A 111,302-nucleotide genomic window follows, 5' to 3' on the forward strand; every position below is an offset into this window, starting at 1 on the left:
GCACACAAGAAAAGAAAAAGAAAAACAAGAGATAACAGCCACAGTCCAGGATCAGAGTTGGGCTAAAATTACCAAATTTTTCTTCACCAACATGGGCACATGCAAATTTATATTTGGCCCAAAATTCCTACTAAAGGTAATGTGTGTGTTAATATTTTGCAAATCAACAAAGACATTATTATACAACCGTCAGATATATGTGCACAGCTCTACGACTAGTGGTTACAGATCAAGCTAGCAGGTTAGTGTCCAGGTCCAGTTCCAACAGTTGCCCCCAGAACACCAATCAGTATACATGTCCACTGTTACATTATCACTGTTTCACTTACAATCACCAGCTAAGTGGAAACTTTTAAAGACAGTAAATCAGCAACCTCCTCTTTCACATAATCACACAAAATCTGGAGTTGTTGCATCATTTGGTTTGGAGTGACTGAAATGGAAAACAAATTCAGAGTGAACAAAGGATGTCACTCACGACACAGTAGTTTGTAAAATACCACAGGAATAAAATAGGAGATTTGCCAGAATGAGACAAGAACATGCTGAAAACAGACTCTCCCCCACCACCTGGGGACTGGGGGCAAGCATTAATTTATTGATCCACAGATATTGAACAGGCAGATGCCCATTAACTTTCTGGCACTGACAATTTCATTTGCCAGTTAAGTGAATACTATACACAGACATGAATGCTATGTATTTTTTCAGTCTGCTATTTCACAGCCATTGAGGTTACTATTTTTCTAAGTAAGGATGGCTGGTCTTGACTTCCATAGCAGCTCATCAACTCCAGTCCTTAACTGACCTAAGAAACTGCTGATCAACAATACCGGGACTCTTCTCCTCAATGGCTTCTCATGTTGCCTTCACTATTTTCCATCAGCTCTGTCCTCAATGAGAGGATAAGACTCAAACATAAACTTCTTGCATAGCAGCAGAGAGATCACCACTAACATTACAAACCCACATCACCAGCCTGGAACAGTTCCTCTTGCCTTGGACTCCTTTTGTAAACACCATTACAAACAGGCTCCCTGTTTAACATGATAGTTGGTCTCTGAGGGTATGTCTACACTGCAATAAAACACCTGTGGCTCACTTGGTCAGCTGACTTGGACCCATAAGGATTTGGCTGCAAGGCTATAAAATGACAATGTAGATGTTGGGGCTAGGGCTGGAGACCAGGCTTTGAAACCCAAGTGGGGAGAGTCCCAGAGTCCAGGCTCCAGCCTGAGCCTGAACAACTACGCTGCCGTTTTATAGCCCCATGAACCTGAATCAGCTGACCTGGGCCAGCCATGGGTGTTTTACTGCAATGCAGACATATCCTCAGACACACCGGGCCTTTTTGTCACAACAAAAAAAGTGACAACACATTTTTGTGAATGAGGGCTTCTTTAACAAGCCAGCACCTGTTTGTGACCAGTTGCAGGCTTGCTGGGTAAAGCATTTTGAAAACTGTGCTCCTCTGCAGGTCATAATGGGGAAGTGAACCCTCCGCTCAAAAAACCCCCAAACAAACCCAAAGGCATTTTTACTCTTTGAATCAGACAGCAGCTGAGCTGACACTTGCCAGCTTTCTGAGACTGCAGTACTAGGGAACTCTACAATTTAAATATTCAAACTGTGTTTGTACCGCCAACATTTAACCTCACATTCCAGGGCAGGGTTGGGCTTGGAGCCTGGGACATTCCAAAAAGCATTCCATCAACAAGGCCTCAGGAGGTAGTCTCCAACTTGGGAGCATCCAAGATAAAAGACTCAGAAGAACGCCTTCACATTCCCATTCATGTTACAAATAAACAGAGGATATACATGGGTGGAATGGGGATAGGTTGCTCCCTACACACAGAGATCCTGTACAGTTAATCCTCACACTTTGCAGGGTATTGTTACCTATATTTTCTGGTGCCAGTGCCATCAATATCAAGCACAGCTTCCCATATTTTTTACCTTGTGACAGAAAAGAACAATTGCTTCATTAAATTCCAAGGACAATTTAGTAGTGAAATTCCTTTATCAAATAAATGCTTAAAACAGAGAATAACTTCTGTCAGTCTTATCTGACTACCGTATTCATGTAGCATGGCCACATTAAGTTAAGCAGATACAATTTCTTACAATTGGTGTTAAATTTCTTCTTGAAATCCAAGCTGTGGTCTGGATTGCCATCTTATGCAAGAATGCAGTAGTGCAGTAGCTGTACTGCTAAGACACATTAGTACAGGAACTGGCGTTTGCACAAAAGACATCTGCCATCTTCAGTTTACACAAGGAATACGCAGAAGATAGATCCATTTTTTAGCCAAGAGAGAATGCAGAAAATATAAACGACAAATGTTATAGATGAGCCACAGTCTAGATTTTTTAAAATTTATTATTTTATTTATTTTTTTTACAAAAGATATGGTTCTAATCCAATACCTTGAATAGAACAGTCTCTAGAAAAAAAGCATTTTGTTCCCCAGAATAAGAACCTGTTTTAAGATCAAAAGCAAACCTCAGAACTGGTACATATGCAGGTGCCACTATCACAGATGTATCTAGCATGAATTCAGCGATGTGAATGGTGCAAAAAGTTACACAGCAGGGGAAAGTGGGTTAGGAGGAATGCAGCAGGAAGAGCAACTAAGGCTTATCTATGCTGCCCTGCAGTTTGGACTACAAGGACGCGAACAGCAGTGCACACCAAAGTGCTGCACTCTCTAACTCTCCTGTGTGGCCATTTCAGGTGTGAACTTTCAGGTGTGAACTTCCCTGTTCACATTAACGTAGTCCTCTTCAAACAGATTAATGCAAAAAAAGAACCTTTTAGTTTGTGTCCACAGTGCCCACATAGGGGAGTTACTGCACAGCACTTTGGTGTACACTGTTGTTCACGCCCTCAAAGTCTGAACCATGGGGCAGTGTAATCATAGCCTCAGTTAAAGGATTCTCCCTAAAACACACTTACAGAGTCCCATTAGTTGCTTTTCCTGACCCACATCAAGGACATCAAATGGGACTGTAAATCACACTTTGTATGCACCCATTTTCTGACCATTCATTTACATCACTGCCAAATTTAGTCTGAAATATTCATTCTAGCAAAGCAGCATCTCACTTTCTTGTTTGCAGATGCTACACCATTTATCTTACCACAATTATATATTATTCAACTAACTGTAGTTACTTATACAGACTTTACACTAGATAAATAAAATAATGATTTGTTATCACGTAGTTATTTAAGCACTTACCTTGCAAGCGTTAGGTCTTCTAGACAATTTAACTTATTTCAACGACACTTCAGTTTGATTCAGTCAAATCATTATATACATGTTTTGTCGTTGCACACTAAAAACATTGATCGTATTTTCTTTGGACATTGACATTAAATTGAGGCAGCACCTTCTCTGATCTTCTATTACTTCCCTATGTTTAATTTTTGTATTCTCTCTTCCCCATAAGAGGCCATATACCAAATAGCCCCTTTTACACCACCCCCCGAACTGGTGCACATAGATATTATAAAAGCAGGGTTAGCCTGCATCTGCGTGCTGATTAGCTGTGGTTCCCTTCACAAGTCTATTTCCCGAGGTACACTGTTTCTGCCAGGAGCAGAGAAATTTACACTGTAGGAGAGGTGTAGCTTGTGGGGGTGTCACGTAAGGCCAATTGCCAGGACAAGAAAATGGTGTAAAAGCATTGCAACACAGGCCAGGGCTCTTAGGCTTCCATCTTGGAATGCGCCATGCTTTCAGTTGCACACCTTCTGCTGAGTGACTTCTCTGGGTGCTTCAAAGGGAGTCAGAACATTCCATTATGCTCTTCCTTTGGTTCTCGTGTTTGAAGACACAGTTTGGCCCAAATAGTCCATAAACCTTTAGTGGTGAAGGCAGCACTGATACTAAGGCTCATGTGAGTATTATGCAGGCACTCAGGGCCATAAGTTCCCTGGCTTTCCAGGAAAAAAGTGTTTTTAAAACACTATTATTTTTGACATGCAAACAAAATCTTTACATTTTACTTATGGAGGAGGACAAGCCTGTTTATGCAAAATCTTTGAATAAACTAAGATTCACAGGGAGAGAGAAACTAGGAAGCTGAATCAAAGACTTTTCAAAGGCTGCTCCCTTTGATAGGATGCCCTCTGGCTTTCCAACCCCACAGCCTCCTGAAGGGAATGCCACAGCAAATAGGACGGAAAAGGCCACACTAAAGTGTGGCTGTTAAAAGTCACCTGGTCTCTACTGTCAGCCAGCATCCTCATCCAGGGATACATCACCACTCTCCAGGACACACAGCTTTATTTAAACTAAGAGAATCAAGAAATTAGAGTTTTGGTCAGACTTGGGGTTAATGAACTTCCTCCCAGAGGTGCAGGATTTGCAGTTTGCAACTTCCATTGAGGCAGTTTCCTCCGCAGTAGCATAGATGGTGATTCCGCAATATGCCTGGCCAGTTTCTGCCAAGAAACTCTGGATGGTGATCCAGAAGAGCTCCAGTAGATCTCCCAGGTTCCCTAGTTAGGACTTCTCTCAGAACTGGGGATGCACTGCTCAATTCTGACCTGTCCAGCAGAGCTGGATTGCAGACAACTTGCACTACTTATCATCACTGGGCCTTGCAACCTGCATTCTGCCAGGAAAACTCAGGGAATGAATCAGATTCTGGTATAATATTTGCATGACCATTCCTCATGATGGTATAAAAACAGCCTTGACAAAAGCTCCTGCCCAGACATGAATCTCAGTGGGGAAAGGATTATTCCTGAAGTTTATGGCTTGTTAACTAGACTACAATTTCTGTCACTGCTCTGAAGTAAGTGTTCTATGACTAAAACCATTGTGTGAAACTGGAACATTTAGTTCTGAAAGCAGCTTTTAAAACTTTTTTTTTTTTATTGCAGTCTACAAAGTAGGAAACGAATTGCAATTATTTTTCAGTTAAATGCAAACTATGCAGATTTATTAAAAATTCAGAGATTTGAGTAGCAGTCACTTCAATATGCACATACATCTTTTAAAAACTCTACACATAATCCCAGTTAGATATTGCTGTTCCGTTTGAAAACAATGGTTTAGCGAAGACACTTCCATTTAAAATAAAGGTGTATATTATTTTTAAATAGGGAAGCCACTTTGATATAGTTCATCAACAATGAATTATGTTCTGAATATTTTCTTCATACAAACTACTTTAGGGATCATGACACAACCTGCTATAACTTTGTTTCAGACAAGAGCTGACAACTTCTAACATACTTATCCCTGTTAATGGAAACTACACCAAAACTCCAACAGTTGGAAACAATCTGTTAAGAACCTCTCTCATGTGTGTTTAAAACTCTTCTTTCTACTTATAAAATATATTAAACAAAAAACTCAAAACCTCAAAAGCTAAACTGAAAATAGTTTGCTACTGAAACAGAATTTAATGTTGGGATCATCTTCTCATTCTTATTTAAAACCCAGGCTGCTAATGTATCCTGTTTGAAAGGCACCAAAGCAAAACACAAAAAACATTTACCCAGTCCAGTAGGTTTTCATAATCGGGCAGAGTTTACCTGTCTCCGACTGACAGACTTTAGATGAAATACAACAGCAGGATATAAAAAAGTGAGTGAATTGGTAGCTACACAGTTGTGGAATCAGATTTCAGAGTAGCAGCCGTGTTAGTCTCTAAGGTGCCACAGGTACTCCTTTTCTTTTTGCAAATACAGACTACCAAATTTATTTGAGCATAAGCTTTTCATGCTATCGTGGCACCTCAGAAGAGCTGGAGTCAGAAGCTCCCTCAGTAAAATGAGCTCTTTTATGCGAAGCCTCAACAAGTAGGTCATCTTCATGTTCTTTGTTGTTCAAGAACTCCTGGTTCTCTCTCTTGCGTTTGTTAATCAGGTGGTTTTCTCCCTCATTAAGCTTCCCCTCTGGGAGACCCAGCGTCCTAAGACAGACTATAGCTGCAGCCTGTTCTGCTAGCTTCTTTGACTTGTCCCTGAAGAGTAAGACAGAGCACAGGTAAAGGTAGAAGCAAAGCCTGCATGTTGCCAAGTACAATATTACATGCCTGAAAGAATTCATTTCTGGTCTCTGCTGCAACACAGTAAATAAACAGTATGCAATACTCATGACAGCCTAACAGGTGGAAAGAGCTCAGGCACATTCACATCTCTTTAGATGCCTGTGTTTCTCTAAGGTGTCACTTCAAGTAGGAAAACGCTGTCTAAGAATACTGAGCCAAATCCTGCAGTCCCAACTGTCTTTGCTCAGAAGGTAGGACATCAGTGGGAGTTTGGCCAATTGCTGCAATCCTTACTCCCACTAACATCAAAAGCCCTGAATAAAGCACACAGAGTTTAAAAGAATTTATGGAAAGATCCTCAAGTCCAAATGTATCCCTAAATGTGAGTGCAACTCCACTGAAGTCAGCTCAAATGGGCACAGTTCCACCAGGACTGAAACCCAACAAACTAGCTTTGAGGACAGGGTTATATGTTCTTGAAACTTAACACACGAAAGGATTCTCCGTTTCTCTTCATTCAGCTAAGCTTGGAATGAGAATTATGGTCTAGCTGGAAGTTTGCTGAAGTCTGAGTAGTTCATAGGAATACTGATTGACAATTATAGCATTGGAAGCACAATGCTAAAATAAACTGCTGTCTGTTGCATATACGTATTAAAAGGGAATTTGTCTAACACTGATCTTCAATTTGCAATTTACTAGATGCAACCCTATGTATATCTTCCTGAGACAAACTCAAGGAATTGCATTATTAATAGATGTTTCTATAAAATATTATTGTGGAACCTTAGTGCATCAATTGAGGCAACTACTGATTCACTTTGTGACTTCCGGCAAGTTATCTAACCCCTCTCTGCCTCATTTTTTATATGTAAAATGGGAATACTACTTATCTTTGATGGGATATATGGCTGAAGAATGCTTTTCAAGTGTGGAGTATTTTTTATCATGGGCATTTCAGATTCAGTGTTTCAATACATTAATTAGTTCAAACTATAGACAGATTTCTTCCCAGCTTTAGGTTGGTTGTTTTTTTAACATGGTCTTGGGACAGGGAACATTTTAAAAAGTTGCTATCTGGATGCCTTTATGTACCATTTCACTTTATTTTATTTATTGAGTTACTGAAGGTATTCACAGTACAATAAGTCAGAACATTTATAAAAATATGGATTTGTAAATATTCCTAAATTGGACTAGGAGTCCAATCTAGCTCCAACTCTAATCAATGGAAAAACTCCTCCTGTCTTCAAAGTGAGAAGGAATGAGCAGGAAAGGGGATCTTCAGTAAGCACATGGAAAAGTTTGTGTAGATGAGAGGACAAAATGCCGAGGGGCAGTGTGGTGAAATAAAGCTGACTTGTTACACAAAATACAAAGATATTTTACAGTCAATATATTTGATTACAATATGTCTGTTTCACTGTTTTTCCTATATTGCAATATACACCCATTTTTGTTAAATCTATTCCATAAAAGTGGTTCCCAAACTTGTTCCACCGCTTGTGCAGGGAAAGCTCCTGGCGGGCCGGGCCGGTTTGTTTACCTGCCGCGTCCGCAGGTTCGGCCGATCGTGGCTCCCAGTGGCCGCGGTTCAGTGCTCCAGACCAATGGAAGCTGCGGGAAGCGGCACGGGCCAAGGGACGTACTGGCCGCCGCTTCCAGCAGCTCCCCTTGGCCTGGAGCAGCGAACCACGGCCACTGGGAGCTGCGATCAGCTGAACCTGCAGACACGGCAGGTAAACAAATCGGCCCGGCCTGCCAGGGGCTTTCCCTGCACAAGCGGTGGAACAAGTTTGGGAACCACTGCCATAAAACAATTAATGTAATCTGATTTTCACTATAAGCTCGAGTAGCCCAGGCCTGAACCATTATAAGACTTCGCTCAAAGAAACAGATACATAATATTCCTAAACACTGGGATGAGTATCATCAGAATGCTGCTGATATGCAACTATCTCTTTTGCTTTATAAATCCAGAAAGTTCTGTCACTGCTCTGGAGCAAAAGTTGATAATATTGCCATCTACTTTCAAAGATGTCAAATGTTAACTGACCCAAAGGAAATATTTTTTTTTTTCATTTCAGCAAGAAAAACAGCAAAAAAACCACACAGTTTTGGTTAGAAACAAACCAAATTCTTCTGATCAATTGTTCACTCAGCTCTAGTTGCCAACTGGATTGTATCTTGTTCTCCATCCTGAAAAAAAGAGACGTCTTGCTGCTGGGTAAAGGTTATCGTCATGAAGATGGCCAAGTCTTCCCTCAAAAATCCCTTGCTTACTGAGGGAATGTTATGAAAATAGTGGGTAAGAGTAAGAAGTATGGCATCACTTTGACAAAGGTTTCCATGCAAAGCTTGTAGCTCAAATATTGGTGGGGAAGTGTTTTTTCCAGTAGCATAGTTTAAAACTCTTAATGTTAGAGGCCTTTGCCTTATTTGAGGCCACCTTGAGGACTGTCCTAGTGGAAACATGGGCTCACACACTATTTACCTTTTAAGGATCCTACTACTGGAGACAGTCTTTCGGCTATGAAGGGCCCTCAGCTATGGAACTCACTCCTCCTTGGCATGTCTCATTTAATCATGTCCCACTTTACAGAGACATTTTAAAGTTTTTTCCTTTCCAATTATATCTTTATAAAGTAAAGTTTACTTAGTATTTTTTCCTCTCCATGTTTACATGTTGCCTTTCCAACAGTACATCACAAACAAATATTTTACTGAGGCCCAGTTACAAAACACATCAGAGAAGACTTACCATAAGGTTGATCTATATTTTTGTTCAGCTACTGTGACAACTGAACAGAATAATTTATCTAATGGTCTTTGAACCTACAGAAAGGAGAGAATTACAGGTGTAACTTATTGCATTTCATGAAACGAGCAACAACAGAGTCCTTCCTAGTCTTCTTTTTACTCTGGGAGCATGTAACACCATTAACATTCCAAGCCTTCACACTGCAAAATTCCCCTCACTTGTTCAAAATACTCAAGGAATCTATTGTCCAAACTAGAGTTGCTTCAAGAACTGCTTGATAGACACGTTGCACTTACCCATATCTCTAACAACAGCTATCACCAGATGCAACATAGGCAAGTACAAGAAACCCTGTAACAATTACATCATAACCTGTGCATACTGGAAATTTCTTCCCAACCCTAGACAGTAAAAGATGGAGGGTTTGTCTCTTTTATATGTTTATGCCATCTAATAAAACTGTTGATATTATCCTTGTTCACATCTAACCCTTTTGAATCCTGCTAAGCTCTTGGATTTAAATCACATCCTGTGGCAATGAATTCCACAGTAAGTTGTGTTGTATTAAAAAACTGTATTTCCTTTTATCAGTTTTAAATCAGATGCCTTTCAATTTCATTACCTGTCTAGTTTTTCTTGTATTAAAGAGACTCTAAATCCAAACTTTAAAAACTTACACCGATAAAAGTTACAGGACCAAATCGCACCACGACAGGGTTCCTTACCTTTGCTTAATCATTTAGAAACCTGATCATGCAAACGTGAACTACCTGGCATAGCACTTATGACATGGAGTAGACTGTTAGAATTTTGAAATTAAGATGTCCTTTTGTAACAGTTGTTCACTCTCTCATTTTATAAACATGTTTTTCTTGTTTATCTACCACAGCAGTTGCAAAAATTGCTGCTGCCTAGATAGAAAAGAAAAAGCAGACTTGTGACATATCAGATGACATTAGCAAGAATGAACACAATTCTAGGAATTCAGTGGTGCTACATTCTAATATTCCATGTCTCATTTAGCTTTTTAATATTAGATATAGTATCATTTATCATGTGTTTCCAGAGACACAAGGAAAATTCAGACAGGCAGTGCACACATTTTTTTTCAGGAACACAGCAAAATGGCATTTTAAAAAATGCTATTAGTGAATTTAAAAATGTTTATAATCTGGACATAACGACTGGGTGGCCCAATGAAATAAGACACTACTTCTTTCATCTACACAGGAATGAGTTCAAATGTAGGCTCAGTGAAATATAATAAATAAATCTGATGCTTTCATCCATATCCCCTACTCTGTGTATTACAAAATTACCTCACAATTGATCATTTCCATTTGAGGCGCCCATGGGCCAGGGGGTTGCCAGTGGGAAGAACTGCAGGTCAGAATTGAGATACATAGACAGAATTGTAAGGGGGAAGCTTGCCCAATACTTGAGTTCCTCACTATCATTAGTGCTAAAACAGATCACTAGCTGTATACAGAAAAAATAAGGACATTTTCATTGGATTTTAAGGGAGGTTAAATTTTACACCTAAAGAGAAATGTTTCTATGCTGTAGAAATGTGCTAATTTCGTGTTATAACACACCATAATTTACATGTGTGTCCATACCAAAGCATCTAGCAACTGTGTCAACAAAACTCCAGTTTAAAAATAAAAAAGCATTTTTAAACTTCGAGAGCGTCTTGTTTCAAACCAATCAATTCACAGTTTCCTGATTGTCCTCAGTAAACTATGGCATAAATGTATTAGCTAAGGATCTGCCTTGTACTTTTGTTGAGAAATGCAGAGACTCACAGTTTCATAAACAGGTTGAGGGTGCTTTGCCTTCCTACACCATTCCAAGAGATACATTTTGGGAGTAATCTGTGGTGGATATTCTCGCCTAGACAGAAAAATGAAATACAAAATAATCCCACAATTGTAGTGAAAAGGTTTGTACAGAAAATATTTCTATAGAACAGACCTATATTAAGTTAGACAGGTAATCTCTTTATCAATGCAGGATTGGTTACTATAGTATTTTTCACTAGTTTTTGTTTCAGGTCTAATTTTAAAACTCCCAAACGACAGGTCTCCCACCCCTTTCCTCAGGGAACTGTCCAATAAATACATCTTTAAATTGGTATCTAAAAACTATTATTAAATATTGTTTCTTTATTGACCACCTCCCACCTTCACTCGGTGCAGTCATACAAGCAGTGACAAGGTACTGATAGGAAAGCTGGGCCAAATTGCCTGCATTCTATTGCGTTTTGGACTGAATCTGACAAGCCGCACCACAGGGGTTTTTTGATAATTACCATAAATATTTTCCAAAAGCAGTTTAAAAACGTTTACAGGAATTAATTTATTAATGGGGAAAAAAAAGGGTAGGGAGAGAAGAGTGAGACTGGTTCTATAAGACATTGCTTCTACTATCGAAGTGGGAGTATGGTTCCTAGAGTGTGGCAGAGAACAGAAATACTGTAGAGACATCATGCTCAGTCTTTAGGGAGTCACTCCTGCTGAGTTTGAAAGTATAGTGACTGCCTTTGAAAGGCATCTTGGGCAATACTCAACCAGTACTCTATGGACCGAATGGCTAGGCAGCAATTCTGCAGAAAAGGATCCAGTGGACGAGAAGCTGGATATAAGTCAACAGTGTGCCCTTGTTGCCAAGGAGGCTAACGGCATTTTGGGCTGTATAAGTAGGGGCATTTCCAGCAGATCGAGGGACATGATCATTCCCCTCTATTCAACATTGGTGAGGCCTCATCTGGAGTACTGTGTCCAGTTTTGGGCCCCACACTACAAGAAGGATGTGGAAAAATTGGAAAGAGTCCAGTGGAGGGCAACAAAAATGATTAGGGGGCTGAAGCACATGACTTATGAGGAGAGGCTGAAGGAACTGGGATTGCTTAGTCTGCAGAAGAGAAGAATGAGGGGGGATTTGATAGCTGCTTTCAACTACCTGAAAGGGGGTTCCAAAGAGGAAGGATCTAGACTGTTCTCAGTGGTACCAGATGACAGAACAAGGAGTAATGGTCTCAAGTTGCAGTGGGTGAGGTTTAGGTTGGATGTTAGGAAAAACTTTTTCACCAGGAGGGTGGTGAAGCACTGGACTGGGTTACCTAGGGAGGTGGTGGAATCTCCTTCCTTGGAGGTTTTCAAGGTCAGGCTTGACAAAGCCCTGGCTGGGATGATTTAGTTGGGGATTGGTCCTGCTTTGAGCAAGGGGTTGGACTAGCTGACCTCCTGAGATCCCTTCCAACCCTGACTCTATGATTCATTGGGACAGGATTGACAGGTTTCTCAAGAGAATGGATAAACATGAAGTATAAAAAAATTATTCTGCAGGATCACTTCAAAATTAAATCTTAGATCAACAACAGAATGTTTACAAACTGTGATTCCCACAGTTCCTCAATTTAATGTCTCATGGAATGCCTAGAGATATCTTCTGAAGAGTCCTGGTACATATTAAAGAAAAATTATTTATGTGCTTTCAAGCTCCTGCACAGTACATAGGTTTAGGAGAGGTAGTTTCAGTAGAGTGATATACCTAACTAATCACTGACCATTATTTCTTAAAAAATATATTTTCTTAATAGAAAAAGCATTTTGAGGCTGCTTATTACTATGGACTTCGTAATTTCCTGCTAGAACTTCCTTGTTTCAGCAGGAAAAAAACACAGTATTTAGAAAAATATACGGTGGCTTAATTAAATTTCATTAAAAAGAATTAAACTCTATGAAGTTTTAACACACAAAATAGCTTTGTTTAGATCAACGTTCACATTCTTTTATGTGTGCCTGAAATTTATCATCATCAATTAACATACTGCACTATTTAATTAAATGTCATATGGACTGTCTCCTCTTAAAAAGTTTATCCAAGAAGGTGCTGTAATATTTGAACTGCCGATTTTCACCTATAAAAGTTTTGTCAGGTACCAAAGATCAGACAAAAAAGTGTAACTGTAAGTTCAAAAAGATGGTGAAGAATTAACTTTGCATGCTTACTTGTCAAATCTAACAGCCATTTTTATCACATCTGTGTCTTCCATCTGCTCATCTTCATCTTGTGTCTTGGCCTTTAATGATGCCTTCTTCGCTTCCAGAATAGCTGTTGTTTCTTCATAGAAACCGCCCATTTCAAATACTTCACTATTAAAAAAATTACTTCTATTATTAGCATTAGGAGTCAATTTATGTGTGTTCACACACCATTTTAATAACTAAAATAAATATTAAAAATGTATTTCAAAGAAGTTGCATGTGTTTAGAAAACTAAGTTGAGGTACAGTTATATGCTGCAAAGTAACGCTGTCTAGAGTCATGGGATTCTATATTCATCACCTGTCCTTGACTTCTTGCAAAGTTTGCTCAGTTTACAAGAAAGAAGTTCATTCCTCTGCTGACCTAAAGACTGCTGACCTAAAGACTCAACCTGGGATCTGAAAGCCAAGCCAGAAGCCATCACAGACTCCCCAATTTCAATTAAATTACAACTTTACAGATGCATAAGCCAATAAAGATCCCAACTCTCTCTCCCAGTCTTGTATCAGCTCTGAAAGGCTAGTAGGAACAAAAAGTAGTTAACATTGTCAAAAGAATCTGAATACACATAGAGGGCAGATCTGTTGAGCAACATGATATTTTTACAGTCCCTTTTCTGATTTTTACAGTCCCTTTTCTGATAATCTGATTATCTTATGCATTAGATATATCAGAGGTGCAACTGCACTGGCAAAATTGGAATCCATAATTCCCCACAGGTGGTAGTAACTATGAAAGCTGCAGTGTACACAATATTCAGTATTTTTTTAACCACTGTATCATAACACGTCTCATAGTGGGGTAAGGCAACTCAATAGTAAAAATGCATGTGTGCTGTGTACACGATGGTCTCCATTGTTGGTGTTATCAGTAGAACAATAGAGGATGAATAATTATGTAAGCGAGGAGGTTCCTTAGAGTGGACAAGGCCGTCCATATATGCTGAGCCATGTAAACTCTTTTCTGACTTTAATAGTGCACACTCTAGCACTCAATTAGAATGAAAACTCTGTAGTATGCTAAAACTTTTACTGGTGGCAATTTAGTGTTAACACCACTAGGCAGCAGTGTTAAATCACATTACTATCTACGGAGATGTTTTCTCATTTGAAAAAGAACTAAATGTTCTTCAGTTATGTAGTGATTAAATAGACTGTTCAAAACATTGTTTCAAAGGCTTATGGACCTGCTAAGACAGGTCTGTGAAACTGCTTCCTGGTCAATCTCTTTCGAGGTGTACAAAAATGCAAAAAAGCTATGGACCGTATTTTCAAAATGGCACAACATTGCTCTTATACAGTGAAGGTCTCGGTTTAATTATTTCATTTTATAAACTGTGCCTTTCATTTCTCGAGATGCATCCAAAATTTAACACAATCAGTTTTTGTAAGAGCCGCCCACCCCTTCGACTGGGTAAACTTTCCCCTTTCGCTACTAGTTACACAGGGAGCCCTTAAAGAGGCAACAGCCCCTTTTTCTTCTGGCCAGACAGACAAGGACACATTGCATACAGTTGCATTGAGCACACTCTGGCTAACACTGCCACTCCTTGCTGTGGAAGTAGCATACCAGATAACCAAAGAAAGGGAGGTAAACGGTTATCCTAAAGATGTAAAACAGCATATTGCAAACACAGAATTATGCTATGACAGTGGCAGAAAAAATCCCCTATGAATTAGCTGAGTCAAGGGAAAGCTCATCCCTCTGGTACCAGCAGATGAAATGCTGGCACCTGCTGGAGACATGATACTGGACTAGATGAACCACAGGTCTGATCCACAAAAAGAAAAGGAGTACTTGTGGCACCTTAGAGACTAACAAATTTTATTTCTTTTCTTTTTGCGGATACAGACTAACACGGCTGCTACTCTGAGGTCTGATCCAGTATGGCAATTCCTATTACCTATATAAAATGCTTACCAGATTTCTTGAGTCGACTGTGCAGCATGCAGTTTCTTTCCCTCTGTGGTTTCTAACTGTTCTCTTAACATCTGACAAAGACAGTACTTTGTGTTGGTATAGTGATTATCATATCTCACTGCCTGAAGGAAAGAGATATGTAATATGTAAAAATACACTAAAGAAAGAACTTTTTCTATTACCTAACCTTTCACATGTTTCTGGCTACATTTCAAAATAGTTTAAGGAATGTACAGCACAGCATATACAGTTCTCAATAAAGTAAAGTCTACTCAGTACTCTCATTTATTAACATAGTCCAGAACTGGGTTGGTGTTTTTTTCTGGAAAAAAACTCTGAATTATTTTATTATTGGCTCTTATACACTTGAGAAAAACAAGAAAGTAGCTGACAAGAATTTCACACATATACTACTTTACTACTCAAATTGATGGATGTACACCTTTGGGTGCAGTGGAAGTTTGACCAATTTGATTTTTGTCCTTTTCCATTCCTTGATTTTACCCTCATGATTTGAACAGATCAAAGCTGTATGTGGTTGTGGGAGGGGGAAAAGTTTTGTATAAAAATAAATACAGCTTGCACTTACTGCAAATGTGGCCTTGTTAGCCAAGTCTCCAATTCAGCAAGGTACCTAAGCAGTTCAACTGAAGTCAATGGGACTATTCACATTCACAAATGTCTTGCTGATCTGGACATAAGTCACCTCTGATAGTTCAGAAGTATGAGCTGTATTGTAAATTCTGCTTTAGGAATAATCTTTGGTATTTAACTGCGTAACACAGGCAACTCAACAGACTGGGCCAAATTAATCTCTGATTTAACACCAATGACAATGGAACTAATAGCACAAATGGATTGGCACACCTTTTGTAGGGCTGAAAATATATTTCTTTATTATGCATTTTCGCTGCTGTACAACATTGCAGGCAGTAAGGTTGACTTGAAGAGACTGGCGCATGTTACCTTGGTGATTTTTTTCTTGAAGGACATCCTTGATAGAAGTGAATGTGCACCAACCTGCTTTCTTTCTTCACGAGAGTTCACCTTCCTGATCGTGGCGCATATTAATTTCTTGGCCCAAACATACATATTGGTCAACTTCTTCTATTTGTTCTCCCTTGATTGTTATTTGGGCTTTTGGCAAGGTAACAGACAGCATACATTTTGTTTTGGAGCATTTAATTTTCAGTCCGACTTGGCTACTTTTTGTGTTGAGTTCGCGCATATTTTCTGTAGTTTGACAGTATTTTCACACAATACCTTCAGCTCAGCTACTGCCAGCAATGTTGTACAGCAGCAAAACATGGGCACTGACGAAGACAGCAGAGCAGCAACTGTCTGTCACGGAGATGGTGATGGAAAGAAGAATTCTGGGAATTTCAATCCACAACCGAGTCCCCAGTGAAGTGATCAGACAGCAGAGTGGAAGGCAGGATGTCGTCACTGAGAGCAGGCATATTAAAATGCGATAGGCCTGGAATACAGCGCGGCTCACTGATAATCAATGGACTGCAGCTGTTGCTGAGTGCTACCCACAGGAACCGAAACAACCACTCAGTCGACCTCCAAAGAGATGGGAAGATTTTATTGTGAAAAGACATGGCGGCACAAGGAGAAGGAAGACCACGATACGAGCAGAATGAAAGACGTGTTGTGATCGGCGCAATCTATACGAGGGCTGAAGGACTGATCGATCAAGGTGATGATGCATTTTAGGCCTTAAACTTATTTTAAATTGAACTTTTCTAGATTTTTAGCATGTAGTTTTTTTCATGATGGTTACAAAATTGAATAAGAAAAAAAGTAAGACACTGAAGTCCTATTCTTTTAATCTGTTTTTTTAAAAAATATGCATCTGTGATAGGGCCTTCAGTGGCCGGGCACCCTAGTGGCTAAATCATTGGTTAGGGGCTGGAGGAGGGGACCTGCCCTCCTTTCCCTCAGGTCCTGGCTCAGAGTCCTGGGCCACTCACACCCCTTGATAGGGGAGATGGATCTTGCGCCCAGCCATGAGGTGGGGGGGCTCAGGACCTGGTGTCTCCCTATGTAAGTCCTTAAGTTTGGGGAGTGGCCCTGCTAGTCCAGTTTCCCCACAGTTGGGGCTTTGCGGTAGATTCCCCTTGGCAGGGGAAGACTTACTTGCTTCCAGTGGCTCCATTGGCAGGCAGGTTGCGTCTCTGCCTTCAGGCAGACACACAGAGAGCTCCTGCCTCTTTGCCAGTCAGCCCCTGACTGAGCCAGGCTCCCCTCTTTTCTTCCCTTTCCAGGACTGGCATTGGCTGCAGGTATAAGGGGCGGGTCTAGCTGAACCCACAGGTTTTCTTTAACCCCTGCTGTGCCTGGCAGCCGTATCTCTGCTCCTTCACAGCAACTCTGTCAATAAAATGGTAGATGGCCCACCAATTGCACTATAATGAAACAGCTGACTGAACAACCTTCTCTGTGCTTTTCTGCCATTTGAAAAAACCTTAACATTTTCTAGAAGAGGAAAATAATTCTCTAGAGTAGTTTAAATGACTTTAGAAAACTGTGAAACTCTGCAGCCTTCCTAGACAGAACTCATCTTACTATTCCTACTCCATTCAATATCACATTCACTGTTGTAGCATTCACAACATTGGCAGTAGTTCTGCATAAGTGCAGAGATTTTTGAGGGCATCCCAAAAGCCTGAGAAATCTTTCTAAAACCTGGGCATCAAGAACGAGAATAGGCAAGCACAGTATGTAACAAAACAAAACAAAATATTTACTGTATACTAGACAAAAAATTCAATGATGTAGTCACTGAAAAGTTGGTAAAAATTGTAATAGTTTTCATCTCATGCAATACGCAAAAATATTACAGGAGCTTTACTAATTGAAAAACAATGAGGAATTAAAGACACCCTACACAAACTTGGGTTAACATCTCTAAACTATGTTAATTACAGGTAAAATCTTCCCAAACGTACGTATTTGATGTATTCTTGCATGACTTCCTTCAAGGGACAAAGGCCTTCTCTTCTGAAGATGGATGGGTTCCACATGGCAGCACGAGCTATCATTACCGATGAAGCACCTGCTGCTTGTTGGAAGGCTTCAATGTCAGTATATTCTTTGATGAAGTCATGAGATCCTCCACTGAAAATGAACATCTTTGTTATGATTAACAATGATTAACATGACACCACCATGCAGAAAACAGTGTATTCTGCGCATTAATAGAGCTGGGCACGCATGACAATACAGAAGGCTTATGGACTGTCATGTTATTCATTGTTGGTATAATCTATTTAGGAAATCAGCACCACTCTGGGAGAATGGATGGCTTAGAGCAGTGGTGGGCAATCTGCGCCCCATCACTGGCTTAAAGGATTATTAGTAATGGGATATGAAAGCCTTCCAAAGTCAGACCAGGCCAGTAGTGACCAAAAGTTATTAGCATCTGATGACTGATTGGTAGGCAGCCTCTGTAAAATGAGTTCGGTGGTACCAATCCAGTTTCTAGTGAACAGTTCTCCTTAACTCAAGACATCCCCCAATAAGCATAAATTGGCTTAGTTTCCCTAAAGGAGACAAGCGCTGATTTTGTATGTGCCACCTTCATTAGCTACACAATAGGTTTTAAAAGTCAGCTGTTCTGGAAAGAGAATGCTGTTTGGTGGCCTGTGCAAAATGAATTTGAAGATCTTAGTTCAATTCCCAGTGGATCAGGTGCACCTCCAAACCTGGTACCCCTTGTTGGTAATTGTAGTAGAAAGGACTAACATTGAATGAGCATAGGCTCAAGTCTGAGGCAAATGGGCAGGGGAACAGTGAGTAAAAAGCGTGCTCTGCCTCTAGTTACGCTGTACCATGTACTATGGCTAGAAAACATCATTTTCTAACATTATCAATCTAAAGCTAAAAATAATTTAAAATCCTGTTTTCCCCTCTCAACAATTTTCTAACTGTAACAGAACACTCTAACTCACTTTGAAGGTGGACTAAAACTAGTCATAAAAATTCTTCAGGGTCCCCTTAAATGAAGAGCTACTGTTAATTTTGACATATAGGAAAGTTACCCAACATTTTGATAAGAAACCAGAGCTCCCACAGCCAGGTGTACTTTGGGGAAATATATCTCGGCAACAGGGGGCTTTGGAAGGCTGTGGCACTGGTTTCAAGGCCTAGGCGATCAGTGAGTGGGGTCCTGTTGCCCAGGGAGAAGTCTGCACCAGGGAGAGTGCCTGAGAAACCCAGAGCTAGGAACAGTAATCAGTCACTACCCAGATGGCTTAGAAGCACATAGAATTCAGCCATTGGATTCAAAACAGAACACTGGTGTCTGCCCAGAGAGGAGGAGGACTGGGCCATGTCATGACACAATACTAGTGGTGTTCACAGCATAATAATTAAGGAGCCCTTTTTGCACTAAAACAAAGACAGTGACATTTCAGATCACAAACTTTGAATACCAAAGCCTCACTCTAACCTTGTGATTTGACAACAGATGTAATTATCTCATTTGCCCTATATAACGAGACCTTTAGTTTCCTGCACTTAATCCCTTCTTGCTCAGTTAGATTTCCTTGGCATAATGTCTACTGCTAGACATGGATACCTTAAAATGACCATCTAACTTACTTTGCTATTACAGGAATAGAGACTGCCTCAGAGATGGCTTTGATCACTTCACAGTGGACAGGATGTTGAGGCCTCTCCTCCTTCTTCCTTTGCAACACAGAAAGAAAAAGACAAGATCAAAGATTTCTAGTGGAAATTGTGCATAAGTAAACTCTTAGCAGACAATTCCAGTCCTGCAGTGACAAACCTAGTCAGTCTCAGTTTACGTTCATATGCAAGGTGTAAAACTGCGTCACATGAAACACACCTTGAAAAATATTGCTATTTTGGTTCCCTGTGCAGGTGAAGCAGCTAATGTTTGGGGTGCACAGCTGTACACCTCACACACCTGAGAATTAAAATCTAGCATGCAACTATTTAATTCCTTTAATGTTAGATAATTTTTCCCTTCTATTTGGTTTTACCAAGGCTAAGATTTTAGAAGAACAGAAGCATAAAGTTAATCTGCTAAATCTCTATTTATGCTCCTGAATAAGAAGCCTAATGTAGAAAGTACTAAGCACCCAGCTGCTGTCATTGAAATCAGAACCACTTCCCTGCAGCTGAACTAGACAAGGTGAAGTAAATTTGCTAGCCCTAGTTTATTTCTCTCTACCTGCCAACAAATAACAGTAATAATAATTCTTTCCACACAAACATATTTACCTTCCATGGACTGCAATGGCAGCAACACCAGTCTTTTCTATCCTCTTCACCAGGCTTATAGTGTCTTCAAGCTAACGAGGGAAAAAACAGAACACATGTTATTTTAGTTTGATGGAGGAAGAGCTCTTCATCACATGATCATTATACAAACACATGCAGGAAATCTGTTCTCCCATCGAAGTGTACACAATTCTTATATTACAACAATCATACCCAAGATGAAGATAACCCTTAATATAAGCTTTACTGAGAACTATTTATTATGGCTAAAACAGGATTCCAGTCATGCCATTTTTAATATGAATTAGAAATTACAGCTTAAAAACCTGCTTGACCCAGGGAATACAACATTTGAGACTATTTCCCTTCACACGTCTCTGGGTTGTCTTTTAAAAGATATAAAAACACACTTGATTGGCAGGTACTATTTCACTGAATATGCTATAAGACATATATACTGCATCTTGGATGGAAGAGATATCACTCACATCTATTCATGCATGAAATATTCACAAACATTTCCCTAGGATAGATGTTGAAAAATGCCCCCCATGACTGAAGAATTTGATTAATATCCATACATTACCGGTTGTCTCATGAAATAAAGAAAAAAAACAACCCTTCTATTCCTTCAAAGAGAAAACATGAGCCTAATGAATGACAGATGGAATTCAGGACATCGCCAATTTATTTTGCTATGTGCAATTATGCAGCTTTTAGAAAAAGCAAAGGATTCACCTTCTTTTCAGATGTTGGGCTAGTAGACTGTGGTTCATCTGAAAGTACAATAGAACCTCAGAGTTACAAACACCAGAGTTACGAATTGACCAGTCAATCACGCACCTCATTTGGAACCGGAAGTACACAATCAGGCAGCAGCAGACTTCCTCCCCCCCCTCCAAAGTAAATACAGTACAGTATTGTGTTAAACATAAACTACTAAAAAAAAAGGTGAAGGTGGGGGAAGAAGCAGCATTTTCAAAGCTATATTAAGTCAATGTTCAGTTATAAACTTTTGAAAGAACAACCATAACGTTTTGTTCAGAGTTACAAACAACCTCCATTTCCAAGGTGTTCATGTCTCTGAGGTTCTACTGTAGCACATTCAGCCTTTGGGAGAAGCAGATGGCACGGACGTAGAGACAGATGCTCACTTCCTGTTCTGCTGGAAGATACATGCTAGGCAAACCAGCTTGAAACAAGAAGGAAGAGAATCTAGGACAGTTCAAAGTGAAAAGGGAACATGCTAGTTCTTTGATCTCATGATTGTAGAGGGGGCTGTGGTGAACAATCAGCTGAACATGAGTTAGTTCCCAGTGCGATTCTGTGACCAAAAAGGCAAATGTGATCCCTGAATGCATAAACAGGGGAGTCTCAAGTAGGTTCTCTCTGTATTTGGCACTGGTACGACCATGGCTGGAATACAATGTCCAGTTCCAGGGTTCACAATTCAAGAAGGATGTGGATAAATTGGAGATGGTTCAGAGAAGAATCACAAGAATGATTAAAGGATTAGAAAGCTTGGCTTACAATGATATACTAAAGGAGATCATTTTTTTACCTTAATAAAGAGAAGGTTAAGGGGTGACTTGATTACAGTCTGTAAATACCAACATGGGGAATAAATATTTAATCATAAACTCTTCAATCTAGCAGAAAAAGGTATAACACGATCCAATGGCTGGAAGTTGAAGCTAGGCAAATTCATACTGGAAATAAGATGTACACTGTTACCAGTGAGAGTAATTAACCATTAACCACATGTGACGTTGCGCCCCATAATGCTTTATGGGAATATGCTTATGAATGTGTATATGACATAACTGGAATACGTTTTTATGCTACATATGCCATGTAACATCTCTCTGTAAAGGTTATGATCTACTGAATATATTCATCCTATGTGTATGCATGTGTCATTTTTGTACTCGAAGTTATGAATATTGGCTGTATACTTGTTTAATTTTAAATAGCCTCAGTGAAGCAGTTGGTCAGCTTCCTGAGAAAAGACTGTTTTCAGTAAGTGCCCGATCAAGAAGCCCTTAAGCCAACAATGAACTTGGAGACGCCAATCTAAGCTTTCCCAGGACTGTGGCTTGGCTGGTAAGGAACTCAGTCATGCATGGACATGTGACTTGCCCATGTGACTCCAAAACTCCATTTTGTGGCTGGATTCTACACTGGGGGAGGGAGGAGCGTCCACCAACAAGAGGAAGTCTATTTAAACCCCTGGGAGACCCCTCCATTTTGTCTTCAGCTGGCTCAAGAGATAGCCTCTCCACCCCCAAAGGATACCAGAAGGAAACTGGAACAAAGGACAGTAACTACAGGGGGTGCGAGTGATTGCTGGACCCAGACTAGAAGGAGACTAGTCTGTAAAAGGAAGCTTACTGGAACATCTCTGAGGGTGAGGTTTTATCTGTTTTCAGTTTTCTTACTGTATTAGGCATAGAATTGCTGTGTTTTATTTTATTTTGTTTGGTAATTTATTTTGTTCTGTCTGTTCCTACTGGGAACCACTTAAATCCTACTTTCTGTATTTAATAGAATCACTTTTTACTTATTATTTAACTCAGAGTATGTATTAATACCGGGGGGGGGGGGGCAAGAGGGGGGGCAAAAAGCTGTGCATCTCTATCAGTGTTATAGAAGGCAAACAATTTATGAGTTTACCCTGTATAAGCTTTATACAGGGTAAAATGGATTTATTTGGGGTTTGGACCCCATTGGGAGTTGGGCATCTGAGTGTTAGAGACAGGAACATTTCTTAAGCTGCTTTCCATTAAGCCTGCAGTTTGAGAGATGTGGTTCAGACCTGGATCCGTGTCTGTAGCCGGCAAGCGTGTCTGGCACAACCAGGCAGGGTTTTGGAGTCCCAAACTGGCAGGGAAAGCAGGGGGAGAAGTAGTCTTGGCACATCAGTTGGCAGCCCCAAGGGGGTTTCTGTGATCTAACCCGTCACACAACATACCAAGGGTTCTGGTGGATTCTCCATCACTGATAATTTTAAAATCAAGATTGGGTGTTGTTCTCAACAATATGCTCTAGGAATTATTTTGGGGGAAGTTCTACGGAGTGTGCTACACAAGAGGTCAGACTAGATCATCAAAATGGTCCCTTCTGGCCTTGAAATCTATGAAGATTGTTGAAGATAAAAAGTATTAAAGTAAAATCAGCGTATGCATGATTTTAAAGAATGTGTACAGGCCTAATCTGTGCATGCAATCACTGATTGCACATACATCAGATATTTTTACACAACTAGTTACACATTTGTCCATATATACATACATTCAATTTGCATGTGCAGTCACAATAACTATGCACATAATTAGGCAGTAATTTGCAAAATAACCAGATGCAATTACCAAAGGGAAGACAAATTGACTATTGGAGCTTAAAAACTCTATTCTACACAAAAGAAATTAGTGACTAAAAAGTAAATTCTAACCAACTGCATCATCAAGGACAGTGTTCTGAGTGAGATTGTTAATGCTGTGGAGTTTGTGGAGAAAGTCAGTAGTATCTTGGAGGAAGCCGGCACTTTGTGTGGTGAGTGGTTTGAGGATGGTTTCTATGAGTCTCGATATTTCTTTAGTAAGAGTGCCAGGGCCAGATTAGATGGATCTCTCTGGGTTTCCTTGTTTGTGCATCTTGGGAAAAACAGAGAAGATCCCCTGAGTTGGGATCATGGGGACGAGGTTGTAGAGTTTCTCTCGGAATTGTTTGAGGAAGGATTTGATGACATCCTTAAATTCCTGGGTAAACTGTGGTGTGGGGTCTACTCTGAGTTCTTGATAGTAGGTGGAGAGTCAGACAGTTGCTGGTTGGCCTTGCTAAAGAACGCATCACAATGGAGGACTATGATGGTGAACCTTTTGTCTGCTGGTTTAATCACTATCTGGTGGTTGAGTTTCAGAGACTGTACAGCTGTCCTCTCAGCAGTGGAAAGATTGTGACGGATGTGATGTATGTTAAGGATATCCTTGTCAATTTTTTTCCGGAAGCAATCAATGTAATGAGTAAGAGTGTGGTGGTCCGCTGTGGGGTGTCCAGTCAAGTGATTTTTTTTTTCTTATGACTGTCGGTGGGGATGTGGTAATTGTGGCATCTTCATTGTTGTGAAAAAATTCTTTAAGGCTGAGTCAGCAAAATTCTTCATCATGAATGGTCCCTTGAAATATGTGTTAACTACTTATGCTAAACAATCTGTTCCACCTTGTATTTACTGTGACATTGAGTACATTACCTAGACCTAAAGAGCAGCTCTGTGTAAGGTTGATAGCTTGTATCGCTCACCAACTGAAGTTGGTCCAATAAAAGATATTACTGCAACCATCTTGCCTCTCTAAAAAATTCACTGTCAGTTACGTTGGGCTTATCTACCAGTGGAATTGTCCTATTGTGTCAATGTGTGGACACTCTTATTTCAAAATAAAAGTACATGTTTCTGTATCTCTTAATCCACTGGGGTAAAATCAGTTAAAATTTCATTGTATGGTCTATGGTATTCTAATCTGGCTCCAAGGGTTAACATTAACTGGAACAAAGCATTATAAAACAGATTCTTACCGAAGGCAAGATTCGGATTTTGCAGGTCACTGGTTTACAAATTCCTTTAACCAAGGTACTCAGAATCTAAACAAAGGAGGGGATAAATACTGTTACAGAAGCAACATGAGTAAATCTTGCTCTGTTGAACATATAAAGACATTTGAACACTTCTCGAAAGAAAAATATATAAAGGTCCCTATATGGAATGTTGCTTTTTACAATACATTTATTTAAAGTTTATATGCCAGTTGTGCACCCACCTTATAGTAATTTCATCTAGACCACATTTCCCTAGTTTGCTTTTGAGAATGTCATGTGGGACTTTTTCAAAAGCCTTACTAAAAACAAAATATATCACATTTACTACTTGCACTTATTCACTAGACCAGTAACCCTGCCAAAGAAGGAAATTAGGTTGGTTTGGCATGATTTGCTCTTGAAAAATCCATGCTGGCTATTCCTAATAATTGTATTATCCTCTAGATGCTTACAAATTCATTGTTTCATAATTTGTCCTGGTGTCGTTCCAGGTATCAAAGTTAGGCTGACTGGTCAGTAATTCCTCGGGTCCTCTTTGTCCCTCTTTTAAAAGATAGGTACTATGTTTGCCCTTCTTCAGTCTTCTGGAACTTCACTCATCCTCCATGAGTTCTCAAAAGTAAAAGCTAACAGTTCCGAGATTGCTTCAGCTAGTTCCTTAAGTACACTAGGATGAATTTCATCAAGCCCTGCTAACTTGAATACATCTAACTTACCTAAATATTCTTTATCCTGTTCTTTCCTTATTTTGGCTTGAGTTCCTTCCCCCTTTTTAATATTAGTATCTGGTCACCATTAATCCTTCTAGTGAAGACTGAAGCAAAAGAGGCATTAAAAACTTCAGCCTTCGTGATATCATCAATTATTAGCTCTCCTTCCCAGTAAGTAGAAAACCTATTCTTTTGTTCGTCTCTCTTTTACTCCTAACGTATTTTTAAAAGTCTCATCTTATTGCCTTTTATGTCCCTTGCGAGGTGTAACACACTTTGTGCCTTAGCCTTTGATTTTTTCCACTACATGCTTGTGCTATTCTTTTGTACTTTTTGTAGGATTCCTTTCTAATTTTCAGGTCATTAAAGCACTACTTATGGAGCCATATTGGCCTTTACTGTTCTTCCTATCTATTGCATTGGGATAGTTTGCAGCTGTGCCTCTAATATCGTCTCCTTGAGAAACTGCCAGCTCTCCTGAACTCTTTTTTCCCTTTAATTTTCTTCTCATGGGACTTTACCCACCAGCTCCCTGGGTTTGTTCAAGTCTGCTTCTTTTGAAGTCCATTGTCCTTAGGTCAAACCTCCATAACAACAGGGTGGGAGCTATCTAGGCCAGCCTTTGGATCAAGGTCAAATATTGAGGAACAGATTTAATTCAAATACCTGGTAAGAAATATTGATTGCATATACTGAAGATAACAGGTGCAAAGGTTATAATTTTAAATGGCAATGGCAAGCTGCTACTAAGTCATCCCTTCAGTCACCCGACATGAGAAAAATGTTTTTACACTACACATTAAAAGGTAACCTGTGTGTCTAAACTGAAGACACCCAATAGCAATAAAAGTAGAAGAACTTCTTGCAACACACTTTAGAAGCAATCAACCCATCTGCCCTTCAGTAAATAGACAACATTTTTATCAGCCTATGAAGCTTGCTTGCATAAACTTGCATCTTCCCTGTCAAGAAGAGTGCTCTGACTCAGACAGAGACAAAATTATTGGCCAGATAAGGACTGCAACACATTTTTGGTTGTGTGAGATTAAACACTTTGGACTGAGGTTTCATCTCCCTTACACACAAAAGTACTAATCACTAAATCCTGACAGTTTTATCTCCATATTCTCTCTATTACTACTGTTAAAACCTTTGGTGGATTCTCTGTCACTTGATGTCTTTAAATCATAATTTGAGGACTTCAGTAATTCAGCCAGAGGTTAAGGGTCTCTTACAGGAGTGCGTGGGGATGAGTTCTGTGGCCTGCAATGCGCAGGAGGTCAAACTAGATGATCATGATGGTCCCTTCTGGCCTTAAAGTCCACGAGTGTAAAACTTCATCTCATGCCTTACTTACTGCAACCTCTCCCACTCCGGTCTTTTCCACATTCCCCTAGTGGGTAGAGCACTGAACTGGAACTCAGATCTCTGTACTAGTCCCAGCTCTGCCATGACACGTCACCGCTGTGCCTCAGTGTCCCAGTTTGCAAAATGGGGATAAGGATACTGATCTCCTTCTTAAGGTGCTTTCAGATCAGTCCCCTTGCTCTGCTTCCTCTGACTGCTGGAAGAGAAAGGGATAGCCCCGTGTACTTAATTCCCCAAACTCTTGCCTTGAATGGAGCCATACACTTGCTTGAGAAAGCTCCCTCCTACTCTACCGCCTGTTTCCTGTCTGTCACCCCACTCCTAACCAACTACTGGATGGAAAGGAACTACACTCTGACTTTCAGGAGGGATCCCAACAGCACCCTTTCTTCATACCAAACCATATGCTCAGTGTGTACTCCTGTGATTTACATTCTAAACGTTTTGCCTGAGGCAGAGGAAAAGAGGAGTCCACTGCCCAGACCCTTACCTGACAAAAGCCACATGGAGAGCCGAACAAGGCCATTCAATGTCACTGCTCAAAAGGTAATTTGTAACTTTTTGTTGGCATGTGGAACTATAGTTTAAACACATCAGCTAAGGTCGATTGCTATCATATAGAAGCAATTTGACTGACATTTAAGGAATGTTATATTTTCACTTGAATATACTCAGTTTTCCCACTACTCCTCATTGAGCCAAATCTTAAGGCTATATAAAAGAGTTCTTGCAGAGCTCTCCCAACGTGTAAGCCATTGAAAACTAAACATTGTAAAGCTACTCAGGGGCAGGGACTGTGTCATGCTGTTGTTAAGTGTTTGCTGTGCTTTGTGCTAGAACTAAACTAAAAATAAAAGGTTGTCAATGACCAGAAAAACAGAAAATCCAACTACAGCACCAAAAGGTGCAAGTTTAAAAATTGAAAAGGAAGTCAGCAGCAATATTGTTGTTCCTGTGGCTATAAAGGAAACTAAACCAGCAGTATAATCTAAGTATATTTCATTTGAACCTGCAAAACTTTAGACATTATTCCATCCCTTACTCTCCCATATCTGCTTTTCACACAATTCTCTCTCACTCCATTAAATCCAGCAGCTCAAGAATTACTCAGTTATTGTACATAAGCACCATATTTTCCTAGGCACAATAAAACCAACAAACTGGATACTTACACACTCAATTTTGTCAGGATCAGACAGCAGCGCTGCTCCCATACCTCCCTGGGGAAACACATGGCAATAGAATAAATTACAGACTGGAAAACATTCAAAAAAATCAACACTTTCTTCATTTTGTAAGAAGCATCTTGCCCAACGGGAAACTACAGCAAAACTAAATCCTCCCATACAAGAAAAATGTTTTCATGTAAGCGCGAATTGCTTTGTTTCTTCCTATTAGGTGATAAATTTCATTCATATGTTCTCCCTAGTACCATTCAATTGATTGATGAGCCCTAAATGCCAATGGTCCCAATACAGTCTCCCATACGATGTACCTACACAAAAGGAAGTGGCAGCACAAAACAACTACTAATATTTTTAAAATATAACTTTCCACTCCTCTAATTTGGATGTTCTTCCTCGATCACCCTGTCTATATACACACAGACACCCAGTCAGCTAGCTGTAAGTGTTAACATTAGATCAGTTTGGAAATTTTTGGATGGAATACTTTTCTGTCAGAAAAAGCTGATTCATTGAAATCAAAACCAGGAACACACTGATTGTGGCAAAACTTCCTCCAGAAACCAGGCAGGTTTCCGGTTGTTTTCCTGCTGTCTTGCCTGTCCCCTGTGACAAGCTGTCGGGGAACATGCCAAAAAATTTCTTTTTGCATCTTCTGAAAATAATTTTTTTCAGTATTTCCCTCCTGCAAAATTTTTAATATTTTTGTCCTTTCATCCTGATTAGAAAGATATGAAAGTTTTTCAGGGAAACATTGTTTTCTACCCAGTTCTAGTTAAGACACAGAAGAAAATATTAAGTAAAAGAAAACAACATTGACAATATTATAATGTCGTTTTGTAACTCAATGATGCACCATGGCCCAAAATACTGTGCTGAGAAAATACCACCTTTTTTCAAAAACACAGCAGGAATGGGCGGAGGTGGGAGTGGGAGGACTGGGCAATAGTCAGAGACTGGTGATGAAAACAGAGACATAGAAAAGATTAGGACTGTTTAGTTTAGGGAGAAGATGAACAAAAGGAAGGCACACAAAATAATGTACGGTATAGAGAGGTTCTGATCTACCTTCTCACAATACAAGAGCAAGGGAACAGTCAATGAAATTAAAATGCAACAAGTTTAAAAATAATAAAAGCAAGTATTTGTTTGGAGAATACCTAATTTACTGGTGGACCTCATTGTCACAATGCATTGTCGAAGCCAAGAGTTTAGCAGAATTCAAACAAAAGGATTAGACATTTATACAGATGAGACTATCCATAGTTATAGTAGATAAAACACACGTTTAGAAGGGCTATAAACTCTCATGCTTCAACGGATAAGCCAACAAGTGACCAAAAGGGGTTAAGAAGAAACTTTCCCTAGGAACTGGTTACTCTATAATTTTACACTGTAAGTTTTCTTGCACAGTCTTCTGAGTCATATGATATTGACCACGGTCAGAGCCTAGATAAGGGACTAACTGGAGTATTTAAGTTAAGATGCCTTATTTCAAAGCAACTTCTACGTTCTTATGTTCCTTAAGTCATCAGTGTCCACAGCTAACACAATTTTCAGGATGGGAAAAAGCACTATTTCCCATTAACATCCCCTGCAGAAGGTCACTATGTTTCTTTAGTTCATCTACTATAAAACAGACCTATTGCACAGCACAACTCTACCTTTCTTCCATCTCACTAAGGTCATGTGGCCTAAAATAAACACCTTTCCTTTTCAAACAGTCTGACAAAAAGAAATGTTCCAGAAAACAGGAGTCCTTTCAGACACAAGTATCCTATTCCTGTTGCTTGAAAAACAGAAAAAAGAGCTCTACCTGCACTGCAAAATAGAGTCTGTGCACTATCAAGGTAATACACATTACAGGGACATGTTTGGCAATGTCAGCCTTGGCATTTTTATTATTCCCCACTTTACTGGCAATGTTTTCAAACCAGCTGGAATACTAGAAGGTCTGATTTCAAACAGCTTTCTAAGACTATTCACAGGTTAGCTATAATAAAATACCACAGAAACTGTATCTTTACCTAATGCTTAAAAAATGCTTCATTGTGAACATAATTACTGTATGAGCTACCTTGGTCTGCAAGTCAGAGAGCAAGAGGTAGCTGTTATAGGCTTGATGGTCTTAAGCTTTTAGATGAAAATAGTTAAGGGTTTTTTTAATATGGCTCTAGCTAAATGAACACTGATCAGCAGGTTAAGTCCAGACTTAACACTCACTTATCCCAACATCATAATAATCATATGGTAAAATACTCCACATTCTAATATAAATTATACAGAATGACAATGTTTAATTATTACTTGTGAAGATGTCTTGTCTTTTCAGTCTCTGCAAGATGAAGCCTGAAAGCTACATCTCACAGGAGGTTTATTAACTATGCCAACAGCATTAAGGACAGCAGAATATAGTGTTTTAACACTGTAACCAGGCTCTCTCTCTCTGGAATGAAGTCATAAGTCATTTTGTGTGAGCTTCAGCTCTTTGCTATGACAATCGCTGCAACATTTCTGCATTTTCTTCTGCTTGTGCACCTGACATTAAAGTGGAGCAACATGGCCTGTTAAAAGCTCTATTTATACTTCAGCTGGTTTAGAAATGTCACAAAGTTAAAAATTTAATTTAATGCAAATTAACCTTAGAAGATTTAGGATTATTTTAATGTTGCATGTGTAGGGGTAGTGTTTTGATTTGTTCATTCCCAACATATTTATTAAAACTAACCAGTTACATAAACTCAGGCTTACAAAACTGTCATTAAAGTTTACCTGCCTCGATCTAAATCTGAGCCACTCATCTTTACTATGCCAAGGAGGAAAATATTATACTCATCCATCAAGGAATTTATTTGCCTCAGGAAAGTGGGAAACTATGTTTTGTAAGGTTGATTTAACTAAAATTCTATTTAAAATGTAGTAGTCAATATTGCAGGTCATAATTTACAGAATTCTTTTATATTCAGTGACATATATTCCTACATTTTAAAAAGTTAAGTTTCCTGGGCATGCCACCACTAAAAATCAAGGAAATCACCAGTTAAGCAACATTAAACATCCATACTAGCCTCCCTTCAAGACCATGTCCTTTCAGTAAAATATAAGAGCAAACTTGCAAAATGCTTAAATTAAGAATATGCTTATGTATTTTGCTGGATCGGGGTCAAAATATCCAAAGCACACAAGATTTGCCTATGTTCATATAGTCTTTTGTGCTGGTTTCACTAAATTGGTTTAAAATCTCACCTTAAGTTGATGATACTGAAATTTTTTTATACCTACAAGAATTCAGACCCCACAACAACCTTCCCCTTCCAACATACAATCACCCAAAACCACATATCCATTACCTGAAAATAATGCAAAACCTAAATAAGTCCCCAGCAAAATTAAAATATCTTGCTGATACTCTTCAAACGACACCTGTATATTTAAAGAAGGATCTTACAATTACCATGGAATAGACCAATACAGATTATGTAATTAAAAGACTGCCATAACACACGAACAAGGGATCCAAATTAAGGTTGCACAAGTAACCTGAATTTTGCAATTTCCTAACTTTTGAGTGGGCTAAATGTTCTTGTACCACAGGAAATTACAAACTTTAAAAATTCAGTTTTTAAAAAAGGAAAATTGAAAAAAGCAAATTCCATCATGTGGAACCATATCAGTCATCTCACATAGATCATAAGCAGGGTTGGGACTTTTAGATTCACAGTACAGAGCTCTATTACTTGAGCTATTGGAGCAACTGGTACCTTAATAGTAGGTTGTTATATGTGGCTACCCACTAGAAGGGGAGGAGTTATGAACTTTTCCAGCGTGCTTCACAGCTATCTGCTAAACAAGAGAGTAATGTTGGCACTTTGGAATTCTGGGCTCAATTCTGAAAGAGAGTATTTTGGAACTTATAGTCTCTCCAGCCCTGTTCATCCCCATTTCCCCTTCTGCTCCAATTTCACCTGCATTTAAGTAAGGCTGATTCCTTCTCCATCCTGTTTGGGCAACAGCAGGAAAGCATTCAGAACACAATAGAGAGCATCTATGCCTTCAGATCTTGGGGACTGGGATCACAGCAGCCAGGAAGAGCAACTGCAGGGAAAGTACTGCTCAGGCCCTGCAGACGCAATGTTCAGAAAATTTTGTTGCCAGCTACTAACAAATCCCTACTGAACATGTGCAAATGGTGATTTTCGGAGGTTTATAACTTTGCCAATTTTGGGTGAATGATCATGGGGATCCCAAGGTGAACCCTGCCAAATTTTAAGTCCCTGTTCCAAGCATGGAACTAACGCTTCTCAACAAATTGGGTTGGTTTGGGGTGGGTTTTTTTGGTAGGTTGTTTTTTTTTAATATTAGCAAAACACTTCCTCCTAACTTTGTTCTTGGAAATAGCTGAATCTTTTTTGATGGAACTTTCCAAAAATATTCTGGTTGAGGCAGATGACCAGCATAGAACATTTCAACCTGAAATTTCCAACTGAAAACAGTCTTACAATTAGAAAGCATTAGAAAACCATGACTATAGGCATTGTTACCAGCTGTCTGTGTAACCTATCAATCTTAAAACATTCTCTCTGATTACAACATATTCATTTAATTCAACAATTGAAGATGATGGTAAATTTCTTATTATAGTTTCAAAATGAAAACCACTATCGTGTACAAAAAAATATTTTATCTATTCTTCTCTTGTAAAGAGACGTACCAATTTTGTTCTGAAATATGCTAACACGTATATCCTAAAAATTATGATTATCCACATTTACTTGCAATTTTATAGCAGAAAGAATACTGTTCACAATTCAGCTACAAACTGCTCAAAGGTATCAAAATCTGATTTCCAGAGCCAAAATATATAATCTATATTTAACTTTTTTGTTACTTCTGTCCTTGATATAATTCCACAGGAGAAATATTACCCTGTTATAAATAACCATAAATAGATTAGCATATGAAAATGTCATATGGACAATAGGAACTGATCAAGAATTATATTTTAATGAAATGATCATTCTATTCAAATGTTGTGCTTTTACTGTCTTTAAAATATCATTGATCTCCAGTTAACTGGTTATTTAGCAATCATTTTATTGTTGCTGATTAGTTAAATCACACAAATAATCTTTATCATTTGGTACTAATGAATATTTAGTATTTGTTTAATATTAATGAGCTGTAAATATGAACATGAAATTTTCCTCCTCAATAAAATAGATTTTTGGTTCTGAGAAAGAGAGCATTAATTCTATTTGCTATCTCTTCATTTAATAAAATAATTTTTATATGAAGCATTTTGAGGTGTTCCTTTTTCATGTTAAGAGTGGAATAAATATTAGTTTTTTCTTTTATAACTGACAGTGGTAACAGCAACTAAAATACCAGTCAATGTTAATGCTAATTCTGATATCTAGCTAAAGGATGCTGTAAGTCAGACTCTTTTGCATCACCCTGCTACAATAGAAATGATCCAAAATCCCAATATATTTCACTTAAAGGAAGTTGAAATACCAAACTAAATTTCTTTAGCCAACAACGATAACCAGAAGGCTAAGATTTTGGGTTTTGTAACCCTCCAATAGAGAACTGATATGCACTGAAATCAGGGGTCACTTAACACCTCTGTCCCCTATCCCCAGAAGCATTATATCTACTTGGAGCAAAGCTTCCCTGCTTTTCTGTTCATGCAACAAGCTAATTATTCCTGTCAATAGGTTGGCCTGATGTACAGCCACCATGTGCAGCTTTCTGAACCCGTGGCATCCCTAAAGATGAAATATTGTTTAAGCTGAAAAGAACCTTCCAATTATGATGCCATGCTGGAGAGCATTCTGGCAGCCTTTCATTCAGCCTAAGTGAGGGAGCAACGAAATTCCCTTTTGTTTAGTGATAATAGGAACAGGGGGATTGATTGAATTGCAGTGGAGGAGGGTAGGGGCACAACAGCAGGTAAGCCAGCAGACAGCGAGAGAAGCACTTTTAACATGGCCCTAGGAGAAAGCCGAGAGAGAGATTCTTTTTGAGCAGAATACTGGTTGGAAAGAGACTTGAAATTCTGTTCAAGGAAACTGCCTCCTCTTTGTTCCTACTGTGTTCAGGGAAAGATGACTGCGTGCACATTTTTTGTAAAAAAGCAGGATTGCACCTAAGAAATACCTGAACTTCATTCTCCTGCTAATTTAAAATAGCCTGCAAGGCCCCAAATTTTGACTAACAAATCAGGGAAAAGGGAGCAACAATAAAATGGTTGGCCTGATGCTTCTAATGGTCTGGACAAATACAGTTGCCCTTATTTTTGAATGTTAAGAGATCACAGTTGCAGCCAAGAATAGAATGACTCATTGCAACTATAAATAATTGAACATTCAAAACAGAGAAAATCAAATAACAACTTGCCAGAACCAGAAAAGCAGAACATGTGTTGCATCCTGTGCCTGTAAGCAGGAAAAGAGAATATTTAAAGGGATTAAAATCAACCTGCCTTAGTAGAATATTCTTTTGGACAGCCCATGTTGATATCAATCCCAGCTACATCATTCTCTCTGAAAAGAAAAGAACAAAAAATCCCCACAAATATTTCAGACTAGAAAAGGAAAAAAGCATCTTGCCAGAGAGCCTGCTTGAGTGAGTTTTCCATCCCCAAGAGGTTTAAATGAGAATTTGAAGTTTGGAGATTTTTTCCAAACCTCTGAATCTTTTCTTTTATCTCCTCACTAGTTTAAATTTTGTGTATATTTATACAGTGGTCTCCAAAACCATTTCAATACGTATATAAGAATTTCATTTGCCTTTATGGAAGAATTCAAAGACTCTTACTGAGTCTTAGGGAACAAACATAGTTAGGATGTTCTCCCTACAAACTCATATCCTGCAAAATATTGTTTTATATCATTTTTCAAAAATAAATAAGAAAAATTTCTCATGATTTCTCAGGTGATCTTATGTGGGTTTAAAAGTTATATTCCTCACCACTGAAGCAAAACTTCTATTGTTTTTCTTCTATTTAACACACATCTGGTTGAGAGCTTTAAAATCACAAACAACACAAGAAATTGGTCAATAGGGCTTTATCAGCAGGTGTGCAGCATCCACGAAAAAAAACACGCTGACAACAGAGACCTGGCATGCCCATTACAAAGTTGCACAGCAGTCACTAGCATGAAAAGTAATTGCTTGAGCAGCTACTGCCTTGAAAAAAAATCATTACTGCTAATGGGAGCAGGAGTACAGCCTGTTCATGCTGTTCCCCCACTGATCTTTCTAGATGGTGAAATCTGCTGCAACTTGCTGAGCAGTTGCTTCAAAGCTTAGTGAAACTTTTGTTTACCCTAGTAGCTCTGCTAATCACACAGGACTCTCATACCTTACTTCTGACCTCTAAAAATATTAATTTCCCCTTGAAAGACTTAACTAACTAACTACCTACCACTACTACTAATAATAATACAAATAAAAAAATACATCAAACTGCATCAATGCCTGGTTTCAAATGATAGCTGCATTTGGATAAAACTGAAAACTAGTCTTTACAAATTAAATTACACCCCAGCAAGCCACAGGGAAAGAAATTATTTTCAGGTAAGATTCTATGAGAACTTACACAAGCTTGGCTACAGCCAAGGCTCTCTCAGCATCTGCTGATCCCTGTGGGGCAAAAAGGATATAATTAATATTTGTTCACTTGATTCTGTTTTATAATAAATGCTTTTGTGTAGATCGGGGTGGCCAACCTGAGCCTGACATGGAGCCAGAATTTACCAATGTACATTGCCAAAGAGCCACTGTAATACGTCAGCAGCCCCCCATCAGCTCCCCAACCCCGCTCCCAGTGCCTCCCACCCACCCGCCAATCAGCACCTCTCCCTCCCTCCCCGCAACTCCTAATCAGCTGTTTCGTGGTGTGCATGAGGCTCTGGGGAGGAGGGGGAGGAGCGAGGGCACTCAAGGCTCAGGGGAGGGGGCAGGAAGGGATGGAGTGGGGGTAGGGCCTGTGGCAGAGCCAGGGGTTGAGCACTGAGCACCCCCTGGCACATTGGAAAGTTGGCATCTGTAGCTCCAGCCCCGGAGTCGGTGCCTATACAAGAAGCCACATATTAACTTCTGAAGAGTCGCATGTGGCTCCGGAGCCACAGCTGGCCACCCCTCGTGTAGATATACACATTTTATACACTTTTTAGAGTGGGTATATGTATAATATGACAGAGATCCACTACTCGGTAGCAAAATTAGTCAGTTAAAGACAAATCTGAAGCCAGCATAGTGTGTGAAGTCAAGAATGTACTTAAATCTTTGCAGGATCAGGGCCCACTATATAACATACATGTTGTCCTGCATTTTAAAAGTCAAAACTGAATTTGTTTTAATCTAATAAAAACATTATATTCACAATAAATATTGTCCCTTTTTCTTCTAAATGTGCAAATCTTAGCTGAACCACCATGACACAGATATGCCTAAACTGAGACCTATGTGACTGTAGCTCTGTAATCCTTGCCCACCAAACCTTGCTTGCGTTGTCTAAAACTTGTATTATCTGGGGCGGGAACAATGTCCTTCTTTCTTCTGTGACTTGTATGGCATTGTGAAATGTTAAACATCACTGTTATTTACAGGATTGACACATGCAAATGAACCAGTTAACTGAATGAATGAACAAGAAAAACAAAAAATGCTGATAAAAAAAGTGTTAAATGTTATTAAAACTACTAAACACAAATGAGGTCTACCTATGAGTTCTATTTAATGAAATTACAAATGATTGTAAGATGACATTTCACTGTAATTTAGTTTTGGTACTAGTATGTTTGAACACATAGCTAAGATGACATGGTGTAGAAATAAGCTACTTCTGTGGCCCACAATATACACATTGGTCACCTATTGTGTGTATGCTTGTATACAATTAGTTTAGAAATCTTGCAATGCACTCAGTGTGAAATTAGAGTCCAGAAAGATTAACACCGGTTGAGAAATCTGGGAGCTGCTTAACATCTGACACAGAGCTACATTTAGACATATCTAAACAGTACAGTGCCAGTAAAATTAATCTTCTTTGATATCAGAAATGTAACTGTTCTTGGTGTCTTACCATTTGAAAGACAACACAATCTCTCTCTCTCACACAGGTTCTGAAAACAACTCTTTCGTTCGGAGCTACGAAGTCCACTGTTTCAAGCACCTCTACGTGAAATAGGATAGAGATACAAAAAATGGGAGAAAATAATATAGCTAAATATAATCACAAAATAAGCCAGGTGAAGCAATTAAAAATATACAATGTGCATATAAAATGAAATTCTACCAAATAAAGCTGTACACCTCACTGTCAGAATCAAAGTTTATTAAGAAACAATGCAGAGTTGAGTCATATATGCAAAATCAACTAGACTGAAAAGTTCATTAGGTTGTCATACAAACTAACAGAACGGACAATTAAGCGTTACAACCAATGCTTCATCCCTCACACAGATATTTGTGAAAAAACAGTGGTTTTAGAATCAGGGCGTGAAATGCAAGACTTACTGCTGAATGTCCTAGTTCACGAGTCTAAACTATTAACTTGATGTTACTGAAATTTTAACAAAACTTGTTTATGAAAGCAGACATAGAAATAAATGAGTTATTTCCCTGAATGGCTAGAGCAGTTCTTCTGCTCTGTCTGTTAGTGATGCACTTTCGCTAGCTTTTCTAAAGACGATGTTATATTGAAATATGTATTTTTTAAAATTCCTTGGTCAATGCTACTAACATAACTGTAAGCTTCTGCAATGCACCTTAAGCCAACCAGGGAGCTGATGCAGAACCAGAGGCAGCCTATTTGGTAGCTGTGCTTACCAACAGGAACTGACATGGACTCTTATCTTCTGCACTGGCTAGTTTCCTAGTCCAGCTTAAGGTACTGATTTGGTTTTTAAAAGCCCTAAATGTCTTACAACCTGACTACTTGAGGGACTGTCCATGTCTCTCTCTCATGCCATACTGATCCACCCACAATCAGCGCAAGAACCTGAACTGGATCTCTCTTGATTTAGAGGAGAAGCTGATGGTAGAGCCTTCATTATGAGGCGGCCTCAGCTTTAAAATCTAGCCTATGTTCTGGAAAAAAACAAAACAAAAAATAGGTCTGTTGATTTTCAGGCCATGCCAAGGCTTTTGGAGAGGGAGAGGCTTAAGGATTAAAGCCTGTGTAACGATGTGTAGTTCCTGGGGTAAACAACAGTCACTAGTTTTATTATTTGCCTTTGTAAGCTATGTCAAAGACACTTGGAACATTAACATTTAGGTTAATAGGTTTAATTTCTTTCAATTTCTAATAAGAGCAAGAAGTATTTTAAAATGTGAACCTTTAATATTCATTAATTTCTCTCACCTTGCACAATGCATGTGAACTAGTCACTTTCACTCTCCAGTTCTCAATCACCAGGCATAACGCTGCAGTGTTGCTTATGGATACCCCAGGAGAATGCTGGACTCCAGACATCTCCTACCGTTACCCTATGCTAGAATTAAAACGACTTGAATCCAATTGAAAAAAATTCAATTTTTTTAAATCTTGTTTTTAGAAAACATTCTGAGCCCAAGCTAACCTGATGGCATCTCCAATTTGTGTAATTTACTGAAAGCATACACAGCATTCTTCCTCTCCCCAAAACACTGCCAGGTCCTCTGGGAAGGACTGCAGCTGTGATTACTACTGCAAAATCCATGTGCTAAATCCAAAAGGATTACGGCAATATTCTAAAACATTTGTGAAGAGAGGTATGGTACAGCAAAACAGTGACTTGTATTAGCCTACAGAAATTACCAGACTCTAAAATTTTCTTGATAAAAGGTCTTAATGAGAATTGCACATGCATTATGAAGCCTTGAATTTAATACAGTGAATTCATTTGAGTATAAAACAATTGAATTTAACTCCATGATCAAGACGAAAACAGACAAGCCACTGAGATGCTGTAAGTAACATTGATTCAATGATTTATTTTTCTACTTGTTCAGACTGAATATTTTTATAGATTATTATATATCAAAATACAGTAACTAATTTTACCTTTTCAAAACTGCTGATATTCCTATATTAAAGTGGCGTGGATCAAATACCTCAAACGTCCCCTTCTCTACTCCCATCATGGGGCCAAATTAAACCATGGTTTAAGTAGGAGCAGTTCCATTTTGGTTTCAATGGGAATAGCACCCACTTATGCCAAGGCTCAATTTGGCCTATGTTCATTAATCTAGGTGAAAGGTTCTAAAAACGTGGCCACAAGCAAATGGCTCTCCTCATCCAGTTTTCCTTAACCACTTGAAGGCAGTCCTCAGGTGCCAAATGCACCCATAAAACACTATACTGGTTCTCATGGAAAATGGCACAAAGGATTCTGAGGTGCAACTGAGGACTGGCTGCAAGTAGTAAATATGGGATCACAGAACAGAAAAAGTGATTCAGTGTGGGTTAGCAGAAGGATAAAAGGTTGAAAAACCATAACTCCAAGTGTTCAAAGTGAAAGCTGTGACTGCATAAATGGTGGAATCTCAAGTAGGAGTAGAGGTTATTTTACCTCAGTGTTAGGCACTGGTGTGACCGCTGCTGGAATACTGTGTCCAGTTCTGGTGTTCACAATTCAACAAGGATGTGGATAAATGGAAGAGGGTTTAGAGAGGAGCCACGAGAATGATTAAAGGATTACAAAACATGCTTTATAGTGAGACTAAAGGAGCTCAACCTAGAGTTTAACAGAGAGAATATTAAGGGGTCACTTGGTTGAAGTTTATACAAGAGGAACAAACATTTAATAATGTGCTCTTCAATCTAGCAGAGAAAGGTATAACACGACCCAATGGTTGGAAGCTGAAGCCTGACAAATTCAAAATTGTAAAAAAGGCAGAAATTTTTTTTAACAGTGGGAGCAATTAACTATTGGAACAATTTAACCAGGGGTTGCAGTGGATTCTCCATCACTGACAATTTTAAAATCAAGACTGGATATTTTTCTAAAAGATATGCCCTAGGAATTATTTTGGGGAAGTTCTACGGCCTGTGTTATATAGGAGATTAAACTAGAGGATCACAATTGCCTTTTCTGGCTTTAATTCCATTAATCTGTAAGTTTGATGGGGGAAAAAAATACAATTTTCTAGCCAATAACTCTCTAATATAAAAATTAGCAAACTGACTCCAAGGTTGAGTTGGAACATTAAAGAATTTTATTATGCAGCAGCAGTTTTCATGTGATTAGCTGACAGATGCCACCTAGAACGTCCTAATGAGAAATCATCATAAATACAGATGAAATAGATCGACATCTGGTGTCAGCAACTAAGGAAAACAAATGTGGTCTTTTAGCAAAAATAAGAATAATATTAGACAAAGTATACTAATACACCACACCATATACAAATTCCTTAGAAGTCATAATTGCCAATTTCACCTGACACCTTTAGGATGAAGGTGCCAGTCCCCCTTTATCTCTTAAGATCCACTTTGAAGGGCAGAAGAGGTGTATAGAGCGTTGTGGGGATCCTTCACACTGGGATGAATCTCATTTCTTGAAAGCATATACTTGTAGACTCAAATTTTATCTGCTTTCAGAAGGGTCAGTTAAGCCCTTCTCATTCAAACTGTTAACATAAACTGGGTCATCTTGTAATGATTTACACAGCAAAATTCATTAGTGCCAACAGGACTATATTAACTATAAATCTATACAGAATGTGTTCCATCCGGTCCATTAATACGTATGCTCTGCCTTGTTTCTAGTCCAGTTCTTCACTCTTTTCATGCAGTCACTACTTATTATTTGAAATGTATGTAGCAGTAGCACCTTAAGGGCAACCAAGTCAGGACCCTATTGCATTAGGCACCGTACAAAAGTGGAAGCCACTATTTTAGTTGACTATTCTGAAACGTAAAAATTGACGTACACCTTTGTCACCCCACTTTCATCTTCAAACAATTCAGGTGCATCTTATCTTTTTTTTCAACTTACTAACTAAAACATAAACATTTATAAAACAAAACAAATCAAGACCCAGTTTGCTACATGTTTACATGATAGTCAAAAATTTCAGCATGTGCTTTTCTGGGTTGTACAGCACCATTACTGTGATATTCACCATTATGTACCTTAAAACAGTATAGAAACTGTAGGTTTTCAGCTTATGAATGGGGAGAGGGGCAAGCCAAATAGCCAAGGCAAGAGCTCAAAAAACTGACCTACACTGAGAATAGCTCTATGTTAAAGACTATTATCCTTGAGTGTCCCTCTGAGCTATCACATTAAAGAAGAGACTGCTTGGTATAGTTATTTGTGAATGTTAGGGGGCTTGATTCTTTCTTTTATACCTCTATAACTAGCTAAATAATAAACATATACCTAAATTCTTAAAGTATAGGCCTTTACAGGCAGGCCTGCATATCTAACAGCGAACATGAATGTTTGTGTGTTCCAAGGTCTGTTCTAATAATTGCCTCTAGGTTTCTCATAAAAAACAACCCAAAGCACATTGTATTTCAGCTTTAATACTTATATCCTTAATCAGAAGACTAACTATATAGGTGATATAGCTCACTGGAGTTCTCCCAATATAAAGTTATTGAGGAGGAAGTTTATTCAGCACCAATGAGTTTGAATATATAAAGATAAAACACAGCATACATTTAATGGAAATAAGTGCATTGAGTGCACTTAAAACCACCTCAGTTTAAATGGTAAAAGTGCACAAAATTGTAAATGCGTTAATTTGAATCTATAATTCAACATAAATGCTTCCAATGTTTCCTCAATAGAGCTGGTCAAAAGTAGAAGTACACTTAAAAGGACTTCAATATTTTCTACAAGAGTTTGTAAGTCATTTTAATTTTGCAGGTTTTGAAATGGAACAATATTTTCTTTGAAAAATGTCAGTTTCAAACATTGTTCTCTTAGTTTAATTTTTCCTTTAACCCCCATTTCACAACCCCACTGTAATTTTCTTCCTTTTTCCTCTCCCCCCACTCTTTTCCTCTTTTTTCCCCCCACCCTTTTTTCCATTTTGCCACTAAAAGGGGAAGGGGAAAAAGGAGAGAATAGGGGGTAACTTTAAAAAATACATTAAAAAGGACTAATTATTTTTCCAGTTCAGTTGAAAACCAGAAAACTTGGAAAAAAAATCCAACATTTTTGGTGCTAATTTTCCATTACAAAAAGGAGATCTTTTTATTAAAACATTTTGCATTCAAAAAATCGACCAGCCCTCGTCTTCAAATTCTATCTGTAAACATTACTAAAAATGCTTTCAGTGCTGTTAGCTGCATACATCCATTGCAAAGCAAGCTGGATTCTATTCTATGTAACGAGACACCAACCAAATTATCAACTAAATTTCAGTTATGGAAACTTTATTACTGTTATAACAGAAAGAACTAAAACCTGACCAAAAAAAAAAAAATCCTCTGTAAACTGAGCAAACTGACCCAGTTGTTGGAGAACATATAAACTCATTTCATTCTTTAAGCAAGAAGTCATTTTAAAAGATTTCACCAATTATGTGCAAGTTGCTAAAAACAAATTAGATCTTAACCTTTTAGTTTTAATAATGTAAGTAATTATGAATAACAATAATGAAATTATTTTTTTTTCCATTTTATTTTTAACCCAAATGTGTCCCTCTAACACTTTATTCAATGGAATGGGAATATTAACACCTCTTGTAGCTACTGCTTAAGTGTCTCTGGCTACCAAATCAACAAAGTAAACGAGCATTTCTCATCATTTACTGAAGAAAAATGGTACTTGAAAGTTTTTATCAAAATATATTGTACTTGCCATTTACAACTCTTTTGCACTGCACCATCTTTATGTCAATCAGCTCCTAAGAATAAAGATCAGAAATATATGTAAGTGAATTAAAAAAACAAAATAAAAATACACTAGCAAGTTTATCAAAGTAAAATTGGTTAATTTGCCTCTTATGAGAGATATTATAGTTCAGCTCTAGAGAAACAGCACAAGAGGACATGAATGAAAATTAAAGAAACACTGTAAAATACAACAGTTTATGACCACAATTAGATTTCATAACCATATGTACAGAAATGTTATAACAGTAGACTAGATCAGTGACCCATATAATCAACTATCCTATGGTAATTTTAGAGCTTGGGGCAAAAAGTGACCAGACACCTATAGCCAGGAGACTAATCCTATCATGCAAAGGCTGATACAAAAGGGGGCAACCTCTCATCAGCAAAGTCCAGGAGCGTTACCTTGATGAGAAGCCCAGGACCCACCTCTCTAGATAGGAGAAACTCTGCAGTTTCCTGGAGATATTCTCAAATGCTGAAAGAATCAGATTTTACTGACAACTTTTCTCCATTTCTTCACTATCCAACAGCCATTAAACGAGGCAACAATAAATTTGATTTTTTGTCTTTGCTCAAACTGCACCTGTACCCCGATATAACGCGGTCCGCGGGAGCCAAAAAAAATCTTACCGCGTTATATGTGAACCGCGTTATATCAAACTTGCTTTGGCCCCCCTGCTCCTTGTCCCCTGACCGCCTCCTCCACAGACCCCCTGTCCCTAATCACCCCCAGGACCCCATCCCGTACCCAACCCCTCTGCTCCCTGTTCCGACTGCCCCGACCCCTATCCACACCCCCGCCCCGACAGGCACTCAGACGCCGTGGCTGGGAGCTGGCGGAGTGGAGCGGGCTGGGGCCAGGCTGCTCCTCCTCCATCGCTGCTGGTGAGTGTGTGTGTGGGGGGATCCCTTCCCCCAAGCTCCCTCCCCCAAGCAACACAGCTGGGGCTGGGGCGAGGGAAGCGGAGCGGGCTGCTCCCAGCCCCCTGCTAATCCCCCGGGCCACTCTGGGCCTGCGGGGCCCCCAAAAATGCCCCCCCACAACTCCTGCCTCCCAGACCCTGGAGGGGTGGGGTGGGGGGGCCCTGCTTTACCGCGTTGTATGCGAACCCATGTTATATCAGGTCACGTTATATTGGGGTAGAGGTGTATCTAGTCAAGGTCAGACTCTATATCATACAGAAAAGGAACCTATTTTAGAAGACAAAAGGAAGCCAAATGGTTAAGGAACATGGAAGACAAAATTGTATGAAGACTATAATGAACTGAGAGCATATGTTATCTACAGATTAAAGTTCCCACTCTATTGTAATCGGTCCTTTTTTTTCTAGAAAGACATTTTCATATCCTGTGATAATTTTGAAGGCTATTACAATGGCCATTCCACAATCAACACAAAGGGTCTGCCAGTATTTCTACTCCAAAATCAGTTTTTCAGGGCTTCTAATTTGGATGGTAAAGCTGCAGGCTGTAACCATAAAAAGTGTCTCAGCCTGGGAATTAAAATATATAGGTTCTTTTCTGCAGGCTTCTGTGCTGGAAACCAAAGCTTCAAGACGCCAGACCGCAGGAAGCCTAAAAGCGTGTTTTGGCAGCACAGACAATCCACAACACTGTTTTGCCAAGGAACCCAAAGCCAGCAGGTACAATCCAGAAAATGGGCATGGGCTGCCAGTAAAAGGGTATGCTTGGGCAGAGCATCTAGAGTATGAACTGATTCAGCAGCTTCCCCTGGACTGGGACACAAACCTGCATTCAGCTCTTAACTCTGCCAGACTTTCAGCATGGCCTTGGGCAAGTCATGTGTGTCTCAGTTCCCCATCTACGAACTGGGGATGATTTGTCTTCTCTGGTCTTCTCTACACAGGGACATTCAGGAGAATGAACTACATTCACTTCTAAAGTGAACTACAACCAGGGGAGCAGGGATAGCTCAGTGGTTTGAGCATTGGCCTGCTAAACCCAGGGTTGTGAGCTCAATCCTTGAGGGGCCCATTTAGGGATCTGGGGCAAAATTGGGGATTGGTCCTGCTTCGAGCAGGGGGTTGGACTAGATAATCTCCTGAGGTCCCTTCCAACCCTGATATTCTATGATACACTAAATCAAATTAAGTCCACTTTAATTCTGCATAAGAGCATCTGCACATGGGTTTAATGTGGTTTAACTAGTCCAATTTAAATTCACACCTTTAATTAATTTGGATTAACTTTCCCAAGTGTCCCTGTGTAGACAAGACCTCTGAACGGTATCATAAGGGGTGAGTGACACAACCCTCAAGAGTCTATTCTCTGTTGGTGCAACTATATCGAGCCAAAGATACCTATTCCAAAATGCTACATTGGTGCATAACCTTCCAAGAATACGACATGAAAATTGTGCATATTAAGGGAAGAAAAAATACTGTAGCAGACACTTGTCCAGGCAAGAGGGTTATGACCCAAAGCCTACAGAATAGCTGGTGGCTGACTACGCTGCTTCATCGTAAGGGGGAGGGGGGGTGTGATCGTCAGAACTTCTTAATGCCAATTGGCAAAGGGCTCACTGTTCTGTAAAAGCAACTTCTATCAGGCCAGACAAGCTCACTACACCTAACATACTGCTTTCGCAGTATTTATCCATCAATATACTCGGAGGGGGGGATTCTGTGGGACTGCGCACCCATGGATGCAGTTTTTTTGGGCGGTTGCCCCCCTCCAAACAGAGGCGAGGCACGGGCTAACATGCCACTGCGCCCCCCTCATTCCACAAGTGCAGAGCTGCCCAGCTGAAAGAAGCTGTGTCTCAGCTCACACTGACTGCAGCTGAACACTGCCTCCTGGGTCCTAGCGCCAGTCATGCACCATTTCGGTGTGCTGGGAGCCTTCCTGTTTTCTATTCTGTGCAACAGTGAGTGCCCACGGTGGGGCTGGGTTGGGGGTGTGGGGGAAATGAGGGAAGGGAGGGTAAAGGGATGGGGGCAGAGGCAGTGGGAAAGGAAGGGGGGTTGGAATGTGGGAGGGGGATGGAGAAGAAAAGGGGATAGGGGAATCGCTGGGGAAAGCTGGAGCCCGGCAGGTGGCATCCCCTCAGCAGAAGCTGGGGCTCCTCTGTTAAGCAGGCCCATCAAACCCTCACCCTGACAAGCCCTACCCTCCTACACCTGGACCCCTCCAAGGAGCCCCTCACAACCAGACCCCCACCACACTAATCCCCACTCCACCAAGCCCCACTCCCCCAGCACCCAGACCCCCCAACTGAGCCCCCTCACACCCAGTCCCCCCCTGCCAAGCCCCATCTCCCCACACCCAGCCCCACGCTCCTGAGCCCCAACCACTTGCACCTGGAATCCCCTGCAGAATCCCATTGACCCTGTACCTGGAACACCCCAACAAGCCTCTGTACATCCTGATCTCCCACTGAGCCACCCACACCCAGATTGCCCCACACAGAACCCTCTCACCCCACACCTGGATCCCCCCACACTTGGATCCTGCTGGGCTGAGCCTGCCCAACCACACCTGGCACAGAGGGACAGGGCCCCAGGATGTTTCTGGGGCAGGCCCAGCCCTTGCATTGTTTCAGGGTCAGGTGAAGCCTCACTGCTGAGTCTCTGTACTGATGGAGGTAAGAACTTCAGGGTGATCTCCCACCTCAATGCAGCCAGTGGCCTGTGCTCCCCACTGCCATGCTGGAGCCACATTTATTTATTGACAAATAAAATTTGCAGCATTTTGCAGAATTTTAAAATATTCTGTGCATAATTTTTTTTGGCACAGAGTTCCCTGAGGAGTAATCAACAGCATCTTGCAAGGTATCAAATGTAAGCTATCAAATGATACACCCTTCATTAATTAACCATTGTGAAATGAATGTATAGACACTATATAAGGAGTTACACTTACACACTGAAGATACGTTTTAAAATCTGTAACATGGCAGAGTTCATAAACAAGTTCTTTGCCTGAAAAAGCATGTTTAGTCACCTCTCTCTGTTTCAGATGTAAACTAAGCATTATTATTCAATACAATGTAAGCCCCATGTGTATATGCAAACAACAAGGGGATGTGAAATTATCAAGAAGAGTAGATTAAAATCAGAGAGCATTTCAAAAGGTTTACTGAACTATAACTGAGCAATAAGTGCAAAATTTTTGTTATCAATTCACAGAGGAAATTCCTTGAAGGGTGGGGGTGGGTGCTCATGAAAGTTCAGATCCTTGTTTTGACTGAAAACCACAAGCTCTGTCAAAGACTGAATCCTTGGGAGAAAATCGACTTCATTAGACAGGAACTGAAACTACTACTAAGTGTAGACCTAAGATTTCGTTTTATGTTTTGTTTTATATATGTAGCCATTTCTATTTCTACTTATCAGCCTTATTCACTATCTTTTAAAGTTTTACTATAAATATATTTCAGTGTTGCAATGTTAAGGACCAGATCCTGAGTTGTACCAGTCAAGCTGTGTGTACACTCTCTCTTTGGGGCCAGCTTACCTGGTAATTTCTGAGAGCGTTCAGAGACAGGGGTTGGAAACTGCTACTCAAGACAAGACAGCGCAAGTCTCTCTACTCTGCCTGGAAGGCTCACTGCCAGAAGTTCTATAGACAAACCCCATAATGCTAGCCCACTTCAATCCTTTGCCTCTCCTCCAAGAATGCTAACAAGTGTGAAAATTTGAGGTAGTTCTGGTGATGGCTTTTGTTCATAGACAATTTTCCATTTGCAACTAAAATTAAACCACCATGTTCCTTTCATTGAGGCTCCCAAACAGCGATCAAATAAACTTTCATGACCAACCTGTGCTGGATTCAAATGGCAACATAATGAAAGGCTCTATATCTACCAATATCTTGAGTCATCTATTTCCTCTTAATGTTATTTTTTTAATTAAGGGAGTGCATGTGTACCCAATCGGTCCATTTTATCATTCATTTATTGAGTGTTGTGTGATTTTATAATTAACTCATATGCTATATCATAGGTAATCATTGCATGCTACATGGATTTCAATTGTAGGATTACAGAAGTATAAGAATGATCAGTAATTAGAAGTGATAGGTATGTATTAGATATCTGAGGCCTGGTCTACACTACGAGTTTAGGTCGAATTTAGCAGCATTATCTCGATTTAACCCTGCACCCATCCACACGACGAAGCCCATTTTTTCCAACTTAAAGGGCTCTTAAAATCGATTTTTTTACTCCACCCCCGACGAGGGGATTAGCGCTTAAATCGGCCTTGCTGGGTCGAATTTGGAGTACTGTGGACACAATTCGACGGTATTGGCCTCCGGGAGCTATCCCAGAGTACTCAGTTGTGACCGCTCTGGACAGCACTCTCAACTCAGATGCACTGGCCAGGTAGACAGGAAAAGGCCCGCGAACTTTTGAATCTCATTTCCTGTTTGGCCAGTGTGGCGAGCTCACCTGCACAGGTCACCATGCAGAGCTCATCATCACAGGAGACCATGCAGTCTCAGAATTGCCAAAGAGCTCCAGCATGGACCAAACGGGAGGTACGGGATCTGATCGATGTACGGGGAGACAAATCTGTGCTGGCAGAATTCCGCTCGAAAAGACGAAATGCAAAATATTTGAAAAAAATCTCCAATGGCATGAAGGACAGAGGCTATAACAGGGACCTGCAGCAGTGCCACATGAAAATTAAGGAGCTCAGGCAAGCCCACCAAAAAACCAGAGAGGCAAACGGCCGTTCCGGTTCAGAGCCCCAGACATGCCGCGATTCTATGATGAGCTGCATGCCATTCACCACTACCCCAACCCTGTGCTTTGACTCCGTCCCAGGAGTGGGAGGCAACATGGAAGCGGGTTTTGGGGGCGAGAAAGATGATAATGAGGAGGAGGTTGTAGACAGCTCACAGCAAGGAAGCGGAGAAACTGGTTTCCCCAACAGCCAGGATCTGTTTATCACCCTGGACCTAGACCTAGTTACCCCCCCCCCCCCCCCCCCCCCCCCCCCCCCCCCCGAACCCACCCAAGGCGGGCTCCCGGACCCTGAAGGCGGAGAAGGGACCTCTGGTGAATGTACCTTTATAAATATGATACATGGTTTAAAAGCAAGTGTGTTTAATGATTAATTTGCCCTGGCATTCGCGGCCAGTACAGCTACTGGGGATGGAGGATGGAGCGGAAATCCTCCAGGGACATCTCCATAAAGCTCTCCTGGATGTACTCCCAAAGCCTTTGCAAAAGGTTTCTGGGGAGGGCAGCCTTACTCCATCCTCCATGGTAGGACACTTTACCACGCCAGGCCAGTAGCACCTAGTCGGGAATCATTGCAGAACAAAGCATTGCAGCGTATGGTCCCGTTGTTTGCTGGCATTCAAACAACATCCCTTCTTTATCTCTCTGTGTTACCCTCAGGAGAGTGATATCATTCATGGTCACCTGGTTGAAATAGGGTGGTTTTAGTAAGCAGACATTCAGAGGTGCCCGTTCCTGCTGGGCTGTTTGCCTGTGGCTGAACGGAAATCTTCCCTGCTGTTAGCCACACGGTGGGGGGAGGGGTGAATTGGGTTTCATCCCAGAGAATTGGGTGTGTGTGGGGGGGGGGTGGGGGTGGGAGAGGGGGTTAGTTGGGTTTCTGCTGCACGTGAACCTGGAAACCGCAGCCCCTCCTTTTAAATTGCCAACCCATTTTTATTGGGCAACCCAATGGCTACTTCATATGGGAAACGAAGGCGCTGCTGTTTGAAGCCATTCCCACATGTTATGAAAGTTAAAGAAGCCAAAAAACTGTGGCTTACCATGGCTGCCTGCAAGCCGAATTCTGCTGCCTGGCCCTGCGCGAGTGATCTCTCACAACAAACCTGGCATACCCTCAATACAAGGCAAAAATGCGACCTTGTAATGAAAGCACATGTGCTATGTAATGTTAACAGCAAGGTTTACCATGAAAGAGTGTACCCATTGTTCTATAAAATGTGTCTTTTTAACTACCACTCTCCCTTTTTTTTCCCCCCTCCACCAGCTGCATATGTTTCTCCTTCCCAGAGGCTAGTGAAGATTAGAAGGCGAAAAAAACGCACTCACGATGAAATGTTCTCTGACCTCATGCTGTCCTCCCACAATGCCCAAATGCACATTCTACCACCGTTCTGCACTTGCTCAGCCTATAGTTGAACAGCTTCTGACTACTGTGCAGGGTGCATGTGTATGGCTTTATGAGCCATGGCATTAAGGGGTAGGCTGGGTCCCCAAGGATAACTACAGGCATTTCAACATCCCCAACGGTTATTTTCTGGTCTGGAAAGTAAGTCCCTTGCTTTAGCTGTTGAAACAGACCAGAGTTCCTGAAGTTGCGAGCGCCATGTACCTTTCCCGGCCATCCCACGTTGATGTTGGTGAAACGTCCCTTGTGGTCCACCAGTGCTTGCAGCATCATTGAAAAGTACCCCTTGCGGTTTATGTACTAGCTGCCTTGGTGCTCCGGTGCCAAGATAGGGATATGGGTTCCATCTATCGCCCCAACAGTTAGGGAATCCCATTGCAGCAAAGCCATCCACTATGACCTGCACATTTCCCAGAGGCACTACCCTTGATATCAGCAGCTCCGTGATAGCGTTGGCTACTTGCATCACAGCAGCCCCCACAGTAGATTTGCTCACTCCAAATTGATGCCCGACTGACCCGTAGCTGTCTGGCGTTGCAAGCTTCCACAGGGCTATCGCCACTCGCTTCTCAACTGCGAGGGCTGCTCTCATCTTGGTATTCTTGTGCTTCAGGGCAAGGGAAAGCAAGTCACAAAGTTCCATGAAAGTGCCCTTACGCACGCGAAAGTTTCGCAGCCACTGGGAATCATCCCAGACCCGCAACACTATGAGGTCTCACCAGTCTGTGCTTGTTTCCCAGGCCCAGAATCAGCGTTCCACACCATGAACCTGCCCAACTGACACCATGATGTGCACACTGCAGGGGCCCGTACTTTGTGAGAAGTCTATGTCCATGTCCTCATCACTCTCCTCACTGCGCCGCAGTCGCTTCCTCCTCGCCTGGTTTCACTTTTCTTGCAGGTTATGGTTCTGCATATCCTGCTGGATAATGCGCGCAGTGATTATAGTGCTCATAATTGCCACAGTGATCTGAGCGCGCTCCATGTTCCCAGTGCTATGGTATCTGCGATGGAAAAAGGCTCGAAACGATTGTCTGCCATTGCTTTCACCGAGGGAGGGAGGGAGGGAAGGGGGGCGGCCTGACGATATGTACCCAGAACCACCCACGACAATGTTTTTGCCCCATCAGGCACTGGGATTTCTACCCAGAATTCAAATGGGCGGAGGAGACTGCGGAACTGTGGGATAGCTACCCACAGTGCAATGCTCTGGAAGTCGACGGTTGCATCGATATTGTGGACGCACTCCGCCAACTAAATGCACTTAGAGCATTTGTATGGGGACACACACAATCGACTGTATAAAAATGCTTTCTACAAAACCGACTTCTATAAATTCGACCTAATTTCCTAGTGTAGACATACCCTAAGTAAACAGGGTTGAAATGCAAGGCCTACAGGCTCAGGCCTGTAAAATGTTAGCCCAGATTAGAAAAATTGAGCTTCCTATGGAAAACTCTAGCAGGAACCATCCCTCTACTAGTGATCAATTGGCAAGGCAGCCACCAGACCATAAGAATATTGTTTAGGATGTGAGTATAACTATACTTGTAACTTGTGCAGAGGTCTTTATAGAATTTTTATTTATATATATATATATATATATATATGCGTAATCATAACTTTAATTGTAACTTTAATAAAATTTATAAAACAGACTTATACTTATAAATGTATGAGTGGTCACTATCCTTGGCCCTTATGTGTTCCTAGAGAAGCTAAATCTGAAGCAAATAGCAGAGGTGACTTTCACTCCATTAAGCTTGAAACTGTAGCCACCAGAGCCAAACCCACGGTGGTGTAATACCACATTACAAAATTCACTCTAAATAAAATAAAAGGCTACACATGAAAGTTTGAAGACCATTCAGTAACAATACTAATCCCTTTAACATTCATGAGGATATGACTACTGAGAAACCAATATTGTTCATAAAACTGCCATATCATAAGAAAACAGAGCCTCCCCCATCTCCTTAGCCTTCATACCTCACAGTATACAATATCAGCACCAAAATCCAAAGCCAAAAGACGCATGGGTAATGTTCCAACCCGCACCATGGGAGCCAGAATTTTCTTGCTTCTGAAACAGAGTGCTGGAGTGTTCACAGTCATTCCTTTTGTTGTATGCTCTGAAACAGAAAGCAAAACAAATGAGGGAAACATTCTCTCTGCCAGTGTACATGTAGAATCAAGATTTCCTTACCCCACTGCCATCAAAATTCATGTTCTTGTTTTTTTAAACCTACTATTTATTACTAAAAAAAGTTGTCCACTTGCTTTTTCATTTTGATAGAAAATGGATCTAGCTAAAGGGATTAACCTCACATTTTCTCAAATGAGTTTCTTCAGGAATCCCTGCATTTGACTGCTAAGGAGCAAAGCAGACTGATTTATAAGCCAACCATCTAAAAGAAATACAGGTGGGCCTTCACTCCCAGCCTTATAAGTACTACTGTGTACTTATAACTAGATTCCTGTGCAGATACAAAATTATATCTGCCGATGAGGATATCTGTGGATATAAAGTGGATGTCCGTGGAGATGCAGGGCTCTACCAGGAACTGCAGCAGCATGTCGGGATGCCGCTCACAGGAGCCAGCACCCAGCCCGGTTAGCTCCTCCAGCATGGCTTTACTGCTTCCAGTGGGCACCAGGCTCACCAGCAGCTGTCCTTGGTCACGCTAGTGTGTGCAAGCAGCTTGCACACTCATAGAGAGGAGTCCCTTCCATGCAGTGGTGTACATCTTTTGTCTAGGAGCACACAGTTATTGTTGATGAGGCATGGTGGCAGAGAGGAGTCAGCTGGACACCAGGAGGAGGATGGGAAAAACAGACTGGACAAGGAGCTGCAGGAGGGAGGAACTGAGATTGGCTGGGTAAGAAGACAGGAGACAAGGTGGAGGAAGAGTTTGGAATGTCTGGGCAAACAGACTGGCTAGAGAAGCCGGAGAAGTGGAGCGTGGAAGTGGCTGTGTGAGGAGAACAGGACAGGGACAGGGTGGAGGGAACAAGGCAAAAGGGATAAAACTTGGATGGCATGAGCAGAAGGGTCTGTGCCCATTGCAGCACACTCCCTTCCAGAGCCTGCAATGGAACCAAAGATTTCTGCTTGAGTCTAACCATTCCTCTGCTTATAAATACTTGTGAAACCCTCTGACAAAGCGTCTCATTTTTCTCTACTGCTAGTACACATACAGAATTACAATCAACTATCAGTTACTCCATTAGCTCAAGTAGCAGAGGTGTGTACGGTAGAATTAAAGGTTCTAACTCTACTGATGACCCATGTAGGGGTTGATAAGATGTCACAGGATGGAATTTGTACTTTTGCAGTTTAGTTTTTTATAGCCTACGAAATTACACAGAAATCAAAAACACTAGATGAAAACATTATCGTTGCAAAGTCAAGCTCTCAAGATTTAGGAATTGCCAGAATTAAGGTTGCCTGGGAAACCTTACTTTGACTCCTTTGAGCGTATGCATTATGATACAAACTTTAATTACATACTATTTTTTCCAAAGCATTCCTCCCTCATTCAGTGTACAGGATAGACTTGCTCTGTGGATGAATCAGGGGTGTGTAATGAAGGAGACTGTTGTCTGTAGGACCCCTGCTTCATTTGTTGCAGAATCTGGAAGGTGTATAGTAACTGAACAGGGGCTTGCAAGAAAAGAAAGGATGGTCTCATAGTTAAGGCAGGTGAATGCTGCCCTGGTGAACTGGATTCTCTCTGCCACAGAGTCCCTATGTGACGCTAGGCAACTCATTTAAATCAAACCTTTCAAAGGTGGTCACTAATTATGTGTTGCTTATTTTCTGGATACTTGACTTGAGACTTCGGCATGTGATTTGCAAAAGTGATGATTACTTACAATTACAACTGAAAGTCAATTGGAGCTGTGAACACAGAGTCCTACATAATGTTGCTGACTCTGTAAAACTCAGTCCTAGGCAATTTATGGATGCTTTTGATCTTAATCTCCGTCCCCACATCCATAAAATGGGGATATAACCACCTCTCATTTCACAGATCTCCTGTGAAAATAAATTCATTAGTGTCTGAGTGCTTCACAAACATTATAGTGATCAGGTACCATCGAAAAACCCATGAAGGAATTATTAATTCTGTCTTCGTAGAAGGATTGGAGTAATGTGCAATAAATTAGGCACGGGCAATAGCGAACAATGAGAAAACAAAATACTGAATAGCTGCCAAGTGAGTACCATCCATTATGTGCATTAAATGAGGTAGGAATTTTATGGAAAAAAATACCATGTGAACATGTAATTAAAGAATATCAAATTAATATGCACAAGAGAGGGGTGAATTAAAGTGACACAGACAACCTTAATTCCAGCATTTCCTTACTTCTGAGTGCTTCACTTTGCAACCTTAATAATGTTATTTCAGTTTAGTTTGTGTATTTGATATACACAGTAGAACTCAGTTTATCTGACTAAAAGAAGTGGTGTGGAATTTATGTGAATAAACAGTCCACACCTTTGAGACTTCTAGACTGGAGAACTGCAACACTCTTCTGCTAGGGCTATACTTCAAGGTCACTTTCAGCTGATGTAGAAAACATCCATTAGACATCAGCTATGGAGATCACATCACACCAATTCTTCAGCAGCTGCACTATGCTTCCTACATGATGCTGGGTGCAACAGAAGCTGTGGAGTTCATGCTCTGCAGCCTCATCTTGCTTGTGTCCCCTTTCACAACAAGCTGTTACAGTAGCTGGAGTCAGCTACGTACTACTCCTGAGGGAATTATGTGTCAAAAAACTAAAAATTCTGTGCACACTACTTTAAAATTCTGCAAAAATTTGCAAATTTTATTTGTCAATAAATAAATGTGGAGGCTCCAGCACAGCAGTGAGAAACAGGCCACTGACTTCACAGAGGTGGGAGATCACCCCCCACCCCTGGTGGTGAGACACATCCCAGGGCTCTGCCCCTCTGTGCCAGGAGCACCAGGTGTGGGCAGGCAGCTCAGCCCAGCAGGATCCAAGTGTGGAGGGGCTTAGTGTGTGTGTGTGGGGGGGGGGGGTGGGAGTGGTGCGGTTCCAGGTGTGGGATAAGAGGGTTGTGTATGGGGAAATCTGAGTGCAAGTGGCTCAGTGGAGGGTCCGGGTGCAGGAAGGATCTGGATGCACTGGGGCTTGATGGTGGGGTTCTGGGTGCAGGGGCAATGGGACTATGCAGGGCATCCAGACGAATGTGGTTAGGGCTCAGCAGGGGGTCTGGGTGTTGGAGGGCAATGGGGATCAGCAGGGGGGGTCTGGAGCGCTCAGCGGGGGAGTCTGGGTGCGGAGGGCTTGGGCGGACAGGAGAGCAGCTCCCCCGTGGCTAAGTAGTGATGGGCGCAGGAAACGGGAGATGGGGCGCAGCATTTCTTGCAGCCAGGGAAGGTTTATGGGGGTGGGTCTGACCCAGTCCCAGCAACTCCCTGCAGGGGAACTGTGCTCCTTTCCCACCCTCAGCTCAGCTGGGACTAGCAGCTGAGCCCAGTGCAGGGTATGAGCCACCGGCCCAGGCATCCCTAATGCTGTGTGGTGCTCGGTGGGATAGGTGTTTGGAAGGCTCGGAGGGGAGTTTTGGGTGAAGGGGGCTGAGGCTCTCTGGTACAACAGACTGATCTATCCTAGCATTCCCCCTGACATTCTCCTGCTGTTGCGTTTCATCTTTGGATCTCATTGTTGTGAGAGTCTCTCTTCATCTTTCCTATTGGCCTCTCGTTATTAGGGTTTCAATCCTCTGCCTTGTGGGTGTAAAGTCAATTTTTCACACAACTGATCAGTTAATTTTAAGTCAGTCAGAGGCAAAAGTTGACACATTAGCAGAACCTGAGTAAATAGCCTAAAGAATCAGAACACCCAGAATCTACATTCTCAAGCAGTTCCTCACCACAAAAGAAGCGACAAATGCAAGATGACAATTCATGGTAAGAGGTCTGGGGGATAGTTTTTCTTCTTTGCCTACTGGGTCAGCGTATACTTAAGACTGATCTAAAGTAGGCAACTAGAGTTTGGACTAAACAGGAAAACAGCATATTTGGAATAAGGCACTCCTTTCATATATAGTTTAAACTATCTAGGTGAACTGGCTAATTAGAAACAACTTGTAATGTGTAATATAACATCTGCACATGATCTAACATTTAAAGTTGCCAGGAGCCAGTGTCCTCGAATAAAAACTGGGAGAGGTTGTTGCAGCTGTCTTCATCACCTTTAATAATGATTTGCCTTCAGATATTTTGTAGCATACTTTGCTACTCTCTCAGGACCTGACTGAAAGCCCGCTAAGTCAATGAGTCTTTCCATTGACTTCCATGGGCGGTGCATGAGGCCCCTATTGACCAGATCACTTATTTCCAACCAATTTTAATTACAAACAAGAGACCTGCTTCTGCTACCAGATAAGTCAATAAGAGTTCTGTCAATACATACAACACCCATTAGCATTATTAACGCTTACCATCTGCGCATGCATCTGAAGAACACAACCCTATGGTTTAAAAATTGGGCAGATATCTACTAGTTAGAGGTGACTACTAAGCCTCCTAGTTAGAAGCGGATACAGCAAGATCTGGGGGTGGAGAAAGAAGCCATTAGTGCAGTGGAAGAGACAAAAAATTTTCTCACTGCACGAGGCAGGGAGTGACTGGAAAGTGCCTGGCACATGCTAGGCACCACTGTAATCTCTATCTCTACAAACTATCACCATGGTGCCCTAGGGGGCAGCTCGGTCTTCTCAGTACTGGCTCCCACCCAATAACAAGGATTCCTGCCAAGGGATTGGTCCCAGGATGGTGCTCAAGGCCTGCATCTTTTGTACTGACAGTCTGAGCACCCCTGGACTAAGGAGACCAGGGGTTGGGGAGTGAGAGAAGCAGAGACTGGAGCAGTTATAAAAATGGGGAGAAACGGGAGCCACTGAAGCAGCCATGGAGATGGGGGGGGGGGGGCGCGCGGGCCGGGGAGGGAAGGGGACCCCCGGGCCGGCCGCGAGGGGGGGCGCGGGGAGCCTGGGGACGGTGGAGCAGGGCATGGGGCAGCTATTGGGGGGCGGGGGGAGCCCTGGGGGCGGGGGGGAGCCCTAGGGCCGGCCCTGAGGGGCGGGGGAGGGAGCGGGCGCGCATCTCCATCGCGGAGAACCAGCCCCCCAGGGCAGGGCGCCCCACACACACTGGAGCCGCCCGGCTAACGCCGCCCCTAGCCAGGCCTCGCCAGCTCCGCTCACCTGCCGAACTGAGCCTGGCCGGCGGCACCTCGCTCGCCCTCGCGCTGCACGGCCGCAACCCCCCCCGAGCCTGCACCGGCTCCCGCTGCGCATGCGCCTCCCCTCCCGGCCCTCGTATCGCACGTCATCAGGGGGCGCCCCTTCGCCTCCCCACGTGGGTGCTTCTCGCGGAAGGCCGCGGTAGCCGCCCGGGATGGCGCTGAGCAAGGCCGGGCGGCTGATGGCGGCCCCCGGGGAGCTGGCGCTGGGCGGGGGCAGGACTTCCGCCGCGCGGCTCCTCCTGGTGCGCTGGGCGCAGGGCGGCGGCCCGCGGCCCCCGGAGAACGTGGTGCGGATCCCCTGGGCCTTGCAGCTGCGGCTGGCTCGGGAGCCGCGCAGGCGGGGCCGGGAGGGGCCGGTGGTTCCGACCCGGGCGGGGAAGCTGCTGCTGCGGAGCCGGCGGCCGCAGCTGAGCCAGCCTCGCTGCCTGACGCTGGGGCGCTGGGAGCGGCCGCTCCTGGTCTCGGCGGGCTGGAAGCACCGGCGCGCCTGCGGGGACTACTTCCAGCTGGAGCGCTCCCAAGAGCAGGCGCCGGCCCTGGCCCCGCAGCCTCCCCGAGCCGCGGGAGGGGGCGCCTCCTTCCAGGCGCTGGGGCTGGGGCCGGCGCTGGTGTCCGCCCTGCGGTCCCTCTCCGTCACCCAGCCCACGGCCGTGCAGCGCCGCGCCATCCCCACCCTGCTGCGCGGGGGGAACGCGCTGTGCGCCGCCGAGACGGGCAGCGGCAAGACCCTGGCCTATCTCCTCCCGCTGTTCCAGAAACTCCTGTCTCGGCCCGCGCTGGGCCCGGCCTGGCCGCCCTCCCCTCGCAGCCTGGTGCTGCTGCCCTCCCGGGAGCTGGCGGAGCAGGTGCGCAGCGTGGCCTCCTCCCTGGGCCGTTCCCTGGGACTGCGGGTGCGGGAGATTGGCGGGGGCCGGGGCATGGCCAGCGTGAAAAACCAGCTCCGCTCGGACCCCGATGCCGACTTGCTGGTGTCCACGCCTGGGGCCCTGTGCAAGGCGCTGCGGAAGCGGATGGTGAGGCTGGAGCGGCTGTGCTGTCTGGTGCTGGATGAGGCTGACACGCTGCTGGACTCCTCTTTCCTGGATCTGGTGGAGGAGGTGCTCATGCAAGCCCCCATCGCCCACAGCCCCAAGGAGGTGGCCGACCAGTGGGACATCAAAACCCAGCTAGTGATCGTCGGAGCCACCTTCCCTGAAGGGCTAGGTCAGTTGCTGAGCAAGGTCACCGATCTGGGCCGCTTCACCACTCTCACCAGCCAGAACTTGCACCACCTCCTGCCCCATGTCAAGCAGAAATTCATCCGCCTCAAAGGCAGCGACAAGTCATCTGAGCTACTGCAGCTCATCAAAGACCAGGGCCCCTCTAGCGGAGCCCTTCTCGTCTTCTGTAACAATGCCAGCACCGTCAACTGGCTCGGCTACATCCTGGATGATCACAAAATCAAGCACCTGAGGCTCCAGGGACAGATGCCTGCAGCTATGAGAGCAGGCATTTTCACCACCTTCCAGAAGGGACAAAGGGATGTCCTCATTTGCACAGACTTAGCTTCCCGTGGACTGGATACCAGCCGTGTGGAGCTTGTAGTCAACTATGACTTCCCATCCACGTTGCAAGACTATCTCCATCGGGTGGGGCGGGTTGGGCGTGTAGGCAGCACGGTGCCTGGGACTGTGGTTAGTTTTGTAACCCATCGTTGGGATGTTGATCTGGTGCGGAAGATAGAGACTGCAGCCCGGAGAAGGACCAGTCTCCCTGGGATGGAGACTGCCATTAAGGAGCCTTTGCCTAAAACAGACCTGACTCAGACTGACGAACAATGAAATGCTAATGTTCAAATTGGATTTAGGGTGCTGATAATGAGGTCTATTGAAGGCTAAATCAGCTAAACTTAGTTTTGTGAGTCAAAATGAGGATATGGGCTAAGAAACAACATAACAAAAGTGTTAAAGTTACCACTTCTGCCTGGTTAGTTACTGGCAGGTGCACTGATGCATATCAGTATGAACTGCTACTTCATGCTTTTTTAAATCTAAACATGTAACAAACCCCACAACTAATAAATAAATGCTAAATTTTTCCTCTGTTTAGTAAGGGCTGCATTGCATTTGATCAGTTCCTGAAATCTTGTAATTTTCATTTCAATTTAAATTAGGCATGACTTGAAGATATTACCTATTAGTTGATTTATTATAGTCTTGAACATATTACAGGATAAGGTATCGGTGCATAATCACAATATTCCCTCAAGTAGGCAGTGATTATTAGATGCAACTTACTTAAAAGCAGAAATAACAATTGACTTCTTCAGAGAGGCAGTGGCAACACCAGGTGGCTCAGGCCAGCCCTGCAGGGGCTGCTGGCCCAAGAGGGCTTGTGTCGCTACTGGCCAGAGGGGCCGTTAAAACTTTTTTTTCCCCCAAGCTGGGCATTTGTCCCATTTGCACTTGCCCGAACAGTCCTCTGCGCCCCCGTGGGGTAAGAGCAAATGAGACAAATGCCCAGATTTACCAAAAATGGCATAATGTCCGGGACAGAGCTTAAAAATGGGACTGTCCTGGCAAAAACGGGATGTATGGTCACTTTGGCAGGGTGGACCAGGCCCTAATGCCCCCTGCTCGAGGCCTCATGACCCTGCCACACCTCACCCCAGAGAAGGGCTATGGAGAGAATCCTCCAAGCTACTTAGAGTGGTTGTGTGGGAAACAGCCAATCAGAAAGGGGCTGCAGGGGCAGCCAATCAGGGCCCAGCAGTCTAGTATAAGACGAGCTGCAGGGCCAGTGTAAGATTAGTTCCTTGCTGGAGTTGGAGGAGCATAGATGTTGTGTCTCGCTGGTTAAAGGAGCTCTGTACTGGTGACTGGGACCTGAGGTAAGGATGAAGAACATCCTGGGCTGTGAAGAAATGACCCGGGGAATCATAGCAGCAATGCATCTTAGTTAAAGGGGCACAGCGGACAGGTGCTATCTTTAGGATCTCTGGGCTGAGCTGGGATCGAGTAGAGAATGGGCTCCCCCCCTCCCCGAAGCCACTAGGAAAGTGGCTTTGACTTTGATGCATCCCATATGGGGAAATGAACTCTTTTAGAGGCCCAGCAGGAGAGCTGGGGCCTGAAAGGCCCAGAGAGGGCGAGGACATTGCCTCCAGAGAGAGAGCCTTAAAGCAGTGGTTCTCAACTGGGGTACACAGAGATCTTCCAGGGGGTACATCAACTCATCTAAATATTTGCCTAGTTTTACAACAGGCTACATAAAACGCACTAGCAAAGTCAGTACAAACTAAAATTTCATACAATTACTTGTTTATACTGTTTGACATACTATATACTGTAATGTAAGTACAATATTTATTTTCCAGTTTATTTATTTTATAATTATATGGTAAAAATGACAGTAAGCAGTTTTTCAGTAATAGCATTGTGACACTTTTGTATTTTTATGTCTGATTTTGTAAGCAAGTAGTTTAAGTGAAGTGAAACTTGGGGGGTACAGAATACAAATCAGACTCCTGAAAGGTTGAGAGCCCCCAGTTGGACTGTTTCCCCTGAAGGAGTTTTTATTTCACATACAAAGTGTGAGACTCGGCCAGAGGGCTAAGTCACCAAAGACCTACCACAAACTTAAGATAGTGAATGCAGGCACATGGAACGTTCGTGAGAGATGAATGCGACCCCGTTACAGTCACGCTATGTAAAGAGAGCCTGTAATTCTGTGTTTCGCATTGCAGTCTGTAGTAATAATAATAATTAATAATGTGGTTCTCTAAGACAAATAGGGCACCCCAATCAATTTTAATGATTTTTCAGATCAGGGAAATGCAATGGGAAATGCAGTTAATATAGTTGGACTTCAATAAAGCATTTGTTGGGGTATCACGTGGGAAATTAGTTACATTAGAGAAGATGGGGATTAATAAATGATAAGGTGGGTAAGAAACTGGCTAATGAGCAGAAGGGAGTGGGTTTGCTGAAAGGTGAACTGTTGGACTGGAGGGAAGTCACCAGTGGAATTCCTCAAGGATTAGTCTTAAGGCCAGTCTTATTTAATGTTTTCGTTAGTGATCTTGGTACAAAAAGTAGGAGTGTGTTGAGGCATTGTCAATACAGAAGAGAATCAGAATATTATAGAGAAGGAACTGAATGACCTTGAAGACTGGAGTAATAGAAATGGGATGAAGAAAAGGAGGACTTGTGGCACCTTGGAGACTAACAAATTTATTTGAGCATAAGCTTTCGTGAGTTACAGGTGGACCTTAATAGGTAAATGTGATCCTAGGATGTATCATGCAAGGCATTTCTAGGAAAGTATTAATGCTGTTGTATAAGTTACTGGTCATTGGAATACTGTGTATGATTCTGGTCACCCATGTTCAAGAAATATGAATTCAAACTGGAACAAGTGCAGAGAAGGGCTACTTGTCATGATCAGGGGAATGGAAGGCCTGTCTTATAAGAGGAGACTGGAAAGAGCTTGGCTTGTTTGGTCTAGCAAAAAGAAGGCTGAGGGGATATAATTGGTCTCTCTAATACATTGGGGGGGAGAGGGGGATAAACCTCAGAGGCAGTGAAGAACTTTTTAAGCTAAATGACAGCAAAGGACAGATAGGTATAAACTGGCCAGGAACAAATTCCGGCTGGAAATTAGAAGGTTTCTAACCATCAGAGTGAGATTCTGGAATAGCCTGCTCAGAGGAGTTGGGGCAAACAACTTAACTAGTTTTGAGAGAGCTGGACAAATTTGAGTGGGATCGTATGATAAGGTGGCTTGTGATGGTGGGAGGCAGCCCTGAGGGTTTCTTCTGGTTTATGTCTGATCCTAAAATCTCAGGTGACTGGCTGAAGCCCTGTAGCATATGTGCTGGAGTTATCTCCATTCTCTGAAGCATCAGATGGCCACAGCTGGCAGTGGGACACTAGATGGGGTGTGCTGGTGTGCTGAGGTGGTAGTGAACATTCACTCTCTCAGGTGCTTAGCTGGCTGCTAATTGATCGTCATCTGTGGAGTTGGGAAGTAATTTTTCCTTCAGGTGAGATTGGCAGTGACTTGTGGGGTGTTTTCACCTTCTTCTACAGGGTGGTGTGTGGGTTGCTTGTCAGGATCATCTGGGTCTCTCTCACTTAATCCCTTGTTACTGCAATGCCTCCAGCATTGGCGCTCCTCAGTCCCACCTATTCTCTGCCTGTGGTACATAATAGTTTAGTCGTCTTAGGGGTGCAATTAACCGTGATCTAATTTTTGTTGCTGGCTTGGTGTGCGAATGCTAGAAGGTGTTGGTAGTCTCTGATACACAGGAGATCAGATTAGATGATCTGGAGGTCCCTTCTGGCCTTAGATTCTATTATTTGGTTTCAAACTTCTTCTCCTTTTCAGATTCCTGTTTTCAGTGTTTTGTGCTCCATTAAAAGATTACAAGACTGTCTGATGCTAAAGAGGGAGGCTGTATATTTTTGTTTGGGCAACTACATGTCTCTGAAGGCAAAATGCTGACACTTAATTAGAGCCTGAATCTCTATTCCAGTCCATTGTCAGAGGTTCACTGAGAAAGGGAGCCTGAAATGCATGTGGTGTTTAAATGTCTTTGATCTAATACAAGACAAGGGACAAAGCTATATTGTAGCAGCTTACTTCATTAGCTTCTATATTCAGTTGGCACCAGTCTAATGGAATGTGTTGTTGTCCTTAGGTTTAATGGCTATGTCTACCACCTGAGCAGATGGAGCAGACTTTTTACTTTTAGTGAAGGCTTTTGTTTTGGATTTTTGATACCAGAGTTTGAATCTTCTTCCCATTATTTAGCTATTGTACACAATGGACTAAACGTCTCATTGTGGAATTAAGTTCTCAGGACAAAATTCATCATTCTTCACTGTTGCAAATCTTGGTTGTGTATAGTACATCTTGTAGTTAACCAGTTTAAGCTCCCACCAGCCAATTTGGAGGTATATAGCATCCCCATGTTACAGGGGAAATTGACTCTTTCAGTTACATGAGTTTTGACTCTTGACTTCCAGTCCCATGCTGGAACTACTCGATAATGCTCTTTCTTCCTCATTACACACATTTCCTTGATATCAAGAGTTCTTCAAGGGAAATGAGCGAAGAAATGTAATAAGGTATCCACTATGTGGATCAGACAAGATAATTCTGCCCTCAGGTTATGATGAGGGACAGTGAAGAGAGCCTTAGTTTTTTGGTGTGGTCTTAAGATCCCAGGAAATTTATGAACTATGTTTTGCTCACATATTAAGGTATAAACTATAAAGTGGTAAAGGGTTAAGTGATTGACAGGTATTATAACCATGCTGCAGACATTAGTATATGTTACAGATGATTATAGCAGTAGAAGCTTTTATACGTGGTTATAAGCAACCCGTTTGGCACATTGGTTAATCAATAAACCATTTATTAACCCTTTGAAAACCATACATAAAACCTTAATAAAGGTGGTTGTTGTAATGTTTTGTGAAAAGGATTTTATTTTAAGTCCCTTGAGCAGCTTGCAAGTCCCCCCCCCCCCCCTTCTGTTGGGTCACTTCAACACTGCTCAATCTGAATTGCAAAACACAATGTTTAATGCAATGTTTTCAAATTACGTAACAGTGGAAAAAATAAAATATTCAGCCATACAATGTAAAAAATGAACTAGCATGGCACTTTGTATATTTACAAACACGAGCTTTATACAGCAATAATGCTCAGTTCAGAGGCCTCAGAATGATGGTTGCTATGGTACAGTTGATGCTTTGGCAAGGTAGGCTCACAGTATGTGTACAAACAAAACCTTGTGTAAACAATACCTTTGAACAGAAAGACACTGACACTTAACAATATACTCTTAAGAGTTTTAGTTTTAAATCTCGCTGTCTCCCCCTCGCTGGTCCTAAACAGACCAGCATTAGAGACAATGATTGATGATGTTTTCCTGAATGTAACTGGTACTAACATTCAAACCAGGAAATATGCAAGGTGATACAGAGCAGACAAATATAAATATTCAGACCTCTGAGACATAAATTGTGACTCTAGTCAGTTACATGAATGCACTGAGCTTCTTTTACTCTGTCAAAGAGGGCTAGGAAAACCTGTCATGAAGAAGGGAGACCCAGTCTCAGCAAATTAATTAAAAATAAATGCAGCTCACATACACTAGAAACACTGACATCCAGATGTGATTTAAGATACAACAGTAGCATTAGAGACTTTGCAACAAGACATTTTCCTAACTATTTCAAGCCATCTCTCCCAATACTTTATCATTAATAAACCACATCCCAGTTTGTATTCAGCTTGACTGCTCTTTGCAGGACACAGAACTGAATTATTTTCTTATCAGATATAAAACTCCACCTTCCATCTAAACTTATGCCTCAGCCTCTTTGTGTGAATCTGGAAGTATTTAGGAGCTTGTGTGGTGTGTTTGAGCACTTCTGCTATATAGAATCTAGTGGTTAGCAGCAGCTGTTCCTGTGTGAAGTATGCTAACAGCTGCATTAAGGAATGGCTCATGATTCCATTGACATGATGAATGAATCACTCTTGAGGCACTCTGCTCCAGAATCATATCTATAAAAGTGGGGTCCTCCCCCTCCCCATCTTCTCTGTTTTTCCAGTACATTCTACTGAAATGCATTTATTTTTTATGCCCAGGTCACACGTTAGTCGTTGAGTGGGTGGTAGAAAAGTTCTCCAGGCGTATTCTCACAAGCTTCTCAGCAGGAGTTGGCCGCAGGAGGAACCTGCAGGTGAAGACTTGTCGGCAGGCCTTGCGGAAGTTCTCCGAGAGGAAAGCATAGATGATGGGGTTAATGCAAGAGTTCCCATAGGCTAAGCAGTGAGAGATGATGCGAAAAGTGAAGGAGATGTTGTTCAGGGGAAACTGACCAAACTCTGCCCACATGGTGATAATGTGGTGTGGCAGCCAGGAAATCAAGAATACAGCAACCACAAGTAGCACTGTCTGCGCTGTCTGGAAAAGACAAAGCCACGTGTTAGATACAGCCAGTGCTAGAGATGATCTGTTTTGTGTATGAATTATAAGGTTTCTTTTCCCCCTTGCCTGCAGCACAGGCCACTGCTGGACCAGTGATCAAATCCAGTAGGACAAATCCTATGCTTTCAAAATGCTAAAAACAATACCACATTTAGTTCTGTTTCATGCTTTTCTTTGAACTCTGCAGAGCATTAATGTTACCACTATGCAGATCTATAGTGCCTGCCTTTCAAAGCTCTCTGAAGTGCTTACTAATAGGTACTGTATGCAGTGGATCACTTCACCCATCACTGAAATGCAGCAGCTGTGTAATGAAACACAGGAACACTATTTTGGATAGGTGGAATGGAATTGAGGTGGACCAACAGACCCAGGTTAAATAATGAGATTTAATTACTTCAGGTCAGGACCTTGGATTTTTTTTTATTCTCTGAAAGAAATTCAAGCCCCCATAACCCTTAATACACTGCTGGAACTCTGGTTCAATATATTCTCAGAAGGAAGAATGCAACCTGATAGACCACCACCCTCGCATCTTTCTTCATGCTTTCAGGTTGCCTCCTAAATAAGTTGTCAGGATCTTCATTCCTACTTGTAAAGGCTCACTGACAGGAAAAGAGCTTTTGTTTTTTTAGCACCAGCTGATAATTACTGTGTGTTAGCTAGCCCTCTGTGGAAACAGAAGACAAGGCACTTGTATTTTACTGCCATGTAAACTAGATGAGGTCAAGCCCAGAAGGAGGTACGGTGCTGACCTTGTTTAGCTACCTCAAGGTAAACCCTTCCAGTGCGTTGTCTCTACTTAGCTCACTGTAAAATTCTATCACTTGTGTGTTTTTTCCCTGTAAATAAAAAAACAAAACAAAAACTTGAATTGAAGACAAAGCCTTAAACAGGGAGGATGGTCTTCTAGCCCAAACACACTTGGACTTGGGTAACAGAGGTTCTGTTTTCAGTTCTGCCACAAACTTCCCATGCAGTCTTAGGCCAGTCACTTAACTATAACACGAGGAACCAGTCTATAAAAGTTGAAATAATACTCCAAAGACACAGGATAAACTTACTGAAGTGTTTTGAGATCTGTGTCAGTGAAGGTGCTGTAAAAGTGTTAAGTTATTACTGTGAAATCTGGCAGGATCGTCACCCATGCTGCTCGGAGGCAATGAACACCCAGTGAAATTAACAAGAAATTAAGACTTGAGGAGAAGACATAATTTGCACAATGCATAACCTGTGGAACTACTGCCACGTGAGAGGCCAAGGGCCTAGCAGGATTGAGAGGATGAGACTTTTATATAAGTTGTAGCAGTTACATTATGTAGGATCAAAATTGAAGTGATACAAACCTGTATCATAAAATAAGCCAACCACATAAACTTAGGAAGAAACCTACTGCCTAATGGGCAGGTTATTACATACAAATGCAAGAAAACATACAAGGTGCCTTCCTAGAAACACATCTACTTTAAGCCACTGTCAGAGACAGAATACTAGATTTCAAGGAGAATTGGTCTGTTCCAGTATAGCAGTTCATATGGTATGTCAGCCTGCAATGATCTGTACAGTAAGCCATTTCTCCCCAAAACTTTGAAATATCCTTGAGCTCACTGAAAACAAGATATGGATAATAAGTTGGTTATTCTGAATTACAAATAAGACAGGGCAGAAGGAGATATTTCCTCACTAGCTCACAGTATCATACATTAAGTGATACTAACCAAGAGAAAAAGAAACGTGGTTACAAACAAAACAAAAGTAAAAATATGCTTTCTAGGGTCTAAAACTTAATAGTTTACAATCCTGGTCTCAGGCAGTTTCTCATCTACAACCAATTCTCAGCATCTTCACCCACCTGGCTAAAGGATTCCAGGAGAGCTGGCCTCTTGCCCCTTAAGTGATGGATAACTGAGGGGTTCTCTTCCCTTCTAATAGTCCAGTAAACCTTTCAAATGTATTCTTTTAAAGTGTGTCACCAGATAAAATTCTCCCATGCTGATGTGCAGAAGCCATGCTGTCTTCTTGAAAACCAGCTCGTCCTACTGATGTGATTACTTTGTTTACCTTAGATGCAAATGTGTTTTCGTTGTCTCTGGCTTACAAAGCTTGACCCGGTAGACTGGTGAATCCACTTTTTTTTGTCTAGCACAAACCTGTTTATACGCTCTACTTAGAGTGCTTAGTCTGACTATATTTAAGGAACATATTTTCAGGACACTTATGTAACTCTTTATGCACTAACCATACATACATCACGCAATATTGTTAATAATTAAGGCTACAGTTTAGTCATGGAGGTTGTGGAAGTCACGGAATCCATGACTTCCAGCGAGCTCCATGTCTTCAGCCTGCGGTGGTCAGGAGCTGTCTCCTGCCGCAGGGAGCTGCGGGGTACCCCTACCGCCTGTGCCTGTCCCCGGAGCTCCAAGCCTCCACGGGCAGCTGACGCCCATTTAAGCACAGGCAAGTCTGCCTGCTGTTGGAGAAGGGGGGTAACAAGGTGACTCAGAGTCCTGGCTACCCTGAGAACCGTCAAATATTCTACTAAGCTTTTGAATTTTACAATACTGCATGCTCTAAAAAATTTACTGTAGTTATCTGCTGTACTGTAATTTTATAGCATTTAAGACCAGAAGGGACCATTACGTCCTTACATCTTGGACTGAGGTAGAGTTTTTCTAGAAAACCTGAGTTTGATAAGTAGGTGATTAATGACACAAAGAGAGATGTTTAGTGATTTAAGGCTACCTGTTTTGCCATTTTGCAGCAAAAATACATGAATAAGGGGGAGGAGTTAAAATTGTACTGCTCTTTAATTTCAATTGAATGTTCAGAACCAGGAGCCTAATTTAGTTGGTTAACTTTTGAATTTAACGTCACTATGGAACTGTTCTGGAAAGCAGAGGGGGAACACATCAATAGATGCCTAAGCTTACATTTTAAAAAGTTACTAGCCCTTTTTCCCTGCACAGAGACCCCTCTCAAGTCTCTGTCCGTTCACTTGGGAAGTTTGTCAGTGGAAACAATTTTCCACCAGAAGGTTTTGAAACTACTGGGGATTCTCTGTACCCACAGACTTCAAGGGGTCCACTGGAAGGAGAATGACACCCTGATCTCTTCACATCCAGTTCTTAGCCTGGAGTTCTACAGGCAGGGAGCCCTGCTCCTCAGACTTATGCAAAGGGAGCAGAGCATGGGGATGGTGATAGACTGAGGGGGCACATTTCCCTCTGATTGGCATCCTGAGGTAAGCACAAATGGAGAACGCTAGCAAGGAACAGAAGGCTTTTTGCTCCCTAGCCACATTATGGCCAACTCCTGTATAGGGGTACAGAGAATTGGGAGATCTCTTTATGTTTTCCCTACCATTAGCCCTTACGCAGAGCCAGTCAATCTGGCCTCAGGAGTCTTCAAAAAAAAATAGGAGGGGCAGTGGTGTTTGAGAAATTGATCACGATGATGTCCATCTTCAGTTATCTGTTCCAGTCATTGCTGCACTACTGCATCAACCAGTGGTGAGAACATAGCCACAAGTATTTCACACTTGCAGAAATATAGGAGTGTGTTTTTTGCCCTTGCGACCCAGGGAGCTCTGCAGTGCCTGTCCTAGGCAAAGGAATGCATTTCTCCTGTTTCCCTGTGTTTTCAGTGTAAATTGAACCAGGTAATACCTCAGAGAATGGTGAAAAGTACATCTATATATAAGGTAAACAAAGCCATCAAGTTAATTAACGGGGAGGAAGCCCACTTAATGATCACAAGAGGGGATAGGGCCTACACCCCCAGGAAGCCTTCCTGTCTCATGAAACAGACAGACTGTGAAATATAAGCAGAAAGAAAAGGCTATTTTGGCATCCATCACCTAGGGAACAAAGGGATAGCAGTGCCCTTTGAGCTCATGAAAAGTGGATCCTCGTGGCCAGAAAACCAGAGAGTAACTGGAACTGACTATAAGCGAGCAACTGTTTAGACAAAGATTGTAACTTGCTGAAGTTAAGTTTTAGTCTCTAGAAAGCATGTTTTGTTTTATTGTAACTGGGGAGGAAGAGGAGTTGATCAGCGGGGCTGGCACACCCCCTGGAGTACCCTTGCAGACCCCAATTTGAGAGACGCTGCCCTGGGCAATTTGTTCCAATGCTTAACCACCCTGACAGTTAAGTTTTTCCTAATGGCTAACCTAAACCTCCCTTGCTGTAATTTACGCCTATTGTTTTTTGTCCTATCCTGAGAGGTTAACAAGAACAATTTTTCACTCGGTCTTGTAACAACCTTTTATGTACTTGAAAATTTATCCTGTCGTTCCCCTTCTCTTTTTCAGCATAACAAACGCAATTTTCTCAATCTTTCCTCAGAGTTCATGTTTTCTAGACCTTTAATAATTTTTGTTGCTTTTCTCTGGACTTTCTCCAATTTGTCCACATCTTTCCTGAAATGTGGAGCCCAGAACTGGACAGAACCTTATCAGTGTGGAGTAGAGTGGAAGAATTACATCTGGTGTCTTGCTTACAAAACTCCTGCTAATACATCCCAGAATTATGTTTGCTGCTTTTTTTTTTTAAACAGTGTTACACTGTTGACTTATATTTAGCTTGTGAGTCACTATAACCCTTGGATCCCTTCCTGCAGTACTCCTTCCTAAGCAGTCATTTCCCATTTTGTATGTATGCAATTGATTGTTCCTTCCTAAGTGAAGTACGTTGCATTTGTCCTTTATTGAGTTTCATCCTATGTACTTCATACCATTTCTCCAGGTCACTTTGAGTTTTAATCCTATCCTCCAAAGCATTTACAACTTCTCCCAGCTTGGTATCATCCACAAACTTTTTTTGTATACTCCCTATGCCATTATCTAAATCATTGATAAAGATATTGAACAGAGCTGGACCCAGGACTGATCCCTATGGGACCCCATTTTCTGTCCCCTTCCAGCTTGACTGTGAACTACTGCTAACTAGTCTCTGCAAACCATTTTCCAACCAGTTATGCACCTACCTTGCAGTAGCTCCATCTAGGCCAGGGGTTCTCATAACAAAATTTTTGGTGGCCTCAGAGTGCAGCCACCAACTCTCACTGATGGACGCTTTGACAGTTTTTTCCTAAAATAGTTAATTAACTTTAGGGAAAACAAATGTCCAATCACAGTAATTTATATAGGGGTGTTTTTGCAATCTCAGTAATAACATAAAGTTGTCTCCATTCTTTACTGGCCCTAAACAGAATAGAAACACAAATAAGGTGCTTTGCATGTTCTTGTCTTTTTGTTGTTGTTTCTTTTGCTTTTTTGGTTGTGGGGTTTGTTTGTTTTTTGTAGACTTGCTAGCTAGTAAGTTTGCTTCTGTGAAAAGTGATATTTGTATGTTTGTTAATATCACTTTTCACAGCAGAGGCTAGCTAGCTAGCTGGGAGGCAGTGAAAAGTGATATTAACAACTACGCAAATATCACTTTTCATAGCAGACTTACTTAGCCCTGGCAAGCTGGGGGACAAATTAAGTGTTGGATGGGAGGTGGTAAGGAAGACAGTGGGGGAAAGGTGATGGGATGTATGGGTGAGGGGCCAAGGGTGGCAGCGGGGGCCAGGGGCAATAAGGGTGTGTGTGTGAGCCTGCAGGCCAGTGGCCGGGGGATGGAGCACACTGCTGTGTAGCCAAAGCCCCATGGTCGGAGTTCGTGACCAGAGCCTGCCACCATGTGGCCAGAGCCTGCTGCTTGCCACACCAGGGCTGAGGCAGGAAGCCTGAGCCCCAACGCCTCCTACATTAGTGGCTCAAGGTGGGGGGCAGAGCCAAATCCACCTTGCAGCCCCAATTTCTCCCCCATCACCAACCAAGAAAAGCCGCAAGAAAAGCCCCGGTGGCTGCATGCAGCCATAGTGGCTGCATTTGAGAAACACTGATCTAGCCTGTATCTCCCTAGTTTGTTTATGGGAAGGTCATGCAAGATGGTTTAAAAAGCCTTACTAGAGTCAAGATATACCACACTGACCACTTCTCTTCTATCTACAAGGCTTGTTACCCTGTAAAAAACCCAAAACTATTAGGTTGGTTTGACATAATTTCTTCTTGACAAATCTATGCTGACTGTTACTTATCATCGTACTATCTTCTAGTTGTTTGCAAATCGCTTCATTATTTTCTCTATTATCTTTCTGGGTACTCAAGTCCTATGTTAACAGGCTGATGTGTGCTGTCACTTTGGAGGAAGCAAACTTAACTTCTTGGGCATGGACACTGCAGGGGAGACCGTTTTGGGGTGGCTTGGGACAGGAAGGGTTGTTGGTGTCACCCTGCAAGGAATAGCCAAGGTGGTGGAAGTCAGTGTGAGGATACTGTGAGCAGGCTGCTGGTGTCAGGGCTCTGAGCCAAAGCTGCACAGCACCCAGGGTTACAGGGCAGGCGGTGACAGAACCCCAAACCAGTCTGGGTGAACCCCCAAAGCATCACAGTCCTTCTACCATATGCTGTCCAAATTAAGTTAAAGTAACCAATTTTTTTAACCCATAAAGGGAAATGGAGGGCATCTTCCCCTCCAAATGCATAATTTTAGTATTCTATAATTATTTACACTTTTTAAACCACCTTAATACCTTATGCAACATTGTTTATATACAGACAGACATTGAGTTGTCATAAGAGCACAAAAAATGATGTAGCAGCAAAACAATGCTGGTTAAAAAGCCAGGTCAGGTAAACCCAAGCCTGCATTTTGGCTTGATAATATTTAATGCACTGGCCTGATGCAACTTCAGTATCCAGTTTCACTGTTCTTTGTTAACACAGATCCTTATTATGTGTTCAAGTGGATTACATGTAATTATTTTCCTAGAAAGGGGATAATTTTCTAGTGAACTGATTAAATGACGCCACTTGTACTAGTATATCTAGCGGTTCCTCAGCGCACTGGAGCAGCATCACTATAATCTCTCTAGTATTTCATGTGAAATTGGCAGAGGCTTATTATGTTCCTGCCATTATTTGAAATCTTTAAATAGAAATATTTGAGGAGGCAAAAAGGAGCCAGACCTTTAAACTCCACTGAAATACTTTGTATTAGAGCGACCCCACCTCCCTGGGTGCTGCCCCAAGGCATCCCTGATCCTTATGGCCCCACGCTGCACCCCTCTAATAGCCCTGGTCTCTGGATGTTCAAATTCAGCCTCCAGGCGCTGAGCGTCTGCAGTCCAGCCTTGAGTGAAGCTTTCACCCTTCCCTTCAAAAATATTATGGAGCATACAGCACACGGCTATAAGCATAGGAATATTGTCATCGGCCAGGTCCAGTCTCCCATATAGGCAGCACCAGCAGGCCTTTAAATGGCCAAAAGCACACTCCACAGTCATTCTGCACTTTCTCAGCCTGTTGTTGAACTGCTCCTTGCTGCTGTCAAGGTGCCCTGTGTATGGCTTCATAAGCCAAGGCATTAAGGGGTAGGCAGGGTCTCCCAGGATCACAGTGGGCATATCAGCTTCCCCTATGGTGATCTTCTGGTCCAGGAAGAAAGTCCCTGCTTGCAGCTTCCTGAACAGGCCAGTGTTCCAAAGGTGCATGACATGCACCTTTCTGGACCAGCCTGCGTTAATGTCTGTGAAACGGCCATGGTGATCCACAAGTGCCTGGAGAACCATAGAGAAATACCCCTTCCGATTAATGTAGTTGGTGGTCTGGTGCCAGCATTGGAATTGCATGCCATCTATCGCCCCTCCGCAGTTATGGAAGCCCATTTGTGCAAAGCCATCCACAATGTCACCCACATTGCCCAGAGTCACAGTCTTTCGGAGCAGGATGCAATTAATGGCCCTGCACACTTCCATCAATATGAGTCCAACAGTCGACTTTCCCAGTCTGAACTGGTCAGCGACCAATCGGTAGCAGTCTGGAGTAGCCAGCTTTCACAGTGCAATTGCCATGTGATTCTTCAATGACAGGGCTCTCATTCTTGTGTCCTTGCGCCGCAGGGCTGGGGCAAGCTCTTCACACAGTCCCATGAATGTGGCTTTCCTCATCCAAAAGTTCTGCGGCCACTGCTTGTCATCCCAGACATGCATGACGATGTGATCCCACCACTCAGTGCTTGTTTCCCGAGCCCAAAAGCAGCGTTCCACTGTGGTCAGCATCTCCATGAATGCACAAGCAATCTCGTGTCGTAGCTACTACACGTGGCGAGATCAATGTCGAACTCCTCCTGCCTTTGTAGTTTAAGGAATAACTTCACTGCCACTCGTGACGTGTTAGTGAGAGCAAGCAGCACATTGGTCAACAATACGGGATCCATTCCTGTAGACCGAAGAGGCAGAGCACGCAATACACAAACCGTTGAAAGATGACGCCAAATGCAGATGGAAGCACAGGGATTGCTGGGATGCGAAGCAATGCATCACAGGGCACTGGGACAAGACCCCCTCAACCTTCCCACAACTCTTAGCGGCCAAAGAGGGAGAGGTGCTCTGTGAGATAGCTGGCCAGAGAGCACCGCTCCAAATACCCATCCAAGTGCTGCAAATGTGAACACACTGTTGCACAGGCAGCTCACTGTGAACACACAACAGCAGTTTCCCTTCAGCGCTCTCTGAGCGGCGCTGTAACTGCTGCGATGTAACTCTGCCAGTGTAGACATAGCCTTAGTAGCATTTAACCCACCCTGGTCTGCCTTTCTGGGAAAGCAAGCAAGACTTCCAATTTCATTCTTGTGATGAGACCACGGAATTTCCTAATGAGCTCCCAGCACTACGCTCCGACTGTGAACGTTGTGCTTTGTGATTACAACACTTGATAAGAGAGGGACTACAGCACTGTGTTGTCCAAAAAAGTTGTTGAGGGCCTGTCGCATGAACACCTCCTACTGCTAACCAACACAACTGTTATATTTACAAGTATGCCGGGAGCAGTGGGACGCAGCACAGGTGTCAGTCTGTCCAGAGAAGAGGAACACACATGGTGGTAGCGGGGAAAGTGACTGCTAACTGCTCTCACACTTAACTCTGACAAGCGTGTTCCTAACAGCAAATTTATAGTGGTGTTTTTAAAAAAAAAAAAAAAAAAGTAATTGACTACTTAAACCGAATTGAAAGGACATAAGGGTGGAATAGTTCCTCTCCTGCCAGAAGTTCAAATCAGTGCCAAGCTCCAATAGGTGGACTTGGCACAGGGAGATTTTGTGAGGGATCAAAAGGATTCTTCCCCAAGGTCTTGGCTGCTACAGCTGTTCTTACCACCCACACTAGAACAAGGGGCAATGGCAGAAGATCTAGGTAGTGGCAGGTCTACACCCAGATTTGGGCTCCGTGGCACGCAGTAGTAGACCTTCCACACCCACATGCACTAGCTCTCCTGAAGATTTAAGTGGAAGGAATCATGTCATGAGACTGTGTCCACATATAGATGAGATCTGAGAGACTGGCATTCCAATGTCAACCTTGAGCCTATCACCATCCTGCAATATTCAATGTAATTTGGTAACATAATATTTTGAGATCCCCTTTGTTGAGAGCTGCAATAGAAGTGCAAAGTCACAAAGTCATTAAATAAGCCTCACTAAGTCTGAGGCACTGTGTGTACTACAGTCCATGTTGTGCAAGCGTTACTTGCCTCCCACAGGAGTGAGTCTTTTGCAGGAACTCAAGGTAATCTCAACTCTCAAGGAGTCTTCCTACAGGGCAGTCACTCAGGTGATGTGCGCTGGACACCCATTTTACAAATGGTGACTTGATCATGGTTTCAGTCAAGACTGGTGGAACTAGTAAAACCCATAGGTCATCCAGCAGGCCAATGGCCATGTTTTAATTTTCTGAAACCCTCCCTGCTCCTACCTAGACTGTCAGACATCAGGATAGCAGGACTAGGAAGGATGTGGCTGTTGTACGCCAGTTCACTGGTAGCCATTAGTACTGTAAGAAGTATTTATTAATGTAATGAATTGTCAGATTTTACCACATCCACCATGGTTGAATGCCCACATCAATCACTGAAACTCAAGTCCTGGCCTAGCAAGGTCTTGGGAAAAACATGGAATGGATTGTTTGGCTGGGCAGGTATCAGGCTCCAGGAAAAAGCCAAAGAACCAGATTTTGCTATTTACTGATGAAAATCTGGATTAGCTCTGGATATACATTTCAAGGAAAATAATATCATAATTATAGATCTCAAAGCACTTAAAGGAGGCCAGTGTCATTATCCCCATTTCACAGATTGGGAAGCTGAGGCACAGAAGGAACCTGGAATCATAGAAATGCAGGGCTGGAAAGAACCTCCAGATGGCATCAAGTCCAGCCTCCTGTGCTGATGTAAATCTAGACCATTCCTGACAGGTGTTGTTCCAATCTGTTCTTAAAAACCTTCAGTGATGGGGATACCACAACCTGCCTTGGATGTGTGTTCCAGTGCTTAACTATCTTTATAGTTAGAATTTTTTCTCTAATATCAAACCAAAATCGCCCTTGCTGCAAATTAAGCCCATTTCTTCTTGTCCTACCTTCAGTGGATATGGAGAACAATTGGTCATAGTCCTCTTTATAACGGATATTCACATATTTGAAGACTGTTACCTGGTCCGCCATCGATCTCCTCCCACTGACACAGCTACCGTTTCTCATGGAGGCAGGAGTTATTAAGCTGACGGGAGAGCTCTCCCGTCGGCTTAGAGCGTCTCCCTCCAGCTTGAGGGCTGCCTTTGGAATAGGAGACTGAAAACACTTGAAAATCAAGACTCTAAAGTGACTAATATCCATCATGTGAGACCCTTCAAAGTTTCCCCCGTGCCCTAAGTTTGAAATGAAGTATCTGAATAGAAAGACCTTGAGATGTATCTCTTACATTATAGCCATGGATGGACTTATGCTGTCAAGTATGCTGAGCTCAAGTATTCAGTATGAAACACATCTCTGGGCTAGTTTCAAAGTAAAGCTGGAACTGGATACAAGACCCTTACTCTAAGCACTCGGTGAGAGCACAACACACATGTACATGGAGATTGTGCAGAATCAAGCAAACAATTTGCTAATCAGCCCACTTGGTGGTGCACAGACAGTGACTTGTCATGGTCTGTATAATATATATATATGTTGTTACAGAGTTGTAGGATTTACTTGCGTTATGCAGGAGGGCAGCTGGAAAGGGACTTTCTGACAATCGGCAAGATCCACAGCTAAAGTCTCCAGAAGTAAAGGAAAGAATACATTTTACAATAAGCTGCTGTTATCAGACCTGACTTATATTTGAGTTTGACCTCATTCAGTCAGGACGGGTACAACAATACATTACTATCACTTTCTGGAGAACGTTCTGTCCTTCAGGAACATGATCAGGTTTTCACAAATACCTTTCACTGGGTGGGGAAAAAAAGGCTCATGCCGATTTTGCTGCTTCATGATGTGTAAAAACTTTCTTGCTTGTCTTTTATGTTTAAAAAGTTGGGTCTTGCTGGCCCTGAAGAACGAGTGCAATTATAACTTTGCAAATCAAGACCAAAAACTAAGCCTTTGAGGAGAAGGGGATTTTTATTCTCTGTTTAAAACACTTCAGTTGTGGGGAATTAAACAGATGTTAAATTAATGAACCGTTAAGAGGTTTAGAATGTTTCAGTTTCAATTATGTGAGTGTTGGTGGAAGCAACACAGATCAGAAAAGCACAGCGACTGTATTAATACTGTGTGCACCTTCAGAAACTCAGATATGAATGAAATTCCAACATAATCATAACCTGACAACTGTCTTGAATTCTAGAGCAGTCCTTCAAGTATAGGGTCAGGCACATAAAGTGAATTCCCAAAGAACTTGTTTTGGTGGATGGATAATTGGAGATAAATATTTTGAACAATGTCAATCCCGATGGTTATGAAAGGAATCTAATTAAAACTAATGAAGAAAAATGTAGATTTAATAGCAGTAAGATGTGTAGAGCATTTACAGCTCTGGTGACCAGTTTAACCAAAATACTAAATCCAGTTAGATAAATGGAAATAATGAAGTGGAACTGCTCTACTTAAACAAAGAATTGTGTAAATGGGGGAGTTCCTATACATACCATACACAACAACATGGTATTATCCAAACTTGGTATTATCCTTTCAAAACAATAGCTATGCCCTCTGGTATGACTGTACTTATGAACATAAAATGGCTTTTCTTCCAAGTCCCTCTTTATTGCTTTCCCTTCCCCAGAGAGATACTCAAGCTCTCTCGAAGCTAGATTCTAAGGGTGAGTTGGTAGAATAGTGCTGCAAATACCTTGCAAAGTTCTAAAGTCTGGCGGTGCTGGGACTTTGCACAGTTTGCTGAAGTGGAAAAAGTTGCTTGTCTTTTGGGGAAAGAAAGTTCCCCATCAGTAAAATAGGGGTAGTAGCACTGCCCTACCTCACAGGGATGTTGTGAGTTTAAATGTGTTAAAGATTGTGAGGCTCTTGACTACTATGGTAATGGAGTCCATAGAAATACCATAAATAGGATAGCTGAGTAGCCCAGTTTTATGTCTCATCCAGGGCCAATAGAACCTACTACGAATAAGTTCCAGGGTCCGCTCCATTCCTAAATGTCCAAAATCATCATGCAGAGCCCTCATGACCAGGGTTCTGTACTCTTTTGGTAGCACTAATTGCGTTCGTTGCTTTTGTCAAGAGTCAGTGGTAATTCAGTACATCACTCTCTGAATCAGTTTTAGTTTGTTCCATTCTCTCCCTAGGCGGGACAGGGTTATAAGGCCAGTAAGATGGTTAACTTATGATGCACCTGGGGTGACTAGTGAAGAACCAATACACTTAGCTCACAGGCTTGTGAAAGACATAGTGGGTTTCCTGAGGTCCTTCGGGGGAACTAATGAATTTGGTATAATATGGAGTGTGATTTGTCGGGATGACAAATTCTTGGCTGGAGGGCAGCAGAACTGGACTTGGCATATCCCTATGGAGGGACTCACCTTCAACTAAATGGCACTTGCTAGGCAGGGGACATGGATTCCAAAGCCTAGTGAGTTGAGAGAGGGTGGGAATAGGTACTTGAACCTGGTGGTGTGGACTCTGCTTAAGGGTCATAGGAACCACTTGACCCTTCCTCTCTCCACTGTGTAATAAAAGAGCTAATTTAGACTCAATTGAGAGTCTTGTTACAGGCTGCAGAGCTGAAATCACTGATACCGAGGACTAAGCATTAGACCTTCTGTGGGACAGTGTCTCTGATGCAAGAGGCTGCCCAGTGTGCACCAGCAGTGAGGTTCCCCCACTGAAAGCTGAAATCACTGAGAGCTTTGTAAAGTGGTGGGCCCTGAAGACATCTCAGTGAGCAGTGGAGAGGGCCTGAACAGAGCCCTACAGAGAGGCATGGCAATTGGCTGGCGGAGAGGGGCAGCGAGTGAGTGTCCGAGTAGCGGAGCATGTAAGGTACCTCCTTACCCGCTCCCCCTATACCCAGGGTGGGAGGTGAACTCTGCGGATGAACCTCTGAACTCTCAATCTGCACTGACCAAGGACAGCAACTGTGAGTGGGGTGCAGAGAAGGGACTTTTGGGTTGCTGGACTTAAGGACCTGAGGGGAAAAGGACACTGCCCAACTTACTTGGGGATGGGTCTTTTGCTCATGGTTTGTGTTTGAGCCCTAGTTCGGTGTTTTCCCAAATTAATGCTGAGTTACTTCCCTCCTTTTATTAAGTTTTTTGCTATACTCAGACTCTGTGCTTACAAGAGGGGAAGTATTGCTTCTTAGAGGTGCCCAGGGGGTGGTGTGTAATTGTCCCAGGTCACTGGGTGGGGGTTCGAGCCGGTTTTGTGTTGTATTGTTGAAAAGGAACCCCTAGATAATGAACCCGGCCCTTGTTGCTGCCAACTCTGACAGGCAGAATGGATACAGCTCTGAATGGGAAGCCCAGTGCTCCCTCTGGCACGCCCAATCCAGGCATTGCCCGCTCTGAGAACATGAGGTCACCTAAGTAGGTTTTTTTTTAAACAACTAAACCTGGTAATACCTTCTGCACCTCACCCTTTGTTTTTAACCTTGCCTTTCCTCTCACTACTAGTAGATAACTGATAGGGACTCAGCACAGCCTCCACTTCTCTTTTGCTGCTTTGCATGCTTTCCATAGGCCTTCCCACCCAGCTCAGTCTCAGTATATTCGATACAAGGTGTTTGAGTAAACAGTTTGCCTTCAGCAGTACACCCTGAACATCAAAGTGAATTGAAAGAGTGCTCATAAATATTACATTTGAAAACTTCTCTCAATTACTTCATGATTTGATGAGTGGGAGCATGCACTAATCATTTTGGAAGCTAAATGGAATAGAGGATGATGAACAAGCTTTGTACAATAAGGATCCATTTTTTGTTCAGAGTACTTCATATTATGTATAGCTCTCTAGTACATTGACATAAAGGATTCTAGCTCTGTGAATGTTAGGAGTTGGCAAAAATGCTGTATGAACAGTATACGTCAGAGACCCTTCAATGAGGCAAATAAAGCATAAATTTGGAGACAGAGAGGGTTTGCATCAAAGCTGCCCTCAAGTATGCAGCAATTTTAGTTTTAGTTTTTCAAATGATCTCAATGAGTCTAAAAATAAACCCTAACTATATAACTAATGCACATTTGCCACTGTGCACAGCTTTGCCCAAATATCGGGTACTATTCCTCCGCTATGATTGCACATAATAGGCAAGATGTCAAAGAAGAGAATCAATTCAAAGAGCAGCAGTGAAGAAGCAGACACAAGAAGACCATGGAACTTCATATTGTGTGGGGAGAACACATAACAAAGGAATGGAGGAAGAACTCAGGAAAGGTGCCAAAACAGCAGATGGAGAATCTCTAGAACAGAAAGAGGCAGCATATGTTGGATGAGCAACAAACATTTAGCGATATTGACTGTGCCAGAAAGTTTCTAAAGGGAAAAGCAGAATTTTTCTAAAGGACATTGATATATACTGCTACAACCATCTGCATTGTTTAAGTGATAGTGGAGGGAGAAGGCTGGTCTGCACTGATATAAGTGTCCAGCACTATTATTGTACTTCACAACTGATATCAACTTAAATCCATTATTACATAAGATGTTTATCAAGCTGGTGTAAAAAAAATAAATAAAGTCAAGTATTTACTTGCCTATTTGAAGAATATGAGCAGCATTTTATGAATAACCATTTTATCAATTGTTTAATGTCTCTATTAACAATTACCCTAGATCAAACACCTTCTCCCATTCTGATTTGTGTACATTTGCTCCATCTGGATTTAGATATTGATCTGAATTTCACTGGCGAGGCCCAGCTGAGATCTGATGCCAAATCTCAACTCCTTTCTGATCTTTCAGGTCGTTTGGCTAGAGAGCCAAGTTTAACAGCTCAGGACCCAGTTTTTAGGTAGCTTTGAAGTGTTCCCCTCCTGCACACATTCATGCACATGAACTTATTAAGTCAAATCAGGGGGCTGATCCTTTGTTAGAGATGGAGGCAGCTATCCCGCCTAAGCGTCTTCTCCTTGATCTCCTTGCCTTCTTTTCAGTGATGATGGACACAAATTCCACTAAGGTCACTGACAGCTGCAGATATTTTCAGGGTGCTAGATAATGCCCCTGAAAAGCATGGAGGGGAGTCTCTGACCCAGCATTGAGCTCCTGGCAGCAACGACTGGAGTTCCACTGGTACGTGCTCTGAATGGTGTCCATTGGCACCTGCTTCCCTCCTTATATCCCTTATGCTTATTTTCCTTAGTGGGCTTTTATGGTGTATTGGCTGTATCCTGCCCTCAGTGTGTTCCTAATCTGAAAGAATATTACATATGGAATCCACAGTCCAAAACATTGATAAGATTAACAGTGTTAAACATCTCATTACGTAAACTATTGGAACTTGACACTTAGCAATGAGTTTTGTTTTAAACAGTAATGCAGGCTACTATGCCCTGACCACCTCAGGTGAAGATTTGCTCTAGTAAGCATGGCAAGGTTTTAGGCCTGATTCTGAAGCCCTTAATCATGTCTGGACTCACTGAAGTTAGTGAGACTTGCATGAGTAAAGGTTCACAAAGCCAACCCTTTGTTTTCCCATAAAATCAAAAGGGATGGTTGGATTTTAAAAATTATTTATTTTATTTTATTTTTGCTGGTTCTGCACAGGGGAAGAAAAAACATTGAACAAAACCACTCTAGCTAATAATGGCTGAAATTATGGTAGTCAGGCAGCAAGGCAGAAGGGAGTGATGGTTGAACCACTAACCATGGAGTTAAGATGACTGCACTTTGTTTTCCATCTCAATGTGCTAGCAGAAGATACAAATCAAGTCTAGACATAAAACTGTCACCTCATTCAAAGAGACCATGTTTTTTATGCTAATTTTACATTTGATAAATCAAGGCAATTATGCTTTGATCACTGTGAAATTATAAGCATATTTTATAGAAGTAGCGGTTCTGCAGCTTCCAAATTATACTTAGACTTTCAGACATGAAGCAAGCAGCTTTGTGCAGACAGCTTGAAACAAAATAGTAAAGTGAAAGCTGTTCATCTTTTAGAGTTGTTGCTTTTTTTTAAGACCAGGTTTGTAATAAATCCGCTTGTCGCTCTACCAGACCAATTAGTTATATAAGAGGGAAGCTAGTTTAATAAAAACTACAAGAAGTAATTCAATTTCTATCAAGGCCTGTTGTGAAGTGTTCTTTGCAATACCTACTGTGCCAGTGGCTGACACGCTACATGTTTTAAATACATTTTGAAAGAACATGCAAGAATTGAGAACGCCTGAGAGAACTACCTAGTAGAGACTGCTTATGAGGGGAAATGAAATGGCTGAATCAAACTGGGAAAGAAAATGACAATCCAATCCTGCTTGTGAAAAGAAGGGAGATGTGAGAGCACTTGCTGAGTGAAGAGTGCCAAAATGAGAAAGTAAAAGGTGTCATACCACAAGACAGGACTCACAGTGAAGAGTAAGTTTGATTTCATGTTAAGTACTAATAGCATAAAAATGGGTGATCACTTTGTGACACTTTTTCTCAAGGTGCCCAGGACTGTATGTCACTGTTTCCGCCCCCCCACATAGTGAGAGAGAGACTTGCTGATGCTAACCTGGGTGTCAGCTCCCTGACACTTTCAGTCTGTTAGCCACCTAAACCATCTCCTCAGGGATCTGCCAGCCCTTTCTTTGCCTTGCAGGTTAACACTTGTTGTGCCCCAGTCCTCAGGCACCTCTGAAGTGTCCCCTGTAATATTCAGCCCCTGTCACTGGACACTCACAAGACCTATTAGGTTTGCTATTTCCAAGAGAATGGAACACACACCGTTTGATTGGTACAATTTGGGATCAGGTCCTTTATCACATCAGAGCATTGACATACAGTTAGTGAGTTTATTATCAAAGGGTAAGAGATATTGAGTAGGGCTAATAGTGGTAACAGAAATAGTTACATCTGAAACAAAAGCAAAACATGCTTTTTAGAGTCTCAATTTAGCTTTGCCAGGCTAAAATCCTTGTCTAAAGTAGTTTCTTACCTAAAGCGATCTTCCAGCATCACAAACCCGCATGACTGGGATCCACCATTCACGGGTACAAAAGCACTGTCCTTTTTGCTCCCTCAGTGATGGATAACCAAGAAGATGTACACTGCAATCACACCACGACTTTCTATAGCAGGAGCTACTGCTGCCACTCTATGGTATGGCACACATTTTTAGAGTGAGACGTTACCACACTTGTGTGCCTCTCTGAGCATTTTACTGCTATCTTTGCTATTTGCTACACCCTATTTTTGCTATTTGTTCCACTCTTCACACTACATGTAGTTTAATCAGTTACTGTTTGAAAATTCAGAATAACCAGCCTCATTAGGTCCTATGAGCCTTTTCAAATTGCCATGATAGCATGGCAAATGGAAACCCTGTTGACAAAAGGTAAGAAAGCAGAGGAGAGAGGAGTAGGATAAAAAAGAGTATCGGCAAGGTGATTTGTGTATTTCCTCAGCACCTACTGAATAGCATCTGTTTACTCATGTTTCTGATTCAGCTTTCAAAGCTATGACTGACGAGTGGAGCAGTAAATTTAGGGTAAGGAAAAGAGTCTCATGGTCAGAGTAAAAGAAAAAGAGTCTTTTAGCTTTTAAATGGTGGAACTATACCTCAAGTCAGAAACTTGTCCAGTCACTGTTACACTCGCCACCATAGTTCACTTTTGTAAGTAAGAAAGTTCCTGAATACCTAGACAGGACTGGCTATAAAAGCACTATTAGAACAAATACCTAATTCTAAGATAAAATGGATAATACAATGCAGTTAGCAGTATATTTCTAATAGTGGGAAGATAGCTTGCATCTGAAATGAGCAATTTAATGCAGCTATTAAAAGCTAATTATGAGGGGTCAAAGATCCCAAAGAGAATTATTCTAATATAGTTTCTGATCTTCCTTAGCTTCACTTTTGGAAAATTAAGCTAGTTTCTCATTACCGAGCAGTAGGTAAACAGAATTCCCAGAAAACTGGTTGTGTATATTACAGTACTTCTAGAGGATATGTTTACAAGTCATTTTATACTCAGCATTACGTTTTCAAACCCGGATGCAGTTGGTACCCCTTCAAGTCTGCACAATTTCACACATAACAGGGGTAAAAGTCTACACAAGTAACTTACTAAGACTTGGATTGTCAACGGTTTGGGGCAGGGATCATGTACGTACAGCACCTAGCTACAATGGGGCCCCTGGGCAATATTGCAATGCAAATAAACACCACACATACGTAACACTGACCTGATATAAGCTTTTTCCAATTCTCAGTCTCTTTGGGCTGTGAACAGTCAGCACCTTTCCTCCTGCAGGGTGGAGGTCTATACCTTCATACCCAGTATTCCTCCTTTGACAATGGGCAGGAGATAAGCTTTGGGTCATAAGTTTTTGCTCAGATAATTCATGCAGTTTCATATCAAGAAAGAGCAAACCACAAACCTAAATCAGTGTAACTGGAGAAATCTCTCACCGCAGATGGGAGAGTGGCAATTGCTCAATTTGCAGTAGGACAAATGATACAATTCTAATGCCAATCCATTATGTGAAAGGAAATCGTGTAACTCAATGGTCCAACGTAAGGAGGAATTTGGCCTCTGATGTCCAGTCACGGCAGGCCAGAAAGTTCAGACTTTGAGCATTTATGCTAATCTAGCTGACCACAGGTAAGATAATGGGGATGCTCTACTAAGTAGAAAGAGTTGTTTGCCTAATCATGGAACAGCAGTGTACAGGGCACATACAGTACCCAAACAGATTGAAGTTTCCCTGAAGTGAGTTTGCTACTGAATACAATATATGGAAAACCATAGCTATATATAATGGAAATAATAAGTGCTACATATAGTTAAATGAAAATGGTTATGATGATTATGTATTAAAGCCCCAACTCAACAATTTATTCACATAAAAGACTGGCAGAATCTCTGCAATATCTTTAAATTATGTACTGGTGAGTCAGCAGCTGGTTTTGCTGTCTGAATCAGTAGAAATGCTGAGTTACAGGTCTAAAACTCAACTAGAATGTTGTTTTAAGCCTTCGTAAACTTGGAGTTTCCACTATAACTATACCAGTGTCATCAAATAATGTATTGCTGTGTTAGCCCATCATTTAAAACTGAATCTGCTTTTGAACAAGTAGATCCACTGTAAGAGACCTGTGTTGGCAAGCACTGAATACCATGGACAATACTTGATAAATTGTATGCAATATTAAGGTGCAGGGACTGCTCATGAGTGATGGCGTTTTATAGCCAGGACACTAGCTTTTCAATACCCTGAATCTGTATCGACTATGGACCTGATCTTACACTCTTTACTGAGGCTCATTTTCCATGGAAATCAATGGAAGATTTACTTGAATAAGGATGGTAAAATAGGTCCCTAAATTCTGTTACCTTACCATCTGCTGGCTGTGCAGTGGTCTCTGAAGTAAATGATCCAGTTCCTTAGCAACAACCATCAACATTAACACCACCTGGAATACTTGTTGGCAGGACCCCATCATCCCAGAAGGTGGCACCTCCAAGTCAGTGTTGGGGCACCTCTGTGGGGTAGTGACACCTGCTCTGCCAGCACTTGTGGTGCCTATTGACAAAACATCAGGTGACTTGAAAAAGCACATCTGATAAAGGGCTAGGGATTGACTATAGGAACATAAGAACAGCCATACTGGGTCAGACCAAAGGTCCATCTAGACCAGTATCCTGTCTTCCAACAGTGGCCAATGCCAGGTGCCCCAGAGGGAATGAACAGAATAGGTAATCATCAAGTTATCTGTCACTCATTCCCAGCTTCTGGCAAACAGAGGGTAGGGACACCATCCCTGCCCATCCTGGCTAATAGCCATTGATGGACCTATCTTCCATGAACTTATTTAGTTCTTTTTTGAACCCTGTTATAGTCTTGGCCTTCACAAAATCCTCTGGCAGGGAGTTCCACAGGTTGACTGTGCATTGTGTGGAAAAATACTTTCTTTTGTTTGTTTTAAACCTACTGCCTATTAATTTCATTTGGTGACCCCTAGATGGTGTGTTATGAGAAGGAGGAAATAACACTTCCTTATTTACTTTCTCCACACCAGTCATGATTTTATAGTCCTCTATCATATCCCCTCTTAATTGTCTCTTTTCCAAACTGAAAAGTCCCAGTTTTATTAATCTCTCCTCATACAGAAGCCATTCCATATTCTTAATCATTTTTGTTATCCTTTTCTGAACCTTTTCCAATTCCAATATATCTTTTTTGAGATGGGGAGACCACATCTGCATGCAGCATTCAAGATGTGGGCATACCATGGATTTATATAGAGTCAATATGATATTTTCTGTCTTATTCTCTATTCCTTTCTTAATGATTCCCGACACTGTGTTAGCTTTTTTGACTGCCGTTGCACATTGAGTGGATGTTTTCAGAGAACTATCCACGACGACTCCAAGATCTCTTTCTTGAGTGGTAACAGCTAATTTAGACCCCATCATTTTATATGTATAGTTGGGATTTTGTTTTCCAATGTGCATTACTTTCCATTTATCAACAGTGAATTTCGTCTGCCATTTTGTTGCCCAGTCACCCAGTTTTGTGAGATCCTTTTGTAGCTCTTCACAGTCTGTTTGGGACTTAACTGTCTTGAGTAGTTTTGTATCATCTGCAACTCTTCCCCAATAAATTATGTTCATTTATGCATCTGACAGTTTTGTTCTTTACTATAGTTTCAACCTGTTTACCCGGTACTGAAGTCAGGCTTACTGGCCTGTAACTGCCGGATCACCTCTGCAGCCCTTTTTAAAAATTGGTGTCACATTAGCTATCCTCCAGTCATTTGGTACAGAAGCTGATTTAAATGAGAGGTTACAAATTACAGTTAGTAGTTCCGCAATTTCACATTTGCATTCCTTCAGAACACTTGGGTGAATACCATCTGGTTCTCGTGACTTATTACCGTTTAGTTTATCAATTTGTTCCAAAACCTCCTTTAATGACACCTCAATCTGGGACAGTTCCTCAGATTTATCACCTAAAAAAAATGGCTCAGGTTTGGGAAACTCCCTTACATCCTCAGCCGTGAAGACTGATGCAAAGAATTCATTTAGTTTCTCCACAATGGCCTTACCATCCTTGAATGCTCCTTTAGCGTCTCAATTGTCCAGTGGCCACACTGGTTGTTTAGCAGGCTTCCTGCTTCTGAAGTACTTAAACATTTTTTTTCTATTACTTTTTGAGTCTTTGGCTAGCTGTTCTTCAAATTCTTTTTTTGGCCTTCCTAATTATATTTTTACACTTCACTTGCCAGAGTTTATGCTCCTATTTTCCTCACTAGGATTTAACTTTCACTTTTAAAGGATGACTTTTTTGTCTCTCACTGCTTCTTTTACTTCATTTAGCCACGGTGGCACTTTTTTGGTTTTATTACTATGTTTTTTAATTTGGGGTATACATTTAAGTTGAGGCTCTATTATGGTGTCTTTAAAAAGTTTCCATGCAGCTTACAAGGATTTCATTTTTGGCACTGAACCTTTTAGTTTCTGTTTAACTAACTTCCTCATTTTTGCGTAGTCCCCCTTTCTGAAATTAAATGCGACAGTGTTGGGCTGCTGTGGTGTTTTCCCCACCACAGGGATGTTAAATTTAATGATATTAAACAAATGTTTGGAGAACTGCTTTTGCTGGATTCTAATACTGACTTAGAACAACGCTTCCTCAGCTCTCGTCCCCTAACGCCCCTACTCTACTTGCGCTATATTGATGACATCTTCATCATCTGGACCCATGGAAAAGAAGCCCTTGAGGAATTCCACCATGATTTCAACAATTTCCATCCCACCATCAACCTCAGCCTGGTCCAGTCCACACAAAAGATCCACTTCCTGGACACTACAGTGCTAATAAACAATGGTCACATAAACACCACCCTATACCGGTAACCTACTGACCGCTATTCCTACCTACATGCCTCCAGCTTTCACTCTGACCACACCACACGATCCATCGTCTACAGCCAAGCTCTGCGATACAACCGCATTTGCTCCAACCCCTCAGACAAACACCTACAAGATCTCTATCAAGCATTCTTACAACTACAATACCCACCTGCGGAAGTGAAGAAAGAGATTGATAGAGCCAGAAGAGTTCCCAGAAGTCACCTACTACAGGACAGGCCTAACAAAGAAAATAACAGAACGCCACTAGCCGTCACCTTCAGCCCCCAACTAAAACCCCTCCAACGCATTATTAAGGATCTACAACCTATCCTGAAGGATGACCCAACACTCTCACAAATCTTGGGAGACAGGCCAGTCCTTGCCTACAGACAGCCCCCCAACCTGAAGCAAATACTCACCAACAACCACATACCACACAACAGAACCACTAACCCAGGAACCTATCCTTGCAACAAAGCCCGTTGCCAACTGTGCCCACATATCTATTGAGGGCACACCATCACAGGGCCTAATAACATCAGCCACACTATCAGAGGCTCGTTCACCTGCACATCCACCAATGTGATATATGCCATCATGTGCCAGCAATGCCCCTCTGCCATGTACATTGGTCAAACTGGACAGTCTCTACGTAAAAGAATAAATGGACACAAATCAGATGTCAAGAATTATAACATTCAAAAACCAGTCGGAGAACACTTCAATCTCTCTGGTCACGCAATCACAGACATGAAGGTCGCTATCTTACAACAGAAAAACTTCAAATCCAGTCTCCAGCTAGAAACTGCTGAATTGGAATTCATCTGCAAATTGGATACTATTAATTTAGGCTTAAATAGAGACTGGGAGTGGCTAAGTCATTATGCAAGGTAGCCTATTTCCCCTTGTTTTTTCCTACCCCCCCCCCCCAGACATTCTGGTTAAACTTGGATTTATGCTGGAAATGGCCCACCTTGATTGTCATGCACATTGTGGGGAGAGTGGTCACTTTGGATGAGCTATTACCAGCAGGAGAGTGCGTTTGTGTGTGTGTGTTTTTTGGAAAAGGGGGGGGGGTGAGAAGGCCCACCTTGATTTTTCATGCACGTTGTAAGGAGAGTGGTCACTTTGGATAGGCTATTACCAGCAGGAGAGTGAGTTTGTGTGTGTGGTTTTTGGAGGGGGGTGAGGGGGTGAGAGAACCTGGATTTGTGCAGGAAATGGCCCACCTTGATTATCATACACATTGTGAAGAGAGTGGTCACTTTGGATGGGCTATTACCAGCAGGAGAGTGAGTTTGTGTGTGGGGGGGCGGAGGGTGAGAAAACCTGGATTTGTGCTGGAAATGGCCCAACTTGATGATCACTTTAGATAAGCTATTACCAGCAGGAGAGTGGGGTGGGAGGAGGTATTGTTTCATGGTGTCTGTGTATATAATGTCTTCTGCAGTTTCCACAGTATGCATCCGATGAAGTGAGCTGTAGCTCACGAAAGCTCATGCTCAAATAAATTGGTTAGTCTCTAAGGTGCCACAAGTACTCCTTTTCTTTTTGCGAATACTGCCACAGTATTTATTGCTATAGCCGCAGCACTTTAGCTTAGGTCATCGTCTCTGTATTCTGATAACAGTAACTTGTAGTGAGCTAATAAATTGGACAATAATGCCTGCATTACTGGCTAGAGAAAGACAATATTGTGGTGGAAAGTATTAGAAGTACAAAGAGATGGAGGAACGTCTTGGTAAAGTACCTTAATTTGATTTTCTTATCATCTTATATAAGTTACAGTGAACTGCCTTTAGTTATTCAAAATAGGTAACAAAATCATTGAGTTCCAGTGAGCGCCTCATAAAATTATGGATCTGGTCCTGTCTCCTGTAGGTGGGCAATTCCACAAAGTAGCTGAGATACTCATGGGTAAATATTAAAGCATGGGTGAACAGTTCAGCAGAGATTAATTTGAGGCAGGGTTAGGTAAGATCAATAAAGGATTCACTACTGGGAGCACACACAGATCCAAAAATGGTGTAGATAGTGGACTTTAGATTAGCTCCAGAATCACTGTACAGAATAATTTCGTATATTCTGCTCCACACAATGGAATATTATGTAGTAAGTGCAGACTGAACAATGGTTCAATCTTGCCTCTGAATTGCCTGATTTTTGTTGCCTGAGACACTTAAACATGATTGCTGTATTCCTAACATCAACTTTCCACCTGATGAATCCCAGAGTTTAACCTAGTGCACATAATACAGAGAAATCAGGTCACCTACACCACTGCACTGCAACCACCTCCTGGGTTAGACAGTTTAGGGCAGGAAGCTATTCAATTGACATGGCAGGGATATTTTTGTGATAAACAGCATGTAGCTATCCAAATGAGCTTTTGGCCAAGACATACAGGTTAATGCAGGGGTGGGCAAACTATGGCCCGGGGGCTGCATCCGGCTCTTCAGAGGTTTTAATCCAACCTTCAAGCTCCAGCCAGGGAGTGGGGTTGGGGGCTTGCCCCGCTCCGTGCATGCCAGGGCTTCGCATGGCTCCCGGAAGCAGCGGCATGTTCCTCCTCCGCATAGAGGCAGCCAGGAGGATCCGCACACTGCCCCCACAGCTCCAATTGGCTGGCAACTTGCTGGCAAATGGGAGCTGCAGGGGCGGCGCCTGCAGCCGGGGCAGCACACAGAGCCTCCTGGCTATGCCTCTGCATAGGAGCCGGAGCAGGGACATGCCACTGCTTCTGAGAGCTGTTTGAGGTAAGCGCTGCATGGAGCCTGAACCCCCTCCCGCCCTCCGTACCCCTCTGATTGCACATTCTTTTTCAGAAAATATTTCAGTGACATCTGTTTATTTTTAAGGTTTGCCCATCCATAAAGAAATCCTTCCACTTATTATAGGGATATTTGCCCCAATATCTAAAATCTTCCTTATTCAACATGGCTTTGAAAGCTCTATTATTTTTTATTTATTATTTTATTTATTATATTTATTTTTGTTTGGTCAAGTACCTCACATATGCCCAACCAGTCAGTGCACTTTTAAGTAGTGGGCGATATTTCACTGGTGCCAGAATTTTGGGATAAGAGTCCAGCACACAATTATATGTGATTGGGTTTTGCCATTTTCTGTTCTATCTGTATTTGTGATGGATTTTCTCTGAGAAATCCATTCCTATACCAGTCTAATGTGTGTCACCCTATAATATCTCTTGAAGTCTGGTAGCAACAGGACATTCCCGCCATTCTGTTTTGATTCTTGATTTCCAGTTTGACTACAGGAATCTTCGAATAGGTTTTTTAAAAAAATTCCTGACTAATTTTTGGGAGGTGTAAAGGGAACCATGGAAAAAAGAGACAAGACCCTGGGCAAGATATTCATTTAAAATACACAATTCTACCTGTCAAAGTCAATGGTAATGCCTACCTTTCAAGTCTTTTTAAATAATTTTCATTAATGACTCAATATTTAGTCCCCACCCCCACACTTAAGGTGATTAAAATTACATATTTAGTCATTAAAGTATCATCCACTACTTTTCTGTGCGGATTTATCATTTATTGGGTATCTTCTGAAGCCCAGGAATAGTATCTGATCTGGAGTAGTTTAGTCTGTATCGATTCCTAACCAAAAGCTTTGATTTATTTCTTGTGATATTAGCCAACTTTTATTTATATCTTGTATAAAAAGCATAAGGATAATGAAATTTTGTTTTCTGTTCCCAGAACACTGATTGCCTGAATTTCTTCAATGCCCCTCAAATAATAAGAGTGATAAGGGACACCCTTGTCTTGTTTCTCTGTAGAATGGTATCAATGCAGCCTTTTTGATATTTCCCCACATATATGCTATAGGATTTTTTGTAGATTTCAATCCACTTCTGAAAGTGTTCCCCAAAATCATATTTCTAAACAAAAATGGGTGTTCTACCAAGTTAAAAGCCTTTTCTGCATCCATAGTTAGAATGCAGGCTTCTTTATTAGCACTCTTGGAACCCTATACCACATATAGGAATTTTCTATGTTATTTAAAGGGCTTCTTCCTTTTCTGTAAAGGCAGTTTTGCTTTGGTGTACTAATTTAGGCATTATTGTCTCTAATCTGGATGCTAATATTTTAGTTAAAATAGTACTACCTATATTTAAAGAAATGGGCCTGTAAAATGCTTGATCTGATAAGCCCTTATTTTGTTTAGGTATCAAAACTGTATCTGCTTGATAGAAGATATTTGGTAAGCACTCTGTTGCTCAGGAAGACTGAAATACATTTGCTAACAATGGAGTTACCCATGTTTTAAACATTTTATAGAATTCAACATGACTCTATCTGGTCCAGGATTTCCCCCCTGATTTTAGTAATGAGATTACCATCTTTATTTTTTCCTGTGTTGTTGTGCCATGTAGTACTACTCTGTCATTATGTGTCAGCCTGGGCATTTTAAAATCCTGCAGTACATGCTCCCAGTTCTTCCATGTTTGCATATTTGCTAGTATTTCTCTCTCAGGAATATTCCACTAGCACTTTGTTAAGAACCCTTGTTTTTTGGAATATTCCATTTTTTGTCCTTAAGGCTGTTCTGGATTTTCTGTTGGAAATTGGTCTGACTAGTCATCTGCCAGATTTGTTCCCTCATTCATAAAGCCTTTGGTTGGCAAATAAGAGAGCTGTCTGTTTTTCTTTCCTGTTATTAGTGCTTTTAAATCCTCTTTTTGCATTCTTCATCTCTTGGAGTAAATCTGCATTATTAGTCAAATAATATTGCTTCTGCAAACTATAAATTGGCTCCTAAAAGTCTACCGGTTTTTGCTTATGTCTTTCTTTTCTTATGAGATAATGTGTCCCCTTATTCTGATTTAAAGGCCTCCCACCTAGTTTCCAGGGATATATCCTATAAGGAATTATTCTTAATATAATTATCAGTATGGGTTCCTGTGCTCCTCCAAGCAGAATGGATCTCCCACTCACTCCATCCTCAGCTTTCTGACAGGAGAACGAAGCCTGTCTCCTGCTGCTGCAGCAGCATCAATGAATTCAGAAGGAAAGAGAGGGACAGAGCCCTGTCAGGTCTGCAACTCTGCTGCTCCTTGCAATCCTCTCCAGGAACCCAGGGGGAGGATGGGCCACTCATTCATTTCTCCTTTCAGCTTCCCAGCAAATTAAGAGAGCTTGACTCCTGCTACTGCCTTTTCAGGGAATTCCAGGAAAGAGGGAGGCAGGTGAAGCCACAGCCTTGCACTGTGTATAGCCCAGCAGTGAAGCGGCTGAGCATCCCCTTCACCTACATAAATGCTGACAGTGTCACTTCGGTGAGTGGAGCGCTGAACTTCTCTGCTCCTGCCCCTTCCACTCTTTTCTCACCTGTGCTCCTGGACTGCCCCCAGTCTAATCACAGGTATAGCATATAGAGCCATTAGTCAGTTTAAAGATCTGTCATAGGCAGTACATTATTTTCAGGATATGATAGAAGTAAAGTTTCTAATTAATTGCTTCCACAGACTTAAGGAAGTGCTTTTATTTTACCTTTTTCTTTGATCTCTCCGACTTCTTGGAAATGTTCTTCACTTTTTTATGAAGATGATATAAAACCTAAAAAAAAAAAAAAATAATTTAGCAGTAGACACCACATGCACAAATGCTATTACAGGCTGTGTGTGTTTGTCTATGGACTTGCAGCTTGTAGAAACATTTAAGAATGAAAAGAACTGATTTGCGAAGATGTTAGAATTCAACAAAAGTCTATTTCAATGCTTTGTTAAATACATTTTGAAATTTTCAGCTCCAGATTTTAACCCTTAAGGTTTCTTCTAAAAGCTTGTTTCCTGGTGAAAATTATGAAAAAAGCTAAGATTGGACAAGGAGTTGCTCATTATACATAAACAGCGTGATCCAAAGCTTGTTGAAGTCCATGGCAGCTTTGATGGACTTTGGATCAGGTTAACTCAACTACATTTATAAGTCCCATAAAGATGTAACATGGTCAGTACCTCACTGACAGTTCTGCATCCAGTCAGTATAGGGCACTTACTGCATAACTATTAACTGGGCTCTCTGAAACTTGAATTTAAAGTTACTTATCTAGGTCTGGTCTACACTAGAAAATTAGGTCAGTTTCAGTATGTCGGTCAGGGGTGTGAAAAATCCACACCCCTGAGCTGCGTTGTTAAGCCGATTTAAGTCCCCATGCAGACAGTGCTAGGTCGATGGAAGAATTCATCCATTGACCTAGCTATTGCCTCTTGGAGCGGTGGATTGCCTACCCTGAGGGGAGAACCCCTCTCGTTGGTGTAGGTAGAGTCTACACTGAACTGCTACGGCAGCTGTAGCATTTTAAGTGTAGACATACCTGTAGGTTCTGACTTCAAAGAGATGCAGGACTATAAAAAACAAAACAAACGAACAAACTATTAAGAAGATAATTTCCATTCAGTGTGCTAACAGAATTTAAATTAACCTTTAAAAACACAATTACAGCAGTGCTGTAACCAGGCAATTATTATACTCTGGCTATTGGAGCCAGAAGACTAATGTACCTAAATCAATTATTTATAAGAAAATCCATCTATTAAATGTCATTCGCATGCCATTTGCCAGTACACACACCATAAGCAATGAACTGGAAAGAAACCAGCATCAATTTAAGCTACCATAGGGGAAGCTAAGCACTTTATTGAAAGATTGTATATTAGGGCTTTTTTCCCCTCACACACACAGGGACATAGATTAGAGATTTCAGTATAAACACAGTAGAAGAGTTAAGGCCTCTTTCTAATGTAAATCCTATTACTGAAATTTCAAGCATACACTTTAAAAGAAGATTTGTTATACTGGTAGAATATTCGGTTAATATTAAAGGGACAGCAACTTAAGTCACTTTTATTGGAAGCGTTACCTAATACTGTAGCTTAACGGTATGAGAAAAAGTCTCTTAACAGTATTTCCCTTTTTTGTGGGTCTCGCCCAGCAACACAGGGAGGAACATTTTACAAAAGTAGGAAAACGATTGTAAAGCTACAAAAATCAGCATGGGAGTTGGGGTGGCTGGTAAGGGATAAGTCTCTGTCAATCCTGGAGAAGGCATACGTGGGGATTGTTTCAGTGCCCTCACCCATCAATCCTGGGGAGGGAATAGGCAAATAAATATTTGGAGATCTGTTATGTTACCCCAATTTTGCCCACTCCCCTCTTTTCACCCACTCCCACTCTGGTGTGGAATTGGTATCCTCAGCTTTAGGAAAGGAACAAGGAGTGGTGGGGGTTATTTCCATCCATCGGGAATATGGGGTGGATAGATTGATCATGAGTCCTGGCGTAGGAAGTAAGGGAAACTGGCAATTTTGGAACCCCTTATAAGACCGCCACCTACCTCCCCCTCCTCTCCCTTCACCCACCTTGGCATAGCAGCAGGTAATGAGCACCAGGGGCAGCAGGTACCCCACCACCAGGATGGTCACCTTGTAGATTTGCTTGGCAGCTGAATCATCAGCCCACTGCTCCCAGCAGAAGGAGCTGTTGGGTGCCTGCTGGTGGCCACTCATGAGGGCCTGGTGCTGGGCCACAGGGATGGCAATGAGCAGTGACAACAGCCAGATGATGCCCACGCCCAGGGAGGCATTGCGTTTGCTGCGGATGCAGGGCGAGCGCTTGGCGTGCACCACGGCGATGTATCTGTCCACAGACATGGCCACCAGGGTGAAGATGCTGACGAGCATGGTGGCCATGGCCAGGTAGTGAACCCACTTGCAGAAGAAGGCGCCGAAGACCCACTCAGGCAGGGAGTAGATGGTGGCTTGGAAGGGGACGCAGAAGAGCAGGAATGAGAAATCTGCAATGCTCAGGTTGAGGATGAAGATGTTGGTGGCGCTGCGTGAAGGGCGTCCCCCAGATCGGATTCGCCCCAGCACCACTAACACCAGTGTGTTCCCCACCATGCCCAGCATGAAGATCAGCCCGAAGAGCACAGGCACAATCACGACCTCGGGGCCACCCCCGGACACTTGCAGCCAACACACTGGGGTGCCTGTCCAGTTAGCCCCGACGCTGCACTCCGTGCTGTTAGCCCCAGGAGACAGTACAGCCTCCTCCTCCTCCATGGAGCCAGGGTAGGTACAGGGGAGAGACTGGATCCTTGGGGGTGCCTGCTAGGGGCCACTCCCAGTGCCCACAGTGGTGGTCTGTCTGAGATATTTGGTGCTCAGTGGCCCTGCTTCAAAGAGCTCCCTCCTTCTGGGGTGTCTCTGCCTGGACTCTTTCTCCAGGGGGTGAAGAGAATGTCGGTTCCTCCAGTTGCAGGGTTTGGGCTCCTGGGGGCTTCTTCTCTGGGGCTCTGTTCAGGCTCTCTGACCCAGCTCCTGGATGCGGTTGACAGTGCAGGGGGCTCAGCAGCAGCTGGCGGTGCTGGTGATGTGCCAGAAGCAGAGGGACTAGAGAATGGAGCACACGCCAGAGGGGCTGCGGATGCACTGGGAGCTTTGAGTGCAATCCGCGCTGCCCCAGCTCCTCGGCTCCACTCCTCCCCTCTCCACCCACACTTATCCAGCTGCCGCCCCCCTCCCGTCCCCAGCTGCGCTCACAGCAATGGAGCTGAGTTAACAGGGGAGCTGTCCGGGCCCTGATTCCTTTAGAGGAGAAGCCCCGGTCTCCTCCACCCCGGCAGGCATGCACGTGAGGAAGGGGGAGGACAGCAAAGATGAGTTCTGATTTAAAGAGGCTGATCCAACAGCAGCTGCACAGGGAAAGTCTGTACGGCTCTCCCAAGGAGTAGAGCTGGGGAGCACCTGCTGCAAGGACAGGGAAAGAGATAAGAGCAGGATTTTATAGCTGTAAAACCTGGATTCTGCCAGCTATTTCCCCCCCCCCCCCCCACGCCCCCAGCCCTTAAATTGCACTATCAAAAGGGAAGGGATTTACCTGATGCCAGTGCACAAACTCGCTGGACCTTGCTGCATCCTGGCAGGAGTGCAGCAGAAACCCAGAATGGGCAGCTGGCTTCTGACAGTTCTTGGATGCTCACAAAATTCTAACACCTAAATAGAGCATAGGTATAACTGCTGCTAGCGCGAACAAATTCAGACCTCAGTGCAATAGGGTCACAAAAGTCTGGAAGCAAGGCTCACCTTTTGTTTGGTGGACCAAATTCTGGTTCTCCATATAGGCAGTGGAAATCGTGGTTAAAATTTTTGTTCTGTCCGTTAGGATCCAGCGTTGCCTGTACCCCATGGATAGTACATACAGGATCTCCTGCACAATGCAACACAGACGTGCCAGCATGGCAGGCTCGTGCTGGAGTTAATGGCAACTTGATTTCACTGGGAGAAGGATGTGGTTCCTTAGTTTCTAGGAGTGTTAACTGTCGCAGTTTAGAACTGACTTGCTTTGCTGGCTTGTCTCTAATAAATTACTGAGCTCATATTGGGAAACGTGGTGCCCCCACACTGAAATGCTGGCGTCCCCTTCCCTTTCTGGATCAATCAGGAATTAAGTTCCCAGTGACATTTAATTGGTGTTATTCGGAACCAGGGAAACTTGTTCCTTATCCTTAATACCAATGGGAAGAGTCCATGATTAGTATGAGTTTCCCTCAAAGGAGTATCTATGCCAGAGAAGCAGATATGGAGTTCTGCAAAACGCCACTGCACCGAAGGATCAACTAACAGTGGCAGCCCATGGCATAGTCCTGCTATCTTTTGGGGCACACTGTTAGAATCGGAATAGCAATATAGCAGTGTAACAGGTTACAGGGAGTTGAGAAGCAGTTTATTCTCAGGTGTATACATGAGGAGAGGTAAATGCCTGAGCAGCTATGAGGCAGTTCAGCTATGTGAATGAAACTCCTCAAAAAGTGACTGTGTTTAATTTGAATGGTGCAGTTTTTCCCATGCATTGATTTCCATAAGTGTGTAACAAATCTTGAGTTTCAACATGAAGGACCCCATCCGACAATGCTTTTCTGAGCAATCCGTAAAGGGATGTGTTCCTTAGCAGCACTACAACAGAGTAAACGATTCCTTAATTATAAAAGGTGGTTGATGCTAATATTAGCATTTATTGTACAAGAGAAATTTTAAATGGGCGCTAAAGCAATTGATGTTTGTTTTAGGATGAAGGGTCTTCAGTTCAGCAGATTTAAACCTTGCAATCATTTCCTAGGAGCTAGATACCTGATACAAGGGATGTTTTGAAGGTGAGTAAATCAGACATGGAAAAGACCTCAAGTTACTTGTCCTGTAGTCTATTCTATTGGATTGCTCCCTTTGTATTTTATGGCTTTGTCCATTCTAATTTTAAATCACCCAAGAGCGAGGCTTTCTGCTTCTCTTCAGAATAAAAGATGATTTTGTTAGGATATTTTTCTGATAATTCCTCAGGGGTTTTTTTTGTTTGATTTCATCCCATCTGTCACAGTTACAGGGGTAACTGCACCCCATTCTGGGTTGAGTGCATCTCCTCAGGTGTTATGTAAAGGCATAAGGCCCATCTTAATGGAATTTTGCAATTTCCCACTTCTAGACTGGTCTGGGGGCATCCACAGTTCTTACCCTGCAGGTCCAAATGAGTTTGGAAATCTGTGATTCTCCCCTCTGGAAGCCGGACCAGTGGTACTCGGAAATCAGACAGCTGTCTTAAAACAAAAGACATGTTTGTTTTAGCAGTAGGAACAAAGCTTTTGGAGAAAGATGCTTTAAAAACAAGAAAAGGCATGCTGGAGGGGACTTGAGGGAGCCCCTGCTGCAGGGGTGCTGGAACACTTTGTACAGTGGGGGTGCTGAGAGCCATTGAACCAATCTGTAAATCTTGTATATGATAGAAACCCCTTCAAGCCAAGGAGTGCAGCACCCCCAGCAATCCTACTTCCATCACCTATACCCTGCCCCCCAGTCATAACAATGCATACAACATTAAGAAGGGGGAAAGCAGCATGTCTGTGTTTAAAAAGTAGTAAAAGTTGAGATCATATTGGTAGCTTTCATGCAGCCTGTGAATAAGAGTACAGAATCATTTTCCTAGTATGTGAATGTTAATAGGAGTGACATCTCCTAATTACATGGAATATGAGGTACCTAACAAACCACTTCTTACATTGATGGCTGTGGTTAAATTGATGGCTGTACATTAGCACTTTAAGCCTCCAGACTCTTGGAAAAACACTTGTAATATAATGACAAGCTATTGTCCTCTCTGTTATACTCTACTTGTTTTCTCTGGGAAAGATAAATCCCTATTAAAGAGCCTTGATAAATTCCCCCTAGTCCTGCTAAGGGGTTATTTAATTTAAAATCCAGTTTTAAGAAAGGGGTTTTAAATTAGGAAAAATTGCTGAGATTTCAACCGTTCACGCTTTTTATTAATGACAATTGGCAATAGAATTGATTTCCCCTCCCACCAATTATTGCAAGAGGTTATCATACAAGGGCAAGGTAAGACAGCAGAGCTGAGGCAGTATTGCCTCTGAGTGACAGTAGTTTTATTCTTTTATTGAAGTCATCTAACTTGGCCCATCTTTTCTCAAACTGTTAAGTTAATCAGACACTGGCATGAAGTTTCATTAACAGTACAGCTGATTATGGAATTGAAATAAATGTATTTTGCATTGGCTGTTTGGATATGTTTACACAGCAGCTGGGAACAAGCCTCCGGCTCCCACACTGGATAGACAGACTTCTGATAGCTTGGCTTGAGCTAGCGCACTTAAAAGAGCAATGTGGACATTGCGATTCTGCCACAGACTCAGGCTAGCCACCCAAACTCAGACCCAAGAGAATGGGTTGTCTTGAGAGCCAGAGCTGCTTCCTGAGCTGTAATGTCCACATGACTATTTTTAGCATGCTAGCTGGAGCCTGTCCATGGGGGCTAGAAAGCATGCTCCCAGCTGCAGTGTGTACCCTTTGAGTTGCTTACGCACTGTAGGAGATATTGGCAGATGGCAAGTCTTACTATATCCACACATGAAGGGCAAAATACTTGCCTATTTATTGTGTAGTGTTATGGTTTGGGTTAATTCTCACTGAAACTGGTGGGTAGAACAGCCACCCTTCATTTGGGATAGATTAAGAAACAGTTAAACTCCTTCATGGAACCACCTAGCTGAAACAACAACATCCTCCACTCAGTACGTAGGCAAATGTTACTGCCCAAAACAATGTCCTATGCAGTGCGCATGGAGAGTGAGGGGTTTCTCTGGGTATTGTTGTGTGAAGGTTTGTGGTAGTGAAGGTGAGGCAGAAAGCCCAGAGAAGCGGAGAGAAGGAAGCACCAGCCAGCCACAGAAGCACTGGAAGTATGACACTAAGGCCTGGTCTACATGGGGGGCGGAATCGATCTAAGTTACGCAACATTCTGGACAATGGGGGAGGCAGCAGAGTGTCACTCGCGCCCCCACGGCCCATTGTGATTGGACGTCATTCATCCAGCTGGGCGTGGTACCAGCAGCAGGGTGCCAGCTGTAGTGTCTCCTGGCAGCCTGCTGAGCCTGCAGCCTCTGCCTCCACCGGTGCCTATTCTCTACCCCTTCCCTCCACCCCAATGCTGGTTCTCACTCAGCCACATGGAGGAACTGTGTGTCGGGGGGTGGGGTGCGGGGTTTCAGACTTAGTGCCCAACCCAGGAGGGTGGGGGTGCTGGGAGAGCTGGGGCTTTTGGGGAGCTGCCTGGGGTTGATAGGACAGAGCTAATCTGTTTATCTCTCCTCTATCTAAGGGTTTATCCTGCTGCCCATCATCATGGTATCTGGGTTCTCCCATGTAAAATCAGCATCAGGAGCTAGCTCCCCAGTGCCTTCACTGAGTCTCCAGCACTTCTCTCCTTATGGAGTCAGAACTCTGCTTGAGGTAGGTTTTTAAGATTTGGGGGGGGGGGGGGGGTTTGGAGAAGGGGGAATAAAAGGGCTGCTCATATCGTGAGTGTCACTTACGGTGGAAAGGCTTTCTCAGACAGGATGGCTCTGCAAGGTTCCTAAAGATGATCAGGCTCTGGATTCTTCTCATCTCCTCTGCAAGTTGGATCTGTAGCCCATCCACTTGACTGAGAACACTTTGCCCCAGCTCACATCCTTCATCCTGGGCAGTGGTGGTGCCAGACATAAGCAGACTAAGCAATGACTTAGGGACCCAAGCTGCTCAGTGAGCCTCCGATGTAGTATTACCCCCCAAATACCATTCATCTTGTTTAATGTGGATATTTTAACAGGTGTGTTAGCATTTTTTTGGTTTGTGGAAATAATGCAATTAGTGTATTGAGGGCGGGGGTGAAGGTCAGAGGGGTCCCGATAATATTCTTGCATTGGGCCCCCACTGGGCTAGCACCACCTCTGATCCGGGGTGTTGTGATCTTCATTGCCCCAGAGAGCACAGCTGGCCTAAGAGGACTTGGGCTGATGGGGCTAATGCCGGCCTTTGGCAACCCTAGTATGCTTCCCCTGTCCAGTAACCATCCCCTCAGCCTCCCCTGGTTATCCCATCTGTAGGATGCAAGAGATAAGGTTCTGCCTCCCTTCACCTGCTCCTATTGCTCTGGGAAGCCCTGAAAGAGAAATAGAGCCTCCATATGACAACTTTCACCAGCATGAAATACACAGTTCTACCAAAATTGATATTTGTAGTCATTTGCAAATTTGTAAATGTTATTTTGTAAAGTTAACTGTAAAGGCTACTTTGTAAAGCTAAAATTGTAAAGGCTAATTATGGGTCTTGTAGACAAGAACCTTTCACAGCAACAACAATAAAACACAGACTTAACTCTATGCACGGCTGTACAAATATCAGATCAGTCTGAACTTGGGAAACAAGGAACTAGCTTAGAAGCAGCAAGTACTAAAAGTAATTATCATAAGAACTCTAATTATGGAAGAATAGTGTCTGCCCTTTGTGTCAACATTGGTATGGAAAGGATGTAGTAATAATAACAATTAATAAAGGCTCGTTTTGTTGGGAGCTGTGGGCCTGGTGAGTTATAAGGGATTATGTAAAAATAATGAGGAGTCCAGGTGCCACAAGGACTCCTCGTTATTTTTGCTGATACAGACTAACACGGCTACCGCTCTGAAAAGGGATTATGTGATAGTGGAGAACCAGATGGACTGTTTGCTTGAACACTTGGTAACATACAGGTTTTTTAAAAAACGCTAGTGACTTCATAAAGTGTAAAACTGGTTTCAAAGTGTCAACTGGACTTCATTGAAAAATACTTTCTATCTTCTTAATGTTTTTTTTTTTTTTTTTTTTGCTAAAAATGTAACATGTTGACTGAACAACAGTGGCCACAATTAGATACTGATTTTTAGTCAAATATTTTCATTCCACTTGTAAAATCATGTCCCTGCTCTTGCCTAATTCCAAGTGTCTGCAACTGTTGAGTGTTGATTGTTCGATAAAAGAACAGAGCCAGTGTTGTTTGGAACTGAGCGACAGCCTTTTATGCACTATTCAGCTTAATTGTAGAAAAGACAGTAATGTGTCACCATCCAGTCACTGAGCTAGCTTCAGTGCTAAGTAAGGTCACTGAGAATTAAACACCAGACTGTAGGGAAATGAGAGCTATCAGTGCCATCAAATTAGCAAGACAGCCATTGCCTGAATACATTAAATTATGCCTGGAATTTATCGATGCATTAACTGAAGCAAATAGTCTTCCCTCAATTACTGTATAAATCTCATTAGACTTCCAAACTTGGAAATGACTAATTACAGCACTCTGTAACAAGCCCATCATTTCAGTGGAATGCATGTTTTAAGTGCCCAATCTTGTAGGCGCTTCCTGAGCACTCTCATTAGCTCATGCATGTACCATTGTAGTCAAGGGATTGCAGAATCAGAACCTAAAGTGGAAGCCAAATGTAAGTTTTTTGGCCCTAAACTCATAGATCCTGTAAACCTTATTTATTAGTATTATCATTCAGTTCAGGGGGAGCTCTCATGTGAGTAGGACTAATAACAGTGTGTAGTGGTTGCAATGTCAGGTGTCAGGGCTTCAATAACAAATCATGAGCCGGTAAGTTAAACCTGGATGAGGTAGGAGAAACTTAAGTTCTGAGTAACTATTTTATACAAGTTTTTATATGTGCCTAAGAACTAAAACTTTGTGAGGGGGAAAAAACTTAATCTTTTCAATGAGATCTGCCCTGAACTCTAATTTCTCAGCTACATCTTTGCACAATTATTACTCTTTGCTCTTCTGTCTTCCTGCATTGCTGAATCCTCTGATTACACATATAAAGAGGCCTTAGCATGTCAATCCCTTGTCCTCTCTGCACACTGAATTTTCATGGGTTAGGGGAGGTAACTGTCCTGTAACTGTCTTAGAGATCTGACAGGCTGTCCAGACTTTCAAGCCTTGTGACGAACCACCTTTTAGGCTTGTACCTCCCTGTCTGTAGTTCTACAAGAAGAACCATTAATAGCTGTGTGAAGGTTCTGATCTACCCTGCTGATTGACCCTGGGGGCCTCCAGCTCTTAATGCAGATGGACTTTACCTAGAACCATGATTTAACTATGCTTGTCATGTGTATACTGTTATTTGCATAAACACCAATTGATCATGGAAATGAGTCAGTCCCTAAATTCTGCTAAAGTGGTTGACCGTGACCCTCTGCTATAATTAATTAATTCCACCAATTGACTGCTGGTTACTTAAAGTACCCAGTCAGCTACAAGCAGTTAATTTTAAAGACTAAATCTTCTGATTTAAAACTTCTAATTTAAAACATGTAAAATTGGTTTGTTTTCTCAGGGGAAAATCAGTAATTAGTCAAGGCAAAATGCAAATCTTGTTTGCATAAATTTCTCATTTTTCAAGGAGATTAATCATATTGTAAAATCTATTCCCTGCTTTGCCTATTTCACCACTAATTGGTTCAAAATTCTGGTCACATAGGACTGGAAGGGACCTTGAGAAGTCATCTAATCCAGTCCCCTGCACTCATGGCAGGACTAAGTATTATCTAGACCATCCCTGCCAGGTGTTTGTCTAACCCAGGGGAGGGAAAACTACGGCCCATGGGCTGGATCCGAGCTAACAGGGCTTTCAATCCGGCCCACGGGATTGCCAGCCCAGTGGGGCTAAGGCCCTGGTCCCATGCCACTGTTGGGAGTGGCTGGCACCACATCCCTGCAGCCTCTGGGGGTGGGTGGGGAGCAGAGGGCTCCGTGTGCTGCCCAAGCCTGCAGGCACCATCCCCTGCAGCTCCCATTGGCTGGGAACGGGGAACCGCAGCCAATGGGAGCTTCGGGGAGCTCAACATGGGTGTGCGGCCGGGATGGCGCGTGGGCGGGGACACGCAAAAACGGCGGTGGCCCCAGTCGTGTCTGCCTCCCAGGCACGCCAGGAACAGAGGGAAACCCTGGATCCCTGGTTGTAGCACCGTAGACATGCTTTTCAGTATCAGGCAAATACAAGAAAAATGTATTTAACAAAACATGAGTCTTTTCAGTGTTTTCATTGATCTGACAAAAGCATTTGATACAGTCGATAGAGAAGGATTATGAATGATTCTCAGAAAACTTGGTTGCCCACCAAAACTGGTAAAGATCATTCATTTATTTCATGAGGGGATGCAAGGCCAGGCACTTTTTAATGGAGATCTCACTGTCTCCTTTCCTATTTCAAATGGAGTCAAACAAGGAGAATTGGTGCAAGGACACCAGAATCAAGGCCACCCCCGAAAGTGCTCCAAGGACAGCATCAAGAACAGCATACACTTTGGTGTAGTAAAACCGGATGATCTTGAGAAGGCTGCGTTAAATAGATCAGCATGGCTATGCACAACACTCAGAGCTTTCCGAGCCTTTGAAGAGGACACAAATAATCGATTGTTAGCTGCAAGGGAAAAGCAGTCATACTACTGCTATAACTACCAAGATGCTCACCCATGACTTTGTCTGCCCAATTTGCTCATGAGCATGCGTGTCATGTTTTGGACGTCAGTCACTCCAGAATCTACAAAAAGAGAGAGCATGAAAATGTTATCGTTGAACTGATGGACTACACACACATACCTTGCATCTAAAATATTTGTTAATATATATACCAACTAGTTGGCATTATTATTATTATCATTAATTTGATTCAGCACAAGATGGAAACAAATGTTTGCTTAGATTTTTCAGGAACTATGTTGTGTTGTGGAAGTTGGAGGCAAACTTAAGACTGGTGATCTGATAATCCTTTTGTTAGATGCCCAGGTACTGTGCTGGTGTGAGCAGCATAGATGCCCAGATAAATAGAAGTAGTGATGCTATTAAAGTTTCAGTTAAAGTGCTGAGGTTCTCCCTTCACTTGTGATTCTGAGGTCTGCTCCAGCTTCCTGGCGTGGCCTGTCCTGAATGTTGCCCTTTGGTCAGTGCAGGTGCACTTGTGCTTGAAGTGGAGGCCCAGGCTTAGTCAGTATTGACTCTAGAGCAGGACTGTAGTGGGACAGTCACCCCAGCCATGAAAAGGTTAAAAGCCAGCCCTGGCAGAGGGCTGGGGCTGAAAGCCAATAGGAAGAGGCTGGGAGGTAGCCACTCAGGGCCAGGCTGGGCCCTATAAAAGAGCTGCGGGGCCAGAAGGCAGGTCAGTCTCACTCCAGTCATGGAGTGAGAAGGACCTAGCTGCCTGGGAGCACAGGGTACCTGGGGCAGAGCAAATACCCTTGTTTGCATGAAGGTATTGGAATCGGTGTAAAGTGCTGGGGAAGGGCAAGAGGAGCTGGGGAACTCCAGTCTAGCAACTCCCCAGGCTAAGACCTTGTTTAAGGCCTAAGCAGGTACTGGGGCTGCAGAGGTGCAGCCTGGGGATAGGCAGAGGCAGCTGGTCCAACCCCCTTGCCAGTGATGAGTGGCCATCACAGACTGCAGTTTGCACCAGAGAAAGGGGGCTAGATGATGAGTGGCAGTAGCCACTGAGGTGAGGTGGGCTTAGAGGGTTGGGGGTTCCCCTGGGAGGGGAGACCCAGAGTGTGGGGGTACTGTGGTGGGCAGAACCCCAAGGGAAAGGGGCACTAAAGTCTGGGAGGGATACAGGGCCTGAGGCAGGAGAGACACCAGCCAGCAGGAGGCGCTCCGAGGCTGGAATTGAGCTAATTCCTGGACGACCAGCAGGAGGTGCCGCGGCGGTGAGTCGGCAATCTGACGCCCAGATAAATAGAAGTAGTAGAAAGCTTCAGCAGTGATGAAAACCACAGTGGGTCCATAACATCTGCTTTAGTTGAGACAGCCACGGCAAAAGGTTGCAAGTTTTTGTGGTAATTTGTCAGGTGTATTTTTTTTTTGCTATTCACATAGCTACAGTGTGAGCAAAAAAATCTTTCCTGCTTGTGTTCTGGGCTTCCATTCCTGGATTAATTTGGAAATCATGAAACTAAGTGCATATATTGAGTTAGGCCATAGTACTAACATTAATATATGGTACCGAAGAGCGTCCACTATCCTATTCCTCTGTTAAAACTTCCCTTTCTTGCAACAGGATATATCCTGGCAATTGTCTTTCTTTGAAACATCAAAAAATTCTGTACTAACTCCACTAAATAAGTGACGGGCTTTTACCATGTAACTAATCCTTTTATTCAGTTTTTCTAGATAATACTACAATATGCCACTTAAGGCTAAAAGATACAGATATAAGTGGTCACGCTGTGGTTTAATGGCTTCTGCACTGAAAAGTTACCATGGTGATTATCTCTGCTACATTTAAGAGGGAGCTTTGCTTACAATGGACCCACTGCAATTTTCTATCCATTTTCCTATTCATGTTAGTGGCGAGTAAAGTAACCTGTTTCTATACATTACTTCTGAGGTACCTCATCATCTGTGCATTATCTAGTAATGTAGACACTGCATAGCGGTGAATTTCGTTGACCCAAAAAAGACCCCCCCACCCCACCCCACCCCACAAACACACATAATCATAAATTAAAGTGTTTTAAAGTCTGAAATCTGTAACACAATCTTAACTGTGCTGTTGTGAAAAACTCCCACATAATGCACATTAACCCTTTTTATACATAATTACATGAAACAGACCTGTGCTCTTATCATGGGAATGTTTAGAACAGTAGCTATCAGAGCTTCCTGACTTTTCTCTGTGAGTTATCTGAATTTTACCCTGAATTGGATGAATAACTTTGAGTTTATGACTAATTTTTACCTTATGTGCTGCAGGCTATAAATCATGGTGTGACTTGTCACACCATTCCAGCTCCCTGATTCAGTCAATGAAACTTTCTAAATAGGAGAATAACAAATGGCTTCCTGCACAAATACCCTTGTTTGCATGAAGGTATTGGAATCAGTGTAAAGACCAGCCATTTCCCAAACACCTGTGTGAAAAACTTGTGTGAATAGCTAATCAAATGGTACCAACATGAAACCAATGAATAATGTGGAAATTGAATGACTGTTCATGAACAGCTTTGAAATAGTGAAATAATCCAGTAAGAATATATTCCTAAATGGAGGATTTGCCTGATGTTTTTGCTATATCATGCCATTTTGTGGGTCACAACCAAATATAAATAATACTTCATAGTTTTTTATAGTGATCTGGCCAAATAAGGGAAATCCCTTTTGTTTTATCTTTACTATGCTCTTTCCACTCCAAATCCTATGAAATGCATTAGCTCAATTTCTTAAACTGATACCACTGGGTTTTATGTTCCTTATAGTATTAACTTCTGCATATTCACTGCTCTGTGACAAATAGCAGTGCTTGCATTTTCTAGTTAATCGCACTTAGGTTTGATATTGTGCCCTGGTTCTTGAACCTACTCTGACCAATTAGGAATAGTTTCTCATTCTGAATTATCAAATAATTTGATAATTATGAATAAATCTTTCCATAAGAATCATCAGCCACGATAACTTTCTCCGTGACAAAATTATCCAGGCTAGATCCTAAAGAGTCTGAACCCCCTTAACTTCTGTCACAGTCAATGGGAATTAAGTGCCCTCACCATCTCACAGAATCGGGCACTAGAGAAGTGAAACAACTCTCTGTTCAGCTGACTCTCTTTTGCCTTGATAGTGTAAACAACATTGCAGCTTCTGTAACTCAAATCCTGGGCTACATTTGATTCAGGTGAGGTTTTTAGTTTGCTAGTGTTCTGTTACATCTTGTAACCTGCTACAAATATGGGAATAAGCTCCTATGGGAGCTTCTACTCCTGGCTTAATGAGTCTGTGCCATGCTACATTAGATTATTAGTAAACATTTATATTACAATATACAGTAGTTCAAAGGCTTCAACTCGGTTTGGGAGCCCCTTTGTGCTTGGAGCCTTACAAATAAAGATGAAACAATCCCTGTCCCTGGAATCATAGAATATCAGCTTTGGAAGGGACCTCAGGAGGTCATGTAGTCCAACCCCCTGCTCAAAGCAGGACCAATCCCCAACTAAATCATCCCAGCCAGGGCTTTGTCAAGCCTGACCTTGAAAACCTCTAGCACTGAGAACAGTCTAGATCCATCCTCTTTGGAACCCCCTTTCAGGTAGTTGAAAGCAGCTATCAAATCACCCCTCATTCTTCTCTTCCTCAGACTAAACAATCCCAGTTCCTTCAGCCTCTCCTCATAAGTCATGTGTTCCAGTCCCCTAATCATTTTTGTTGCCCTCCACTGGACACTTTCCAATTTTTCCACATCCTTCTTGTAGCGTGGGGCCCAGAACTGGACACAGTACTCCAGATGAGGCCTCACCAATGCCGAATAGAGGGGAATGATCACGTCCCTCGATCTTCTGGCAATGCCCCTACTTATACAGCCCAAAATGCCGTTAGCCTTCTTGGCAACAAGGGCAGACTGTTGACTTATATCCAGCTTCTCGTCCACTGTAACCCCTAGGTCCTCTTCTGCAGAACTGCTGCCTAGCCATTCGGTCCCTAGTCTGTAGCAGTGCATGGGATTTTTCCATCCTAAGTGCAGGACTCTGCACTTGTCCTTGTTGAACCTCATCAGATTTCTTTTGGCCCAATCCTCCAATTTGTCTAGGTCCCTCTGTATCCTATCCCTACCCTCCAGCGTATCTACCTCTCCTCCAGTTTAGTGTCATCTGCAAACTTGCGGAGGGTGCAATCCATGCCATCCTCCAGATCATTAATAAGATATTGAATAAAACCGCCCCCAGGACTGACCCTTGGGGCACTCTGCTTGATACCGACTGCCAATATGGAGCTATTGATCACTACCCGTTGAGCCCGACGATCTAGCCAGCTTTCTATCCACCTTATAGTCCATTCATCCAGCCCATACCTCCTTAACTTGCTGGCAAGAATACTGTGGGAGATCGTATCAAAAGCTTTGCTAAAGTCAAGGAATAACACGTCCACTGCTTTCTCCTCATCCACAGAGCCAGTTATCTCGTCATAGAAAGCAATTAGATGAGTCTGGCATGACTTGCCCTTGGTGAATCCATGCTGACTGTTCCTGATCACTTTCCTCTCCTCCATGTGCTTCAGAATTGGTTCCTGGAAGCTTAGTCTGATTCAGAACTGATTCTGGGAAGGGGAAGAGGATATAACATACAAATGCGTTGGTACCAAATTTACATGTTTTGGGGTTTTGTTAATTTTTTTACATTGGAGTAAAGGTAGGGTGAGGAATGGCTGTAAGAATAGGAAGGAAGATGGAAACTCTTGGCTCCTCATATGTCCACCATAGACTCACCGAGGCTAAAACCATTACATTTCACCTAGTTTCCTCTGTACTGAACCCGATAACTTGTGTTTGACTCAAGTATATCTTTCAGAAGGGTATTAAGAGATGGAGAATTCATCACTTCCCTTGGAAATTTGTTCCACTACTTAATCATTTGAGCCTTATTTCCAATTTGAATTTGTCTGGCTTCAGCTTCTAGCCATGGTTCTTGTTATGCCTTTTTCCATGAGATTAAAGAACCACTTAGTATTCAGCAAAAAGAAAAGGAGTACTTGTGGCACCTTAGAGACTAACCAATTTATTTGAGCACAAGCTTTCTTGAGCTACAGCTCACTCGTGAGTGTAGCTCATGAAAGCTGATGCTCAAATAAATTGATTAGTCTCTAAGGTGCCACAAGTATTCCTTTTCTTTTTGCGAATACAGACTAACACGGCTGTTACTCTGAAACTTAGTATTCAGTGTTTTCTTCCCATGAAGCTTCGTGTACACTGTAATCTGTCACCTCTCAATCTTTTTGATAAGCTAAACAGATTGAGCTCTTAAGGTATTTCACTGTATGGCATTTTTTCCAGTCCTCAAATAATTTTGTGGCTCTTTCCTGTTCCCTCTCCAGTTTTTCCAACGTGCTTTTTAAAATGCAGACATCAGAATTAGACTCAGTATTCCAGTATTGGTTCTCATCAGTGCCATATACAAAGGTAAAATCACCTCCTGACAATTTTTCACTTCTCTCCTCATTCAAGAATTGCATGTCCTTTTTGCCACAACATTGCACTGAGAGCACCTGTTGAGTTGCTTTTCCATTGTGACCCCTAAATTATTTTCCGAATCACTGTGTTCCAGGATACAGTTCTGCATTCTGTAGGTATAGTTTGCATTCCTTGTTCCTAAATGCATAACTTTGCATTTGACTTTATTGGAACACATTTGCTTTGAATAAGTCCAGCTTACTAAGTGAACCAGATCACTCTTTATGATTGCCCTGTCCTCATCATTTACGACTCCATCAATCTTTGTGTCTTCCACAGATTTAATTAGCAGTGATTTTATATTTACTTCCAGATCGTTGATGAAAATGTTGAAAAGTGTTAGACTTAGTACGAATGTGTGGAAACATCCCCTCCACCCCCGACTATTGTCAGATTGGTCAGTTAGCCAACTCTTCATCCGTTTAACTTGTGCTGTATTGGTATTTTATAGTGCAAATTTTTTAATCAGAATGACACGTGGTACTAAATCAAATGCCTCACAAAAGTTTATAAAATCCACTCAGTTACCATGATCAGTGTAAACAGATATTTCTTGCTCTTATTACTACAAGTGGTTTTCTGCCTATTAAATTCCCATATCCTTCACAAGAGGAAATTGTTTGTTTACATTTTTGTTAGTCATGACTGTATTTTACTGTAGTTCCCCCAGCTGGTCTGTGAGAACCTGGCTTTTATATGCACTTATTCTAGCACACAGGCAATGCTAACATGAACATGATTTTGGTGTGGCTAGCTGTTGGCATATAGGATTGTAGTGCCTTTCATGTCTGATTTGTTCAGGTCAGCATTTAGGATGGCCCTATGTGGTGACATTAGGCAGCACAAGTTATGTGTTATCTGGAATCTGGAGAGTCAAAGAACTGTAAAGTCTGGTCTGTGTGCAGTAGCATGAATAAATTTACTTTTAAACTCCTTAGACCTCTCTTTCTTTCCTACGGGGAAGAATCCTACCAAAGGAACCCTCTTTGCTCACTGTTAACTGATTGCATAGCAAGGATGTAGGATTTCTTTGCAAGTAACAGAAATACATTTAAAATCAGACATTTGGAGAAGATTACTGGGAGGGCTGCAAAAAAACCCAAACAACAACAACAAAACCCTTACGCTTTGGAAATATTTTCTCTTTATCAAGGTCAAGATTAAAAACAAATTCCTGTCTTACCACTTGAGGATCCTTGCATCTGAGGCTGCACATTTGTAAAGACTTGAGGCCTGGCTGCCAGCTCATACTTGATTGTCTTGATTGGTGTAGGTACAAGTCTCAGATCCACTTCCATCAAGGTGCTAGAGGAGGCATGGAATTGAGAGATTGCGTAAGAATCCTCTTCTGGAGGGAAGCTAAAGGAAATGGCCCCTTGCTTTCTGTCTGTCTCCCATTGTTGGAAGAGTGACTGACTTTTTGGCATTAAATGCAATCTGGAGAACCATAAGGAGATTATCCCTGTCTGTC

At 42.3% G+C, this 111,302-nt stretch overlaps 3 protein-coding genes across 9 annotated transcripts; 1 reads left to right on the top strand and 2 right to left on the bottom strand.

Annotated features, from left to right (window-relative positions):
- Window positions 1-2,366: 2,366 nt before the first annotated feature.
- DUS2 (dihydrouridine synthase 2) lies at window positions 2,367-57,193 on the bottom strand. Of its 7 annotated transcripts, XM_043526333.1 has the most exons (19): window positions 57,057-57,187; window positions 56,292-56,402; window positions 51,797-51,939; window positions 42,655-42,700; window positions 36,939-37,030; window positions 35,451-35,494; window positions 34,332-34,392; window positions 27,836-27,883; window positions 24,565-24,630; window positions 19,993-20,063; window positions 19,348-19,434; window positions 17,694-17,862; window positions 16,882-17,115; window positions 14,740-14,861; window positions 12,784-12,927; window positions 10,576-10,663; window positions 8,771-8,844; window positions 8,143-8,208; window positions 2,367-5,982 (listed from the first exon to the last, which is right to left on the bottom strand). In XM_043526333.1, the coding sequence occupies exons 3-19, from the start codon at window positions 51,920-51,922 to the stop codon at window positions 5,742-5,744; spliced, it is 1,779 nt and encodes a 592-aa protein (XP_043382268.1). In that variant the 5' UTR covers window positions 51,923-51,939; window positions 56,292-56,402; window positions 57,057-57,187; the 3' UTR covers window positions 2,367-5,741. The 7 variants fall into 7 exon arrangements, with proteins under 7 accessions (XP_043382268.1, XP_043382269.1, XP_043382267.1 ...); XM_043526334.1 differs by lacking the exon at window positions 56,292-56,402 and having other exon boundaries at window positions 51,866-51,939; window positions 57,057-57,193; XM_043526332.1 differs by lacking the exon at window positions 56,292-56,402 and having other exon boundaries at window positions 57,057-57,193.
- A 56-nt stretch (window positions 57,194-57,249) lies between these two features.
- On the top strand, window positions 57,250-59,184 carry DDX28 (DEAD-box helicase 28). Its single transcript, XM_007053983.4, has one exon. The coding sequence runs from the start codon at window positions 57,250-57,252 to the stop codon at window positions 58,915-58,917; it is 1,668 nt and encodes a 555-aa protein (XP_007054045.2). The 3' UTR covers window positions 58,918-59,184.
- A 5,522-nt stretch (window positions 59,185-64,706) lies between these two features.
- LOC102942943 (galanin receptor type 1) lies at window positions 64,707-95,706 on the bottom strand. Its single transcript, XM_007053984.3, has 3 exons — window positions 94,851-95,706; window positions 92,983-93,048; window positions 64,707-65,060 (listed from the first exon to the last, which is right to left on the bottom strand). The coding sequence occupies exons 1-3, from the start codon at window positions 95,550-95,552 to the stop codon at window positions 64,743-64,745; spliced, it is 1,086 nt and encodes a 361-aa protein (XP_007054046.2). The 5' UTR covers window positions 95,553-95,706; the 3' UTR covers window positions 64,707-64,742.
- Between the last annotated feature and the right edge of the window lie 15,596 nt (window positions 95,707-111,302).

The sequence above is a fragment of the Chelonia mydas genome, chromosome 12, assembly GCF_015237465.2.
Source record: "Chelonia mydas isolate rCheMyd1 chromosome 12, rCheMyd1.pri.v2, whole genome shotgun sequence".
Taxonomy (NCBI): Eukaryota; Metazoa; Chordata; order Testudines; family Cheloniidae; genus Chelonia; species Chelonia mydas.

Excerpts from the sequence above, each read along its gene's own strand:
- DUS2 (XM_043526332.1), bottom strand. The coding sequence starts at position 51,922 with ATGACTGTGAACACTCCAGCACTCTGTTTCAGAAGCAAGAAAATTCTG. Across the intron at positions 37,031-42,654 it reads GTGCAAAAGAGTTGTAAATG|AGGTGCTTGAAACAGTGGAC; the intron begins GCAAGTACAATA and ends TATTTCACGTAG. Across the intron at positions 8,845-10,575 it reads CTCAACCTGTTTATGAAACT|GTTCAAAGACCATTAGATAA; the intron begins GTGAGTCTCTGC and ends TCCTTTCTGTAG.
- DDX28 (XM_007053983.4), top strand. The coding sequence starts at position 57,250 with ATGGCGCTGAGCAAGGCCGGGCGGCTGATGGCGGCCCCCGGGGAGCTG.
- LOC102942943 (XM_007053984.3), bottom strand. The coding sequence starts at position 95,552 with ATGGAGGAGGAGGAGGCTGTACTGTCTCCTGGGGCTAACAGCACGGAG. Across the intron at positions 93,049-94,850 it reads TTACCTGCTGCTATGCCAAG|GTTTTATATCATCTTCATAA; the intron begins GTGGGTGAAGGG and ends TTTTTTTTTTAG. Across the intron at positions 65,061-92,982 it reads CGGAGAGATCAAAGAAAAAG|ACAGCGCAGACAGTGCTACT; the intron begins GTAAAATAAAAG and ends TGTCTTTTCCAG.